We start from the raw sequence: 144,179 nt of genomic DNA on the forward strand, positions 1-144,179 counted from the left end.
GTCAAGCCATATGAACTCATCATGGACTCGACTGAGGATAGATAGGATCCACTTTGCTTCATCAAACAATGGAAAATGGATGAACTACGAAAAACCCTTGTCTTGAAGAACCTTAAATTCTAGTTTGAGGTTTCTCAAACTATTCACCAAATGTTTGTTATATAAGGTCAGCATATCAGTATTTCGAAGCTCCTAAATATCATAATGCATGTATGCCCTAACATCCTCATTGTGAAGGATGTCATAGGGTACCAGAGAAAATGGTCCTTCTAAATCATCTTTGAAAGACTTGAAAGGATGTTTCTTGAAAATAGGCTTGGGTCTATCCTTAATTTCAACAACAAATGGGGTAGCAATTCTAGATACCAATGCCATTTGAATCTAGGATTTAAAACTGATAGCATTACAAAACAGATAAATACCTTAATTCACAACCGGGTGGAATAATTCATCTTCTGATCACTGTAAGATTGGTTTAGATCACCAAATGGCTTCACTTAATTGTACTGGTTTATTGTCTTGGTTGCATTGTAAAAAATGAACTTTTGAACTTCCCTTTTAACATCTGAAAACCTAATTCTGCATTGTAATAAACTCTTCAACTGGTTACCATGATATTTATGAAATCACTTACTGGAGCCTCAAATATTCATCCAATCCTCCAAATAACATCTGTATACATTATTTAAAGTTTCTGCAACCTTCTAGAACTGGTTAGAGATCTCTGGAGAGGGGGGTTGTATGAATCTGCCTGAAAAACTCCCCCTAAGGATAATAAGCCCTAGTTACCGGATAAGGTTCCATCAAACACTGAACGGTAAAGGTAGGACCATTGTTCATATTGTTCATTCAATTATTCATCCTACTTTTTTCATTCTTCTTCTGGTCATCAATCTCCTTAGTCAGCTTCATCACAATAGATTGCATCTCATTCTTCAATACAACATTCCCTCTAGCAAGTTTATTTCATTCATCAACTTTGTCTTGATTCTCCATGCATTATTCTTCCTTTTTCTTTAGTTTTTCCATCATCTCTTTCTCTTATCTCTTGAAGTGTTCACTTGATCTTTCAAATCCTTAATGAAGTCTTCAATTGCATTCAAGTTTTTGTTTAAGGAACTTATTTTATTTCTTGTTGCATCAAGATCCTCAAGTGCCACACAAAGCTATCTCTGCAAACTGGAATCTATTGATTCAATCTCCCAAACCTTCCTCAAGCAGTTAGGCTTCCTCAGAGGAACTAGAATCTGATACCAATTGTTAGAATCGGGGAACATTGATATGGGGGGGGTTGAATCAGTGTTCTTCAAATATTAACCTTATTATGAATTAGATTTTTCTACCACCAGATGCATAAGAAAGAAAAGTGCAAAAATACACAATAAATAATAATTCAACCATAACATCAATATTTTTATGTGAAAACCCAAATTGGAAAAAATAAAATGGGATTTGAACCTACAATATTATAAAAGGGGAATGCACATGCAATCAGGCATACTGCCTAGAGCTTACTGCTCAAGTACAAAGGGATACAACCCATAGGAAGGCTCATTGTCTTACAATTGTTTACAAATAGATTACAACAAATAGTGAACTAGAAAACAACATTTGACTATGCCAAAAAATAGTTCTGGTAAAGTGCAAAATTATCAGCTACAACTGATCTACTTATTTTCTCTATTTTGCTCTACAACTATTCATCAAATCAACCAAGATCAAAATGTGCACATGAAACTACGCTCAATCACTCCAACACCACATTACACCCTTAATGCACCATTGAATTCGGTCATATATATATATATATATATATATATATATATATATATATATCTAGATCAGCAAGATTAATGTCTCATAGGTTGGCTTCCAAAAGTTTCATAACATACAACATGAAATGTGTAGCTTCAATATTTAAAAAAAAAATGTACTGGACCCAAAACACATTATCACACACTTCCTATAGGACTCGCATAACTCCCAAACACAATTCCAACCATCGGCATTAACTTAAACAATCCAAACACACACTACATCATCAAACATGAAGAATACTTTTCTTTGTTGCTCTACTGAATACTGGATCTTCAAACAAGTGACAAAATCAATACCAAAGGGTAGATTTATATGATAATAGGCTTCTAATACATAACCAATCAACCATGATCACAAAAAATAAAATCTACTTCACTAAAAAGGAAAAGAGCTCTCATATTCATATTAGCTAAACAATGGTTCTAGCATTTATTAGCATAAGGGCATCGGAGTAATAAGTGGTCTTCAGTTTCATTTTGCTTCTTACATAAAGCACATCTTCCTACCCCATAGATGGCAATTTTTCTATTTGGTCTTCTATGAGAATTATTCCTTGAATTGTCATCCACTCAAACACCCCTATCTTTGGGAGGTAATGCTTATTGTAGAATAATTTGCATGGTCATCCTTCCTTGGCAATAACAACTTCTTTAATTTTATTGCCTAAGTTAACTTTATAGGATCCTATTTTGGATCCACACCACCTTTTCCTATCCATTTGATTGGTTGGAACAACAATTCTCTCCCTTATTAAAACATTAAGGTTCTCATTTTGTTCTCTTGGTGCTTCTATTCCCATCAATGATCTCTACTATCATTGGCTTATACTATCCTTTAGGATTATTGATCCATAATTGTTCACTTTTGATCCCCAAACTCGAATAGTATCTCTCTTAATTTCCTCCATATTAGGATAGTTTGCAAGAGTGTCATAGCTATTCTCTAAGTCAATCCAAAAGGAATCTTTCTGATCATTTCCAATCTCCCACATTACATGCCTAGTTATTGTGTCTTTGCATTCCAAGACATACTTCCAAACAACCAAGCCTCTTGTGGGATCCACTATTGTCAGGATTTGTGTGGTGTCATCAGTGTCTAAATACTTCTCAAATATCTAACCTAATTCTATTCAATTTTGGTATATAGATTCCAGCCCATCTTGGCCCTCATTTCTAGGTTCATGATAGCTAATTGTCTTATCCCTGTACCCCATGCTATCTTTGGGGTGCATAATTTATCTCAAGCAACAAACAAGACTTTCTTTTTCACACTCATTACATTCCAAAAGAATTTTCTCATGGTCTTATTTAATTCCTCCAGTACTGTCGTTGGAATTTTTATATAAGACATTGAGTAGACTAGTATTGCTCATAGAACTACCTTAATCATTAGAAGTTTCCCAGCTGAAGAAAGCTGCTTACCCTTCCAAGTTCCCATTTTGTCTAAACATCTATTAATTAAAATTTCCCAAAAATCTTTTTTATTGACTCTAGTAAATAATGACTTTCCCAAAAAATTCCAAGAAAACTTGCCACTTTCAAATTTAAAATTTTAGCTAATACCTTTTTGGAGGCTAGGCTGAGTGTTGAGAAAGAAAAATTCTAATTTACTCTAGATGATTTTTTGTCCTAAAGCTTAACAGTATCTATTTACAAGGATTTAATATTCTTTTCTTCACCCCTACTAGATTCTCTAAACAATATTGTATCATCTGCAAATTATTGATGTACCACAAGAACCATACCTGCTGCCACATTTATCCCATGCCATTTTTAAGAACACTTCAACTTGTTAATGAATCTCCCTCAATTTTCCACCGTGCTAATAAAATGAAAGGGAAAATTGGATCACCTCGTCTGATGCCACTTTTTGTGCTAAAGAAGCCACAATTGATCTTCCCAGGGTAAATGCACTCTATTCTTTTCAAATAATTGAAATCAACATTACCTCCATTCTCTTTGCAATGATTGTAAAAATAATCTTATGAGTTGTGTTACATAAGGAAATCAATCTCAATTAATTCATGGATTGGACTTGTCTCTTTCTTGGAATTATTGATAAGTAAATGTGATGCAAAGCTTCTAGTATACTTTTCTTCTTTATTGATTCTTCCACCACCTTGAATATATCGTCAACTACTACTTCCCAAAAATGTTTAAAAAATCTGGCTAGAAATCCATCTGGTCTTAGAGCCTTGTGTGGACTTGTTTGAAAAAGAGCCTCTATGATTTCTTCCTTGGTAATGATTTTTTAAAGCTCTTTGTTTTTGTTCTATGGTATGATAGAAGGAATAGTACCTTGAAAATCCTCTCTATCCTCACTATTAATTTTTTCTTCTCTATTTAAGCTCAATTCAAATATGTAACTTCTTCTTTATTGATATCTTCCAACAATTTATTTTCTGTCCCATCTTATCTTTTGATGTTTGTATATCTACTTCTTTTTTTATTGCCTATTATCGATTTATAAAAATATTTGGTATTTCTATCCCCTTCTTTAAGCCAAATTTCCTAGGATTTTTGTCTCCAATAGCTCTCTTCCCATTCCAATAATTTATTTAGCATTGTTTTTTATGTCTTCTCTCTTTCATATTCCTCTATTCCCATTCCTTTCCCAATTATGATCTCATGAAGGTTTGTAAACTATTTTTCTACTCTCTATTTTTCTTGAAATATATTTTTGGAGTGGTCTTTGTTTCACTCTTTCAACTTACTTTTCATGTACTTTAGTTTTTTAGTAAGTTGATATATGTAGGATTGGTCTCGAGACGTAATCTCCTTCCACCATATCGCAATAAATTTCTTCAACCTTGACACTCTTAACCACATATTTTAAAATTTAAAGGGATTTCTAGGTCTATGATCATCGTGTTTAATAATCAATTGAATGGGGAAGTGATCTGATCAGGTAAATGAATGTATTAAGACTTCATAGTATTGCATTTTATTGTCCCAAAAATCACAAATAAAAAATCTAAGTAATCTTTTTGCAATATTAGTGAATCCCTTCCTACAATTTGTCCATGTGAAAGTTCCATTCCTTGCTTGTAAATCCTTGAGGTAATTGTTGACTATGAATATTTGGAAATCTGATTGCATCATTGTTATTCTCCTTAGACCCACCATTTTTTCCTAGTTATTTAAGATTGCATTAAAGTCTCTTACTATCATTCATTTTTCACCAATGAATCCTTCAATTTTCTCTATTAAATACATTCATAATTCTCTTTTATGTATAGTTGTGTTTTTTCCATATACATTAAAGAGATAAAAAAAAATCACTTCTTTGAATCATTCTACATTTCATTAGAATCCACCATTGGTTGTCCTCTACCATACTTCCTTCTACTTTGAGTGGGTTCTAAATAATTCCTAGCAACCCAAAACACCCATCAAAATCTAAAAAATGTCCTTTCCATTGTTTCCAGTTATTTAGATGCTTATTACTTTTGTCTATTTTTAGTTTTGTTTCTTGTAATAAATATATGTCTACTTTTGCTTGATCATTTTGTCACTTGATCAAGTGTCATTTTCTAGGGGCATTAATGCCCATAACATTCCATGTTATGACTTTCACTGGGTTTGGGGAAGGATGAGCTCCTTCCCTGAGCTTAATTTCATGTTCCCGAAGTCTCCTTTTGCTAGAGATTCTATTATCATTTTTTATTTATTTGAATTTTCTCCTCTTTTCCTTTTTTCCTTGATTGTAGGTGCCTTAATTTTTGATTGAATTTGTTCCAAGATTGTTTCTTCTAGGATCATAGCTTCATAAATTCTAAACCTCCCAAATCTTCCACTACATCTTTCAATGTTGCTTCCTCTTCAATTGGTTCAATCGAATTCTTCCTGGCTACCTTCCTCATCTCTTTCTTTAGAGTATCTTTGTTTAACACAAGGTATGTGCATTTTTTATCTACACATTTAATGCTCCTTTTTCTTCTTTCCAATTCACCTTCTTTCAAAAAAATGCTCTCTTCCAAAGAAGGAGCCCAACATGAGGAGTAATAGACATGGCAACCAAAACCTTAGAAGGGGATTGGTTTTCAAACCATGTTCATTATGAAAGACCCTATTCAGATCCAGGGTACTTCTATTGTTAAAATCATTTGGCATGCTTGGGAAGCTATCAAGCCTTGGCTTCGATGGGTGGGTGATGGTTTTCATGATGAGATCTCCATGAATCAACACAAGCTCTCATGGTCACCTCTTTTTTAGGTGCAAAGGTTACCACTAGCCAAAATCCAGAGTGTTAGTGCTCTACGTTTTCACAAACATGACATTACAACACCTAAGAATTTGTTTTCTTGAGCTTCTATGAGCCTCTGCTTATGGGATGACCTCCAAGTCTAGTTTCATCTGCATCGGCTAGATCGACAAAATTATCAGCTTCTCATCTTGGTCATACCCATATATTTGTTACATAAGCTTGGCATTCAGTTTGTCAGACCTGGTGGAAGGATTGGAAATGGTATCCTTGGACTCCTTTCACTAGCTACAAACCCAAAATGGGTTATCTCTAGCTAGTTCTCCATTTGCCTATGGTCCATATCCTCAATCAATGGTGGCACTTGTAGTCTTCTTAGACTTCCTGGCGATTCCGGTTTCTTGTTGTCTGGTCCGCCACCATTGAACCCAAGATTGCACACTTTTCTTGGTGTGTGCTTTTCCAAGGTTTGCCTTTGGGTTCCAGCCTTAAGCACTTGGGGGTTCCTAATCCATGGTGCCCTTTTTGTGGTCATCCATAAAATTCTATGCATATTTTTTGGTTTTGTAGAAGAACTCAATAGTACTGGAGCTGGATCCATGAATTCTTTCGGCCTTTTTGGCCTGAGCCCTTTTCTTGGCATATGGTGCTTTTGGGCGATTCGCCTAGAATCCTCTTCAAATTTTCCTAGATATGGTATGCTTTTAGAATGGAGATCCTATTCACTCTTTGGAAGGATAAAAATTGCACTCTGACGCATGGTTGTCGTCATGGCTACAATTCCTCTGCCCGCTGCTCTCAGACCCCATGGTCCCAAGCTCCTCGCTGCTCCTCTTGTGGGAGAGATGATGCATCAAGGTGTCGCTCAACTTCTCCTCCATGTCATGGCTCTGCCTCTAGGTGGTCTTCTACTATTCCCATCAGAAAAAATCCTCAATTATCATCATATTTGTTTCAATTTTTACGAGCTCAAATTGGTTATGTTATTTCTACTACTGAAACGTATTCTAAACAATAGAAAATATATAATAATGAGCACTTCATATAAACCACATTTTACTTGATCCAAGGAAATGCTTCCAACGCGCTTTTAATGATTGTATTTTATCTGTAAACCTAATTTTCTTGCACATCAGTATACAAGGATTAGCATTCACTAAAAGTGCTAAAACACCTAAAACATAAGTTTAAAAAATGAAATAGGAAAGAAGATTACACAAGAAAATTTTGCATCTTATGTTTTACTCAATAGATTCTTCCCTTGCCCCTTTCCCACAATAGATTCTGATCTGTGTTGTTGTGGTGATGAGTATGTATACTGTGCAGGTGCGGGGTCTCCCGAGTACTTGTCGCAATGAATATGAAGTCCTGAGTAGGGTAAACCCTTGTATTTCGAATGGAGGTATGATGAAGCACCCTAATTGGCGTTGTTGTAGGGGCATAAGGAAACTGAAGTTAGGAAGCTTTTACGAAATTATGATCGCTTCGGGTTCTCTTGATCTTATTGATCGCTATGTTCATCGCTGCCATATGCATGTCCCTCATCCCTTCACATGTGAATTTTGAAGAATATTTTTAGTACTTATCCTTTGCCAACATACCTTCTATTTAATTATGTATTCTCCTATCTTGGAGATTTCAACCTATGTTAATGATGTATTGTTCCTTTCCTATTCAATAATATTTGCTAATATTTATTGTTCGAGCTTTGTGACATATGGGCAAAATTGAAATCTTGCCCTTTTTATTCTTTTAACTACTTAGTCTATGTAGCCAAGCTCAAAGAAAGATTTGTTATGGACTATAATTTATTAATTTTAATATTTGTAATTCTTTATTTAAACAAAATGATAAATTTTGTAATTAGTGTTTTTAATTTCAAGATAATTTACTATCTAATAGATTAGATTGCAATTATTCAATTTAGAATAAATTTATGTATTAAAACTAACACTTGTAGGAGGAGGTGTAACGATAAAATCAATTGATAATTATATAAACTAATATATAAGAAAGCACAATTTTATAGTATAATTTTATACATATCAAAGATGAATTAATTTTAATTTACATATTTTATGTAGAAGTATATTTTTTGTGTATACAATTTTGAAATACAATCTTGATTTTAGTTTCTCTACAAATTTTACTTTAAGATTGTAAGGGAGGTGCAATGATTATGTCAATTATATAAATAATAACACTTTATGAAAGAATTGTTCATATAATTTGATATTGTTTTCTCAATTGAATTAAATTAGTGTAAAATAAAATTGTTTTTTAAATCTAATTGAAATAATTAAATAAATTTATTTAAATATTCTTAACACTTTTAATATTACACATTTTAGAATCTTCCACAAAATGAAGTAAAAATAGTGTTTTGATAAAAAAACATTTAAATTTAGAAATATCACAATGTTAAGAATAAAAAATTAAAAAACATATATCTACCACTGACCAACCAACAATCAAAATCAACATTGACAATCATTAACCACTACTATCTAGTTGACAACAATAACCATGATTATTTGATTTGAAATGATGGGCAAAATATACTTAAATGGAAATATATGTATGTACTATAACAATTGATGACAGAAGTGAAGCTTATGAGAAAGATATACAAATAAAATCAGACGTGTACAATACTAAGAGCTTTTGGATGAATGGTCTATATCTAATAGCTAAAATTTATTTGAACTATTCATACTTTGTTGATTCTTGTGAAAATCAATATTACTCAAATTTGATGAGTATAGACTACAATAGGGTTGGCAGAAATATGAAAACTAACAAGAATTTTCTAAGGTTAATAAGTTTCCTAAAATTATTATCAATTATATAATACACCCTAGTCAGAAAGCTTTTCCTAATTAATAGAATTAGAGTTCATGCATCATAGAAAATTGTACTATCTTTTATAAAGCTTAAATTTGCATAAAATAAATAACTATGTGAGAAAATAATCTTTTATAAAGCTTAAGTTTGCATAAAATCAATAGCTATGTGAAAAAATAAAATCAGGATTATGGATCCTTGAATAAATTAAGAGTTTGCATTATAGAAAATAGAAACAACTATAAGGGGCTATATATGGGGCTATATATGTCAGGCCCACTGTAGATGTTTATTGAAACTTAACACTTGACGCTACTTCCAATACTCAATTGGATTTTGAGGATGTGGATATTTAATTTTTAATAGATTTTTATTATGATTACATTGCATGTGAAATTGGTTTAATTATTCTTCTAGAATCTTATATACCTAAGATGGAATTGAAAATGCAATGTGGCCTAATTTCTATACAATATTAACTTAATAAATATTTTTGAATGGATATAGTGATTTACCTATGGTGAATGAAGTGAATGAAATTGTATTTTTGTTACATCATGATTATAAGTTAATGTTGATTTGGCTATGATTCTATGTTTCACTAATAATTATGACTAAGTATGATCTGATCTTAGACTTGTAGGAGTCAAGTAGTAGGAAACACACTTTATGATAATGAGGTAAGTTTTCTTACTTTACCTTGTTTTATTATTTTGAAAGAATACTAGGAATCCAATGTCACTTTCATTTGAAGTATAATCTATTCAAGAATATGTAGATAATATGTGATTTCCTTCTTATTTGAACACTTTGTATATCTTTATAGTAATAGATTTATTCTCAATATATTTTGATGTACAATAGTTGCTATCATTATAAATAGACTTGAAATTTTGGTTTGTGTTGAAGTTTTAATACCAACATTAATCATATTGATTTCAAGTATTTATGATACATTTTTAGATAAGAGGATTGATATAAATGAAACTTTAAATTGAATTTTGTCTTGCACCCTTATTTAATATGAACACAACTTGAACAAATTCCTTTTTTGATTATAAATAATCTTGTTGGAGTCCAAGAACACTGAGAGGGGAGGGGGGATGGTGAACTAGTTTTCTATCGACAAGATCAGTTTTAACCTTATTAACAAAGTATTTTAGTAATCGATAACTATAAAAGAGTATAACAACAAATAGAAATGAAACAACCACAAGAGCATGCACCATAACATAAATATTTATACGTGGAAATCCTCCAAGATGAAAAAACATGGTGGGATTGGTGATGCACAATATCTATCCACTGGCCAAATGAATAAATATTACAATAGGGGCTTTCACATGTAGGAAGGCCAACAACGTAGAGCACAGTTCTCATCACAAAAGGAGCAGCCTCACTGACTACAAACACCACATATGGAGTTACAAAAAAAATTCTAAACTCTGAAGGTGCATCTGCTATGATGGATGAGTTTCGATTAAAGCATAGTCTATATTAGTTTTCACTATGTCCTCCCTTACCACTATCTTGGTTCGCTACCCAAACCTCTAAACCAATATCCAAGACTGACTACATAATATTACAATCGCATTCTGTCAATCAAGATTGCTCGTACAATATCACATCACTATATTCCATTACATTACCAAAATAACCTAGCCGGATTGACTTAAATACCTTTCCTAAACACAAACATAAATGCCTTATGTCATCTTACAATCATATTACAATTTATTTATATGTCGGCCTAGACAAAAATAAATGCATTGAACTTTGTGACCGATGTCGCTAATTGTTGCCATGTAGACCTATCAGATCAATCTACCATGTCTGCCTCATATACCGGTTCCTAGTTTGCAAGTTTCCCTTGTCTGTTAGTGTTGGTTCCTTGTGTGTAAAATGAATTGAATGTCGGTTTCCAAAAAATGAATATTGGTGAGTACAGGTTAAGTGACCGACCCAAAATTGTGTATGTTACCATCAATGACAACACAACTAAACTGGATAAGTGTCAATTGCCAACAATCTCCTCCTTTGGCATTGATGGCAACACTCATGTGAAAAATGGATCTCTGAACTATTGTTCTAGTTCCACTCTTGGGAAGAAAGAAATCTAATGGTGCATGCAATCTCTGTCAAAAAAAGGAAGTAGTTGGAATTCTCACAAATGAAAGCTCCAAATAATAATAAACTGTCTCCAATGTTGAGGAAGAAATAATGGAATGACAAGACTAAATAATATCCTCCAATGTTAAATCTACAAAGGGTAGATTTATCCCCTTAAAAATGTCCTCTATACTTGTAGTACAAGAATGAGAAGTCAACTTGGATAAACATAAAATGAAGCCATCCTATGATCATACATCTAAAAAGCCGAATGAATCTTGCTTTTAAAAGTCCTAAAATCCATGTTAACTATCAACTCTGATGAAGTAGGTGATGGAGAAATTATTATTACGTCTACAAATTCATTAAGAGGAACTAAATCATTACTCTAAATATAAGGTAGTGGAGACCAATGAATATAAGCATCATCACTAAGAAGGTGCTAAGAGGTATGCATATTAGACTACTAATCAAATTGACCCTTTGTATAAACATCACTCCTTTGACCACCAATGAACATTGGATCAGTTGTGAGCACAACAATGTTTCATACTTATGTAATCTAATAGAGAAAAAGTAGTTTATGAGAAATTTAATAAATGTAATAAACATTTGCCCCTAATTCATCATCCAAACCAATATCACCTATTGCAACAACATGAACAAACCGATTTCTTGTTCTCCGAAGTCTATGGTTTCAGGTTCTCTACGAGAACCTGAAACCATGTGGCTAGGTCAATGAGAAATGTGAATTGTAGCGAGAACCTGAAACCATGTGGCTAGGTCAATGAGAAATGTGAATTGTAGCTCTTGAAGCAATTATCCATCCAATATTTCTATCCACATGAGTGGGGATCATTTCATCACCCTTTCCTTAATAACTAGAGGAAGTGTTCTCATGTTTGGAAGGAGGAGATGAAATAGAAGAATAATGAATGGAAATATTATTCTCCTTGAGTTTTTGTTTCAATACATGAATTTCCTTCTTATAAATACTTTTCTCACTATGCCTATTTCCTTTGCAAAAAGTATATTTGCCTCTTTCCTTATGACACTTTTCAAAAGAGATGTTGGAAGTCTCAATAGATTAAGTTTTGGAGTTTGTCTTTTTCAAGGACTTGGTCCTTTTCATCCCTTTTTATGTTGGTGGAGTGGCTACTAAGACTTGAGACTTAGGGAAAGAGTTAGTTTTCTAAAGCTTAAATTGTTCCATTGTCAACCTCTCACAAGTTGTATCAAATGAAAGCATGAAAAAACCAACACCCAACCCATGGGTAAGCACACCAAGATTTTATACAAAATGGATAAAAGTGAGCAATTTTTTTTCTAAAATCAACTAAAAATAAATTTGAATTAGTAATTTCATATTGTTGCACTCAAATTTTGAAGATACGAAATTAAAAAGAATATTAGTTGGCTCAAAGGCTTACAATCCCTGAAAACTGAAATGGGCACGCACAAACATATTGATAACGAATTTTGCAAATAAACACTTATGGCGATTCCTAGCTGGCTCTATTGGTAGGCCAAGAAAATACACTTAATAATTAATGTCCAGGGTCATTCAATTTACAATGATAATATAACGATATCAACCACAATCCCCAAAAATTATATGTTTTTCATTTTCGTACATATTCATACCTCATTCATAATCCAGTAGGTAACTATCGTGTCTATTGACCCTCATTTTTTCCTCTTCCTCTCCTTTCTCCTCCTCACCCAGTAATGGAAGAAGTTATTCACTAAAAAAAAATTCTTCCTACATTGTTTACTAACCAGTGGTCCCCCCAAAATGGGATGGTATGGAATTTCATTTTACCATTCCCATATGTTTCTTAATGGAGTAAGAATAGAATCAACATTGATTCCTAAATTTCGTGATGACTAAAATAATTTTTATTATTCTTAAAATTTGATGTTTATTACAATCTTTATTAATGGATATGTTGTTGTATCCAAACTTATAAAACCTTCAATACAAATGGAATGGTGGAGCCTTATTATGTCTATGTTTGAATCACCCTCATCAATAACTAGAAAGGGAATTCACTTGATATTCTTAATAAGGGCTTTATGGCAATAAAATTCCAGCCAAATCATTGAAGAACAATGATAGTCATCATAATAGTCATGATAGTTTGATTTTTCATTGTCATTCCCTATAATGACACAAAGTATAGTTCCTAAAAAGAAAATAAAACTAATTATCTTTATAAATTCAATAGATATTGCAATTTGACTAGATAGAAAATATTTAGATACCCATGTAAAGTAAAAACCCAATAGTAACATTTCAAAGACCTCAATAGTAATGAAATTATTTTAGTATTGGATAGGTTAAAAAAATACAACCTAATAAAATTGTGCTTAAATAAGAAAGCACAAATTAGATGTGACTTCTACAAAATATATTAGAAAGAATAATTTTCTACCACAAAGTTCAAACTAGACACAAATAGTAAATTTTTTAAAGTTGTACATGGACACAAATACATAGACAAGCCGGATATATAGAATTAGAGTTTATTCCTCCATGGCCTGTGATAAATTTAAAAGTATAATCCTTGGTTAGAATAGCCAATATACCCTCCATTGATCACAAGTCAAGAAGATGATACCATATGAGAATGGGATGATGTAGGACTATATTTAGATAGTGAGTTTGACAACTATTAAAAATAAATGTAAATATATTAGTGCACTGGATGCAATTGCAATTGTAGACAATATTGTTCAATTAAGACAAGGATAAATATAATCGATCAAAAAAAGATAAGGATATATATATATATATATTTGAATCTAGTAATTAGTCTATCAAAAATTGGATCTATGCCCTTATGTGAATTCTATCAATGGTGTGTTGATTTTAAAGAATGAAATTATATTAATAAGAACTTACCCTATGTAAACACGTGAATATATTCTAGAATGTATAGAAATCTTTGAAAATCATCTGCAATAGAACAAGAGCTAAAAAGTAGTGAAGTTCTCCTATCCTATAATGTAGGGACTGAGTTTGCAGAAAGTATTAGCATGAACTAAACTTCATGAAATTATATTACAAAATTGTTAATTTTGGCATATACTAAATTGTTTTCTTAGAAAACATAATTTTACCATAGGAGTGAATGCTTGCCATAGTACTACAAATGAATTCAGTATACAAAATGAGAAAAAAAGAAAGAGAAAACATGGTCCACAAAACAATATTGACAAAAGACAATTCCTTTGTCAGAATGCCAAGCCAACTCAATACAATCCATAAAATCTGGCATTTAAGTACTTAAAATAGCATGTTACCCTTTTGCAATAGTTATCCCATAGAAATCGTGCCATGTGTGATGTACAACATATTATTAAAAGCTTTCTTGTTAAGTCCTTTTAGTTAGAGGTTTTAATTTGACAAATTTCCCAATAAAATATATAAAAATTGTTCAACAAGATTCATGTGGTTAATAACATCAATTATTTCTACAAAAATTTCATATCCAAGTGCATATGAATGACATAAATCTTATATTTTACAATTGATCCAAAATAGCTTTGAATTCAAGACAATTAAAAATTTAGTCATGACCTTTCCCACTTTCAAAAAAATGTGCATGAGAAATGCTTTTGAGATAAATACAATAATAACATCCAGCATACACAAATAACATACCATTGCTAATGACCAATATTTCATTTGATACATAAATGGAGATCTTGTCTAAGTAATGATGGTATCCATAACAAAAGAGATTCTATAGCTACGAAGAAGACTCTATTCTATAGGTGTTGCCAGAAATCCACACATTGGTCCTACTTTATTTGAGTTAGTAGCGAAAGTTGGAGACCAATATCTTCATTCAAAATTTATATCCTTTGTTCCATTAGAGGAATTCAATCTTTCTAGATGCCTTTTGGAAACCTGCTTTGATGTCATGGAACCAATCTCTACCTCTTCCTAACAAAACTTTGGGTAACAAAACTTTGGGTAGTTGCTATAATTATTTGATTGAAGAAGCCAATAAGCATAAGTAAAAAAAATGTGATCCAAATGAAGGCAAGTGAGAATTTTCATCTTTTACAAAAGTTTCCTTAGCACATTTGAGAAATGCTATGAAAATAGCAAAAATTTAAAAGAGCACTAGCATACTACAAATGCGAATCTAGGAAAAATAATTTTGTTTCATATATGAGTATACATTACTAATTTCCATCATAACAAGAGTTATTCAATCTTCGTGGTATCCAAAGCTAATCCAAAGGCAACTTCTAGAAAATGGAAAATGTGCCATCCCATGCATGTCCTCTTGGATTTTTTGAAGAGGTAGTACTGCAATTTGGGAATGAGTAGTTATTTCACAAGATTTGTAATTTGCAAACCAAACTGGCTAGGAGAATACATAGTTACAATAATTGTACCATCTTCTAAATTCATGTTTCTTATATTTAGATCTATGTGTATTTGGACATAAATAAACCTTAGCCTGAGAAGATTAAGCCTTCAGTTGGAGAATATGTTTGGTCTACACTGTAAGCATACTCATTGTTATCCATTTATCCCAAATACTAGAAAGGGAACCATCAAGCCCATAGAGGACAAAGGATTTGTCCATATTGGTTTCCAAGTGTATGAAATCAAGTGAATGGAGTTAGTAAATATCTCTATCCAAATAGTCTCAATTGGCCCTTTCCCAAACTTTTAAGAAAAAAGGGAACCTGAGTCCAAATTTTACAATTGAGGCCTAGAAACCCTACTTGAGAACATCTATACTGCAAGGGATCTACAAAGGAAAATATTGTATATTCACTAGGACTGTGACATGTGATAGTTTCAAATCATGTCACATGTGATAGCTTCAAATCATGTGACTGACACTTTCTCAAACTTATAAGAAAAAAAGGAACTTCAAGGAGTCCAAACTCTTTTGATTGAGGCCTAGAAACCCCACTTGAGAACATCTATATTCCATGGGATCTAGAAAGGAAAAGATCATATATTCACTAGGACTGTGACATGTGAGAGCTTCAAATCAGGTTCAAAGAGCTTCCATTGATGCAACAATGTTGATAGAATAGTTGAAGGATAAACCTTTGATGAAAAGACAAGGTGATGGATTAATATCGATCTTTTGAGATTCAACGGATGGAGATAAGGAAAATCTCGAGTTTGAACATAAAATATCAAGAGAAGAAAAGGAAAACGATCAGAAAATGGACCTATGACAAAGAAAAAATAAAAATTTGTTTCCTCAGCTAGAAAGAGGGGATCAAAAGCAAAGAAGGTTTAATTTGAAGGCTACATGTTTGTGTATAGTGGCAAAGCAACCTCTGAAGTCTTTAAAATTAGAGTACCTTTCTAAACACATGTGGTGGGGGTTTGATTTAAGGACTCCACTACAAAACAAGTTAATCTAGTAACTAATAGATGACAACCTTGAAAAATACTTTTAGTACATGGAATATTCAGGCTTCGATACTTAGCATAAGCGAAGACAACTTTGCATAAAATTGAGTGTTGCAAACCAAGTTTAGTCTTTGTTGAACAAAAAAAATTGGAAGGAAATTAAATGTAGGATGCTATAAATAAATTATAAAATTAGTGTAGTGCTAGGTTGAAGATCAGAAAGCCACTTGGGATCTAAAAAAGAATTCGAACTATAAAGAAATTGATTTGACCTATGAACAAACTAAGCTAGGAATTAACAAATACAAGATACTGTAAAAAAGAATAATATTAGAGTACCAGGTTATCAGATTAGGTGGTCATTTGTGCTCTGGAATTCTTTGGAAAATAGACAAATTCATTTGACCTTGCTTTTGCTAAGAATAACAAGATCAAGCTCAAAGTTGTTACCTTCAGTTTACACATTCATTTTATTTTCCCCAATGTATATGCCCAAACCACCTTGTCAAGACTCAAAATTAAAGAGAACTAGAAAAATCATTGAAAACTTTTATGATGAATTCACAGAAAGGACAGTTACTCTATCTCCACCCAACAAAAGGATGATACAATGTATTGCGTCGAAATTCCTAAGTTGGATAAGGGTTGTAAGGTTTTTTGGAAATAAAAATGGCTGCAAGTGTTGTTGCATTCTCTCATTCTTTCGATCTTTCCCTGCTTACTCAAATATTGGATGAAAATTAAGTATCAACCATGACCTCCATTTGTGTGATTGCTTCATATGACAATATTGTGAAGGAGGGGAAAAATATTAGCACTAGTAAAGTACTAGTGATTGGAGCCACTGGTTATATTGGTTGCTTTGTTTCTCTTGTAGTCATGGTTGCAAGCCATCCTACTTGTACTCTTAGAAGACCCATGACTGCGTTTGATGCTGCCAAAGAAAAGCGCCTCCATGAATTGAAAGATTGTTGTGTTTACATTATCTATCTATGTCATAAAATTCTATTCTAGAGAAATGACTTTTGTAGGCTAGGCTAGACTCATATGTAAGAGATAGCAGTCAATTCTGTATAGTTGTTTAGAATGTTATTTTTATAGAGGTTAAAGATTATTTTTATATAAGAATGTGCTATAATTCATCCTTTGAATGTGAATTATATCTTAATAGACACTGAGAAGATTTTAATTGTACATAAGAAAATTCTTAAAGGATGGATGAATGAATCTTTATATGGATATAAATCGACTATGTAAGTGAACATTGAATATTAAAAAACGTATTCTATGAATTAATATAATTCTCCATCTTTGTGCTAAATATCTTCTGCAGAAAAAAAAAGAAAAAAGAGAAATTAACATTAATAAAGAGACTTCTATAAATATTCTAAAGATATCAAAATATAGTATTAGATTATTTATATAGAATCGAGAGTTATCTGATTTTGAAAATAGAATATTTCAAAGCTAAATGCATACAAACACACACATATATAAAACACCGCTTTATATAAGAAATTTGATTGACACATCTAATAATCGGTTTTATGCTAAAATTTAAATGCTTCTTACTATTACAACATATCCCTTGACATGGCCAAAAACTATCAGAGTGCTGGAATTTTCTTTAAAAAATAATTCTCTTGGATGAGTTCGTGAGGGCTTCTTCTAGCTGCATTTCCTTCAATGATCCTATCAATCTTCCCCCCTACAGTTAAATTGTAGTATTTAAACAACAAACATGTATATGTTTGCGATAGTCAGATAAAGGGCGATAGCCTGTTCAAACAATAAGGAAAATAAATCAAAAGAAAACTAAAAAAAAATCTACTTTGGTTTGGTGCCAACCTATACAAGGAAAATCGGCAAGGAGATGAAAATAAAATAATCACAGTTGTGTGAGGATAAACGAATGTGGATAAAATACACCTTCACAGTTGAGTACGAAGCAAGCCTTACTCACTGGAAAATCTACAGCTAAATTGACAAGGATTGGAATGATTATGATGCAGAGCATCCTTCAATGGAATCTCCTCTAATGTGCCTGCAAAAACTAAAAATAAATAGGAAAGTAGCCAAGCCATTTCCTCCTTGAGCACAGTCCGAGAATAAATAAATATAAGCATATTAACCTAAATCAAGTATTGAATGCGGATTAAGAGAATAATATTCATCTGTAAAATATTAGGTATATATTACTTTAAAAGAAAAGGAGCGGTTTATACATTGAACACACAGGAGTGTACTGATCACAAGAGTAATTTAAAAAATAACATAACAAAGAAAGTCGGGTGAGATCTTTAGTGGCAGCCCAAGAAACGTAAATGTTTTATGTGCCCTTCTACATCAAATGCCTATGCAGAATGCAAGCTTATAAGAGCATTAAGACAATTAAAATAGCAATAATAATAATATGAGTTTTTTGTTGGCTACTATTGCAGAATCGCTTAGACATTTGAGTTGTTTGGTGAAATCAAGTAGTATTTTTTGTCTGTGCAGTTTGAACGTTTCAACTTGGAATTTAAAAAAATTGTTGTCAATATTCTCTCAATAATCAGTGATGCCAAAGTTATTGGACTCTTATTATTAAATTTTACAATTCAGTCTAGAGCAAATCGATGAAACTACTAGGCAATATAATATGACAGATTTTGCAGTTGGTCTCTGTTTTGCAAAGCTCACCTGCTAGCATTTGGCAACGTTCTCTGTGTTTTGGAATGAAGATAACCTGTAAATCAGATGCAACAGTGGAAACCATACCAAATTCATCAGTAAGGTAAAATGCTACATCATTGCGAGAGACATGATCAAAATAGACTACTGCTTGTTTTCTAAATTAAAATTCTTTAACTTTGAATACTAAAAATATTTGCCCCATGATGTTTTAAAAATGTCATGTGAAAAGAAATTCACATGAGAGCACCCAATGACACAAATAAAAATGAATTCAAGCCTTCAGAATCATGAATGTTTAAAGTGGGAAATGAAAGGAAAATTTTCCCCAAAAGATACTCAAACTGCATTTGATGAACAACTGAAGACAAATGTAGAACCAAATATTAGTTGCACAAGATCATGCTGAACTAACAAAATAAAGTCGAAATCAATGGTCCAATACATCAATAATTTTCCTATTAACTGGCGACCTCATCAATGACCACATGTAACCTGCATGGAAAACATAAAACCCTAATTGCCAACTGTTTATTTGAACCATACTTATGTGCAAACTCCTACACAGATGGTGATAGATGCGAATGCCTATGTACTGTCCAATCCAAACCCATGAATATTAAATTTTAACATTTACTTGGTCATTGTAATACCCTGCATCAACATTAGTTGAAAATGCCTTCTCTGTTTGGCCTAATAATCTATTCTCCACGTCTCAAAAGTCGGGTGAGATCTTTAGTGGCAGCCCAAGAAACGTAAATGTTTTATGTGCCCTTCTACATTAAATGCCTATGCAGAATGCAAGCTTATAAGAGAATTAAGACAATTAAAATAGCAATAATAATAATATGAGTTTTTTGTTGGCTACTATTGCAGAATCGCTTAGACATTTGAGTTGTTTGGCGAAATCAAGTAGTATTTTTTGTCTGTGCAGTTTGAACGTTTCAACTTGGAATTTAAAAAAATTGTTGTCAATATTCTCTCAATAATCAGTGATGCCAAAGTTATTGGACTCTTATTATTAAATTTTACAATTCAGTCTTGAGCAAATCGATGAAAGTTTAGAATTTGGTTGGTCATTGTAATGCTCTGCATCATCAGTAGTTGAAAATGTCCACTCTGTTTGGCCTAATAATTTGTTCTCCATGTCTTAGAAGTACATTTGAGTATAAAGCTAAAAGAAGATTTCCCCTAGATGTTGTAAGTGATCATGAAAGAAAACTCTAGAATTTGGTTGGTCATTGTAATGCTCGCATCATCAGTAGTTAAAAATTCCCACTCTGTTTGGCCTATGTTTTCTGTCGTGGTATTGAAATCTGACATAAGATACTCATCACAGTACTGTTTTCTAAGGCATTAAGTTTCACGATTTCTAGCATTAATCCGTGCTTATTTAATCATTAGTAGTAGAAATAATTTCATTGATATGATTAGAAAAGCTATACCTCCTAATTCTCTCCAATCTACTCAAAGAGTAGTCTTCAGAAATTTTTAATTTTAGGGGACTTCAAATTCTGAATTTTAGGGCAGAACGGATATTCAAATTCACTTGCTAAACCTAATTATTATTGTGACTATCACTTAAAAGGCTTTGTATAAAGGCATCACGGTCTTCCATGGAACCATGCCCTAATATTTTCTGATGAAACCCGCATTGTTAGTAAATAAAAAATCATTAGTATGGAGACTGTATAGTATTGTACTTTTCCTTCAAGGAGACAAATATGTACAATTACAGATGGGAATAGTTCAATAGCAACTCTACCAGAAAATCAGATGACATTGCTTCTGGCTACATCACTGGCATACAATTTTTTTTTGCAATGTAATTGAAGTTGTTACAGAATCTCCATGTGAAAAATGCACCAGAGAAACTGACTCGAGGAAATCTGAGTTACAAGCATCTCCAGGAAGACTGATCACAATGATCTTTAGAAATTTTGTTTAAGAATGCCCATTACAACCTAGTAAAGGTAATGAAGATGTAAATCATGACCAGGTACCGATGATAGAGCTTTGTGGTGCAATTCCAAAAAATTATGTACCATATGTTTTTTGTACATAAATCTTTGTGGGATGAAGGTATCTTGTTGTCTACTCAGTGAATTTTGACCCCATTTGAAATCTTTTCTCGATTCCACTCAATGGATCTTTTTTTCAACTTGGATTTCAAATGCAGTTAAAAATAGTCTCCGAAAGAATAGTATAAACTAGAAACATCACTTGTACCAACCAGGATTTTGGATATGTACAAATATTGCCACGGATGTAAAATCAAGAACTGCCTCAAATGACTTCCCTTAAATGCAATTCTAGTGTACGATGACTTTTCTTTATAATACAATTATGAATTCAAATCCAGCTTAGCAATTATTTCTGAGTGGATTGCACTCTTATAGTTATTGAATCATAGAAATGCTAATTTGTTGATAAAAATATGATCTCTGAGATGATTATCAGGAAAGCAATGTAGTGTCTTAAATGTGAAGTACTTATCTTCTGTACCACTTATTATTTTGAGTTGGTTTAACATATGGTGCTGTTGAACAAATCAGTGCATGCAGTGTTTTTCAGTGATCAAATTTCTTTGTTAATGTTATGTTCCCACCATAAGACTTTCTCATTTCGTCTGAAGCTAGCATGAACATAGAGCGTGCTAGTTTAATAAACAATGTTAGATTAATTAAATTGGCTTCTGATAAGAGAAAAATGTATGGAACAATGATTTAATTTATTGAAAAAAAATTTAAAAGAAGAGTTTGCAAATCTATGTTATCCAGATTTTATGTAACAATCATTTAAAATAAACTGGGGGTTCTTCAGCCTGGAAATATTGGTGGTGTTAGTTTTAGTTTGATGCTTTCTTAAAATCTAATTTTAATAGCTGGTAGCTATTAATTTTAAACTCAAATTTGTAGGAAATGGTTGTGTCTCTTAATCTTTTCAAGTAAAATTTAATAGACAATTTGATTTGAAAAACAATAGCAGCTCATCTCCCTCTACACAGCAATCATAAAGCTTAACAAGATCTGGATGTTGGGCTACAGAAACTAGTCCTATTTCATTCAGAAACTCTCGATTTTCCTCTTTGAAATAAGCTGATAACTACTTTATTGCAGAGATGTGTACCCATGAATACAAAACCATTTTACAGTTTTTCATTGTTCGAAACATTGACCACCTCTTTTATGCAAACTCAGTCCCTGCATCTCTGGGCACGAACTTCGCTGCTTTGCATCTCCTGTTCGAAAAAGATACGGTTGCGAAAACAGGGAAAAGTATTATTATTATTTGTTGACATGTACACCCAACTATAAGTTCTGGCCCTATAATCTTTCATACAAATTCTGTACTACATGATTGTTATAACAAGCACTCAACAAACACATTAACGCCAAAGCGAACTTTCTTAAATTAGATCAAAACAAGGATCAAAACTCTTGGCTTTATCTTTGGTCGGTGCTCTCTTTTAACCAATGCGTGTCATTTCTAACATAAATTACCATGAAAAGGGACTCGCCAGCTCAAAAATTCATTGTTTATTCTTTTGCGTATCGAGGTTTTTTAAGTATTTGATAGATAAAACAAAATCTTTTTTGTCCACGTGACATTCACCACCGTCTATGTTGATTCCAGTGCCAACTCATGGCCTTCTAAGTCTATAAAAAGAGAGAAGCAAATGGATTGAATCATCCATTGCAATTTTTGTTTTCTTGAAAGTAAAGATGACTAAGGCCATGGCGATTCTCATTTGTGCTGTTGTGGTGATGAGTATGTATACTGTGCAGGTGGGGGGTGTCCCGAGTACTTGTCGCAATGAATATGAAGCCCTGACTAGGGTTAACCCTTGTATTTCAAATGGAGGTATGACGAAGCACCCTAATTGGCGTTGTTGCAGGGGCATCAGGAAAATGAAGTTAGGCTGCTTTTGCGATATTATGATCTCTTCACGTTCTCGTGATCTTATTGATCGCTATGTTCATCGCTGCCATATGCATGTCCCTCATCCCTTCACATGTGAACTTTGAACAATATTTTTAGTACTTATCTTTTGCCAACATACCACCTTCTTAATTATGTATTTTCCTGTCATGGAGATTTCAACCTATTTTAATTATGTATTGTTCCTTTTCTATTAAATTATATTTACTGTGATGTTAAGTTGTCATATGGGCAAAATTGAAATCCTGCCATTTTATTCTTCTTACTACTTAGGCTCTTTAGACAATATTAGACAATGATTTGTTTTGGAAAGTAATTATTTTAATATTTGTGATCTTTTATTTATAGAAAATGATAACTTTTTTGATTAGGTTTCAATAATAGATTAAGAGGATTCGAAGCAGTAGAAATCATTAGATGGTAATTATTCAATTTAAATAAAACTTGTTTAATTAAAATTACAATTTATGCATTTTTTATCTCTTTTATAGCTTCTAAGACTAAAATATTTCTAGTTAAAAATAACTTATTAATTTAAATATTTTATAAGTTTTATTGAAATGATTATTTTTTGTGCCTAAGGTTTTTGGCATCAAGAGAACTTATAATTGACAATCTTGGTAGCAACTATTTAATTTAGATAATTGTATTGTACGAAAATAATAATCTTTGCAGTTTACAACTATTTTTATAGCTACTTGCCCTAAAATTTATAAGCTAATTCTTACAAATTGATTAATTTACATAATATCTATGTATAAAACTATTTTCCATCAAGTTTTAAGGATGAGGGGAAACATTTTATTTTTTAGCCCATTTCGGAGATGACAAGGGATCACAAAGGGGGTGACTATACAAAAAATCTAATTTATTTTCTAAACATAGATAAATTTTACATATTCACATGATATTGATAACAATTATAAGGAGTTCATTATTTTGACATAAACTTTATAGAATCCTTAAAACACAACAATAAAATTTACATGAGAGATAAACAAATCAATATTTAATTACTTCTATAATTCATTGTAACTATGCACATTGTATAAAAATAAAGAATAATACTATATCAAAATGACCAAAAGGCTTCAATTTTACACTACAAATGTAAATATGAAAAAGTGATAAGAACATAGTGGTAGAAAGTATGAAGGTACCTTTATTTGACATTTCCCAACATTGCATCAAAATCAATATTGTCTTGGAATCATTGCCACTATGAGGGGATAGCTCAATAAAGATTCAATCTAAGATAGCTCATTGAATTAATCTAGGATTTGACCTTTCATATCTCGAATTTCACAAAGAGAAAAAAGATTAAGGGAAAGACTGATTAAAAATAAATCTAAGTTTCAATGATTTGCACTTGCATACCTTGATAAACTATTTAAAGAAGAGAAAAAATCTATACTGGACAAAAATTAACTAAAAAATAGATATCTTTGAAGGACATACACTACACAATGAAATAAATAAATAATTGAACCTATAAATTGACTAGAAATCTTAGCTCCACAAGTCTCTATAATTTCGAATCGATAAAACTAACAAGTCTCTAGCCTTTTATAGAGTCTAAAACCTTTGAGACCAATACAATTAAAGTTCCTTTTTGGATTAAAAATACATGATAGTTTCATAAATATTAAATAATGTTCGCTTGGAAAAAAGGAATATTTTAGATCCTTTCAATCAGAAGGTTGGCTAAGTCAACAAAACTTGTCATCTTTCGAATGCTCTTTTTTCTAGTAAAAATTGCAATGCCTACGAAAAGGTATTTTGGTAATGACCTAATATTAAATAACCAGTGGCAACAAAAACCCTGACTATACTCACTCAAAATATTTCAGATTGTTTTTCAATCCTCATCTCTTCATCAACCCTGCATGTAAATTCATTGACCATAGCAAATACTGCACTCATTTCGTCCCTTGTAACTTTTGAGAGAGTAATAAATTGACATTTTTATCGTTATCTTGGCAATTTAGGCTATCTTTTATGATGTCTCTACCTTTTGTCTCATTTGCATAATCAACAATTATATATTTTATTTTCCTTGCATTTTCTATTAGCTCCTTGTTCACTTGAACAAGGGAATCAAACATTTTATTGATTGAATAATCTCTAAACTTTTAAATTTCGTGTTCATCTTTTTCTCATTCTCACTTTTCTATTAAATTAAATATAAGCTTATTAAATTAAATATAAGCTTATCAGTGATTGTAACATGGTAAACTTTCATTTTCTAAGTTGTTAAGGAAATATCATCCATTCCTTTTATGCATTCATCCAATCTTGCATTTTCCCATCCTAATTGCCTATCCAACCTATTGCCTTGTTTATCTCTTTCTCAATTTTCCTCAAGCAAGTTTTATGGGCTTTCTTAAATCATTTTCTTTTTTGTTGAGAAGCAACTGAATATCTTTCTATCACTTTCTGGATAACTTTTTTCCCTTTTTACAATGTATCTTAAATATAATCTTCTAATATATACAATTCTCATCCTTGATGACTTTTATTTCCTCAACATCTTCTTTTGACATTATTATAGGATGCATTGTAAATTCCATCATTTTTGGTGTATGTTGCACCATTTCTTTGTTGAACCCTCTAAGTATTCTATGTGTGCTTTTTGTTATTTGATCTTCAATTTATCCTTCATTGGCCTAGCAACACTAACCTTAATATTTTCCATCAAAGCATCAATTTCTTGGACTCTTGATGTTTATTTGGGGTGTACGATGGTAATTTGGTAATCATCAGTTGTAATGCTACAATTATCCTTATTAACTATGGTGGTAGAAAGATGCAATTATTTTTCTTTGATCATGTTCTCTTTTCTAACATACTTTATCTTTAATAGTCTACATTTTTCCTTATGGAATTCAATATTTTACATCAATATCTTAAAGTCAATAAGAACTATTTATACGTCTAGTGGTGGTTCCAATAATGTTGTTAACCATTCAAGTATTTCATTGCAAGGAGTTGGATGTTGTTGTAAACCTTCTTAGACATCTTATAATGAAACCATACTTTAATATTGTTCCAACTTGTCTACTCTAACATTCTCCTATTCCATTTCACTTGTGAGTTTGATGAAGATTTATTTATAAGAAGAGGTCTATGTGGAGCAGCCACCTGGGTATGAAATTCTGGGTCATGAAAATAATGTTTACAAGATCAAGAAGGAACTCTATGGACTTAAACAAGCCCCAAGATCATCATATATCATAATTGATTCTTATCTTTTACAAATGCTTTCAATAGGTGCAACAATGAGCCTACATTATATACCAACATGAATGAGTAAGGTAAGATCATAATTGTTTGTTTATATATTGATGACTTGATATTCACTTGTGATTTGTCAATTGACAAGTTCAAACCAACCATTAAAAAAGAATTTAAGATGATTGATTTGGAATTAACGATATACTTTGTTGGCATTCAATTAATCAAAAATGATAAATTTATATTCATCTCACAATCAAAGTATGCAAATGATAGTTTGAAGAGGCTCAATATGATAAATTCCAAAGCATCTTGAACACCTATTCTGATGGGTTTGAAATTGAGTAAAGATGACAAAGGACCAGATGTAAATCCAACTTTTTAAATTAAATCAATAGAAAGTGAAAAATATGTTTTGAATTTTGAAATGATGTAAACTAATGAAATTTATACTTTTTGGTCTATTTTATGTTTGTAATTTTAATTATGTTTTTAATTTTAAGAAAAAAAAAAAGTTATTTGAATGTAGGTTTTTATAAAGTAAACATTATAATTTAGTTGTTGATAAAATGCTTAAATTGAAGTTAAACAAGCCATCACACTTTAATTAGTAAATTTTACCTTTTTTTCTTCAATTTTTTATATATATCGATAACTTGGAACTTTAGTGCATGGATATATTTTTTATTATAATTTATATTTTTTAATAAATTTGAAGCATTGTGTGCCCTCAAATATAACTATTTCCAATTCCCACCACTTTTTTTATTAACTATTTATCCAAATTAGAAAATAGTTATATCATCTTGACATAGATTATTTTCTATACAATGTCATATTTTTTCCAAAAATTTTAAATAAATTTTAGTATTTCTCCTTAACAAGATAATCAACCCTCTATTTTAGTGGGAATGACCTACTTTCATTAAAAATAAAATATAAAATATTAAAACTAATTAAAATATTAGAAGATATCTATTTTGGAAAATTCACTTATAGATCTATAAAAGGGTATTTTTACATTTCAAAAAAATATTATTTATAAGAGTTGTTGAAACATCAAATTTTTTTTTTTTGGAAATTAGACCCAAAGTGGTATAAAATATACATTTAGTAGATATTTCCAATTTTAAATGTTGTGCCCCTTATATAACTTAGCTATAATGAATCTATGTAGACCATATGTTTGATTAAAATTCATTTTTAGTTAGAACTACTTAAATTAACTTGTGTTGATAAGTTGGTTTGAAACGTGACATAGTTTTAGCGTTTACCCATAAAAAAATTGTTGGTAGTCTTATGCATTTAATAGCCACAAGGTTGGATAGAATGTTTGAAGTTATTCTTATTTAAAGGTTCATGGAGTCTCCAAAAGTTTCTCATTAGCAAGCTAGAAAAAGAATTTTGAAATATGTTAGTGGGACAAGGAACTATGAAATTCTCTAATCAAGGATAAATTATTTCAAGCTAATAGGATACAATGACACTTATTGTGGAATAATTATAGATGATAGGAAGAGAACTTTATATGATGTTTTTCATTTTGGATAAGGCATAATATCTTGGGCATAAAAGAAACAACCAATAGTTAATCTACCATCACCTAAAGCAAAGTATGTAGTGGCTATAGGGGCAGCTTGTCAAGTAGTATGGATGAGAAGAATGTTGACATAATTGAGGCATGAACAAGAATAACCAACAAAGATATATGTGACAAGAACTCAGCCATAGCATTGTCAAAGAATCTAGTTTTTCACAAAAGAAGCAATCATATAGCCACAAAGTATCATTTCGTCAGAGAGTTGATCAATAATGGAGAAATACTTTTGGAACATTGCAAGTTAGAAGATCAACATGTAGACATCTTCACCAAACCATAGGGGAAAGAAAGTTTTGTGCATCAACAAAGCAACTTGGGTATTATAGATGGCAGTTGTGATTGAGGGAGAGTGTTGAATTAAATCCCAACTACCATATTTATTCTTTTGTAGCTTTTCTTCCTCTTCTACTATATGTTGTCTTGTCATATATATTTCAGTTGCTTCCTATAGTAGGTACACCAAGGTTTGTGTCATCATCGGTGTCTTTTAGCTATGGCACTAGAAACATGAGAATCACAAATGAAAATTGCAACAAGGACACAAGATATTTAGAAGTTGTGTATTAAAAATAAGTGTGTCTATATATATTTTATATAGATGAAAATGTATGCAAGTTGTATATACTTAAAATTCATTTTTATTCTAAACTTTTATTTTACATAAATAAAAATGTATACAAGATCTAAATTATATATAGAAATATTTATTTATAAAATAGTTTCAATTGTATATAAATTTATTACTTTTTAAATTGATTTAATAAAACAAAAATAATAGTTAAAATCAATTATTTTTACTAAAATAATTTGGAGACCCTACCTCATTTTGAGCACAAATTTGCATCTTAATAATTAAAAAATCAATAGTTAACTCTTATGATTTGTAGTCCATAGGAAAAGTTAAACATTATAAATGTAACCCTAATCATAACCCTAACCCAAAACACTAACCTTACAATAACCTTTAACTCTAACCCTAAAATCCATCCCTAACCATAACCCAGAATATACTCCTAACCTTGACCATGATGTAGACCCTAACCCTAACATCATAAAACTAATCCTAACTCTAACAATAATGATAAGAATGATGTAATCCTAATTCCTAATCATTACTATGATTGTAACCCTAACCATGATGTAAATCCCAACATTAACTATAACCCTTACCCTAAACTTAACCTTAACCATGATGTAGTCCTAACCGTAATCCTAACCCTTATTCTCATCATAGGTAACCCCAACCATGATGTAAACCATAACTCTAACCGTAACCCTAAATGTAAATCATAAGTGTTATTTTATCAACAATACTAACTCTAACTATAGTTTTAAACCCAACACTAAGCCTAAGTCAATCCAAATATTGACCCCAAACGTAACTATGTTTCTAACCCACAACCTAATCCTAAGTATGTCCCTAACCATAATACGTAGCCTTTTTCCTAATCCCTAACCCAAATGATAATACTAACCCTAACACTAACTCTCAACCCAAACAATAATCCTAACAATGATGTAAACCATAAAATTGGCCATGATGTAAAGATCCTAACCCTATCGATATCCCTAACCATAACAATAAATAGTAAACTTAATCATAAACCTTACCCTAAATCCTAACCCTAACAATAAACATATTTGTAATCCAAATCCTTACCCTCAATGTGATGTAGACCCTACCATAATCTTAAATTGAACCCTCACGTGATATAAACCCTAGTTGTAACCATAATCCTAATCCTCCCTAACAATAATTCTAACTATAACACTAACAATAGCCCCAACCCTAAGTCTAACCTTAACCATAATATAGACACTAACCATAATCATAACCCTAACCTTAATGCTAACCCTAACCAAGATGTAAACCCTATCCCTATCTATAATTGTAACCCTAAACCTAACACCAACTATGACATATCATAATATTAACCCTAACCCTATTTATAAACCTAATCCAAAACCCTAACCTTACAATAATCCTTAGCACTAATAGTAAAACCCATCCCCAACCATAACCTAAAATATATTCCTAATCTTGACCATGTTGTAGACCCTAGCTATAACACCATAAACCTACCCCTAACACTAATGATAAGCATGATGTATACCTAACCCTAACCATAATCCTAATCCCTAACCATTACTATAATCATAACCCTAACCATGATGTAAATCCCAACATTAACCATAATCTTAACCATAAACCTAACATTAAGCATGATGTATTTTTAACCATAATACTAACCCTTATTTACACCCTAACCCCAACAACGATGAAAACCATAACTCTATCGATAATTAGCGCAAGAGCACATCGTGTGACACGGAGGCACATGAAGCCATTTTGGTATATAAAATGGAGTCAATGGTCTAAAGGACCTAAAAATCATATAATAAAGCCTATTAAGGTATTTGAATGTAATAGGAAGAATGAAATGAGTTTTGAGTGCAAATGAATCTAATAAGGGTCAATAAGTCTAAATATGTCAAAATGGCACAAGAAATGACTAATGAGTTTAATTAGGTTTTTTTGAGTCATTTTGATGTAATAAGGCTCAAATAAAGCCTTTGGTGCTGATAAATTAGGACTAAGGGGATTATGTCTAGTGTTGTCAAATTTAAATTTAAAAACCCAACGGTTAGTTAGCTAAACAAGGGATTTAGATGTTTGTTAAGGTGAAAAGTGGTTATGGTTGGTTTGGGAAGGTTTATGTTGGTCTATAACTCTTTCTACATGACCCAGAGAAGTAAGGTTGAAGTTTGGGAAGCAATCATTATTGCATTATACGGATTGCACTCTTTTTGAATACAAAAATCTGGAAACTACTTGCTAATTTTATATTGGTTTCTTTAATTTTTGATTGGAAATGGATTGTAGATGATGGATTTTTGTTTTTATGAGCATTTTAATCCATTTTGAAGGTTTTTACATCTGTTTTGAATCATTTATTTTGACTGTATCAGAGAACATTGTTGTAGGTGCACATTTTTTGTTATTTTGGTGTCAAAATGATAAGTTAGGGCTCATTCCTCTTTCTATCATTGTTGTTCCTTAAGGAATGAGACTCTATAAATGTATTTTTAACCTAACCAATGAAAATAATGTAGGGAAAAGAGATTGAATTGGTGATCATCAAGAAAAGTGACTATTTGTTTGTGAAAAAATAATGAAAATGGAGGCATGGGTGTAGCAACAAAAGAAGTAGCTTAACAAGATGGTTATTTTATGCTGGAAGATGTTTTTGGGGGTTGAATACAAGGTGAAATGACCCTTGGTTGAGTCTAGAAGTGGATGGAGGAGTGGTTTTAAGAAAGCTCTAGGTTAAGAAGCCTAAAAAGGGGGGTTTGATATCTAACCTACCAAATGAGTGTGTCTTTCCTTGAAACCTAGAAAATATATTGGTTGGGAACATTTTTAAAGACTTTTTTTTGGTTTGGTGTTGTGGTCGTACTATTTTTTGGTACTTGCTTTGGAAAAGAGGGCTAATTGGGGCTAGTTGGTGTGTAGCAGGGTGCTGGTCTAGATATTTTGTCCTAAAGAACCATAGTTTATTTTCACATATGTTATATAACTTTTAAAAGGGTATCTAGAAGTATAATGTTTTTTGTAAGTGTTTTGGGAAAAATTTGAATTATCTGAAAGATTGAACTAGCAGGGTTACTAAGATAAGGCCTAGGTTGGACCTGGGTAAGAGGGTTTTGTGTAAACAAAGAAACTGGGTATGTGTTGGTTACTAAGCCAAGTTGGTTGGGGCATGTGAAGACCCTAGGTCATGTTAGTTTGATTGATTGAGTTGGTAATCCAGATTTGAGTTCTTTGGTGAAGGAGAAGACTAGAAAACCTTCAAGGATTCTAAGGTCAAGTGTGAAAACAATAGGTATTTCCTATTGGGGTGTTTGTAGACTAGTATCCTATGCATCATAGTTGTATCAGAGCCACTACTAGATTCTTGAGGGAAGTAAGGAAGAGGGAGAAATAGTGTACTAGTTGGGGTATATACAAGATGCCTCCTAAATAACAAAGTGTTAAAAGAGACCTTGGATATGCAAAGGAAAGAAAGGAAAGAACAAGAAGAAAAAAGTGATAGAGAGATGAGACAAATGAGAAGGGAGAATGTAAAATTTCAAACAAGGTTGAAGAGGTATTGGGGTGGATTGATACCCTAGAAAACTACTTTGAGTATGCAGACATGAATGAGGACAAGAAGGTGAAGTTTACCAGCACAAAGCTGAGAGGTACTGCTCTAACATGGTGGAGTAGTGTGCAAAAAGAGAGAACAAAATGAGGGATGACTAAGATCACCACATGGAGTAGGATTAAGGCCATGATGAAGGATCAATTCATTCCATCTGATTATGCTATTTAGACAAAGAGGTTGAGACAAAATCTGAAACAAAAAGACATGGATCTATTGACCTACACTGAGAAATTCCACAAGTCGAGTATAAGAGGTGGATTGGAAGATGAGGATGAGAAGGTTGCAAGATATCTCAATGGGCTTAGATACAACTTCCAAGATGAGATTGGTTTGACTATACCAAAGACACTTGGAGAGTGTTTTCAGTTGGCTATAAGGGTTGAAGAAAAGGTAAAGAGGAAGCAAGAGAGATAAGGAGGAAGTGACAGAAGTAATGCAAATAGAGGAAAGGGCAACAGGCCTAACAATGAAGGACAAGGACAAGGCACCAATGATAAGGGTAAGGAGTCATTTTCTAATCAGAGAGGTAGATATAGAGGTGGAGGTAGATTTAGATCAGGTAGAGGATCAAGAGTCTTTATGGGAAGGTGATTCACATGAAATGAAGTTGGGCACACTTCCTTCAAGTATCCAATGAATGAACAACGTGGCAAGAAGACTGAGAAAATAATTCAGTTGGCCCAAGGGGAAGAACAACCAGCAGAAGAGAAAATTGGTATTGTTGCTTTAGAACTTGAGGGTGACTTTCTGATGTTTGGAAGAGGACAAAGGTTGTAGCAGGTAAAACCCTGGGTATCCATTTTTATAACTGAATGCTTGAGTCATGGTAAAGTATGTAGGATGATAATTGATTCAGGTTCTTTTGATAACTTGGTTTCTCAAGAGATGGTTGACAAGTTAAATTTAGTAAGAATACCACATAATAGACCCTACAAAGCCACTTGGGTAACAGATGAACAAAATCTAGTAGTCCAAGAGCTATCATATGTAGATTTTACCACTGGCGATTATCATGATAGGGTATTGTGTGACATTGTTCCTATGACATGTTGTCATGTACTCTTAGGAAGGCCTTGGCAATATCAGAGAAGGACATTGCATGATTGGTTCTTGAACACATATGATGTTCATAAGGATGGTAAGAGATTTACATTAACTCCTCTAAAGAATAATCATATCTTTAAATCCAGTGTAATATGCATTGGTAGGAAGGAGTATGTGAGTTTGCAGGTTTCTAAGGTGATGGAAACACAAGGTAGTGATCAGGGGCTTGGAAAGAAATGAGAAGGGCAACAACATTCTATTGCTGACAACAAAAGGAAGGTGTAGACTAGTGTGATAATATGGACTATTGAGTTCCCTCTAACTATGCAAATTAAGGACAGTGCTAGTCCTTCAAGGATGAATGGAGTTTGGGATCATTTGGACCTCACAAAGGTACGGAACATGGTGTAACAGTAGTCCATACATGACTATCTAAATCAGAGATCCAATAAATTTCTTTTATCTACTCATTTGTAGGAGTTGTTGCAGGTTTTGAAAGGTGTAGGTGGGCTTCGAGAAGGATGCATTGAGTACAAACAAGATCCCTATTCTCTTGGGACAAGATATTTTTCATAGGGGGTGAGTATGGTGCAGGAGCACATCCTGTGACATGGATGCACATGAAGCCATTTTGGTATAGAACATGGATTCAATGGTCTAAAGGACCTAAAAATGTTCTAATAAATACTATTAAGGCATTTGAATGTAAGAGGAAGAGTGAAATGAGTTTTGAGTGCAAATGGATCTAATAGGGGTCAATAAGAATAAATATGTAAAAATGGAACAAACGATTCTTAATGAGTTTAATTAGGTTGTGTTGAGTCATTTTGATGTAATAAGGCTCAAATAAAGCCTTTGGTGTTGATAAATTAGGATTAAGGGGATTATGTCTAGTGTTGTCAAATTCAAATTAAAAAACCCAACGACTAGTTAGACAAACAAGAGGTTTAGATGTTTGTTAAGGGGAAAGGTGGTTTTGGTCAGTTTTGTAAGGTTTATGTTGGTCTATAACTAATGCTACATGACCTAGAGAATTAAGGTTGAAGTTTGGGAAGCAATCCTTATTGCATTGTATAGATTGCACTCTTTTTTAATACAAAAATCTGGAAACTACTTGCTAGTTTTGTATTGTTTTCTTTAATTTTTGATTGGAAATTGATTGTAGGTGATTCCTTTGGGTATTAATGAGAATTTTAATCCATTTTGAATGTTTTTACATCTATTTTGAATCATTTATTTTGACTATTCCAAATAACACTATTGTAGATGCACATTTTGTGTTATTTTGGTCTCAAAATGATAAGTTAGGGCTCATTCCTCTTTATGTCATTATTGTTCCTTGAGGAATGAAACCCTATAAATTTATTTTTAGCAAAACCAATGGAAAGAATGCAGGGAAAAGGGATTGAACAGGTGATCATCAATAAAAGTGATTATTTGTGTGAGAAAAAAAGTGTGAAAATGGAGGCATGGATATAGTAGCAGAAGAAGTAGCTTAACAAGGTGGTGTTTCTATGTTGTAAGATGTTTCTGGGGGTTGAACAAAAGGTAAAATGACCCTTGTTCAATTCTGGAAGTGAATGGAAGAGTTGTTTTGAGAAAGCCCTAGGTTAGGAGGTCTAAAAAGTGGGGTTTGATATCTAACTTGTCAAATGAGTGTGTCTTGCCTTGAAACATGGAAAATATATTGTTTTGGAATATTTTTCTAGACATTTTTTTTGTTTGGTGTTGTGTTTGTACCATTTGTTGGTACTTACTCTGGAAAAGAGGGCTAATTGGGCCTAGTTGGTGTGTAGCAGGGTGTTGGTCTAGATATTTTGTCCAAAAGAACCATAGTTTATTCTCACATATTTTATGTAACAACCAAAAGGGTATCTGGAAGTCTAATTTACTTTGTTAGTGTTTTGGGAAAAAATTGAATTAAGTTTGAATAACCCATCTGGCAGGTCTACTAGGATAAGGCCCAGGTTGCACCTGGGTAAGAGGGTTCTTTGTAAACCGGGCAAATGGGTATGTGTTGGTTTCTGAGCCAATTTTTTTGGGTCATGTGAAGACCTTAAGTGATTTTATTTTGATTGATTGAGTTGGTAATCCAAAATTGAGTTGTTTGGTGAAGGAGAAGACTAGAAAACCTTTTAGGGTGTTTGTAGACTAGTATCCCATGCATCAATAATCCAAACCATAGCCCTAAACCTAAATCTTAAGTGTTATTTTATCTCCAATACTATTTCTAACTATGATTTTAGACCCAATAGTAAGCTTAAGCACGACCTAATAACGACTCTAAACCTAAATATTTTTCTAACCCACAACCTAATCCTATGTTTGTCCCTAACCATAATCCTTCGCCCTATTCCTAAACCCTAACCCTAATGATAATGTTAACCCTAACACTAAATCTTAACCCATACCATAACCCTAACCATGATGTAAAACATAACACTAACCATGATGTGAATCCTAACACTAACCATATCCATACCCATAATACTAAACCCTGGCCTTAATCATAACACTTACCCTAAATCCTAACCCTAATAATAAACATATTTTTAACCCAAATCCTTACCCTAACTATGATGTGGATCTTAACCATTATCTCAAATTCAACCCTAAACACTAACATTAAATCTTAACACAAACCATAACTCAAAACTTAACCCTAATGTAAACCCTAACATTGACAATAATCTAACTCTAACCCTAAATCCTTAACCTTGATCATGATGTAAATCCTAACAATAACCCTAAGACTAGAACTTAACCTTAATACTAACCCTAACCCTAACCATAACCATAATTCTAACCCTAAACTTAACCATAACCCAAATCCTAAACTTAAATCTACCATTATTCTGATCCTAACCACAATTGTAACCCTTACCCTAATCCAAATCCTAGCCAACCCATTGCCCTAAAACCAAGCAATGCCCTTTAGCCCGAACCCTAAAACCTAACCCTAACATTTACCCTAACCCTAACCATAATTCTATCCCTAAACTTAACCATAACCCTGACCCTAAACGTAACTCTAACCATAATCCTAAACCTAAGCCTAACCCTACATTAAATAATCATAAATCAATTCATAAACCTAACCCTACACCCAGTTATAATTCTAACCCTAACACTAAACCTAATTGTAATTATGGTTATCCTAACCCTAAATTGATATAAATCGTAAACATAATTGTAACACTAACAATAAACCCTAACCCTATCCATAAACTTAACAATAATATTAATAACTAACCATATCCCTGACCATAACCATAATCCTAATTATAATCCTTAACCCTAATCATAACCATCATCCTAAACCTAAACCAAACCTAACCTTGATACTAACCCTAACCATGATATAAACCCTAACCATTATCATAACCCTAACCCTAAACCCTAACCCTAACAATCATGTGAACCTTAATCTTGACCTTAATACTAACCTTAACCTTAATACTAAACCCTAACCATAAACTTAACCCTAACACTAAACTCTAACCCTAACTATAATCCTAATAGTAATCCTAAATCCTAACCTTGACCATAAATCTAAACCTAATCCAAACCCTAACCTTGATGCTAACCCTAGTTGTAGCACTAACAATGATGTGAACCTTAACCCTAACCCTATTTCTAACCATAATACTGAGCATTGAATAAAGTTTTATATTATAATGAAATAAAGTCTAATATATCTTACATTTTAGTATATACTTTAATCTTGCAAGACGTTAATATTATTAAAATGGTCTAAATAGATATATAAAATTTCATATATCTCCGCATAATAGTATAATCCAATTCAAGAAAAAAATACTATATAATTATATATTGCATTTAGCTTATGTTTTCCATGTCGCGCCATGCGACTGCGACTAACATATATATCTTAAATTTTAATTTAATCTATATAGAATACACGAAGAGATATCCTTGCGTATCCTTCTCAAGAAGCCTATTTTTAATCAATTTTATACCATAAAGTCAAATAGGTGTCACAAATAATATCCTTCAACGTATTTTATATAAATTAAATTAAAATTTAAGATATATATACTAGTTAAAAAATTGATAGTGAACTCCTATGATTTGTAGTTCACAAGAAAAGTTAAAAATTTTATAGTCTAAATATTAGACAAGGAAAATTCCCTGACTCTTCTTTCAAATTTTTTTTATTACCTATGGAGCAAACAGTATAGAAAACTTGCACCCCTTGAAAACAACCATTTTTTTAATGACCTCTGGAGCAAGGCTAGCCTTAAACAACACATACTAAGGAACAAATTAAGCTTGGAAAATTTTCGTCAACTCTGTCTATTTAGAACTTTTAGCCTAGGACTTAACTGTTAGTGTGTGATGTTTAAGCTGTCCCATGGAGAAACGGTATGGAAAAGCTTGCACCCCTTGGAAGCCACTAGTAACATGAACAAACATGGTAAGAGTTTTGCCTATTTATGCACTCCTTGATAAAAAGAGAAGGCAAATATTGTGGATCAACGACTAGAGATGAATTAGGTGGAAGGGATGCTCAAAAACCCTCTAGCCACCCTTAGCATGCTTGGAAATTGTTTAGTTTTCCCTTCTTGATGACCATGATGCTTGCTACCCCTGCATGAACTTGCAAACCATTCTTCTATATTGTTCCTTATTCTTCATCACATGAACCTAAGCCCAACATCAAATTAAATCAGATAACAACACCATTTAACCATTATAAATAACCCTGATTTTCTAGACTAGTAATCTTATTTGTTGAGAAAATAATGAATTTTATCTTCTTTACAATTTCAAGGAATACACGTGAAACCATTAGCATGAATATAAGGTTTTTTTCTTGCCACAACTAAGCTCCCAAAATCCTCTTTTTTCACAATTAACATTACCTTACTTTCTTAAAAATTTAGAACAATAAGAAGGTTGGCATCGAGTTTCTGTAATAGTTACCACACCCACAAGATGTTAGAGTAAAGTAATTAATTAACTTTGCTCTCCTCTTAAGATTTCTCTTTATGCATACATTAGTCATTTAATAATTAATATTTAATTATTAAATGCTCACACCTTAGGGTTAGGTTTTCCTTTTGGTGTTGATCTCCTTTATAAGGATTGATCTCTTGTATTATTCATATTCTTGATTTATTTTTCTCTGATAATACATCTTTTCTCTTTGTCAGAGCCAAAACCCTTGTATTCGTTCTCTCTCTTTCTCTGTGACAGGTTTCTTGCATGCAGGTTTCTTTTGGGTTCTGTGGATTTGTATTTCTCAAATCCTACATGGTATCAGAGCCAGATCTGCTGCAGCTTGTTCAGAATTTTGAAAGATTTTGAGATCCAGGTTTTGGTTGCATCAGATCTGTGTTTGTCTTCTGTTTTTTATTTTGGAATAGGGGGTATTTTTTTTTTTTGGTGCACTTTGAGCCCAAACGGACCTCACCGTTGAACTCGTAGCACCCAAAAACCCCTATTTCCATATAAAATTCGTCCGATTTGGACACAGTTGCACTAGGAGGCAAATTTTTTTTGGCCCCAAGGCCGTACGGCCCTAGGGCACGACAACCGAGGCAAAAATTTCAAAAAAATTAAACAAAAATCATAGTTTTTGTTTAAATCGGGCGCAGCCTCTTTTGGAGGCACGCGCAGCCCGGCGGCCACCGCCGTCGGCGGTAACCCCTGCCGCGCCCCCGCTGCACCGCCTGCCGCCCACCGCGCCGCCCACCGAGAACCCCCGCCCGAGCGCCGCCCGCCCGCAGCCAGCCCGCCGCCCGCCGCTAGCTGCACCGCCCCAGCGCCGCCCCCGCGCCGCCGCCTCCTGCGCCCGCCTCTGGTCGCCCAGCGGACCAGGGGCTTATTTTTTTTAAGCCCTTGAGGGCTTAAAGGGCCTCTTTGGGCTCTTTTGGAGCAGTTTTACTAAATCGGGTATAACTCGGGCATTTTAGCTCGGATTTTCGAATGAAAATAGGCGTTGGAAAGCTGGTTCCGAGCCCGATCTAAAAGATGCAGATCTTTTTTTCTGATTTTTCCGTTTTGTAGTGTTTTTTGCAAGTCAAAGTCAGAACAAGTTTTTTGCACTCCAGGAGCCATATCTTTTGCATACGGACTCCGTTTTTCGAAAGCGAATAGGCGTCGGAAAGGTGGTTCTGTGCTCTTTTCAGATTTATAGTCTATTTCATCAGAAAAATCTTCAGGTGCTCCAAATTTTGTCTCAACCCGTTATTGTTTTCTATCATTTTCTGGCTTTCAGTTTGTACTGGGGATTAGTTTTTTGCATTGTGGGGGGGTGTTTTCTCTTGCTTTCTGTTATTTACATCAGAAAACTAGAATTTACAAACACCAATACAAAAAAAAATCAAACCCCCTTCTGCATCTTCTGTCTAGTTCTGAAAGACCACTTAATAATAATTATAATTTCAGAGCAGTTGAGGCACAGTTCACAGGATGGCAGACAGACCTATTGAATCTCTCACACCGCATAATTACCACACTTGGAAGGGTCGCATGATGACTCTTCTCCAGTCAAAAGGGTTATGGTCCTGTTTGGATGAGGTTCAGCCTCAGTTGACACGTCCTTTTGAGATTATGCAGCACAGGAACAATATGGATCAGGCTATGGGATTGATGGCTTTACACATTTCCGACAGTCTCCAGTTTCATCTTGAGGGTTGTATCACTCCTCGAGCCATTTGGACCAAGTTTGAGGGACTTTTTGGTACTGTCAACGAGTTCAGAGCTTTGCAGCTTGAGGCAGAGTTAACTTCCTTGGTACCTGATTCATTTCCTTCTATTGAGGACTTTCTGATGAAGTTCAAACAACAAAGATCTATCTTGCAAGGTTGTGGTAAGACTAAGACTGATACAGAGTGCATTTTCCTGATTCTCTCTAAGCTTCGGGGTCCATTTCAGATCTTCTCTTCGACCTTCTATTCCACCATGGATGCCTTGGGTACTCGACATGTCATGCCTTCTTTTGAGGTCTTTTGTGATCGTCTGACTCGTGAGCAAGCTAAGCTTAAGCAGTTGGATTCACTTTCAGGTTCACAGAACCAAGCATTGGTAGCCCAGTCCTCCAAAGGAAAACAGAAGCAGAAACCGAAGCCTAAGAAAGATTCAGAGGCTAGTGAGAATCCCTCCAAACCACCACCTAAGTCTGATTCAAAACCACAATTCAATTCTAAACAGGGCAAATCTTCAAAGTCTGGTGAGTCTTCCTCCAAGACTAAGAAGAAATCAGGTGATCCTTGCAGTTTTTGTGGCAAGGAAGGACATCCCGTTTCCAGGTGTTGGAAACGTTTAGAGGCTTTGGAGGAAGCCATGCAGCAGCATAATATCAGTACACCACAGCCTCCTTCACAGCCCACAGGGAAAGGTCATGCTCTTTCTACACGAGCATTGTCCTCAGCATCCACTTGGATTCTAGATTCTGGTGCCTCTCACCATATGACACACACACAAGATTTGGTCACCGCTCTTGCTCCTACAGGCACTCGACATATTGCAGTTGGTGACTCAGCACAACTTTCCGTTCAGGGTTCTGGTACTGTTTCATTGGATGGTGGTTGTCTTCAGGATGTGCTTTTGGTTCCTGACATTTCGACAAACCTTCTATCTGTTTATCAGATTTGCCACTCTGGCTCTGGTAAGATAGTTGAGTTCTCTCCACATGATGTGGTTATTCGAGATCTTCATGATCCTGACTTGGTTGTGGCTACTGGGAGTGTGGATTCTGCATCTCACTTATATAGTTTTGATGGCTTTGAGAGTTTAGACACTGTTGGTTCCTCTCTTATAGCACATGCAGATTCAGTGAGCAGGCTTTGGCATGAGCGTTTTGGTCATGTCAATTACAGATATCTACAGCAGATGAGTACACAGGCACTTGTGATTGGGCTTCCACAGATCTCTTGTACAGATGGTGTATGTCATGGTTGTGTCCTTGGCAAACATCATCGAGATCCTTTTCCTAAGGGTCGAGCCTCTCGTGCTAGGGCAGCCCTAGAGTTGGTACACAGTGATCTTATGTCCTTTCCGACTCCTTCTTTTTCAGGGGCCCGTTATGTACTCACTTTTATTGATGTCTTCTCCAGACGTACATGGGTGTACTTTCTTAAGTACAAGTCTGATGTCTTTGACTCTTTCAGGAAGTTTAAGACATTTGTGGAGAAGCAATCTGGACTTTCTATCAGGAGGATACGCACAGATAATGGGGGGGAGTATGTAAATCATGCTTTCAGAGATTTTTGCACTGAGCATGGTTTACAGCATCAGTTTACAGTTCCTTATACCCCTCAACAGAATGGTGTTGCTGAGAGAAAGAACAGAACCTTACGGGAGATGGCAAATTGTATGATACAGTCTCGAGCTATGAGTTCTTCATTTTGGGCTGAGGCAGTCAATTGTGCCAATTATATTTAGAACCGGATGCCCCATAAGGCATTACGACATATAACTCCTGAGGAGGCTTGGACCCATGTCAAGCCTGATGTTTCTACATTCCGAGTTTTTGGTAGTGAGGCTTGGGCACTTATTCCTGATGCTCAGTGGATAGCCATGGAGAGGAAGAGCCGACCACTCATATTTGTTGGCTACTGTGAGGATGTTAAGGCATACAGGTTGTTTGATCCTGATTCTAGAGAGGTCTTGTTTCGGCGGGATGTCCAGTTTGATGAGTGCTATCCTCAGATGGATTCTCCATCACCAGCTTCTCCCTCATTGCCTACTCCTTCCTCTTCATCTCTTGAGGATTACTTATCTCTTGAGGATGATGTAGATCATGATCCACCATCTCCACCACCACCAGTTGCTCCGTCTTTACCGAAGTGGGCCCGTGATACTGTTGATGCAGCTGGTTCTTTGGCAGGTGATCCTTCAGATACTCGTCGCACTCGTGCTCAGACATCTGGTTCTAGTCTTTTGAGTCATACCCTTTCAGATGATCCTCAAAAGTTTTCAGAGGCGACAGGACACCCAGAGTGGGATAGGGCCATGGATGAGGAGTATTCTTCTTTGATGAAGAATCATACTTGGGATCTTTGTCCTCTTCCTAAGGGAAGAAAGTTGGTTCGGTGCAAGTGGGTGTATCGTACCAAGTATGCTGCAGATGGTTCTATTGATAAGTATAAGGCCCGTCTTGTTGCGAAGGGGTTTTCTCAGGTAGAGGGTATTGACTACTCTGAGACCTTTGCTCCTGTCGCCAAGATGAATTCTATACGCCTGGTACTTTCACTTGCAGCTTCACAGGGATGGACAGTGTTTCAGATGGATGTGAAGAGTGCCTTCTTGCATGGAGACCTACATGAGGAGATCTATATGGAGCAACCTCAGGGTTTTGTGCAGGACACTTCTTTGGTTTGCAGACTTCGACGTTCATTGTATGGTCTCAAACAAGCCCCCAGGGCTTGGTATGAGAAGATGGACTCCTTCTTGCTTTCCTCGCACTTCACACGCTGTCATTCTGATCACACAGTCTATATTCAGCGTCAGGAGGGTGATCTTTTGATTCTAGTGCTATATGTAGATGATCTCATCATTACAGGTAGCTCATCCTCCATGATTCAGAGTGTTCAGAGAGCTTTGATGGAGCAGTTTGAGATGACCGATCTTGGTCTCTTTCACTTCTTTCTGGGTCTACAGGTTATTCAGTCTTCGGATGGGATTTCCATTTTTCAGGAGAAGTATGCTCTTGATATGCTTCAGCGATTTGGCATGCTTGATTGCAAGTCTGCCCCCACTCCATTTCAGTTAGGTGTTGTTTTGTCTTCCACTTGCTCTACTCCTTCAGTAGACCCCACTTTATACAGGCAGTTGGTTGGCAGTCTGTTGTACCTGACACATTCTCGTCCTGATCTTTCCTTTGCGGTTGGCCTTGTCTCTCGGTTCTCCCATGATCCTCATGAGAGCCATTGGCAAGCAGCCAAACGTATTTTGAGATATATTCGGGGCACCACACATTATGGCATTCACTACTCTTCAGGATCCCCTCACATCATTGGCTTCACTGACTCCGATTGGGCTGGTGATGTCAATGATCGGAAGTCTACTTCTGGCTTCGTTTTTTGCCTTGGTTCTGGTCCTATCACATGGTCTTGCAAGAAGCAATCTGCTATTGCATTATCATCTACAGAGGCTGAGTACCGTGCAGCAGTGTTAGCTAGTCAGGAGGTTTTATGGCTTCGGCAATCGATGACAGAGTTTGGGTTTCCTCCAGATTGTCCCACTATTCTTTGGTGTGACAACCAGAGTGCCATTCACATTTCTCGCAACCCAGTGGAGCATCAGCGGACAAAGCATATTGAAATCCACATGCACTTCATCAGACAGTTGATTCAGGATGGTTCTCTCATCTTGGAGTATATTCCTACAGAGGAGCAGGTTGCTGACATCTTCACTAAACCTTTGGCATCTCCGCGCTATCTTCAGTTGCGCTCAATGCTTGGGGTGAAGGAAGTTGTCCTTGGGGGGTCTCAGTGAGGCCTTCCTTCCTTCATGTTTTCTTTTCAGCATGATTCTTTATCTCTTTTTGGAGAGGAGTTTTTTCCCACTGGGTTTTCTCCTTTACTCCACTTTATAGAGATTTTCTTGTATTTGGGTACCTCATCAGGCCTTGTTGCCGGGACCCTCTTTTGCATTGTAGTTCCTTTGCTTTCTTCTGCATTGTTTGTAGCTGCATTGTAGCTCATCTTAAGGGGGGGTGTTAGAGTAAAGTAATTAATTAACTTTGCTCTCCTCTTAAGATTTCTCTTTATGCATACATTAGTCATTTAATAATTAATATTTAATTATTAAATGCTCACACCTTAGGGTTAGGTTTTCCTTTTGGTGTTGATCTCCTTTATAAGGATTGATCTCTTGTATTATTCATATTCTTGATTTATTTTTCTCTGATAATACATCTTTTCTCTTTGTCAGAGCCAAAACCCTTGTATTCGTTCTCTCTCTTTCTCTGTGACAGGTTTCTTGCATGCAGGTTTCTTTTGGGTTCTGTGGATTTGTATTTCTCAAATCCTACACAAGAAGGGTCTTGTCCTAGCTGTACATGATAGTGCGTCACCCTCCTTCACGAAAAAAAAACCTTTATTCTGATGCATTAATTATTATTATTTTTCTGTATTTCACATGATGTTTAATAATGTTTCTGTTGTTCAAACAATTACTCAAGAATGTCGATGAAGTTGGATCCGAGATTCTGATGAAGATCTTTCAACTCCTTTGGATCTTAGTGTTGGATCAATTGCATAACACTTTTCATTAGTTTTTTATCATATTACATGATTCATGGATAAAAGAATTAGTTAGACAGCAGAAATGAAGAATTATTTCATCCTCATGATAGATCATATAGTATAATGAGAAACGTTAACAGTGAAAAGCATTATACACAACTCAAAGCCAAAAGTGATAAGAACTCATTACACCTGTATTATTTAATAAAGAAATTATATTTTTTTAGTCTAATCCAAGTAGAAAGAGATTATTTATGAATACAAACCAAACCGGAAGGCCTCAATCCCCAATTCATTAAATTTTATTGACAACTCTAGATTTAATTGTAAGAACAAATCTACAATTTCTTCTAAAACATAATGGATGTAAAATTGGAGAAGGAAAAGATAACAAGAAATCCAAGTATGATAGATATTTGTTTATGCATTTTACTTTATAGATAATATAATTATCTCAATTATACATTTTGTTAGATAAAAAAATCTATGTATCAGTATCTATAAAAAAAAATTATAAATTGCAGAGATTTTAATTCTAATTAAAAAATAATCTTCTAACTAGTTTCTCAATAATAAACTTTCTTGATATCAAAACCCTACATAAAAAAACTGTCATTTTAAGAGCATGCAATTTATTTTTCATTAGAAGCCATTGTTTAACATCGGTTACACAACCTAATAAGGAGAAAGAATATTGGGGCAAGATTTCAGTTTTGCCCATAATGTCTCAAAGATAAATAATAGATATTATTGAATAGCAAAAGAACAAGATATCACTAAAATAGATTGAAATCTCTAATATTGAAGAATTAATAAATGACTAGAAGGTACATTGGCAAAGGTTAATTATTTAAAAAATGTTCTTTGGAAAATTTCTCAAAGAAATGCCTATGGAGAATATTTAACATTTGAAGGAAGGAGGAACATGGATATGAGACTGATGAACGTAGTCATCAATAAGGTGATGAGCTCCTGCAGAGATCATAATATTGCAAGAGTAGCCTAAGCTCAATTTCTTGATACCCCTACAACAACGACCATTAGGCTTCTTCCCCATAGTTCCTTTCGCAACACAAGGGTCCACCCTACTTAGCGCTTCATATTCATTGTGACAAACTACACCTCCAACCTGCACAGTAAACATACTCATCAACACAACAACATAAATCACAATTGCCATGGCCTTGGTCATCTTTCCTTTCAAAATACCAAAAATTGTTGTGGATGATTTAATCCATCTACCTCTTTCTTTTTATAGATTTAGAAGGCCATGAGTTGGCATCGGTATCAACATGGATGATGGTAAATGTCATGTGGATAAGAGATTTTATTTTATCTCTGAAAAAGTTAAAAATATCACTCCAAAAAAAAAATCAAGAAATTTGTGAGCTGGCGAGTCTTTTTACATGGTAATTTATGTTGGAAATCACATGCATTTGTTAAAAATGGCACTAACAATATTAAAAGGAAAGAGTGAGATTGATCTTTTCTAGATAACTGGATGTGTTTGTTGAGTTCTTTTGTAACAATCCTATAGTACATAATTTATTTGAGAGATAATAAGGTCAGAGCTTATAGTTTGTGGTACATACATCTTTATATATCATTTCATTTGAATAGTAGTAATATTTAGATTTTGAAGTTTGGATAAATAAAATAAAATTTATGTTTTGGTTTTTCAAGATAGTTTATAAGATAGTAGATCTTATCAATTCTAGTTTTTTCATCAACTGAATGATTGTTAAGAAGTCTAATGATGAATTCGGATATTTTATCAACCATATCTTCATTGAACAAATATCTATTAATATATGATACATTACAAAGTCTCAATATACTAATACATTGAGTCCCAAAATTGTAGTTAAGATCCTTGAGTGTCTTGGAAAGTTATGAAGGTTTTGTGAGGAGAAATCAACACACTACAAGATGGAGGATGATTTGTTGGACTTACATGGCATGCTATCCATCTTCGAAGGATCACACAAAGAACAATTATTTTTGGGCATTTATTCTCATTGTTTAGAGAGACATGCAATTTGATTTAGGGAAAGGATATAATAATTGTCGTATTTTCTTATTAGCTTGTAGGTTTTCGTAGGCATTCATGACTTGCTTGAGTAACATGCCTTAGTTCATTACAATATTTCCTAAAATTCTTTAAGGAGATACCTTGCATTGGTATTCCAAGATAACTAAAGAATGCATCCATCCATTTTGACAATTAACGAATGAGTTTCATAAAGAGTTTTTGGTGAAAATAAATAAATAAATGCTAGAAATTAAGAGTTTTTGTACTTTATGCTTCATTCAACACTATCTAATGGACATGGAAGAAATTTATGAGTTATTCTTCCATTCACTAAACATAATTTTCTATAGAAAAATTCACAAATTTCCTTGTGCAACTCATTAGGAGGCTATGGACAACACTTTAATGTATTGACCAAACAACTATGGATAGTACTAGGAAAACATATGATATTTATGGCAAATTAATACAAATTGAAAATCAAAACCACCTTCGACAAAATAGACATGATATTTTTTATTTTAAAATAAGTGGGTTTTCTAAAGGTCCCAAAACCTATTACAAAGAATGAGGCTTACCAAAGTGGTAATTAGATAGAGATAGAAGGAACAACAAAAAAAACCCCAACAACATTAACCAAGGAAAAATAGTCCGTAGAGTAGGACAAAACAACAAAATAGACATAACTAAAAATTAGGTTGTGACCTATTGTGGCCTATTTCACACATCATCCCATTACAAATAGAGACCCCCTAGTTGTTTTCTTTTTAGGGTTTTTTGTCTTAGCTCTGCAATTTCATAACTCTTTTCTTTGAGAGTTTAAGATTAGGATTTTTGAGAATTCATTTGGAGACAAGTAGAGAATTTATGTTCGAAATGCTATCAAGACGTTGACAAAGTGCTCAGAAGGTGTGAAGGATGAGGATTGCAATTTCTCTTTTTTTTTTCTTTTTTTTTTCTTTTTTTTTTCTTTTTTTTTTCTTAGTTTTTGCTTTTCTCTTTTTTTGCTTTTTACTTTTTTCTACTTTTTTGAAAGTAGATTTAGGGTTTGGAAGGTAGTCATCAAGTTTGCACAAGATTTAGTCATGGCAAAAGAGTAACATATTCTACCCAAGGAAGAATGGCGAATGTCTTATTGATCTTGAAGACCACCATGTTTTATGTCTTATCAGGCATTCAAGTCCACCCTATGCATGGCACATCATGCTTGAAGTCCGCTTAGCATATGGATGGATTGCACAACACTTAGCTCTTGGCCTAGCATGTCTCCACAACCTCCAACTCTACCATGCCTAAGACAAGACAAACTTCAACCTGCAACATCGTAGAAAGCAATGTCAGAACCAACTTGAAGTTCGCTAGGAATGTTAAAGGTGTGGCACATGATGCATGAAGTTCGACATGGTCAAGTTGTCCAATGGATATTGAAGTCTTCCCTATGAAAGGATTGGCCAAACAAAGTTAAATTTTCCTCATGGCAAGACAAAGGCCAAGTCTGCCTTGGCATAAAGCTCTCCAGCTCCACCCTACTCAAGTGCATGGCACAAATAAGTGAAGGTATGAAGAAATGTTTATTAGATTGTTTAAAGATTTAATCTTATAATTGGCTAGGGTTGGTTGGCTTAGTAGTTTGACACTATTTCTTTATCATTGCTAGTCATGTTAATTGCATTTAATTCTTGAGGGGCTATCTATGTCCATCAATTATGAAAAAGAAAAAAATCCTGAATTGTGCTCAAAATTTTCATTGATTTACAAATGCATGAAGATAAGTCGACTCACTATAAAAAAAAATTTGATCTTATATTCTCAAGTCTCCAACTTTAGTCACTATAATTTCTTAGAACAAATCTCCCACATTGACAAACAGAGACACTATAATTTCTTAGAACAAATCTCGCACTTTGACAAATGCTAGGGGGGCTCCAGCATCTTTCTTCCTATGATTCCTATACAAGTTTAAAATGCATGGAAACTTAAATATCCTTGATGTCTAAATTATTATTGTTTTAAAGGATTGTTTATAAGAAAAAGTTACAGTTCACTACTCAACAGACGCATAGTGTTAGAATCATGTGTCATAATAATACCTAGTTCGTCACCCTTGTATAATTCCACCAATCTTTGGACCTCTTTCATAACTTCCTTAGATGTGCAGCTAGTTATTTTACTTGTAAAGAACATGTTAGTAGAACCGTTGCTGAAGATACATGTTTGCACGTTATCTTCTTTTTGCTATTGCCCATGGCCTGTACTGTTTTGAATGCATATGTACTATTTTGAATGCATATGTATCTGGTTGTTTATGAAATTATGGTTTTGGATAGTACTATTTATGGCTTTTATGTTTGTACATGTGATCCTTTTGTTCTCAAAATACTTTATACAAAGGAAAAATCTATATTATCTATGTTTACAATTATATTTCCTTGTGATTTATAGGTTTTTTTATTGAAAGAGATTAATTACTAAGGTTCTACACTAAGAAGGTTGCATTGATCTTGTCATTGACTTTCTACCTTTCATAGAAGAAGATGAAGTCTAGGACAATCTAGAAACCTATTAAGGAATGGGGGAGCAATATTGTGCTTGAAAAAGTTGAAGTCAGTCACAAGGAAGAAGGAAAAAGATTTAAGTTAAGAATGCTAATTAGCCCAATATATAGCGAAGAAAACACCAAGAGATGCATACCTACTGTGATAGCAGAGTGAGATTGTGTAACCATATTGTAGGTAAAATAACAAAAGCTGAAAAGAGAACAAAGAGAACAAATGACTCATGTACAGTGAAGCTTTTTCCTACTATACTCTTTCCCATTTTGGGGGAAAGTTGGGCCAAAGTAAATATAAATTAAAGCTCACAAACAAGCTTCTATGCTACAATAAAAACCTCTCTGCTGTAAGTCTACAAATTTAAATGCTATCATAATAACCAAAAAAAACTCCATATTACCAAATATTAGCCACAAACATAAAAAATATTAAGCCTTTGATAAGTATTCGAACCTGCTGCTTGAACAAATCTAGGAAAAGTTATTTAATAAACTAGTATCTAGAATAACATTTTGAGTGAAAGATGCAATGTAGTCAAGTTATTCTTGAAATAAGAGTCTTGCATACAGCCCCCTCTATCGTCATCTACATTTTTCTATGCACAATTTGTGTTCAAAGCGGCAACATTTTCGGTTACTACTAAATCGAAAGAAGATTTTGTTTTCATTTTACACACAATTTGTGCTCAGACTTGCTTGCTGATTTTTACAAATTTCTTCCAATAATATGTGGCTGGATTGAGTAGTGAAAAAGATTCTTTCAAAATTTCAAACTGTGTATTTTATAATGTTATACAAGATCATCTCTTTTTCGCATGTCTGACTCGAGCTGCAACGCAGCTCTTGTTCAGTTAAGAAAAGGATAACAACATACTCATATATATAGAAAATTGAATCTAGTAATTAGTCTATCAAAAATTGGAGCTATGCCCGTATGTGAATTCCATCCATGTTGTCTTGAATTCAAAGAATGAGATTCAATTAATAAGAACTTACCCAATGCAAACAGGTACATATATTCTAGAATGCATATAAATCTTAGAAAATGTGGAATACAAGATACTCCCCACAATCACTTACTCTAAGAAAATCACTGCATTGTCTTACATTATTAATAACAGAAGTCTATAGACTATAGCAGAAGTCTTCAAAGTGAGAACCACCATGGAAACCAGCTGATTACGAAATGCAGAGAACCTCCATCGCTACAATTTTAGCATTTAATGGATCACTGCTCTGATATTATATTAGTAAAGATTTATTCGAATAAGATACGGTTGCGATAATAGGGACAAGTATTACTATTGATCAAAGCAAATGATTTATAGACAAGTATTATTTGTTGACATGTACACCAAACTATAAGTTCTGACCATATAATCTTTCATACAAATTTTGTACTACATGATTGTTATAACAAGCACTCAACAAACACACTAACGCCAAAGCGAACTTTCTTAAATTAGATCAAAACAAGGATCAAAACTCCTGGCTTTATGTTTGGTCGGTGCTCTCTTTTAACCAATGCGTATCATTTCTAACATAAATTACCATGAAAAGGGACTCACCAGCTCAAAAATTCATTGTTTATTCTTTTGGGTAGCGAGGTTTTTTTAATATTTGATAGATAAAATAAAATCTTTTTTGTCCATGTGACATTCACCACCGTCTATGTTGATTCCAGTGCCAACTCATGGCCTTCCAAGTCTATAAAAAGAGAGAAGCAAATGGATTGAATCATCCATTGCAATTTTTGTTTTCTTGAAAGTAAAGATGACTAAGGCCATGGCGATTCTCATGTGTGCTCTTGTGGTGATGAGTATGTATACTGTGCAGGTGGGAGGTGTCCCGAGTACTTGTAGCAATGAATTTGAAGCCCTGAGTAGGGTGAGCCCTTGTATTTCGAATGGAGGTATGACGAAGCACCCTAATTGGCGTTGTTGCAGGGCCAGAAGGAAAATGAAGTTAGGCTGCTTTTGCGATATTATGATCTCTTCACGTTCTCGTGATCTTATTGATCGCTATGTTCATTACTGCCATATGCATGTCCCTCATCGCTTCACATGTGAACTTTGAACAATATTTTTAGTACTTATCCTTTGCCAACATACCTTCTATTTAATTATGTATTCTCCTGTATTGGAGATTTCGACCTATTTTAATTATGTATTGTTCCTCTTCTATTAAATAATATTTGCTGTGATGCTAAGTTGTCATATGGACTAAATTGAAATCCTGCCATTTTATTCCTCTTACTACTTAGGCTGTCTAGACAATGTTAGACAATGATTTGTTTTGGAAAGTAAATAATTAATTTTAATATTTGTGATGTTTTATTTATAGAAAATGATAAAAAATTTAATTAGGATTTTCTATTCAAAGATAATTTATTTTCTGAAATGACAAGGGTTATTTTTTATGTAAATCAGGATTCAATCTAAGATAGATCATTAAATTAATCTAGGATTTAACATATCATTTCTCCAATTTTACAAAGGGAAAAAAAACATTAAGGTAAAGGCCGACTGAAGAAAATCAAGAAGAAAAAGGCCAAGAAGGGTGAATGGGAGATGACTGAGGAGGGGGAAGAAGATCAACAGGAGATTCAGATGTAGAATTTAGGCAAACTTGAGGAGGATTGGAACCTACTCAAGAAGGAGTAATGGTCTATTTGCTTCCTCTATTTTTCCTTTTTGTTATGGCTTACAACTGGTGGCTTTTTGAGGCTTGCATGCCTACTTTGAAAAAATTAATGTTTATTAAGAATGCTAAGACTGGTTTATTAAAGGATGATAAGGATAGTGCTAGTAAGAAAATTAGTAGTTTGGTTTATGACAACTGCAACTATGATACTTCTATAATTAGTAATAGGAATGAAACTAGTATTCATAGAAAATGGTTTCAAGGGCATGAATTTTTTTGATAATTTTTTATTAGAACCGGTTTACTACTCCTAGTTTTCCTATAATTGGTGTATGGTTATGGATATAATATTGTTTCTCTCTTTTCGGTCAGGGATGTCTCCCTGCTAATCTAATAAAAAACAAAAAATCTAAGTTTCAATGATTTACACTTGCATACCTTGATAACACATTGAAAGAAGAGAACAAATATATACTTGAAAAAAATTAACTAACAAATAGATATCTTTAAAGGACATACACTACACAATAAAATTCCAAAACTATGGAAACATACTAATGCAATGATTTGATATTCCAAATGCACTAATAAATTTATAATATGCTTTATAGAGAATTACATGGACAACATAACATTCATAACAAAATGGTATGCAAAATATACACAAATAATATTAATGATGACAAAAAGAAATCAAGAAGTGAACTTATAAATTGACTAGCAATCTTAGTTCCACGAGTCTATTTGATTTCCAATCAATAAAACTAATAAGTCTCTAGCCTTTAGTCTAAAACCTTTGAGACCATTACAATTAAAGTTCTGTTTTGGATTCAAAATACATGACAGTTTCATAAATATAAAATAATGTTAGCTTGAAAAAAAGGAATATTTTAGATCCTTTAAATCAGAATGTTGACTTTGTCAACAAAAGCTAATCATCTTTGGAATGCTCTTGTATCTACTAAAACTTTTAATGACTACAAAAAGGTATTTCGGTGATAGAATAATATTAAATAGCTTGTGTAAACAAAAACCTTGACTATATCACTCAAACAATTCCCAATTACTTTCCAATCCCCATCTCTTCATCAACCCTGCATCTAAATTCATTGAACATTGCAAATACTACACTCATCTCTTCCCTTGTTACTTTTCAAAGAGTAGCAAATTTTTACTTTTTGCATTATACTTGCAATTTAGGTTGTCTTTTCTCATGTCTCTACCTTTTGTCTCCTTTTCATAATAAAAAATTATATTTTTTATTCTCCTTCCATCCTTTATTATCTCCTTGTTCACTTGAATAGGGATCAAATATTTTCTTCATTAAATAATCTCTAAAGTTTTAAATTTATTGTTCACATTTTCCTAATTTGCACTTTTTTATTAAATTAACTATAAGCTTACCAATGATTGTAACATGACAACCTTTCAGTTTGTAAGTGGTTAAGGAAATATCATCCATTCCTTTATGAATTCATCCAATCTTTCCTTTTCCCATCCTAATTTCCTATCCAATCTATTAACTTCTATATCTCTTTCTCAATTTTTCTCAAGCAAAGTTCATAGGATTTATGGAATGCTTTTTTAATTTATTTGAGAAGCAAATAAATATTTTTCTATTACTTGTTGGATAACCTTTTTTCCCTTTTTAAATGTATCTTCAATATAATATTCTAATATACAAGTTTCATCCTTGATGATGTTTATTTCCTAAACATCTTCTTTTGGCGTTATTATAGGTTGAATTATAAATTCCATCAAATGTTGTTGTTTATGTTGCACCATTTCTTTATTCAACTCTCTTAACTATTCTACATCTACTTTGAGTTATTTGATCTTCACATTATCCTTCATCATTCTAGAAAAATCAACCTCAATATATTCCATCAAATAATCGATTTCTTGGACTCTTGATGTTTATTTGAGGTGTACTATAGTAATTTTGTAATCATTAGTTGTAATGCTATACTTATCCTTATCACCTATGGTGGTAGAAATATACAATTATTTTTCTCTGATTGTGTTCTCTTTTCTCACAAATTTTATCTTTAGTCTACCTCTTTACTTAGGAAATTCAATATTTTACATCATGATCTTAAAGTCAATAAGAACTAGGAAAGAAAGAAAGTAAAGTGCAAAAATACACAATAAATAACAATTCAACCATAACATCAATATTTTTACGTGAAAACCCAAATTGGGAAAAATACAATGGGATTTGAACCTACAATATTATAAAAGGGGAATGCACATGCAATCAAGCATACTGCCTAGAGCTCACTGCTCAAGTACAAAGGGATACAACCCATAGGAAGGCTCATTGTCTTACAATTGCTTACAAATACATTACAACAAGTAGTGAACTGGAAAACAACATTTGACTATGCCAAAAATCAGTTTCAGTAAAGTACAAAATTATCAGCCACAACTTATCTACTTATTTTCTCTATTCTGGTCTACAACTATTCATTAGATCAACCAAGATCAAAATGTGCATGCGAAACTGCACTCAATCACTCCAAAATGGTCTACCACATCACATTACACCCTTAATGCATCATTGAATTCGGTCATATATATATAAATATAAATATCTAGATCAACAAGATTAATATCTCATAGGTTGGCTTCCAAAAGTTGCGTAACATACAACATGAAATGTGTAGCTTCAATATTTTAAAAAAAAAATGTACTAGACCCAAAACACATTATCACACACTTCCTATAGGACTTGCATAACTCCCAAACAGAATTCCAACCATCGGCATTAACTTAAACAATTTAAACACACACTACATCATCAAACATGAAGAATACTTTTCTTTACTGCTCTACTGAATACTAGATCTTCCAACAAGTGACAAAATCAATACCAAAGGGTAGATTTATATGATAATAGGCTTCTAATACTTAACCAATCAACCATGATCACAAAAAATAAAATCTGCTTCACTAAAAAGGAAAAGAGCTCTCATATTCATATTAGCTAAACAATGGTTCTAGCATTTATTAGCATAAGGGTATCTGAGTAATAAGTGGTCTTTAGTTTCATTTTGCTTCTTACATAAAGCACATCTTCCTACCCCATAGATGGCAATTTTTCCATTTGGTCTTCTGTGAGAATTATTCCTTGAATTGTCATCCACTCAAACACCCCTATCTTTGGGAGGTAATTCTTATTCTAGAATAATTTGTACATTCATCCTTCCTTGGCAATAACAACTTCTTTAATTTTATTGCCTAAGTTAACTTTATAGGATCCTATTTTGGATCCACACCACCTTTTCCTATCCATTTGATTGGTTGGCACAACAATTCTCTCCCTTATTAAAACATTAAGGTTCTCATTTTGTTCTCTTGGTATTTCTATTCCCATCAATGATCTCTACTATCATTGGGTTATACTATTCTTTAGGATTATTGATCCATAATTGTTCACTTTTCATCCCCAAACTCGAATAGTCTCTCTATTAATTTCCTCCATATTAGGATAGTTTGCAAGAGTGTCATAGCTATTCTCTAAGTCAAACCAAACGGAATCTTTCTGATCATTTCCAATCTCCCACATTACATGCCTAGTTATTGTGTCATTGCATTCCAAGATGATGTTCCAAACAACCAAGCCTCTTGGGGGATCCACTATTGTCAGGATCTGTGTGGGGTCATCAGTGTCTAAATACTTCTCATGGTCTTATTTAATTCCTCCACTACTGCCATTGGAATTTTTAAATAAGACATTGAGTAGACTAGTATTGCCCATAGAAATACCTTAATCATTAGAAGTTTCCCAGCTGAAGAAAGTCACTTACCCTTCCAAGATCCCATTTTTTCTGAACATCTATTAATTAAAATTTCCCAAAAATCTTTTTTATTGACTCTACTAAACAATGACTTTCCCAAAAAATTCCAAGAAAACTTGCCACTTTCAAATTTAAAATTTTAGCTAATACCTTTTGGAGGCTAGGCTGAGTGTTGAGAAAGAAAAATTCTAATTTACTCTAGATGATTTTTTGTCCTGAAGCTTTACGGTATCTATTTGCAAGGATTTCATATTATTTTCTTCACCCCTACTAGATTCTCTAAACAATATTGTATCATCAGCAAATTATTGATGTACCACAGGATCCATACCTGCTGCCACATTTATCCCATGCCATTTTTAAGAACACTTCAACTTGTTAATGAATCTCCCTAAATTTTCCACCGTGCTAATAAAATGAAAGGGAAAATTGGATCACCTCGTCTGATGCCACTCTTTGTGCTAAAGAAGCCACAATTGATCTTCCCAGGGTAAATGCACTCTATTCTTTTGAAATAATTGAACTCAACATTAGCTTCATTCTCTTTGCAATGATTTTAAAAATTATCTTATGAGTTGTGTTACAAGAGGAAATCAATCTCAATTAATTCATGGATTGGACTTGTCTCTTTCTTGGAATTATTTCTAAGTAAATATGATTCAAAGGTTCTAGTATACTTTTCTTCTTTATTGATTCTCCCACCACCTTGAATGTATCATCACCTACTACTTCCCAAAAATGTTTAAAAAATCTGGCTGGAAATCCATCTGGTCTTAGAGCCTTGTGTGGACTTATTTGAAAAAGAGCCTCTATGATTTATTCCTTGGTAATGATTTTCTAAAGCTCTTTGTTTTTGTTCTATGGTAGGATAGAAGGACTAGTACCTTCAAAATCCTCTCTATCCTCACTATTAATTTTTTCTTCTCTATTTAAGCTCAATTCAAATATGTAACTTCTTCTTTATTGATATCTTCCAACAATTTATTTTCTGTCCCATCTTATCTTTTGATTTTTGTATATCTACTTCTTTTTTTATTGCCTATTATCAATTTATAAAAATATTTGGTATTTCTATCCCCTTCTTTAAGCCAAATTTCCCAAGATTTTTGTCTCCAATAGCACTCTTCCCATTCCAATAATTTATTTAGCATTGTTTTTAATGTCTTCTCTCTTTCATATTCCTCTATTCCCATTCCTTTCTCAATTATGATTTCCTAAAGGTTTTTAAACTCTTTTTCTACTCTCTGTTTTTCTTGAAATATATTTTTGGAGTGGTCTTTGTTCCACTCTTTCAACTTAGTTTTGATGTACTGTAGTTTTTTAGTAAGTTGATATATGTAGGATTGGTCTCGAGACGTAATCTCCTTCGACCATATCTCAACAAATTTCTTCAACCTTGACACTCTTAACCACATATTTTAAAATTTAAAGGGATTTCTTGGTCTATGATCATCGTGTTTAATAATCAATTGAATGGGGAAGTGATCTGATCAGGTGAATGAACGTATTAAGACTTCACAGTATTGCATTTGATTGTCCAAATAATCACAAATAAAAAATCTAAGTAATCTTTTTTCAATATTAGTGAATCCCTTCCTACAATTTGTCCATGTAAAAGTTCCATTCCTTGCTTGTAAATCCTTGAGGTGATTGTTGACTATGAATGTTTGGAAATCCGATTGGATCATTGTTATTCTCCTTAGACCCACCATTTTTTCCTAGTTATTTAAGATTGCATTAAAGTCTCTTACTATCATTCATTTCTCACCAATTAATCCTTCAATTTTCTCTATTAAATACAGTCATAATTCTCTTTTATGTATAGTTGTGGTTTTTCCATGTACATTAAAGAGATAAAAAAAAATCATTTCTTTGAAGCATTCTACATTTCATTACAATCCATCATTGGTTGTCCTCTACCATACTTCCTTCTACTTTGAGTGGGTTCTAAATAATTCCTAGCAACCCAAAACACCCGTCAAAATCTTAAAAAAATGTCCTTTCCATTGTTTCCAGTTATTTAGATGCTTATTACTTTGCTCTGTTTTTAGTTTTGTTTCTTGTAATAAATATATGTCCACTTTTGCTTGATCATTTTGTCACTTGATCAAGTGCCATTTTCTAGGGGCATTAATGCCCCTAACATTCCATGTTATGACTTTCACTGGGTTTGGGGAAGGATGAGCTCCTTCCCTAAGCTTAATTTCATTTTCTCAAAGTCTCTTTATGCTAGAGATTCTATTATCATTTTTTATTCATTTGAATTTTTTCCTCTTTTCCTTTTTTCCTTGATTCTAGATGCCTTTATTTTAGATTGAATTTGTTCCAAGATTGTTTCTTCTAGGATCATAGCTTCATAAATTCTAAACCTCCCAAATCTTCCACTACATCTTTCAATGTTGCTTCCTCTTCAATTGGTTCAATCGAATTCTTCCTAGCTACCTTCCTCCTCTCTTTCTTTAGAGTATCTTTGTTTAACACAAGGTAGTGCATTTTTTATCTACACATTTAATGCTCTTTTTTCTTCTTTCCAATTCACCTTCTTTCAAAAAAAGCTCTCTTCCAAAGAAGGAGCCCAACATGAGGAGTAAAAGACATTGCAACCAAAACCTTAGAAGGGGATTGGTTTTCAAACCATATTCATTATGAAAGACCTTGTTAAGATCCAGGGTACTTCTGTTGTTAAAATCATTTGGCATGCTTGGGAAGCTATCAAACCTTGGCTTCGATGGGTGGGTGATGTTTTTCATGATGAGATCTCCATGAATCAACACAACCTCTCATGGTCACCTCTTTTTCAGGTGCAAAGGTTACCACTGGCCAAAATCCAGAGTGTTAGTGCTCTACGTTTTCACAAACATGACATTACAACACCTAAGAATTTGTTTTCGTGAGCTTCTATGAGCCTCTGGTTTTGGGATGACCTTCAAGTCTAGTTTCGTCTGTCTTGACCAGATCGACAAAATTATCAACTTCTCATCTTGGCCCTACCTATACATTTGTTACATAAGCTTGGCATTCAGTCTGTCAGACCTTGGTGGAAGGATTGGAAATGGTATCCTTGGACTCCTTTCACCAGCTACGAACCCAAAATGAGTTATCTATGGCTGGTTGTCCATTTTCCTATGGTCCATATCCTCAATCAATGGTGGCACATGCAGTCTTCTCAGACTTCCTGGCGATTCAGGTTTCTTGTTGTCTGCTCCGCCACCACTGAAGCCAAGATTTCACACTTTTCTCGGTGTGTGCTTTTCCAAGGGTTGCCTTTGGGTTCCAGCCTTAAGCACTTGGAGGTTCCTGATCCCTGGTGCCCTTTTTGTGGTCATCCATAAAATTCTATGCATATTTTTTGGTTTTGTAGAAGAACTCAATAGTACTAGAGCTGGATCCATGATTTCTTTCGGCCTTTTTGGCTTGAGCCCTTTTCTTGGCATATGGTGCTTCTGGGTGATTTGCCTAGAATCCTCTTCAAATTTTCCTAGATATGGTATGCTTTTAGAATGGAGATCCTATTCACTCTATGGAAGGATAAAAATCACACTCTGATGCATGGTTTTTGTCATGGCTGCAATTCCTCTGCCCGCCGCTCTCAGACCCCGTGGTCCCAAGCTCCTCACTGCTCCTCTGGTGGGAGAGACGATGTATCAAGGTGTCGCTCAACTTCTCCTTTGCATCATGGCTCTGCCTCTACATGGTCTTCTATTGTTCCCATAAGAAAAAATCCTCAATTATCATCATATTTGTTTCAATTTTTATGAGATCAAATTGGTTATGTTATTTCTACTACTGAAATGTATTCTAAGCAATAGAAAATATATAATAATATATAATAATCAGGACTTCATATAAACCACATTTTACTTGATCCAAGAAAATGCTTCCAATGCGCTTTTCATGATTGTATCATATCTGTAAACCTAATTTTCTTGCACATCAGTTTACAAGGATTAGCATTCACTAAAAGTGCTAAAACACCTAAAACATAAGTTTGAAAAATGAAATAGGAAAGAAGATTACACAAGAAAATTTTGCATCATATGTTTTACTCAATAGATTCTTCCCTTGCCCCTTTCACACAATAGATTTTGATTTGTGTTGTTGTGGTGATGAGTATGTATACTTTACAGGTGTGGGGTGTCTCGAGTACTTGTCGCAATGAATATGAAGTCCTAAGTAGGGTGAGCCCTTGTATTTCGAATGGAGGTATGATGAAGCACCCTAATTGGCGTTGTTGCAGGGGCATAAGGAAAATGAAGTTAGGATGCTTTTGCAAAATTATGATCACTTCGGGTTCTCTTGATCTTATTGATCACTATGTTCATCGCTACCATATGCATGTCCCTCATCCCTTCACATGTGAATTTTGAAGAATATTTTTAGTACTTATCCTTTGCCAACGTACCTTCTATTTAATTACGTATTCTCCTATCTTGGAGATTTCAACCTATGTTAATGATGTATTGTTCCTTTCCTATTAAAGAATATTTGCTAATATTTATTGTTCGAGCTTTGTGACATATGGGCAAAATTGAAATCTTGCCCTTTTTATTCTTTTAACTACTTAGGCAATGTAGCCAAGCTCAAAGAAAGATTTGTTATGGACTATAATTTATTAATTTTAATATTTCTAATGCTTTATTTAAACAAAATGATAAATTTTGTAATTAGTGTTTTTAATTTCAAGATAATTTACTATCTAATAGATTAGATTTCAATTATTAGATAAGAGGATTGATATAAATGAAACTTTAAATTGAATTTCGTCTTGCATCCTTATTTAATATGAACACAACTTGAACAAATTCCTTTTTGATTATAAATAATCTTGTTGGAGTCCAAAAACACTGAGAGGGGGGGGTGTGGTGAACCAGTTTTCTATTGACAAGATCAGTTTTAACCTTATTAACAAAGTATTTAAGTAACCGATAACTATAAAAGAGTATAACAACAAATAGAAATGAAGCAACCACAAGAGCATACACCATAACATAAATATTTATACGTGGAAATCCTGAAAGATGAAAAAACATGGTGAGATTGGTGACGCACAATATCTATCCATTGGCCAAATGAATAAATATTACAATAGGGGCTTTCACATGCAGGAAGGCCAACAATGTAGAGTGCAGTTCTCATCACAAAAGGAGCAGCCTCACTGACTACAAACACCAAATATGGAGTTACAAAAAAAATTCTAAACTCTGAAGGTGCATCTGCTATGCTAGATGAGTTTCGATTAAAGCACAGTCTATATTAGTTTTCACTATGTCCTCCCTTACCACTATCTTGCATCACTTCCCAAACCTCTAAACCAATATCCAAGACTGACTACATAACATTACAATCGCATTCTGTCAATCAAGACCACTCGCACAATATCACATCACTATATTCCATTACATTACCAAAATAACCTAGTTGGACTGACTTAAATACCTTTCCCGAACACAAACATAAATTCCCTATGTCATCTTACAATGATATTACATTTTATTTATATGTCAGCCTAGACAAAAATGAATGCATTGAACTTTGTGACCGATGTCGCTAATTGTTTCTGTGTAGACCTATCAGATCAATCTGCCATGTTCGCCTCATATATCGGTTCCTAGTTTGCCAGTTTCCCTTGTCTGTTAGTTTCTATTCCTTGTGTGTAAAATGACTTGAATGTCAGTTTCCAAACAATGAATACTGGTGAGTACAAGTTAAGTGACCAACCCAAAATTGTGTATGTTACCATCAATGACAACACAACTAAACCGAATAAGTGTCAATTGCCAACAATCTCCTCCTTTGGCATTGATGGCAGCACTCATGTGAAAAATGGATCATTGAAGTGTTGTTCTAGTTCCACTCTTGGGAAGAAAGAAAACTAATGGTGCATGCCATCTCTGTCAAAAAAGGAAGTAGTTGGAATTCTCACAAATGAAAGCTCCAAATAATAATAAGTTGTCTCCAATGTTAAGGAAGAAATAATGGAATGACAAGACTAAATAATATCCTCTAATGTTAAATCTACAAAGGGTAGATTTATCCCCTTAAAAATGTCCCCTATACTTGTAGTACAAGAATGAGAAGTCAACTTGGATAAACATAAAATGAAGCCATCCTATGATCATACATCTGAAAAGACGAATGAATCTTGCTTTTAAAAGTCCTAAAATCCATGTTAACTATCAACTCTGATGAAGTAGGTGATGGAGAAATTATTATTACGTCCACAAATTCATTGAGAGGAACTAAATCATTACTCTAAATATAAGGTAGTGGAGACCAAGGAATATAAGGATCATCACTAAGAAGGTGCTAAGAGGTATACATATTAGACTACTAATCAAATTGACCCTTTGTGTAAACATCACTCCTTTGACCACCAATGAACACTGGATCAGTTGTGAGCACAACATTGTTTCATACTTATGTAATCTAATAGAGAAAAAGTAGTTTATGAGAAATTTAATAAATGTAATAAACATTTGCCCCTAATTCATCACCCAAATCAATATCACCTATTGCAACAACATGAACAAAGCAATTTCTTATTCTCCGAAGTCTGTCGCAATATGGTTCTCTAAGAGAACTTGGATCCATGTGGCTAGGTGAATGAGAAATGTGAATTGCAGCTCTTGGAAGAAATAATCCATCCAATATTTCTATCCATGTGAGTGGGGATCATTTCATCACCCTTTCCTTAATAACTAGAGGAAGTGTTGTCATGTTTGGAAGGAGGAGATGAAGTACAAGAATAATGAAGGGAAATATTATTCTCCTTGAGTTTTTGTTTCAACACATGAATTTCCTTCTGATAAATACTTTCTCACTATGCCTATTTCCTTTGCAAAAAGTATATTTGGCTCTTTCGTTATCACACTTTTCAAAAGAGATGTTGGAAGTCTCAATAGATTAAGTTTTGGAGTTTGTCTTTTTCAATCACTTGGTCCTTTTCATTCGTTTTCCTGTTGGTGGAGTGGCTACTAAGACTTGAGACTTAGGGAAAGAGTTAATTTTCTGAAGCTTAAATTGTTCCATTGTCAACGTCTCACAAGTTGTATCAAATGAAAGCATGAAAAAACCAACACCCAACCCATGGGCAAGCACACCAATATTTTATACAAAATGGATAAAAGTGAGCAATTTTTTTTCTGAAATCAACTAAACATAAACTTGAATTAGAAATTTCATATTGTTGCACTCAAATTTTGAAGATACGAAATTAAAAAGAATATTAGTTGGCTCAAAGGCTTATGATCCCCGAAAACTGAAATGAGCACGCACAAACATATTGATAACGAATTTTGCAAAAAAACACTTATGGCGATTCCTAGCTGGCTCTATTGGTAGACCAAGAAAATACACTTAATAATTAATGTCTAGGGTCATTCAATTAACAATGATAATATAATGATATCAACCACAATCCACAAAAAGTATATGTTTTTCATTTTCGTACATATTCATACCTCATTCATAATCCAGTAGGTAACTATCATGTCTATTGACTCTCATTTTTTCCTCTTCTTCTCCTTTCTCCTCCTCGCCCAGTAATGGAAGAAGTTATTCACTGAAAAAAATTTCTTTGTACATTGTTTACTAACCGGTGGTTCCCCCAAAATGGGATGGTATGGAATTTCATTTTACCATTCCCATATGTTTCTTAATGGAGTAAGAATAGAATCAACATTGATGCCTAAATTTCATGATGACTAAAATAATTTTTATTATTCTTAAAATTTGATGTTTATTACAATCTTTATTAATGGATATGTTGTTGTATCTAAATTTATAAAACCTTCAATACAAATGGAATGGTGGAGCCTTATTATGTCTATGTTTAAATCACCTTCATCAATAACTAGAAAGGGAATTCACTTGATATTCTTAATAAGGGCTTTATGGCAATAAAATTCCAGCCAAATCATTGAAGAACAATGATAGTCATCATAATAGTCATGATAGTTTGATTTTTCATTGTCATTCCCTATAATGACACAAAGTATAGTTCCTAAAAAGAAAATAAAACTAATTATCTTTATAAATTCAATAGATATTGCAATTTGACTAGATAGGAATTATTCAGATACCCATGTAAAGTTAAAAAACAATAGTAACATTTCAAAGACCTCAACAGAAATGAAAGTATTTTAGTATTGGATAGGTTAAAAAAATACAACCTAATAAAATTGTGCATAAATAAGAAAGCACAAATTAGATGTGACTTCTACAAAACATATTAGAAAGAATAATTTCTACCACAAAGTTCAAACTAGACACAAATAGTAAAATTTCTAAAGTTGTACATGGACACAAATACATAGACAAGCCAGATATACATAATTAGAGTTTATTCCTCCATGGCCTATGATAAATTTAAAAGTATAATCCTTGGTTAGAATAACCAATATACCCTCCATTGATCACAAGTCAAGAAGATGATACCATATGAAAATGGGATGATGTAGGACTATATTTAGATAGTGAGTTAGACAATTATTAAAAATAAATGCAAATATATTAGTGTGTTGGATGCAATTGCAATTGTAGACAATATTGTTCAATTAAGACAAGGATAAATATAATCGATCAAAAAAAGATAAGGATATATATATAATTGAATCTAGTAATTAGTCTATCAGAAATTGGATCTATGCCCTTATGTGAATTCTATAAATGGTGTCTTGATTTCAAGAATGAAATTATATTAATAAGAACTTACCCTATGTAAACATGTGAATATATTCTGGAATGTATTTAAATCTTTGAAAATCATGTGCAATAGAACAAGAGCTGCAAAGCAACGAAGTTCTCCTATCCAATAATGCAGGGACTGAGTTTGCAGAAAGTATTAGTATGAACTAAACTTCATGAAATTAAATTACAAAATTGTTAATTTTGGCATATACTAAATTGTTTTCTTAGAAAACATAATTTTACCATAGGAGTGAATGCTTGCCATAGTACTACAAATGAATTCAGTATGCAAAATGAGAGCTAAAGAAAGAGAAAACATGGTCCACAAAACAATATTGACAAAAGACAATTCCTTTATCAGAATGCCAAGCTAACTCGATACAATCCATAAAATCTGGCATTTAAGTACTTAAAATAGCATGTTCACTTTTAAAACAGTTATCCCATAGAAATCGTGCCACGTGTGATGTACAAAATATTATTAAAAGCTTCCTTGTTAAGTCCTTTTAGTTAGAGGTTTTAATTTGATAAATTTCCCAATAAAATATATAAAACTTTTTCAACAAGATTCATGTGGTTATTAACATCAATAATTTCTACAAAAAGCTCATATCCAAGTGCATATGAATGACATAAATCTTATATTTTACAATTGATCCAAAATAGCTTTGAATTCAAGACAATTAAAAATTTAGTCATGACCTTTCCCACTTTCAAAAAAATGTGCATGAGAAATGCTTTTGAGATAAATACAATAAGAACATCGAGCATACACAAATAGCATGCCATTTCTAATGACCAATATTTCTTTTTATACATAAATGGAGATCATGTCTAAGTAATGATGGTATCCATAACAAAAGAGATTCTATAGCTACAAAGAAGACTCTATTCTATAGGCGTTTCCAGAAATCCACACATTGGTCCTACTTTATTTGAGCTAGTAGCGAAAGCTGGAGACCAATATCCTCATTCAAAATTTATATCCTTTGTTCCATTAGAGGAATTCAATCTTTCTAGATGCCTTTTGGAAACCTGCTTTGATGTCAAGGAACCAATCTCTGCCTCTTCCTAACAAAACTTTGGGTAACAAAACTTTGGGTAGTTGCTATAATTAATTGATTGAAGAAGCCAATAAGCATAAGTAATAAAAATGTGATCCAAATGAAGGCAAGTGAGAAATTTCATCTTTTACAAAAGTTTCCTTAGAACATGTGAGAAAGGCTATGAAAATAGGAAAAATTTAAAAGAGCACTAGCATACTACAAATGTGAATCTAGGAAAATTAATTTTGTTTCATATATGAGTATACCTTACTAATTTCCATCACAACAAGAGTTATTCAATCTTCATGGTATCCAAAGCTAATCCAAAGGCAACTTCTAGAAAATGGAAAATGTGCTATCCCATGCATGTCCTCTTGGATTTTTTGAAGAGGTAGTACTGCAATTTGGGAATGAGTAGTTATTTCACAAGGTTTGTAATTTGCAAACCGAACTGGCTAGGAGAATACATAGTTACAATAATTGCACCATCTTCTAAATTCATGTTTCTTATATTTAGATCTACACGAATTTGGACATAAATAAACCTTAGCCTGAGAAGGTTAAGTCTTCAGTTGGAGAATATGTTTGGTCTACACTGTAAGCATACTTAATGTTATCCATTTATCCCAAATACTAGAAAGGGAACCATCAAGCCCATAGAGGACAAAAGCTTTGTGCATATTGGTTTCCAAGTGTATGAAATCAAGTGAATGGAGTTAGTAAATATCTCTATCCAAACAGTCTCAATTGCCCCTTTCCCAAACTTTTAAGAAAAAAGGGTACCTGAGTCCAAATTTTATGATTGAGGCCTAGAAACCCTACTTGAGAACATCTATATTGCAAGGGATCTACAAAGGAAAATATTGTATATTCACTAGGACTATGACATGTGATAGTTTCAAATCATGTCACATGTGATAGCTTCAAATCATGTGACTGACACTTTCTCAAACTTATAAGAAAAAAAGGAACTTCAAGGAGTCCAAACTCTTTTGATTGAGGCCTAGAAACCCCACTTGAGAACATCTATATTCCATGGGATCTAGAAAGGAAAAGATTGTATATTCACTAGGACTGTGACATGTGAGAGCTTCAAATCAGGTTCAAAGAGATTCCATTGATGCAACAATGTTGATAGAATAGTTGAAGGAGAATCCTTTGATGAAAAGACAAGGTGATGGATCAATATTGATCTTTCGAGATTTAGCGCATGGAGATAAGGCAAATCTCGAGGTTGAACATAAAATATCAAGAGAAGAAAAGGAAAACGATCAGAAAATGGACCTATGACAAAGAAAAAATAAAAAGTTGTTTGCTCAGCTAGAGAGAGGGGATTAGAAGCAAAGGAGGTTTAATTTGAAGGCTACATGTTTGTGTACAATGGCAAAGCAACCTCTGAAGTCTTCAAAATTAGAGTACCTTGCCAAACACATGTGGTGGGGGTTCAATTTAAGGACTCCACTGCAAAACAAGTTAATCTAGTAACTGATAGATGACAACCTTGAAAAATACTTTTAGTACATGGAATATTCAAGCTTCGATACTTAGCATAAGCGAAGACAGCTTTGCATAAAATCGAGTGTTGCAAACCAAGTTTAGTCTTTGTTGAACAAAAAAGATTGGAAGGAAATTAAATGCAGGATGCTATAAATAAATTATAAAATCAGCGTAGTGCTAGGTTGAAGATCAGAAAGCCATTTGGGATCTACAAAAGATTTGGAACTATAAAGAAATTGATTTGACCTATGAACAAACTAAGCTAGGAATTAACAAATACAAGATACTCTAAAAAAGAATAATATTAGAGTACTAGGTTGTCAGATTAGGTGGTCATTTGAGCTCTGGAATTCTTTGGAAAATAGACAAATTCATTTGACCTTGCTTCTGCTAAGAATAACAAGATCAAGCTCAAAGTTGTTACCTTCAGTTTACATGTTCATTTTATTTTCCCCAATGTATATGCCCAAACCACCTTGTCAAGACTCAAAATTAGAGAGAACTACAAAAATCATTGAAAACTTTTACGATGAATTCAGAGAAAGGACAGTTACTCTATCTCCACCCAACAAAAGGATGCTACAATGTATTGCGTCGAAATTCCTAAGTTGGATAAGGGTTGTAAAGTTTTTTGGAAATAAAAATGGCTGCAAGTGTTGTTGCGTTCCCTCATGCTTTTGATCTCTGCCTGCTTACTCAAATATTGGATGAAAATTAAGTATCAACCATGACCTCCATTTATGTGATTGCTTCATATGACAATATTGTGAAGGAGGGGAAATGTATTAGCACTAGTAAAGTACTAGTGATTGGAGCCACTGGTTATATTGGTTGCTTTGTTTCTCTTGTAGCCGTGGTTGCAAGCCATCCTACTTATACTCTTAGAAGACCCATGACTGCGTTTGATGCTGCCAAAGAAAAGTGCCTCCATGAATTGAAAGATTGTTGTGTATACATTATCTATCTATTTCATAAAATTCTATTCTAGAGAAATGATTTTTGTAGGCTAGGCTAGACTCATATGTAAGAGATAGTATTCAATTCTGTATAGTTGTTTAGAATGTTATTTTTATAGAGGCTAAAGATTATTTTTATATAAGAATGTGCTATAATTCATCCTTTGAATGTGAATTATATCTTAATAGACACTGAGAAGATTTTAATTGTACATAAGAAACTTCTTAAAGGATGGATGAATGAATCTTTATACGGATATAAATTGACTATGTAAGTGAACTTTGAATATTAAAAAACGTATTCTATGAATTAATATAGTTCTCCATCTTTGTGCTAAATATCTTTTACAGAAAAAGAAAGAAAGAAGAGAAATTAACATTAATAAAGAGACTTATATAAATATTGTAAAGATATCAAAATATAGTATTAGATTATTTATATAGAATCGAGAGTTATCTGATTTTGAAAATAGAATATTTCAAAGCTAAATGCATACAAACACACACATATATAAAACACCGCTTTATATAAAAAATTTGATTGACACATCTAATAATCGGTTTTATGATAAAATTTAAATGCTTCTTACTATTGCAACATATCCCTTGACATGGCCAAAAACTGTCATAGAGTGCTGGAATTTTCTTTGAAAAAGAATTCTCTTGGATGAGTTCATGAGGGCTTCTTCTAGCTGCATTTCCTTCAATGATCCTATCCTTGAGCACAGTCCGAGAATAAATAAATATAAGCATATTAACCTAAATCAAGTATTGAATGCGGATTAAGAGAATAATATTCATCTGTAAAATATTAGGTATATATTACTTTAAAAGAAAAGGAGCGGTTTATACATTGAACACAGAGGAGTGTACTCATCACAAGAGTAATTTAAAAAATAATATAACAAAGAAAGTCGGGTGAGATCTTTAGTGGCAGCCCAAGAAACGTAAATGTTTTATGTGCCCTTCTACGTCAAATGCCTATGTAGAATGCAAGCTTATAAGAGCATTAAGACAATTAAAATAGCAATAATAATAATATGAGTTTTTTGTTGGCTACTATTGCAGAATCGCTTAGACATTTGAGCTGTTTGGTGAAATCAAGTAGTATTTTTTGTCTGTTTTGCAAAGCTGACCTGCTAGCATTTGGCAATGTTCTCTGTGTTTTGGAATGAAGATAACCTGTAAATCGCATACATTGAAGAGAGTACACAACCTGTAAATCAGATGCACTAAAGAGAATAAGCAACAGTGGAAACCATACCAAATTAATCAATAAGCTAAAATGCTACAACATTGCGAGAGACATGATCAAAATAGACTACTGCTTGTTTTCTGAATTAAAATGCTTTAACTTTGAATACTAAAAATATTTGCCCCATGATGTTTTAAAAATGTCATGTGAAAAGAAATTCACATGAGAGCACCCAATGACACAAATAAAAATGAATTCAAGCCTTCAGAATCGTGAATGTTTAAAGTGGGAAATGAAAGGAAAATTTTCCCCAAAAGATACTCAAACTGCACTTGATGAACAGCTGAAGACAAATGTAGAACCAAATATCAGTTGCACAAGATCATGCTGAACTAACAAAATAAAGTCGAAATCAATGGTCCAATACATCAATAATTTTCCTATTAACTGGCGACCTCATCAATGACCACATGTAACCTGCATGGAAAACATAAAACCTTAATTGCCAACTGTTCATTTGAACCATACTTATCTGCGAACTCCTACACAAATGGTGATAGCTGCGAATGCCTATGTACTGTCCAATCCAAACTCATGAATATTAAATTTTAACACTTACTTGGTCATTGTAATGCCCTGCATCAACATTAGTTGAAAATGCCTTCTCTGTTTGGCCTAATAATCTGTTCTCCACGTCTCAAAAGTACATTTGAATATAAGGTGAGAACAAGATTTTCCCTATGTGTTTTGTGAGAACCATGATCATGAAAGAAAAGTTTAGAATTTGGTTGGTCATTGTAATGCTCTGCATCATCAGTAGTTGAAAATGTCCACTCTGTTTGGCCTAATAATTTGTTCTCCATGTCTTAGAAGTACATTTGAGTATAAAGCTAGAAGAAGATTTCCCCTAGATGTTGTGAGTGATTATGAAAGAAAACTCTAGAATTCGGTTGGTCATTGTAATGCTCGCATCATCAGTAGTTAAAAATTCCCACTCTGTTTGGCCTATGTTTTCTGTCGTGGCATTGAAATCTGACAAAAGATACTCGTCACAGTACTGTTTTCTCAGGCATTAAGTTTCACGATTTCTAGCATTAATCCGTTCTTATTTAATCATTAGTAGTAGAAATAATTTCATTTATATGATTAGAAATGATATACCTCCTAATTCTCTCCAATCTACTCAAACAGTAGTCTTCAGAAATTTTTAATTTTAGGGGACTTCAAATTCTGAATTTTAGGGCAGAACGGATATTCAAATTCACTTGCTAGACCTAATTATTATTGTGACTATCACTTAAAAAATCATTAGTACCGATGATAGAGCTTTGTGGTGCAATTCCAAAAAATTATGTACCATATGTTTTTTGTACATAAATCTTTGTGGGATGAAGGTATCTTGTCTCAGTTGACAATTCACCATTCAAATTGCAAAACATTCGATTGTTTTACTTTTCTCTTTTATAAATTTTTGCTTGTCTACTGAGTGAATTTTGACCCCATTTGAAATCTTTTCTCGATTCCACTCAATGGATCTTTTTTTCAACTTGGATTTCAAATGCAGTTAAAAACAGTCTCCGAATGAATAGTATAAACTAGAAACATCACTTGTACCGACCAGGATTTTGGATATGTACAAATATTGCCACGGATGTAAAATCAAGAACTGTCTCAAATGACTTCCCTTAAATGCAATTCTAGTGTACGATGACTTTTCTTTATAATACAATTGTGAATTCAAATCCAGCTTAGCAATTATTTCTGAGTGGATTGCACTCTTATAGTTATTGAATCATAGAAATGCTAATTTGTTGATAAAAATATGATCTTTGAGATGATTATCAGGAAAGCAATGTAGTGTCTTAAATGTGAAGTACTTATCTTCTGTACCACTTATTATTTTGAGTTGGTTTAACATATGGTGCTGTTGAACAAATCAGTGCATGCAGTGTTTTTCAGTGATCAAATTTCTTTGTTAATGTTATGTTCCCACCATAAGACTTTCTCATTTCGTCTGAAGCTAGCATGAACATAGAGCGTGCTAGTTTAATAAACAATGTTAGATTAATTAAATTGGCTTCTGATAAGAGAAAAATGTATGGAACAATGATTTAATTTATTGAAAAAAAATTTAAAAGAAGAGTTTGCAAATCTATGTTATCCAGATTTTATGTAACAATCATTTAAAATAAACTGTGGATTCTTCAGCCTGGAAATATTGGTGTTGTTAGTTTTAGTTTGATGCTTTCTTTAAATCTAATTTAAATAGCTGGTAGCTATTAATTTTAAACTCAAATTTCTAGGAATTGGTTGTGTCTCTTAATCTTTTCAAGTAAAATTTAATAGACAATTTGATTTAAAAAACAATAGCAGCTCATCTCCCTCTACACAGCAATCATAAAGCTTAACAAGATCTGGATGTTGGGCTACAGAAACTAGTCCTATTTCATTCAGAAACTCTCGATTTTCCTCTTTGAAATAAGCTGATAACTACTTTATTGCAGAGATGTGTACCCATGAATACAAAACCATTTTACAGTTTTTCATTGTTCGAAACATTGACCGCCTCTTTTATGCAAACTCAGTCCCTGCATCTCTGGGCAGGAACTTCGCTGCTTTGCATCTCTTGTTCGAAAAAGATACGGTTGCAAAAACAGGGACAAGTATTATTATTATTTGTTGACATGTACACCAAACTCTAAGTTCTGGCCCTATAATCTTTCATACAAATTCTGTACTACATGATTGTTATAACAAGCACTCAACAAACACATTAACGCCAAAGCGAACTTTCTTAAATTAGATCAAATCAAGGATCAAAACTCTTGGCTTTATCTTTGGTCGGTGCTCTCTTTTAACCAATGCGTGTCATTTCTAACATAAATTACCATGAAAAGGGACTCGCCAGCTCACAAATTCATTGTTTATTCTTTTGCGTATCGAGGTATTTTTAGTGTTTGATAGATAAAATAAAATCTTTTTTGTCCACGTGACATTCACCACCGTCTATGTTGATTCCAGTGCCAACTCATGGCCTTCCAAGTCTATAAAAAGAGGGAAGCAAATGGATTGAATCATCCATTGCGATTCTGATTTGTGCTGTTGTGGTGATGAGTATGTATACTGTGCAGGTGGGGGGTGTCCCGAGTACTTGTCGCAATGAATATGAAGCCCTGAGTAGGGTGAACCCTTGTATTTCAAATGGAGGTATGACGAAGCACCCTAATTGGCTTTGTTGCGGGGGCATCAGGAAAATGGAGGTATGACGAAGCACCCTAATTGGCTTTATTGATTAAATAATCTCTAAACTTTTAAATTTCGTCTTCATCTTTTTCTCATTCTCACTTTTCTATTAAATTAAATATAAGCTTATCAGTGATTGTAACATGGCAAACTTTCATTTTCTAAGTTGTTAAGGAAATATCATCCATTCCTTTTATGCATTCATCCAATCTTGCATTTTCCCATCCTAATTGCCTATCCAACCTATTGCCTTGTTTATCTCTTTCTCAATTTTCCTCAAGAAAATTTTATGGGCTTTCTTAAATCATTTTCTTTTTTGTTGAGAAGCAACTGAATATCTTTCTATCACTTTCTGGATAACTTTTTCCCCTTTTTTCAATGTATCTTAAATATAATCTTCTAATATATACAATTCTCATCCTTGATGACTTTTATTTTCTCAACATCTTCTTTTGACATTATTATAGGATGCATTGTAAATTCCATCATTTTTGGTGTATGTTGCACCATTTCTTTGTTGAACCCTCTAAGTATTCTATGTGTGCTTTTTGTTATTTGATCTTCAATTTATCCTTCATTGGCCTAGCAACACTAACCTTAATATTTTCCATCAAAGCATCAATTTCTTGGACTCTTGATGTTTATTTGGGGTGTACGATGGTAATTTGGTAATCATCAGTTGTAATGCTACAATTATCCTTATTAACTATGGTGGTAGAAAGATGCAATTATTTTTCTCTAATCATGTTCTCTTTTCTGACATACTTTATCTTTAATAGTCTACATTTTTCCTTATGGAATTCAATATTTTACATCAATATCTAAAGTCAATAAGAACTATTTATACGTCTAGTGGTGGTTCCAATAATGTTGTTAACCATTCAAGTATTTCATTGCAAGGAGTTGGATGTTGTTGTAAACCTTCTTAGACATCTTATAATGAAACCATACTTTAATATTGTTCCAAATTGTCTACTCTAACATTCTCCTATTCCATTTCACTTGTGAGTTTGATGAAGATTTATTTATAAGAAGAGCTCTATGTGGAGCAGCCACCTGGGTATGAAATTTTGGGTCATGAAAATAATGTTTACAAGATCAAGAAGGAACTCTATGGACTTAAACAAGCCCCAAGATCATCGTATATCATCATTGATTCTTATCTTTTACAAATGATTTCAATAGGTGCAACAATGAGCCTACATTATATACCAACATGAATGAGTAAGGCAAGATCATAATTGTTTGTTTATATATTGATGACTTGATATTCACATGTGATTTGTCAATTGACAAGTTCAAACCAACTGTGAAAAAAGAATTTAAGATGATTGATTTGGAATTAACGATATACTTTGTTGGCATTCAATTAATCAAAAATGATAAATTTATATTCATCTCACAATCAAAGTATGCAAATGATAGTTTGAAGAGGCTCAATATGATAAATTCCAAAGCATCTTGAACACCTATTTTGATGGGTTTGAAATTGAGTAAAGATGACAAAGGACTAGATGTAAATCCAACTTTTTAAATTAAATCAATAGAAAGTAAAAATTATGTTTTGAATTTTGAAATGATGTAAACTAATGAAATTTATACTTTTTTGTCTATTTTATGTTTGTAATTTTAATTATATTTTTAATTTTAAGAAAAAATTAAAAAATTATTTGAAGTAGGTTTTTATAAAGTAAACACTATAATTTAGTTGTTGATAAAATTCTTAAATTGAAGTTAAACAAGCCACCACACTTTATTTAGTAAATTTTACCTTTTTTTTCAATTTTTTTTATATATATCGATAACTTGGAACTTTAGTGCATGGATATATTGTTTATTATAATTTATATTTTTTAATAAATTTAAAGCATTGTGTGTCCTCAAATATAACTATTTAGAATTCCCACCACTTTTTTTATTAACTATTTATCCAAATTAGAAAATAGTTATATCATCTTGACATAGATTATTTTCTGTACAATGTCATATTTTTTACAAAAATTTTAAATAAATTTTAGTATTTCTCCTTAACAAGATAATCAACCCTCTATTTTAGTGCCAATGACCTACTTTTATTAAAAATAAAATATTAAATATTAAAACTAATTAAAATATTAGAAGATATCTATTTTGGAAAATTCACTTATAGATCTATAAAAGGGTATTTTTACATTTCAAAAAAATATTATTTATAAGAGTTGTTGAAACATCATTTTTTTTTTTTTGGTAATTAGACCCAAAGTGGTATAAAATATACATTTAGTAGATATTTCCAATTTGAAATGTTGTGCCCCTTATATAACTTAGCTATAATGACTCTATATAGACCATATGTTTGATTAAAATTCATTTTTAGTTAGAACTACTTAAATTAACTTGTGTTGATAAGTTGGTTTGCAACATGACAAAGTTTTAGCGTTTACCCATAAAAAACTCATTGGTAGTCTTATGCATTTAATAGCCACAAGGTTGGATAGAATGTTTGAAGTTATTCTTATTTAAAGGTTCATGGAGTCTCCAAAAGTTTCTCATTAGCAAGCTAGAAAAAGAATTTTGAAATATGTCAGTGGGACAAGGAACTATGAAATTCTCTAATCAAGGATAAATTATTTCAAGCTAATAGGATACAATGACACTTATTGTGCAAGGATTATAGATGATAGGAAGAGAACTTTATACAATGTTTTTCATTTTGGATAAGGCATAATATCTTGGGCATAAAAGAAACAACCAATAGTTAATCTGCCATCACCTAAAGCAAAGTATGTAGTGGCTATAGGGGCAGCTTGTCAAGAAGTATGGATGAGAAGAATGTTCACATAATTGAGGCATGAACAAGAATAACCAACAAAGATATATGTGACAACAACTCAACCATAGCATTGTCAAAAGAATCTAGTTTTTCACAAAAGAAGCAATCATATAGCCACAAAGTATCATTTCATTAGAGAGTTGATCAATAATGGAGAAATATTTTTGGAACATTGCAAGTTAGAAGATCAACATGTAGACATCTTCACCAAACCATAGGGAAAAGAAATTTTTGTGCATCAACAAAGCAACTTGGGTATTATAGATGGCAGTTGTGATTGAGGGAGAGTGTTGAATTAAATCCCAGCTACCATATTTATTCTTTTGTAGCTTTTCTTCCTCTTCTACTATATGTTGTCTTGTCATATATATTTCAGTTGCTTCCTATAGTAGGTACACCAAGGTTTGTGTCATCATCGGTGTCTTTCAGCTATGGCACTAGAAACATGAGAATCACAAATGAAAATTGCAACAAGGACACAAGATATTTAGAAGTTGTGTATTAAAAATAAGTGTGTCTATATATATTTTATATAGATGAAAATGTATGCAAGTTATATATACTTAAAATTCATTTTTATTCTAAAATTTTATTTTACATAAATAAAAATGTATACAAGATCTAAATTATATATAGAAATATTTATTTATAAAATAGTTTCAATTGTATATAAATTTTTTACTTTTTAAATACCCTAATCATAACCCTAACCCAAAACACTAACCTTACAATAACCTTTAACACTAACCCTAAAACCCATCCCTAACCATAACCCAAAATATACTCCTAACCTTGAACATGATGTAGACCCTAACCCTAACATCATAAAACTAATCCTAACTCTAACAATAATGATAAGCATGATGTAATCGTAATTCCTAATCATTACTATAATTGTAACCCTAACCATGATGTAATTCCCAACATTAACCATAACCCTTACCCTAAACTTAACCTTCACCATGATGTAGTCCTAACCGTAATCCTAACCCTTATTCTCATCATAGGTAACCCCAACCATGATGTAAACCATAACTCTAACCGTAACCCTAAATGTAAATCATAAGTGTTATTTTATCTACAATACTAACTCTAACTATAATTTTAAACCCAACACTAAGCCTAAGTCAATCCAAATAATGACCCCAAACCTAACTATGTTTCTAACCCACAACCTAATCCTAAGTATGTCCCTAACTATAATACATAGCCTTTTTCCTAATCCCTAACCCAAATCATAATACTAACCCTAACACTAAATCTCAACCCAAACCATAATCCTAACCATGATGTAAACCATAAAATTGGCCATGATATAAAGATCCTAACCCTATCGATATCCATAACCATAACAATAAATAGTAACCTTAATCATAAACCTTACCCTAAATCCTAACCCTAACAATAAACATATTTCTAATCCAAATCCTTACCCTCAATCTGATGTAGACCCTACCATTATCTTAAGCTGAACCCTCACATGATATAAACCCTAGTTGTAACCATAATCCTAATCCTCCCTAGCAATAATTATAACTATAACACTAACAATAGCCCCAACCCTAAGTCTAACCTTAACCATAATATAGACACTAACCATAATCATAACCCTAACCTTAATGCTAATCCTAACCAAGATGTAAAGCCTATCCCTATCTATAATTGTAACCCTAAACCTAACACCAACTATGACATATCATAATATTAACCCTAACCCTATTTATAAACCTAACCCAAAACCCTAACCTTACAATAATCCTTAGCACTAATAGTAAAACCCATCCCCAATCATAACCTAAAATATATTCCTAACCTTGACCATGTTGTAGACCCTAGCTATAACACCATAAACCTACCCCTAACACTAATGATAAGCATGATGTATACCTAACCCTAACCATAATCCTAATCCCTAACCATTACTATAATAATAACCCTAACCATGATGTAAATCCCAACATTAACCATAATCTTAACCATAAACCGAACATTAAGCATGATGTATTTTTAACCATAATACTAACCCTTATTTACACCCTAACCCCAACAATGATGAAAACCATAACTTTATCGATAATTAGCACAAGAGCACATCATGTGACATGGAGGCACATGAAGCCATTTTGGTATAGAACATGGATTCAATGGTCTAAAGGACATAAAAATCATATAATATTGCCTACTAAGGCATTTGAAAGTAATAGGAAGAATGAAATGAGTTTTGAGTGCAAATGAATCTAATAAGTGTCAATAAGTCTAAATATGTAAAAATGGCACAAAGGATGACTAATGAGTTTAATTAGGTTTTTTTGAGTCATTTTGATGTAATAAGGTTCAAATAAAGCCTTTGGTGTTGATAAATTAGGATTAAGGTGATTATGTCTAGTGTTGTCAAATTTAAATTTAAAAACCCAACGGTTAGTTAGCTAAACAAGCGATTTAGATTTTTGTTAAGGGGAAAGGTGGTTATGGTTGGTTTGGGAAGGTTTATGTTGGTCTATAACTCATGCTACATGACTCGGAGAAGTAAGGTTGAAGTTTGGGAAGAAATCATTATTGCATTATACGGACTGCACTCGTTTTGAATACAAAAATCTGGAAACTACTTGCTAATTTTATATTGGTTTCTTTAAGTTTTGATTGGAAATGGATTGTAGATGATTCCTTTGGTTTTTTATGAGCATTTTAATCCATTTTGAAGGTTTTTACATCTGTTTTGAATCATTTATTTTGACTGTTTCAAAGAACATTGTTGTAGGTGCACATTTTTTGTTATTTTGGTGTCAAAATGATAAGTTAGGGCTCATTCCTCTTTATATCATTGTTGTTCCTTAAGGAATGAGACCCTATAAATGTATTTTTAACCTAACCAATGAAAATAATGTAGGGAAAAGAGATTGAAAAGGTGATTATCAAGAAAAGTTACTGTTTGTTTGAGAAAAAATAATGAAAATGGAGGCATGGGTGTAGCAATAGAAGAAGCATCTTAACAAGGTGGTTTTCTTATGCTGGAAGATGTTTTTTGGGGTTGAGTACAAGGTGAAATGACCCTTGGTTGAGTCTTGAAGTTAATGGAGGAGTGGTTTTGAGAAAGCTCTAGGTTAGGAAGCCTAAAAAGGGGGGTTTGATATCTAACCTACCAAATGATTGTGTCTTTCCTTGAAACCTGGAAAATATATTGTTTGGGAACATTTTGCAAGATTTTTTTTGGTTTTGTGTTGTTGTCGTACTATTTTTTGGTACTTGCTTTTTTTTTGGTACTTGCTTTGGAAAAGAGGGCTAATTGGGGCTAGTTGGTGTGTAGCAGGGTGCTGGTCTGGATATTTTGTCCTAAAGAACCAAAGTTTATTTTCACATATGTTATGTAACTTTAAAAAGGGTATCTATAAGTCTAATGTTTTTTGTAACTATTTTGGGAAAAAATTGAATTATCTGAAAGATTCAACTGGCAGGGTTACTAGGATAAGGCCTAGGTTGGACCTGGGTAAGAGGGTTTTGTGTAAATAAAGAAAATGGGTATGTGTTGGTTGCTGAGCCAAGTCTGATGGGGCATGTGAAGACCCTAGATGATGTCAGTTTGATTGATTGAGTTGGTAATCCAAATTTGAGTTCTTTGGTGAAGGAGAAGACTAGAAACCCTTCAAGGATTCTAAGGTCAAGTGTGAAAACAATAGATATTTCCTGTTGGGGTGTTTGTAGACCAGTATCCTATGCATCATAGTTGTATCAGAGCCACTAGTAGATTCTTGAGGGAAGTAAGGAAGAAGGAGAAGTAGTGTACTAGTTGGGGTATATACAAGATGCCTCTTAAATAACAAAGAGCCAGGGAGAACCAAGAGTTGAAAGAGACCTTCGATATGGAAAGGAGAGAAGGGAAAGAACAAGAAGCAAAAAGTGATAGAGAGATGAGACAAATGAGAAGGGAGAATGCAACATTTCAAGAAAGGTTGAAGAGGTATTGGGGTGGATTGATACCCTAGAAAACTACTTTGAGTATGCAGACATGAATGAGGACAAGAAGGTGAACTTTACCAGCACAAAGTTGAGAGGTACAGCTCTAACATGGTGGAGTAGTGTGCAGAAGGAGAGAAAAAAATGAGGGATGACTAAGATCACCACATGGAGTAGGATGAAGGCCATGATGAAGGATCAATTCATTCCATCTGATTATGCTATTTAGACAAAGAGGTTGAGACAAAATCTGAAACAAAAAGACATGGATCTGATGACCTACACTGAGCAATTCCACAAGTCGAGTATAAGAACTGGATTGGAAGATGAGGCTAAGAAGGTTGCAAGATATCTCAATGGGCTTAGATACAACTTCCAAGATGAGATTGGTTTGACTATACCAAAGAAACTTGGAGAGTGTTTTCAGTTGGATATAAGGGTTGAAGAAAAGGTAAAGAGGAAGCAAGAGAAATAAGGAGGAGGAAGTGATAGAAGTAATGCAAATAGAGGAAAGGGCAGCAAGCCTAACAATGAAGGACAAGGATAAGGCACCAATGATAAGGGTAAGGAGTCATTTTTTGATCAGAGACGTGGATACAGAGGTGCAGGTAGATTTAGATCAGGTAGAGGATCAGGAGTCTTTATGGGAAGGTGCTTCACATGAAATGAAGTTGGGCACACTTCCTTCAAGTATCCAATGAATGAACAAGGTGGCAAGAAGACTAAGAAAAGAATTTAGTTGGCCCAATGGGAAGAACAACCAGCAGAAGAGAAAATTGGTATTGTTGCTTAATAACCTGAGGGTGACTTTCTGATGTTTTGAAGAGGACAAAGGTTGTAGCAGGTACAACCCTGGGTATCCGTTTTTAGAACTGAATGCTTGAGTCATGGTAAAATATGTAGGATGATAATTGATTCAGGTTATTTTGATAACTTGGTTTCTCAAGAGATGGTTGAGAAGTTAAATTTAGTAAGAATACCACATAATAGACCCTACAAAGCCACTTGGGTAACAGATGAACAAAATCTAGTAGTCCAAGAGCTAGCATATGTAGATTTCACCACTAGTGATTATCATGATAGGGTATTGTGTGACACTGTTGCTATGACATGTTGTCATGTACCCTTAGGAAGACCTTGGCAATATCAGAGAAGGACATTGCATGATTGGTTCTTGAACACATATGTTGTTCACAAGGATGGTAAGAGATTTACATTAACTCCTCTAAAAAATAATCATATCTTTAAATCCAGTGTAATATGCATTGGTAGGAAGGAGTATGTGAGTTTGGAAGTTTCTAAGGCGATGGAAACAAAAGGTAGTGATCAGGGGCTTGGAAAGAAATGAGAAGGGCAACAACATTCTATTGCTGACAACAAAAGGAAGGTGCAAACTAGTGTGATAATAGGGACTGTTGAGTTCCCTCTAAGTATGCAAATTAAAGACAATGCTAGTCCTTCAAGGATGAATGGAGTTTGGGGTCATTTGGACCTCACAAAGGTAGGGAACATGGTGCAACAGTAGTCCATACATGACTATCTAAATTAGAGATCCAATAATTTTTTTTATCTACTCATTTGTAGGAGTTTGTTGCAGGTTTTGAAAGGTGTAGGTGGGCTTTGAGAAGGATGCATGGAGTACAAACAAGACCCGTATTCTCTTGGGACAAGATATTTTTCATAGGGGGTGAGTATGGTGCAGGATCACATCCTATGACATGGATGTACATGAAGCCATTTTGGTATAGAACATGGATTCAATGGTCTAAAGGACCTAAAAATGTTCTAATAAATACTATTAAGGCATTTGAATGGAAGAGGAAGAATGAAATGAGTTTTGAGTGCAAATGGATCTAATAGGGGTCAATAAGTCTAAATACGTAAAAATGGAACAAAGGATTCGTAATGAGCTTAATTAGGTTGTGTTGAGTCATTTTGATGTAATAAGGCTCAAATAAAGCCTTTGGTGTTGATAAATTAGGATTAAGGGGATTATGTCTAGTGTTGTCAAATTCAAATTAAAAAACCCAATGACTAGTTAGCCAAACAAGAGGTTTAGATGTTTGTTAAGGGGAAAGGTGGTTATGGTCAGTTTTGTAAGGTTTACGTTGGTCTATAACTCATGCTACATGACTTGGAGAATTAAGGTTGAAGTTTGGGAAGCAATCATTATTGCATTGTACATACTGCACTCTTTTTTGATACAAAAATCTGGAAACTACTTGCTAGTTTTGTATTGTTTTCTTTAATTTTTGATTGGAAATTGATTGTAGGTGATTCCTTTGGATATTAATGAGAATTTTAATCCATTTTGAATGTTTTTACATCTGTTTTGAATCATTTATTTTGACTGTTCCAAAGAACATTGTTGTAGATGCACATTTTGTGTTATTTTGGTCTCAAAATGATAAGTTAGGGCTCATTCCTCTTTATGTCATTATTGTTCCTTGAGGAATGAAACCCTATAAATTTATTTTTAGCAAAAAAAATGGAAAGAATGCAGGGAAAAGGGATTGAACAGGTGATCATCAATAAAAGTGATTGTTTGTCTGAGAAAAAAAGTATGAAAATGGAGGTATGGGTATAGTAGCAGAAGAAGTAGCTTAACAAGGTGGTGTTTCTATGTTGGAAGATGTTTCTGGGGGTTGAAAAAAAGGTAAAATGACCCTTTTTCAATTCTAGAAGTGAATGGAAGTGTTGCTTTGAGAAAGACCTAGGTTAGGAGATCTAAAAAGTGGGGTTTGATATCTAACCTATCAAATGAGTGTGTCTTGCCTTGAAACATGGAAAATATATTGTTTTGGAATATTTTCCAAGACATTTTTTTTGTTTGGTGTTGTGTTTGTACCATTTGTTGGTACTTACTTTGGAAAAGAGGGCTAATTGGGCCTAGTTGGTGTGTAGCAGGGTGTTGGTCAAGATATTTTGTCCAAAAGAACCATAGTTTATTTTCACATATTGTATGTAACAACCAGAAGGGTATCTATAAGTCTAATTTATTTTGTTAGTGTTTTGGGAAAAAATTGAACTAAGTCTGAAAAACCCATCTGGCAGGGCTACTAGGATAAGGCCTAGGTTGCACGAGAGTAAGAGGGTTCTGTGTAAACCAGGCAAATGGGTATGTGTTGGTTTCTGAGCCAATTTTTTTGGGTCATGTGAAGACCATAGGTGATTTTATTTTGATTGATTGAGTTGGTAATCCAAATTTGAGTTGTTTGGTGAAGGAGAAGACTAGAAAACCTTGAGGGATTCTAAGGTCAAGTTCTGAAAACAATAAGTATAGCCTATTGGGGTGTTTGTAGACTAGTATCCCATGCATCAATAATCCAAACCATAACCCTAAACCTAAATCTTAAGTTTTATTTTATCTCCAATACTATCTCTAAATATGATTTTAAACCCAATAGTAAGCTTAAGCACGACCTAATAACGACCCTAAACCTAAATATTTTTCTAACCCATAAACTAATCCTATGTTTGTCCCTAACCATAATCCTTTTCCCTATTCCTAAACCCTAACCCTAATGATAATGTTAACCCTAACACTAAATCTTAACCCATACCATAACCCTAACCATGATGTAAAACATAACACTAACCATGATGTGAATCCTAACACTAACCATATCCATAACCATAATACTAAACCTTGGCCTTAATCATAACACTTACCCTAAATCCTAACCCTACAATAAACATATTTTTAACCCAAATCTTTACCATAACTATGATGTGGATCTTAACCATTATCTCAAATTCAACCCTAAACACTAACATTAAATCTTAACACAAACCATAACTCAAAACTTAACCCTAATGTAAACCCTAACATTGACTATAATCTAACTCTAACCCTAAATCCTTAACCTTGATCATGATGTAAACCCTAACAATAACCATAAGACTAGAACTTAACCTTAATACTAACCCTAACCCTAACCATAACCATAATTCTAACCCTAAACTTAACCATAACCCAAATCCTAAACTTAACTCTACCATTATTCTGATCCTAACCACAATTGTAACCCTTACCCTAATCCAAATCCTAGCCAACCCATTGCCCTAAAACCAAGCAATTCTCTTTAGCCCGAACCCTAAAACCTAACCCTAACATTTACCCTAACCCTAACCATAATTCTATCCCTAACCATAATTCTATCCCTAAACTTAACCATAACCCTGACCCTAAACATAACTCTAACGATAATCCTAAACCTAAGCCTAACCCTACATTAAATAATCATAAATCAATTAATAAACCTAACCCTACACCCAGTTATAATTCTAACCCTAACGCTAAACCTAATTGTAATTATGGTTATCCTAACCCTAAATTGATATAAATCGTAAACATAATTGTAACACTAACAATAATCCCTAACCCTATCCATAAACTGAACCCTAATATTAATAACTAACCATATCCCTGACCATAACCATAATCCTAATTATAATCCTTAACCCTAATCATAACCATAATCCTAAACCTAAACCAAACCTAACCTTGATACTAGCCCAAACCATGATATAAACCCTAACCATTATCATAACCCTAACCCTAAACCCTAACCCTAACAATGATGCAAACCTTAACCTTGACCTTACTACTAACCTTAACCTTAATACTAAACCCTAACCATAAACTTAACCCGAACACTAAACCCTAACCCTAACTATAATCCTAATAGTAATCCTAAATCCTAACCTTGACCATAAATCTAAACCTAAACCAAACCCTAACCTTGATGCTAACCCTAGTTGTAGCACTAACAATGATGTGAACCTTAACCCTAACCCTATTTCTAACCATAATACTAAGCATTCAATAAAGTTTTATATTATAATGAAATAAAGTCTAATATATCTTACATTTTAGTATATACTTTATTCTTGCTAGACGTTAATATTATTAAAATGGTCTAAATAGATATATAAAATTTCATATATCTCCGCATAATAGTATAATCCAATTCAAGAAAAAAATACTATATAATTATATATTGCATTTAGCTTATGTTTTCCATGTCGCGCCATATGACTGCGACTAGCATATATATCTTAAATTTTAATTTAATCTATATAGAATACACCAAGAGATATCCTTGCGTATCCTTCTCAAGGCGCCTATTTTTAATCAATTTTATACCATAAATTCAAATAGGTGCCACAAATAATATCCTTCAACGTATTTTATATAAATTAAATTAAAATTTAAGATATATATGCTAGTTAAAAAATTGATAGTGAACTCCTATGATTTGTAGTTCATAAGAAAAGTTAAAAATTTTATAGTCTAAATATTAGACAAAGAAAATTCCCTGACTCTTCTTTCAATTTTTTTTATTACCTATGGAGCAAACAGTATAGAAAAGCTTGCACCCCTTGAAAAAAACCATTTTTTTTATGACCTTTGGAGCAAGGCTAGCCTTAAACAACACATACTGAGGAACAAATTAAGCCTAGAAAATTTTCGTCAACTCTATCTATTTAGAACTTTTAGCCTAGGACTTAACTGTTAGTGTGTGATGTTTAAGCTGTCCCATGGAGAAACGGTATGGAAAAGCTTGCACCCCTTGGAAGCCACTGGTAACATGAAAAAACATGGTAAGAGTTTTGCCTATTTATGCACTCCTTGATAAAAAGAGAAGGCAAATATTGTGGATCAACGACTAGAGATGAATTAGGTGGAAGGGATGCTCAAAAACCCTCTAGCCACCCTTAGCACTTTTGGAAATTGTTTAGTTTTCCCTTCTTGATGACCATGATGCTTGCTGCCCCTGCATGAACTTGCAAACCATTCTTCTATATTGTTCCTTATTCTTCATCACATGAACCTAAGCCCAACATCACATTAACTCAGATAACAACACCATTTAACCATTATAAATAACCGTGATTTTCTAGACTAGTAATCTTATTTGTTGAGAAAATAATGAATTTTATCTTCTTTCCAATTTCAAGGAATATGCATGAAACCATTAGCATGAATATAAGGTTTTTTTCTTGCTACAACTAAGCTCCTAAAATCCTCTTTTTTCACAATTAACATTATCTTACTTTCTTAAAAATTTAGAACAATAACAAGGTTGGCATTGAGTTTCTGTAATAGTTATCGCACCCACAAGAAGGGTCTTGTCCTAGCTATACATGATAGTGCATCACCCTCCTTCACGAAAAAAAACCTTTATTCTGATGCATTAATTATTATTATTTTTCTGTATTTCACGTGATGTTTAATAATGTTTTTGTTGTTGAAACAATTACTCAAGAATGTCGATGAAGTTGGATCCAAGATTCTGATGAAGATCTTTCAACTCCTTTGGATCTTAGTGTTGGATCAATTGCATAACACTTTTCATTAGTTTTTTATCATATTACATGATTCATGGATAAAAGAATTAGTTAGATAGCAGAAATGAAGAACTATTTCATCCTCATGATAGATCATATAGTATAATGAGAAACGTTAACAGTGAAAAGCATTATACACAACTCAAAGCCAAAAGTGATAAGAACTCATTACACTTGTATAATTTAATGAAGAAATTATATTTTTTTAGTCTTATCCAAGTAGAAAGAGATTATTTATGAATACAAACCAAACCGGAAGGCCTCAATCCCCAATTCATTAAATTTTATTGACAACTCTAGATTTTAGTGTAAGAACAAATCTACAATTTCTTCCAAAACATAATGGATCTAAAATTGGAGAAGGAAAAGATAACAAGAAATCCAAGTATGATAGATATTTGTTTATGCATTTTACTTTATAGATAATATAATTATCTCAATTGTAAATTTTGTTAGATGAAAAAATCTATGAATCAATATCTATCAAAAATTTTTTATAAATTGTAGAGATTTTAATTCTAATTAAAAAATAATCTGCTAACTAGTTTCTCAATAATAAACTTTCTTGATATCAAAACCCTACATAAAAAAACTGTCATTTTAAGAGCATGCAATTTATTTTTCATTAGAAGCCATTGTTTAACATCGGTTACACAACCTAATAAGGAGAAAGAATATCGGGGCAAGATTTCAGTTTTGCCCATATTGTCTCAAAGATCAACAATAGATATTATTGAATAGCAAAAGAACAATATATCACTAAAATAGATTGAAATCTCTAATATTGAAGAATTAATAAATGACTAGAAGGTACATTGGCAAAGGTTAATTATTTAAAAACTATTCTTCAAAAAATTTCTCAAAGAATTGCCTAAGGAGAATATATAACATTTGAAGGAAGGAGGAACATGCATATGAGACTGATGAATGTAGTCATCAATAAGGTGATGAGCTCCTGTAGAGATCATAATATTGCAAGAGTAGCCTAAGCTCAATTTCCTGATACCCCTGCAACAATGACCATTAGGCTTCTTCCCCATAGTTCCATTTGCAACACAAGGGTCCACCCTACTTAGCGCTTCATATTCATTGTGACAAACTACACCTCCAACCTGCACAGTAAACATACTCATCAACACAACAACATAAATCACAATTGCCATGGCCTTGGTCATCTTTCCTTTCAAAATACCAAAAATTGTTGTGGATGATTTAATCCATCTACCTCTTTCTTTTTATAGATTTAGAAGGCCATGATTTGGCATCAGTATCAACATGGATGATGGTAAATGTCATGTGGATAGGAGATTTTATTTTATCTCTGAAAAAGTTAAAAATCTCACTCCAAAAAAAAAATCAAGAAATTTGTGAGCTGGCGAGTCCCTTTACATGGTAATTTATGTTGGAAATCACATGCATTTGTTAAAAATGGCACTAACAATGGTAAAAGGAAAGAGTGAGATTGATCCTTTCTAGATAACTGGATGTGTTTGTTGAGTTCTTTTGTAACAATCCTATAGTACATAATTGATTTGAGAGATAATAAGGTCAGAGCTTATAGTTTGTTGTACATACATCTATATATATCATTTCATTTGAATAGCAGTAATATTTAGATTTTCAAGTTTGGATAAATAAAATAAAATTTATGTTTTGGTTTTTCAAGATAGTTTATAAGATAGTAGATCTTATCAATTCTAGTTTTTTCATCAACTGAATGATTGTTAAGAAGTCTAATGATGAATTTGGATATTTTATCAACCATATCTTCATTGAACAAATATCTATTAATATATGATACATTACAGAGTCTCAATATACTAATACATTGAGTCCCAAAATTGTAGTTAAGATCCTTGAGTGTCTTGGAAAGTTATGAGGGTTTTGTGAGGAGAAATCAACACACTACAAGATGGAGGATGATTTGTTGGACTTACATGGCATGCTATACTTCTTCGAAGGATCACACAAAGAAGAATTATTTTTGGGTATTTATTCTCACTGTTTAGAGAGACATGCAATTTGATTTAGGGAAAGGATATAATAATTGTCGTATTTTCTTATTAGCTTGTTAGGTTTTCATAGGCATTCACGACTTCCTTGAGTGACATGCCTTAGTTCATTACAATATTTCCTAATATTCTTTAAGGAGATACCTTGCATTGGTATTCCAAGATAACTAAAGAGTGCATCCATCCATTTTGACAATTAACGAAAGAGTTTCATAAAGAGTTTTTGGTGAAAATAAATAAATAAATGCTAGAAATTAAGAGTTTTTGTACTTTATGCTTCATTCAACAATATCTAATGGACATGGAAGAAATTTATGAGTTATTCTTCCATTCACTAAACATAATTTTCTATAGAAAAATTCACAAATTTCCTTGTGCAACTCATTAGGAGGCTATGGACAACACTTTAATGTATTGACCAAACAACTATGGATAGTACTAGGAAAACATATTACAAAGAACGAGGCTTACCAAAGTGGTATTTAGATAGAGATAGAAGGAACAAAAAAAAAGACCCCAACAACATTAACCAAGGAAAAATAGTCCATAGAGTAGGACAAAACAACAAAATAGACATAACTAAAAATTAGGTTGGGACCTGTTGTGGCCTATTTCACACATCATCCCATTACAAATAGAGACCCCCTAGTTGTTTTCTTTTTAGGGTTTTTGGTCTTAGCTCTGCGATTTCATAACTCTTTTCTTTGAGAGTTTAAGATTAGGATTTTTGAGAAATCATTTGGAGACAAGAAGAGAATTTATGTTCGGAATGCTATCAAGACGTTGACAAAGTGCTCAGAAGGTCTAAAGGATGAGGATTGCAATTTCTCTTTTTTTTTTTTTTTTTTTTTAGTTGTTGCTTTTCTCTTTTTTTGCTTTTTACTTTTTTCAAAATTTTTGAAAGTAGATTTAGGGTTTGGAAGGTAGTCATCAAATTTGCACAAGATTTAGTCATGGCAAAAGAGTAACATATTCCACCCAAGGAAGAATGGCCAATGTCTTACTGATCATGAAGACCACCATGTTTTATGTCTTATCAGGCATTCAAGTCCACCCTATGCATGGCACATCATGCTTGAAGTCCGCTTAGCATATGGATGGATTGCACAACACTTAGCTCTTGGCCTAGCATGTCTCCACAACCTCCAACTCTACCATGCCTAAGACAAGACAAACTCCAACCTGCAGCATGGTAGAAAGCAATGTCAGAACCAACTTGAAGTTCGCTAGGCATGTTAAAGGGGTGGCACATGATGCATGAAGTTCGACATGGTCAAGTTGTCCAATAGATTTTGAAGTCTTCCCTATGAAAGGAATGGTGAAACAAAGTTAAATTTTGCTCATGGCAAGAGAAAGGCCAAGTCTGCCTTGGCATAAAGCTCTCCAACTCCACCCTACTCAAGTGCATGGCACAAATAAGTGAAGATATGAAGAAATGTTTATTAGATTGTTTAAAGATTTAATCTTATAATTGGCTAGGGTTGGCTGGCTTAGTAGTTTGACACTATTTCTTTATCATTACTAGTCATGTTAACTGCATTTAATTCTTGAGGGGCTATCTATGTCCATCAATTATGAAAAACAAAAAAATATTGAATTGTGTTGGAAATTTTCATTGATTTACAAATGCATGAAGATGAGTCCATTTTCAAGTCTCCAACTTTAGTCACTATAATTTCTTAGAACAAATCTCCCACATTGACAAACAGAGACACTATAATTTCTTAGAACAAATCTCCCACTTTGACAAATGCTAGGGGGGCTCCAGCATCTGCAATAATCTGCTCAATTCTTCCTATGATTCCTATACAAGTTAAAAATGCATGGAAACTTAAATATCCTTGATGTCTAAATTATTATTGTTTTAAAGGATCATTTATAACAAAAAGTTATAGTTCACTACTCAACAGACACAGAGTGTTAGAATCATGTGTCATAATAATATCCAGTTCGTCAAGCTTGTATAATTCCACCAATCTTTGGACCTCTTTCATAACTTCCTCAGATGTGCAGCTAGTTATTTTACTTGTAAAGAACATGTTAGTAGAACCGTTGCCGAAGATACATGTTTGCATGTTATCTTCTTTTTGCTATTGCCCATGGCCTGTACTATTTTGAATGCATATGTATCTGGTTGTTTATGAAATTATGGTTTTGGACAGTACTATTTATGGCTTTTATGTTTGTACATGTGATCCTTTTGTTCTCAAAATACGTTATACAAAGGAAAAATCTGTATTATCTGTTTACAATTATATTTCCTTGTGCTATTATAGGTTTTTTTATTGAAAGAGATTAATTACTGAGGTTCTAAACTGAGAAGGTTGCATTGATCTTGTCATTGACTTTCTACCTTTCATAGAAGAAGATGAAGTCTAGGACAATCTAGAAACCTATCAAGGAGAAGGGGGAGCAATATTGTGCTTGAAAAAGTTGAAGTCAGTCACAAGGAAGAAGGAAAAAGATTTAAGTTAAGAATGCTAATTAGCCCAATATATAGCGAAGAAAACACCAAGAGATGCATACCTACTGTGATAGCAGAGTGAGATTGTGTAGCCATATTGTAGGTAAAATAACAGAAGCTGAAAAGAGAACAAAGAGAACAAATGACTGATGTGCAGTGAAGCTTTTTCCTACTATACTCTTTCCCATTTTGGGGGAAAGTTGGGCCAAAGTAAATATAAATTAAAGCTCACAAACAAGCTTCTATTCTACAATAAAACCTCTCTGCTGTAAGTCTACAAATTTAAATGCTATCATAATAACCAAAAAAAACTCCATATTACCAAATATTAGCCACAAACATAAAAAATATTAAGCCTTTGATAAGTATTCGAACCTGCTGCTTGAACAAATCTAGGCAAAGTTATTTAATAAACTAGTATCTAGAATAACATTTTGAGTGAAAGATGCAATGTAGTCAAGTTATTCTTGAAATAAGAGTCTTGCATACAGCCCCCTCTATGGTCATCTACGTTTTTCTGTGCACAATCTGTGTTCAGAGGGGAAACATTTTCGGTTACTACTAAATCGAAAGAAGATTTTGTTTTCATTTTACACATAATTTGTGTTCAGACTTGCTTGCTGATTTTTACAAATTTCTTCCAATAATATGTGGCTGGATTGAGTAGTGAAAAAGATTCTTTCAAAATTTCAAACTGTGTATTTTATAATGTTATACAAGATCATCTCTTTTTCCCATGTCTGACTCGAGCTGCAACGCAACTCTTGTTCAGTTAAGAAAAGGATAACAACATACTCATATATATAGAAAATTGAATCTAGTAATTAGTCTATCAAAAATTGGAGCTATGCCCGTATGTGAATTCCATCCATGTTGTCTTGATTTCAAAGAATGAGATTCAATTAATAAGAACTTACCCTATGCAAACAGGTACATATATTCTAGAATGCATATAAATCTTAGAAAATGTGGAATACAAGATACTCCCCACAGTCACTTACTCTAAGAAAATCACTGCATTGTCTTACATTATTAATAACCGAAGTCTATAGACTATAGCAGAAGTCTTCAAAGTGAGAACCACCATGGAAACTAGCTGATTATGAAATGCAGAGAACCTCCATCGCTACAATTTTAGCATTTAATGGATCACTGCTCTGATATTATATTAGTAAAGATTTATTCGAACAAGATAGGGTTGCGAAAACAGGGACAAGTATTACTATTGATCAAAGCAAATGATTTATAGACAAGTATTATTTGTTGACATGTACACCAAACTATAAGTTCTGACCCTATAATCTTTCATACAAATTCTGTACTACATGATTGTTATAATAAGCACTCAACAAACACACTAACGCCAAAGCGAACTTTCTTAAATTAGATCAAAACAAGGATCAAAACTCCTGGCTTGATCTTTGGTCGGTGCTCTCTTTTAACCAATGCGTATCATTTCTAACATAAATTACCATGAAAAGGGACTCGCCAGCTCACAAATTCATTGTTTAGTCTTTTGGGTAGCGAGGTTTTTTTAATATTTGATAGATAAAATAAAATCTTTTTTGTCCACGTGACATTCACCACCGTCTATGTTGATTCCAGTGCCAACTCATGGCCTTCCAAGTCTATAAAAAGAAAGAAGCAAATGGATTGAATCATCCATTGCAATTTTTGTTTTCTTGAAAGTAAAGATGACTAAGGCCATGGCGATTCTCATTTGTGCTGTTGTGGTGATGAGTATGTATACTGTGCAGGTGGGAGGTGTCCCGAGTACTTGTAGCAATGAATTTGAAGCCCTGAGTAGGGTGAACCCTTGTATTTCGAATGGAGGTATGACGAAGCACCCTAATTGGCGTTGTTGCAGGGGCATAAGGAAAATGAAGTTAGGCTGCTTTTGCGATATTATGATCTCTTCACGTTCTCGTGATCTTATTGATCGCTATGTTCATCACTGCCATATCCATGTCCCTCATCGCTTCACATGTGAACTTTGAACAATATTTTTAGTACTTATCCTTTGCCAACGTACCTTCTATTTAATTATGTATTCTCCTGTATTGGAGATTTCGACCTATTTTAATTATGTATTGTTCCTCTTCTATTAAATAATATTTACTGTGATGTTAAGTTATCATATGGACTAAATTGAAATCCTGCAGTATCATGGATGGGGTAATGAAGAATATTGTCTTGGGCACGGTTTATGGTCAAGGCCGACTGAAGAAAATCAATAAGAAAAAGGTCAAGAAGGGTGAATGGTAGATGACTGAGGAGGAGGAAGAAGATCAACAGGAGATTCGGATGTAGAATTTAGGAAAACTTGAGGAGGATTGGAACCTACTCAAGAAGGAGTAATGGTCTATTTGCTTCCTCTATTTTTCCTTTCTGTTATGGCTTACAACTGGTGGCTTTTTGAGGCCGGCATGCCTACTTTGAAAAACTTAATGTTTATTAAGAATGCTAAGATTGGTTTATTAAAGGATGATAAGGATAGTGCTAGTAAGAGAATTAGTAGTTTGGTTTATGACAACTGCAATTATGATACTTCTATAATTAGTAATAGAAATGAAACTAGTATTCATAGAAAATGGTTTCAAGGGCATGAATTTTTTTGATAATTTTTTATTAGAACTGGTTTACTACTCCTAGTTGTCCTACAATTGGTTTATGGTTATAGATATAATATTGTTTCTCTCTTTTCGGTCAGGGATTTCTCCCTGCTAATCTAATAAAAAACAAAAAATCTAAGTTTCAATGATTTACACTTGCATACCTTGATAACACATTGAAAGAAGAGAACAAATATATAATTGACAAAAATTAACTAACAAATAGATATCTTTAAAGGACATACAATACACAATAAAATTGCAAAACTATGGCGACAGACTAATGCAATGATTTGATATTCCAAATGCACTAATAAATTTATAATATGCTTTATAGAGAATTACATTGACAACATAACATTCATAACAAAATGGTATGCAAAATATACACAAATAATATTAATGATGACAAAAAGAAATCAAGAAGTGAACTTATAAATTGACTAGCAATCTTAGTTCCACAAGTCTATCTAATTTCCAATCAATAAAACTAATAAGTCTCTAGCCTTTAGTCTAAAACCTTTGAGACCATTACAATTAAAGTTCTGTTTTGGATTCAAAATACATGATAGTTTCATAAATATAAAATAATGCTAGCTTGAAAAAAAGGAATATTTTAGATCCTTTAAATCAGAATGTTGACTTTGTCAACAAAAGCTTATCATCTTTGGAATGCTCTTGTATCTACTAAAAATTTTAATGACTACAAAAAGGTATTTCGGTGATAGAATAATATTAAATAACTTGTGTAAACAAAAACCTTGACTATATCACTCAAACAATTCCCAATTATTTTCCGATCCCCATCTCTTCATCAACCCTGCATCTAAATTCATTGAACATTGCAAATACTGCACTCATTTCTTCCCTTGTAACTTTTGAGAGAGTAGCAAATTTTTACTTTTTGCATTATACTTGCAATTTAGGTTGTCCTTTCTTAGGTCTCTACCTTTTGTCTCTTTTTCATAATAAAAAATAATATTTTTTTATTCTCCTTGCATCCTTTATTATCTCCTTGTTCACTTGAATAGGGATCAAATATTTTCTTCATTAAATAATCTCTAAACTTTTAAATTTATTGTTCACATTTTCCTAATTTGCACTTTTTTATTAAATTAACTATAAGCTTACCAATGATTGTAACATGACAACCTTTCAGTTTGTAAGTGGTTAAGGAAACATCATCCATTCCTTTATGAATTCATCCAATCTTACCTTTTCCCATCCTAATTTCCTATCCAACCTATTAACTTCTATATCTCTTTCTCAACTTTTCTGAAGCAAAGTTCATAGGATTTATGGAATGGCTTTTTTATTTATTTGAGAAGAAACTAAATATTTTTCTATTACTTGTTGGATAACCTTTTTTCCTTTTTTAAATGTATCTTCAATATAATATTCTAATATAAAAGTTTCATCCTTGATGATGTTTATTTCCTAAACATTTTCTTTTGGCGTTATTATAGGTTGAATTATAAATTCCATCAATTGTTGTTGTTTATGTTGCAGCATTTCTTTATTCAACTCTCTTAACTATTCTACATCTGCTTTGAGTTATTTGATCTTCACATTATCCTTCATCGTTCTAGAAAAATCAACCTCAATATTTTCCATCAAATAATCAATTTCTTGGACTCTTGATGTTTATTTGAGGTGTACTATAGTAATTTTGTAATCATTAGTTGTAATGCTATACTTATCCTTATCACCTATGGTGGTAGAAATATACAATTATTTTTCTCTGATTGTGTTCTCTTTTCTCACATACTTTATCTTTAGTCTATCTCTTTACTTAGGAAATTCAATATTTTACATCATGATCTTAAAGTCAATAAGAACTGGGAAAGAAAGAAAGTAAGGTGCAAAAATACAAAATAAATAACAATTCAACCATAACATCAATATTTTTACGTGAAAACCCAAATTGGAAAAAATACAATGGGATTTGAACCTGCAATATTATAAAAGGGGAATGCACATGCAATGAGGCATACTGCCTAGAGCTCACTACTCAAGTACAAAGGGATACAACCCATAGGAAGGCTCATTGTCTTGCAATTGTTTACAAATACATTACAACAAGTAGTGAACTAGATAACAACATTTGACTATGCCAAAAATCAGTTCTAGTAAACTGCAAAATTATCAGCTACAACTTATCTACTTATTTTCTCTATTCTACTCTACAACTATTCATCAGATCAACCAAGATCAAAATGTGCATGCAAAACTGCACTCAATCACTCCAAAATGGTCTACCACATCACATTACACCCTTAATGCATAATTGAATTCGGTCATATATATATAAATATAAATATCTAGATTAGCAAGATTAATATCTCATAGGTTGGCTTCCAAAAGTTGCATAACATACAACACAAAATGTGTAGCTTCAATATTTAAAAAAAAAATGTACCAAACCCAAAACACATTATCACACACTTCCTATAGGACTTGCATAACTCCCAAACACAATTCCAACCATTGGCATTAACTTAAACAATCTAAACACACACTACATCATCAAACATGAAGAATACTTTTCTTTACTGCTCTACCGAATACTAGATCTTCCAACAAGTGACAAAATCAATACCAAAGGGTAGATTTATATGATAATAGGCTTCTAATACTTAACCAATCAGCCATGATCACAAAAAATAAAATTTGCTTCACTAAAAAGGAAAAGAGCTCTCATATTCATATTAGCTAAACAATGGTTCTAGCATTTATTAGCATAAGGGCATCTGAGTAATAAGTGGTCTTCAGTTTCATTTTGCTTCTTACATAAAGCACATCTTCCTACCCCATAGATGGTAATTTTTCCATTTGGTCTTCTGTGAGAATTATTCCTTGAATTGTCATCCACTCAAACACCCCTATCTTTGGGAGGTAATGCTTATTCTAGAATAATTTGTACGTTCATCCTTCCTTGGCAATAACAACTTCTTTAATTTTATATCCTAAGTTAACTTTATAGGATCCTATTTTGGATCCACACCACCTTTTCCTATCCATTTGATTGGTTGGCACAACAATTCTCTCCCTTATTAAAACATTAAGGTTCTCATTTTGTTCTCTTGGTGCTTCTATTCCCATCAATGATCTCTACTATCATTGGGTTATACTATCCTTTAGGATTATTGATCCATAATTGTTCACTTTTTATCCCCAAACTCGAATAGTCTCTCTCTTAATTTCCTCCATATTAGGATAGTTTGCAAGAGTGTCATAGCTATTCTCTAAGTCAATCCAAAAGGAATCTTTCTAATCATTTCCAATCTCCCACATTACATGCCTAGTTATTGTGTCATTGAATTCCAAGATGAAGTTCCAAACAACCAAGCCTCTTGGGGGATCCACTATTGTTAGGATCTGTGTGGCATCATCAGTGTCTAAATACTTCTCATGGTCTTATTTAATTCCTCCACTACTGCCATTGGAATTTTTAAATAAGACATTGAGTAGACTAGTATTGCCCATAGAAATACCTTAATCATTAGAAGTTTCCCAAATGAAGAAAGCTGCTTACCCTTCCAAGTTCCCATTTTGTCTGAATATCTATTAATTAAAATTTCCCAAAAATCTTTTTTATTGACTCTACTAAACAATGACTTTCCCAAAAAAATTCCAAGAAAACTTGCCACTTTCAAATTAAAAATTTTAGCTAATACCTTTTGGAGGCTAGGCTGAGTGTTGAGAAAGAAAAATTCTAATTTACTCTAGATGATTTTTTGTCCTGAAGCTTCATAGTATCTATTTACAAGGATTTCATATTATTTTCTTCACCCCTACTAGATTCTCTAAACAATATTGTATCATCAGCAAATTATTGATGTACCATAGGATCCATACCTACTGCCACATTTATCCCATGCCATTTTTAAGAACACTTCAACTTGTTAATGAATCTCCCTAAATTTTCCACCGTGCTAATAAAATGAAAGGGAAAATTGGATCACCTCGTCTGATGCCACTCTTTGTGCTAAAGAAGCCACAATTGATCTTCCCAGGGTAAATGCACTCTATTATTTTGAAATAATTGAACTCAACATTAGCTTCATTCTCTTTGCAATGATTTTAAAAATTATCTTATGAGTTGTGTTACAAGAGGAAATCAATCTCAATTAATTCATGGATTGGACTTGTCTCTTTCTTGGAATTATTGCTAAGTAAGTATACTTTTCTTCTTTATTGATTGTCCCACCACCTTGAATGTATCGTCACCTACTACTTCCCAAAAATGTTTAAAAAATCTAGCTGGAAATCCATCTGGTCTTAGAGCCTTGTGTGGACTTATTTGAAAAAGAGCCTCTATTATTTCTTCCTTGGTAATGATTTTCTAAAGCTCTTTGTTTTTGTTCTATGGTATGATAGAAGGACTAGTACCTTGAAAATCCTCTCTATCCTCACTATTAATTTTTTCTTCTCTATTTAAGCTCAATTCAAATATGTAACTTCTTCTTTATTAATATCTTCCAACAATTTATTTTCCGTCCCATCTTATCTTTTGATGTTTGTATATCTACTTCTTTTTTTATCGCCTATTATCAATTTATAAAAATATTTGGTATTTCTATCCCCTTCTTTAAGCCAAATTTCCTAGGATTTTTATCTCCAATAGCACTCTTCCCATTCCAATAATTTATTTAGCATTGTTTTTAATGTCTTCTCTCTTTCATATTCCTCTATTCCCATTCCTTTCTCAATTACGACCTCCTGAAGGTTTGTAAACTCTTTTTCTACTCTCTGGTTTTCTTGAAATATATTTTTGGAGTGGTCTTTGTTCCACTGTTTCAACTTAGTTTTGATGTACTTTATATTTTTAGTAAGTTGATATATGTAGGATTGGTCTCGAGACGTAATCTCCTTCCACCATATCTCAACAAATTTCTTCAACCTTGACACTCTTAACCACATATTTTAAAATTTAAAGGGATTTCTTGGTCTATGATCATCATGTTTAATAATCAATTGAATGGGGAAGTGATCTGATTAGGTGAATGAACGTATTAAGACTTCACAGTATTGCCTTTGATTGTCCAAATAATCACAAATAAAAAATCTAAGTAATCTTTTTTCAATATTAGTGAATCCCTTCCTACAATTTGTCCATGTAAAAGTTCCATTCCTTGCTTGTAAATCCTTGAGGTGATTGTTGACTATGAATGTTTGGAAATCTGATTGGATCATTGTTATTCTCCTTAGACCCACCATTTTTTCCTAGTTATTTAAGATTGCATTAAAGTCTCTTACTATCATTCATTTCTCACCAATTAATCCTTCAATTTTCTCTATTAAATACAGTCATAATTCTCTTTTATGTATAGTTGTGGTTTTTCCATGTACATTAAAGAGATAAAAAAAAATCATTTCTTTGAAGCATTCTACATTTCATTACAATCCATCATTGGTTGTCCTCTACCATACTTCCTTCTACTTTGAGTGGGTTCTAAATAATTCCTAGCAACCCAAAACACCCGTCAAAATCTAAAAAATGTCCTTTCCATTGTTTCCAGTTATTTAGATGCTTATTACTTTGCTCTATTTTTAGTTTTGTTTCTTGTAATAAATATATGTCCACTTTTGCTTGATCATTTTTTCACTTGATCAAGTGCCATTTTCTAGGGGCATTAATGCCCCTAACATTCCATGTTATGACTTTCACTGGGTTTGGGGAAGGATGAGCTCCTTCCCTAAGCTTAATTTCATTTTCTCAAAGTCTCTTTCTGCTAGAGATTCTATTATCATTTTTTATTCATTTGAATTTTCTCCTCTTTTCCTTTTTTCCTTGATTCTAGGTGCCTTAATTTTAGATTGAATTTGTTCCAAGATTGTTTCTTCTAGGATCATAGCTTCATAAATTCTAAACCTCCCAAATCTTCCACTACATCTTTCAATGTTGCTTCCTCTTCAATTGGTTCAATCGAATTCTTCCTGGCTACCTTCCTCCTCTCTTTCTTTAGAGTATCTTTGTTTAACACAAGGTATGTGCATTTTTTATCTACACATTTAATCCTCCTTTTTCTTCTTTCCAATTCACTTTCTTTCAAAAAAGTTCTCTCTTCCAAAGAAGGAGCCCAACATGAGGAGTAAAAGACATTGGAACCAAAACCTTAGAAGGGGATTGGTTTTCAAACCATATTCATTATGAAAGACCTTGTTCAGATCCAGGGTACTTCTGTTGTTAAAATCATTTGGCATGCTTGGGAAGCTATCAAACCTTGGCTTTGATGGGTGGGTGATGGTTTTCATGACGAGATCTCCATGAATCAACACAACCTCTCGTGGTCACCTCTTTTTCAGGTGCAAAGGTTACCACTAGCCAAAATCCAGAGTGTTAGTGCTCTACGTTTTCACAAACATGACATTACAACACCTAAGAATTTGTTTTCTTGAGCTTCTATGAGCCTCTAGTTATGGGATGACCTTCAAGTCTAGTTTCGTCTGTCTCGACCAGATCGACAAACTTATCAGCTTCTCATCTTGGCCTTACCTATACATTTGTTACATAAGCTTGGCATTCAGTCTATCAGACCTTGGTGGAAGGATTGGAAATGGTATCCTTGGACTCCTTTCACTAGCTACGAACCCAAAATGAGTTATCTCTGGCTGGTTGTCCATTTGCCTATGGTCCATATCCTCAATCAATGGTGGCACTTGCAGTCTTCTCAGACTTCCTGGCGATTTAGGTTTCTTGTTGTCTGGTCCGCCACCACTGAACCCAAGATTGTACACTTTTCTCGGTGTGTGCTTTTCCAAGGGTTGCCTTTCGGTTCCAGCCTTAAGCACTTGGGGATTCTTGATCCCTGGTGCCCTTTCTGTGGTCATCCATAAAATTCTATGCATATTTTTTGGTTTTGTAGAAGAACTCAATAGTACTAGAGCTAGATCCATGATTTCTTTCGGCCTTTTTGGCCTGAGCCCTTTTCTTGGCATATGGTGCTTCTGGGCGATTTGCCTAGAATCCTCTTCAAATTTTCCTAGATATGGTATGCTTTCAGAATGGAGATCTTATTCACTCTTTGGAAGGATAAAAATCACACTCCGATGCGTGGTTGTCGTCATGGCTGCAATTCCTCTGCCTGCCGCTCTCAGACCCCGTGGTCCCAAGCTCCTCACTGCTCCTCTGGTGGGAGAGATGATGTATCAAGGTGTCGCTCAACTTCTCCTTTGCGTCGTGGCTCTGCCTCTACGTGGTCTTCTACTGTTCCCATCAGAAAAAATCCTCAATTATCATCATATTTGTTTCAATTTTTATGAGCTCAAATTTGTTATGTTATTTCTACTACTGAAATGTATTCTAAGTAATAGAAAATATATAATAATGAGGACTTCATATAAAACACATTTTACTTGATCCAAGAAAATGCTTCCAACGCGCTTTTAATGATTATATCATATCTATAAACCTAATTTTCTTGCACATCAGTTTACAAGGATTAGCATTCACTAAAAGTGCTAAAACACCTAAAACATAAGTTTGAAAAATGAAATAGGAAAGAAGATTACACAAGAAAATTTTGCATCATATGTTTTACTCAATAGATTCTTCCCTTGCCCCTTTCCCACAATAGATTCTGATAGATGTTCGAGCTTTGTGACATATGGGCAAAATTGAAATCTTGCCCTTTTTATTCTTTTAACTACTTAGGCTGTGTAGCCAAGCTCAAAGAAAGATTTGTTATGGACTATAATTTATTAATTTTAATATTTGTAATGCTTTATTTAAACAAAATGATAAATTTTGTAATTAGTGTTTTTAATTTCAAGATAATTTATTATCTAATAGATTAGATTGCAATTATTAGATAAGAGGATTGATATAAATGAAACTTTAAATTGAATTTCGTCTTGCATCCTTATTTAATATGAACACAACTTGAACAAATTCCTTTTTGATTATAAATAATCTTGTTGGAGTCCAAGAACACTGAGAGGGGAGGGGGGGTGTGGTGAACCAGTTTTCTATCGACAAGATCAGTTTTAACCTTATTAACAAAGTATTTAAGTAACCGATAACTATAAAAGAGTATAACAACAAATAGAAATGAAGCAACCACAAGAGCATACACCATAACATAAATATTTATACGTGGAAATCTTGAAAGATGAAAAAACATGGTGGGATTGGTGACGCACAATATCTATCCATAGGCCAAATGAATAAATATTACAATAGGGGCTTTCACATGCAGTAAGGCCAACAATGTAGAGTGCAGTTCTCATCACAAAAGGAGCAGCCTCACTGACTACAAACACCAAATATGGAGTTACAAAAAAAATTCTAAACTCTGAAGGTGCATCTGCTATGCTAGATGAGTTTCGATTAAAGCACAGTCTATATCAATTTCACTATGTCCTCCCTTACCACTATCTTGCTTCACTTCCCAAACCTCTAAACCAATATCCAAGACTGACTACATAATATTACAATCGCATTCTATCAATCAAGATCGCTCGCACAATATCACATCACTATATTCCATTACATTACCAAAATAAACTAGTTGGACTGACTTAAATACCTTTCCCAAACACAAACATAAATTCCCTATGTCATCTTACAATGATATTACATTTTATTTATATGTCGGCCTAGACAAAAATGAATGCATTGAACTTTGTGACCAATTTCGCTAATTGTTTCCGTGTAGACCTATCAGATCAATCTGCCATGTTCACCTCATATACCGGTTCCTAGTTTGCCAGTTTCCCTTGTCTGTTAGTTTATGTTCCTTGTGTGTAAAATGACTTGAATGTCAGTTTCCAAACAATGAATACCGATGAGCACAGGTTAAGTGACCAACCCAAAATTGTGTATGTTACCATCAATGACAACACAACTAAACCAAATAAGTGTCAATTGCCAACAATCTCCTCCTTTGGCATTGATGGCAGCACTCATGTGAAAAATGGATCATTGAAGTGTTGTTCTAGTTCCACTCTTGGGGAGAAAGAAAACTAATGGTGCATGCCATCTCTATCAAAAAAAGGAAGTAGTTGGAATTCTCACAAATGAAAGCTCCAAATAATAATAAATTGTCTCCAATGTTAAGGAAGAAATAATGGAATGACAAGACTAAATAATATCCTCTAATGTTAAATCTACAAAGGGTAGATTTATCCCCTTAAAAATGTCCCCTATACTTGTAGTACAAGAATGAGAAGTCAACTTGGATAAACATAAAATGAAGCCATCCTATGATCATACATCTGAAAAGACGAATGAATCTTGCTTTTAAAAGTCCTAAAATCCATGTTAACTATCAACTCTGATGAAGTAGGTGATGGAGAAATTATTATTACATCCTCAAATTCATTGAGAGGAACTAAATCATTACTCTAAATATAAGGTAGTGGAGACCAAGGAATATAAGGATCATCACTAAGAAGGTGCTAAGAGGTATACATATTAGACTACTAATCAAATTGACCCTTTGTATAAACATCACTCCTTTGACCAACAATGAACACTGGATTAGTTGTGAGCACAACATTGTTTCATACTTATGTAATCTAATAGAGAAAAAGTAGTTTATTGGAAATTTAATAAATGTAATAAACATTCGCCCCTAATTCATCACCCAAATCAATATCACCTATTGCAACAACATGAACAAACCAATTTCTTGTTCTCCGAAGTCTGTCGCAATATGGTTCTCTAAGAGAACTTGGAACCATGTGGCTAGGTGAATGAGAAATGTGAATTGTAGCTCTTGGAAGAAATAATCCATCCAATATTTCTATCCATGTGAGTGGGGATCATTTCATCACCCTTTCCTTAATAACTAGAGGAAGTGTTGTCATGTTTGGAAGGAGGAGATGAAGTACAAGAATAATGAAGGGAAATATTATTCTCCTTGAGTTTTTGTTTCAACACATGAATTTCCTTCTGATAAATACTTTTCTCACTATGCCTATTTCCTTTGCAAAAAGTATATTTGGCTCTTTCGTTATCACACTTTTCAAAAGAGATGTTGGAAGTCTCAATAGATTAAGTTTTGGAGTTTGTCTTTTTCAATCACTTGGTCCTTTTCATTCCTTTTCCTGTTGGTGGAGTGGCTACTAAGACTTGAGACTTAGGGAAAGAGTTAATTTTCTGAAGCTTAAATTGTTCCATTGTCAATGTCTCACAAGTTGTATCAAATGAAAGCATGAAAAAACCAACACCCAACCCATGGACAAGCACACCAATATTTTATACAAAATGGATAAAAGTGAGCAATTTTTTTTTCTGAAATCAACTAAACATAAACTTGAATTAGTAATTTCATATTGTTGCACTCAAATTTTCAAGATACGAAATTAAAAAGAATATTAGTTGGCTCAAAGGCTTACGATCCCCAAAAACTGAAATGAGCACGCACAAACATATTGATAACGAATTTTGCAAAAAAACACTTATGGCGATTCCTAGCTGGCTCTATTGGTAGGCCAAGAAAATACACTTAATAATTAATGTCCAGGGTCATTCAATTAACAATGATAATATAATGATATCAACCACAATCCCCAAAAAGTATATGTTTTTCATTTTCGTACATATTCATACCTCATTCATAATCCAGTAGGTAACTATGGAATTTCATTTTACCATTCCCATATGTTTCTTAATGGAGTAAGAATAGAATCAACATTGATGCCTAATTTTCATGATGACTAAAATAATTTTTATTATTCTTAAAATTTGATGTTTATTACAATCTTTATTAATGGATATGTTCTTGTATCTAAACTTATAAAACCTTCAATACAAATGGAATGGTGGAGCCTTATTATGTCTATGTTTAAATCACCTTCATCAATAACTAGAAAGGGAATTCACTTGATATTCTTAATAAGGGCTTTATGGCAATAAAATTCCAGCCAAATCATTGAACAACAATGATAGTCATCATAATAGTCATGATAGTTTGATTTTTCATTGTCATTCCCTATAATGACACAAAGTATAGTTCCTAACAAGAAAATAAAACTAATTATCTTTATAAACTCAATAGATATTGCAATTTGAGTAGATAGAAATTATTCAGATACCCATGTAAAGTTAAAAAACAATAGTAACATTTCAAAGACCTCAACAGAAATGAAAGTATTTTAGTATTGGATAGGTTAAAAAAATACAACCTAATAAAATTGTGCATAAATAAGAAAGCACAAATTAGATGTGACTTCTACAAAATATATTAGAAAGAATAATTTTCTACCACAAAGTTCAAACTAGACACAAATAGTAAAATTTCTAAAGTTGTACATGGACACAAATACATAGACAAGCCAGATATACATAATTAGAGTTTATTCCTCCATGGCCTATGATAAATTTAAAAGTATAATCCTTGGTTAGAATAACCAATATACCCTCCATTGATCACAAGTCAAGAAGATGATACCATATGAAAATGGGATGATGTAGGACTATATTTAGATAGTGAGTTAGACAACTATTAAAAATAAATGTAAATATATTAGTGCACTGGATGCAATTGCAATTGTAGACAATATTGTTCAATTAAGACAAGGATAAATATAATCAATCAAAAAAAGATAAGGATATATATATTATTGAATCTAGTAATTAGTCTATCAGAAATTGGATCTATGCCCTTATGTGAATTCTATAAATGGTGTCTTGATTTCAAGAATGAAATTATATTAATAAGAACTTACCCTATGTAAACATGTGAATATATTCTAGAATCTATATAAATCTTTGAAAATCATGTGCAATAGAACAAGAGCTACAAAGCAACGAAGTTCTCCTATCCAATAATGCAGGGACTGAGTTTGCAGAAAGTATTAGCATGAACTAAACATCATGAAATTAAATTACAAAATTGTTAATTTTGGCATATACTAAATTGTTTTCTTAGAAAACATAATTTTACCATAGGAGTGAATTCTTGCCATAGTACTACAAATGAATTCAGTATTCAAAATGAGAGCTAAAGAAAGAGAAAACATGGTCCACAAAACAATATTGACAAAAGACAATTCCTTTGTCAGAATGCCAAGCTAACTCGATACAATCCATAAAATCTGGCATTTAAGTACTTAAAATAACATGTTCCCTTTTGCAACAGTTACCCCACAGAAATCGTGCCATGTGTGATGTACAAAATATTATTAAAAGCTTCCTTGTTAAGTCCTTTTAGTTAGAGGTTTTAATTTGATAAATTTCCCAATAAAATATATAAAACTTGTTCAACAAGATTCATGTGGTTATTAACATCAATGATTTCTACAAAAAGCTCATATCCAAGTGCATATGAATGACATAAATCTTATATTTTACAATTGATCCAAAATAGCTTTGAATTCAAGACAATTAAAAATTTAGTCATGACCTTTCCCACTTTCAAAAAAATGTGCATGAGAAATGCTTTTGAGATAAATACAATAAGAACATCGAGCATACACAAATAACATACCATTTCTAATGACCAATAGTTCTTTTGATACATAAATGGAGATCCTGTCTAAGTAATGATGGTATCCATAACGAAAGAGATTCTGTAGCTACAAAGAAGACTCTATTCTATAGGCATTGCCAGAAATCCACACATTGGTCCTACTTTATTTGAGCTAGTAGCGAAAGTTGGAGACCAATATCTTCATTCAAAATTTATATCCTTTGTTCTATTAGAGGAATTCAATCTTTCTAGATGCCTTTTGGAAACCTGCTCTGATGTCAAGGAACCAATCTCTGCCTCTTCCTAATAAAACTTTGGGTAACAAAACTTTGGGTAGTTGCTATAATTATTTGATTGAAGAAGCCAATAAGCATAAGTAATAAAAATGTGATCCAAATGAAGGTAAGTGAGAAATTTCATCTTTTACAAAAGTTTCCTTAGAACATGTGAGAAAGGCTATGAAAATAGGAAAAATTTAAAAGAGCACTAGCATACTACAAATGTGAATCTAGGAAAATTAATTTTGTTTCATATATGAGTATACCTTACTAATTTCTATCACAACAAGAGTTATTCAATCTTCATGGTATCCAAAGCTAATCCAAAGGCAACTTCTACAAAATGGAAAATGTGCTATCCCATGCATGTCCTCTTGGATTTTTTGAAGAGGTAGTACAGCAATTTGGGAATGAGTAGTTATTTCACAAGGTTTGTAATTTACAAACCGAACTGGCTAGGAGAATACATAGTTAAAATAATTGCACCATCTTCTAAATTCATGTTTCTTATATTTAGATCTACGTGAATTTGGACATAAATAAACCTTAGCCTGAGAAGGTTAAGTCTTCAGTTGGAGAATATGTTTGGTCTACACTGTAAGCATACTTAATGTTATCCATTTATCCCAAATACTAGAAAGGGAACCATCAAGCCCATAGAGGACAAAAGCTTTGTGCATATTGGTTTCCAAGTTTATGAAATCAAGTGAATGGAGCTAGTAAATATCTCTATCGAAACAGTCTCAATTGGCCCTTTCCCAAACTTTTAAGAAAAAAGGGTACCTGAGTCCAAATTTTATGATTGAGGCCTAGAAACCCTACTTGAGAACATCTATATTGCAAGGGATCTACAAAGGAAAATATTGTATATTCACTAGGACTGTGACATGTGATAGTTTCAAATCATGTCACATGTGATAGCTTCAAATCATGTGACTGACACTTTCTCAAACTTATAAGAAAAAAAGGAACTTCAAGGAGTCCAAACTCTTTTGATTGAGGCCTAGAAACCCCACTTGAGAACATCTATATTCCACAGGATCTAGAAAGGAAAAGATTGTATATTCACTAGGACTGTGACATGTGAGAGCTTCAAATCAGGTTCAAAGAGATTCCATTGATGCAACAATGTTGATAGAATAGTTAAAGGATAATCCTTTGATGAAAAGACAAGGTGATGGATCAATATTGATCTTTCGAGATTTAGCGCATGGAGATAAGGAAAATCTCGAGTTTGAACGTAAAATATCAAGAGAAGAAAAGGAAAATGATCAGAAAATGGACCTATGACAAAGAAAAAATAAAAAGTTGTTTGCTCAGCTAGAAAGAGGGGATCAGAAGCAAAGGAGGTTTAATTTCAAGGCTACATGTTTGTGTACAGTGGCAAAGCAACCTCTGAAGTCTTTAAAATTAGAGTACCTTGCCAAACACATGTGGTGGGGGTTTGATTTATGGACTCCACTGCAAAACAAGTTAATCCAGTAACTGATAGATGACAACCTTGAAAAATACTTTTAGTACATGGAATATTCAAGCTTCGATACTTAGCATAAGCGAACACAGCTTTGCATAAAATCGAGTGTTGCAAACCCAGTTTAGTCTTTGTTGAACAAAAAAGATTGGAAGGAAATTAAATGCAGGATGCTATAAATAAATTATAAAATCAGCATAGTGCTAGGTTGAAGATCAGAAAGCCATTTGGGATCTACAAAAGATTTGGAACTATAAAGAAATTGATTTCACCTATGAACAAACTAAGCTAGGAATTAACAAATACAAGATATTGTAAAAAAGAATAATATTAGAGTACCAGGTTGTCAGATTAGGTGGTCATTTGAGCTCACGAATTCTTTGGAAAATAGCAAATTCATTTGACCTTGCTTCTGCTAAGAATAACAATATCAAGCTCAAAGTTGTTACCTTCAGTTTACACGTTGATTTTATTTTCCCCAATGTATATGCTTTGACCTTGCTTCTGCTAAGAATAACAATATCAAGCTCAAAGTTGTTACCTTCAGTTTACACGTTGATTTTATTTTCCCCAATGTATATGCCCAAACCACCTAGTCAAGACTCAAAATTAGAGAGAACTAGAAAAATCATTGAAAACTTTTACGATGAATTCACAGAAAGGACAGTTACTCTATCTCCACCCAACAAAAGGATGCTACAATGTATTGCGTCAAAATTCCTAAGTTGGATAAGGGTTGTAAAGTTTTTTGGAAATAAAAATGGCTGCAAGTGTTGTTGCGTTCCCTCATTCTTTTGATCTCTGCCTGCTTACTCAAATATTGGATGAAAATTAAGTATCAACCATGACCTCCATTTATGTGATTGCTTCATATGACAATATTGTGAAGGAGGGGAAATGTATTAGCACTAGTAAGGTACTAGTGAATGGAGCCACTGGTTATATTGGTTGCTTTGTTTCTCTTGTAGCCGTGGTTGCAAGCCATCCTACTTATACTCTTAGAAGACCCATGACTGCGTTTGATGCTGCCAAAGAAAAGTGCCTCCATGAATTGAAATATTGTTGTGTATACATTATCTATCTATGTCATAAAATTCTATTCTAGAGAAATGATTTTTGTAGGCTAGGCTAGACTCATATGTAAGAGATAGTAGTCAATTCTGTATAGTTGTTTAGAATGTTATTTTTATAGAGGCTAAAGATTATTTTTATATAAGAATGTGCTATAATTCATCCTTTGAATGTGAATTATATCTTAATAGACACTGAGAAGATTTTAATTGTACATAAGAAACTTCTTAAAGGAGCGGTTTATACATTGAACACAGAGGAGTGTACTGATCACAAGAGTAATTTAAAAAATAACATAACAAAGAAAGTCGGGTGAGATCTTTAGTGGCAGCCCAAGAAACGTAAATGTTTTATGTGCCCTTCTACATCAAATGCCTATGTAGAATGCAAGCTTATAAGAGCATTAAGACAATTAAAATAGCAATAATAATAATATGAGTTTTTTGTTGGCTACTATTGCAGAATCGCTTAGACATTTGAGCTGTTTGGTGAAATCAAGTAGTATTTTTTGTCTGTGCAGTTTGAACGTTTCAACTTGGAATTTAAAAAATTCGTTGTCAATATTCTCTCAATAATCAGTGATGCCAAAATTATTGGACTCTTATTATTAAATTTTACAATTCAGTCTAGAGCAAATCGATGAAACTACTAGGCAATATAATATGACAGATTTTGCAGTCGGTCTCTGTTTTGCAAAGCTGACCTGCTAGCATTTGGCAATGTTCTCTGTGTTTTGGAATGAAGATAACCTGTAAATCGCATACATTGAAGAGAGTACACAACCTGTAAATCAGATGCACTAAAGAGAATAAGCAACAGTGGAAACCATACCAAATTAATCAATTAGCTAAAATGCTACAACATTGCGAGAGACATGATCAAAATAGACTACTGCTTGTTTTCTGAATTAAAATGCTTTAACTTAGAATACTAAAAATATTTGCCCCATGATGTTTTAAAAATGTCATGTGAAAAGAAATTCACATGAGAGCACCCAATGACACAAATAAAAATGAATTCAAGCCTTCAGAATCGTGAATGTTTAAAGTGGGAAATCAAAGGAAAATTTTCCCCAAAAGATACTCAAACAGCACTTAATGAACAGCTGAAGACAAATGTAGAACCAAATATCAGTTGCACAAGATCATGCTGAACTAACAAAATAAAGTCGAAATCAATGGTCCAATACATCAATAATTTTCCTATTAACTGGCGACCTCATCAATGACCACATGTAACCTGCATGGAAAACATAAAACCCTAATTGCCAACTGTTCATTTGAACCATACTTATCTGCAAACTCCTACACATATGGTGATAGCTGCGAATGCCTATATACTGTCCAATCCAAACTCATGAATATTAAATTTTAACACTTGCTTGGTCATTGTAATGCCCTGCATCAACATTAGTTGAAAATGCCTTCTCTGTTTGGCCTAATAATCTGTTCTCCACGTCTCAAAAGCACATTTGAGTATAAGGTGAGAACAAGATTTTCCCTATCTGTTTTGAGAACCATGATCATGAAAGAAAAGTTTAGAATTTGGTTGGTCATTGTAATGCTCTGCATCATCAGTAGTTGAAAATGTCCACTCTGTTTGGCCTAATAATTTGTTCTCCATGTCTTAGAAGTACATTTGAGTATAAAGCTAGAAGAAGATTTCCCCTAGATGTTGTGACTGATTATGAAAGAAAACTCTAGAATTCGGTTGGTCATTGTAATGCTCGCATCATCAGTAGTTAAAAATTCCCACTCTGTTTGGCCTATGTTTTCTGTCATGGCATTGAAATCTGACAAAAGATACTCATCACAGTACTGTTTTCTCAGGCATGAAGTTTCACGATTTCTAGCATTAATCCGTGCTTATTTAATCATTAGTAGTAGAAATAATTTCATTGATATGATTAGAAATGCTATACCTCCTAATTCTCTCCAATCTACTCAAAGAGTAGTCTTCAGAAATTTTTAATTTTATGGGACTTCAAATTCTGAATTTTAGGGAAGAACGGATATTCAAATTCGCTTGCTAGACCTAATTATTATTGTGACTATCACTTAAAAGGCTTTGTATAAAGGCATCACGGTCTTCCATGGAACCATGCCCTAATATTTTCTGATGAAACCCGCATTGTTAGTAAATAAAAAATCATTAGTATGGAGACTGTATACTATTGTACTTTTCCTTCAAGGAGAAAAATATGTACAATTACAGATGGGAATAGTTCAATAGCAACTCTACCAGAAAATCAGATGACATTGCTTCTGGCTACATCACTGGCTTACAATTTTTTTTTGCAATGTAATTGAAGTTGTTAAAGAATCTCCATGTGAAAAATGCACCAGAGAAACTGACTCGGGGAAATCTGAGTTACAAGCATCTCCAGGAAGACTGATCACAATGATCTTTTGAAATTTTGTTTAAGAATGCCCATTACAACCAATGAAGATGTAAATCATGACCAGGTACCGATGATAGAGCTTTGTGGTGCAATTCCAAAAAATTATGTACCATATGTTTTTTTTACATAAATCTTTGTGGGATGAAGGTATCTTGTCTCAGTTGACAATTCACCATTCAAATTGCAAAACATTCGATTGTTTTACTTTTCTCTTTTATAAATTTTTGCTTGTCTACTGAGTGAATTTTGACCCCATTTGAAATCTTTTCTCGATTCCACTTAATGGATCTTTTTTTCAATTTGGATTTCAAATGCAGTTAAAAACAGTCTCCGAATGATTTTGGATATGTACAAATATTGCCACGGATGTAAATTCAAGAACTGCCTCAAATGACTTCCCTTAAATGCAATTCTAGTGTACGATGACTTTTCTTTATAATACAATTGTGAATTCAAATCCAGCTTAGCAATTATTTCTGAGTGGATTGCACTCTTATAGTTATTGAATCATAGAAATGCTAATTTGTTGATAAAAATATGATCTTTGAGATGATTATCAGGAAAGCAATGTAGTGTCTTAAATGTGAAGTACTTATCCTCTGTACCACTTATTATTTTGAGTTGGTTTAACATATGGTGCTGTTGAACAAATCAGTGCATGCAGTGTTTTTCAGTGATCAAATTTCTTTGTTAATGTTATGTTCCCACCATAAGACTTTCTCATTTCGTCTGAAGCTAGCATGAACATAGAGCGTGCTAGTTTAATAAACAAGGTTAGATTAATTAAATTGGCTTCTGATAAGAGAATAATGTATGGAACAATGATATTGGTGGTGTTAGTTTTAGTTTGATGCTTTCTTGATATCTAATTTTAATAGTTGGTAGCTATTAATTTTAAACTCAAATTTGTAGGAATTGGTTGTGTCTCTTAAGTATGTAATCTTTTCAAGTAAAATTTAATAGACAATTTGATTTAAAAAACAATAGCAGCTCATCTCCCTCTACACAGCAATCATAAAGCTTAACAAGATCTGGATGTTGGGCTACAGAAACTAGTCCTATTTCATTCAGAAACTCTCGATTTTCCTCTTTGAAATAAGCTGATAACTACTTTATTGCAGAGATGTGTACCCATGAATACAAAAACATTTTACAGTTTTTCATTGTTCGAAACATTGACCGCCTCTTTTATGCAAACTCAGTCCCTGCATCTCTGGGCAGGAACTTCGCTGCTTTGCATCTCTTGTTCGAAAAAGATACGGTTGCTAAAACAGGGACAAGTATTATTATTATTTGTTGACATGTACACCAAACTCTAAGTTCTGGCCCTATAATCTTTCATACAAATTCTGTACTACATGATTGTTATAACAAGCACTCAACAAACACATTAACGCCAAAGCGAACTTTCTTAAATTAGATCAAAACAAGGATCAAAACTCTTGGCTTTATCTTTGGTCGGTGCTCTCTTTTAACCAATGCGTGTCATTTCTAACATAAATTACCATGAAAAGGGACTCGCCAGCTCACAAATTCATTGTTTATTCTTTTGCGTATCGAGGTTTTTTTAGTGTTTGATAGATAAAATAAAATCTTTTTTGTCCACGTGACATTCACCACCGTCTATGTTGATTCCAGTGCCCACTCATGGCCTTCCAAGTCTATAAAAAGAGGGAAGCCAATGGATTGAATCATCCATTGCAATTTTTGTTTTCTTGAAAGTAAAGATGACTAAGGCCATGGCGATTCTGATTTGTGCTGTTGTGGTGATGAGTATGTATACTGTGCAGGTGGGGGGTGTCCCGAGTACTTGTCGCAATGAATATGAAGCCCTGAGTAGGGTGAACCCTTGTATTTCAAATGGAGGTATGACGAAGCACCCTAATTGGCGTTGTTGCAGGGGCATCAGGAAAATGAAGTTAGGCTGCTTTTGCGATATTATGATCTCTTCACGTTCTCGTGATCTTATTGATCGCTATGTTCATCGCTGCCATATGCATGTCCCTCATCCCTTCACATGTGAACTTTGAACAATATTTTTAGTACTTATCTTTTGCCAACATACCACCTTCTTAATTATGTATTCTCCTGTCTTGGAGATTTCAACCTATTTTAATTATGTATTGTTCCTTTTCTATTAAATTATATTTACTGTGATGGTAAGTTGTCATATGGGCAAAATTGAAATCCTGCCATTTTATTCTTCTTACTACTGAGGCTGTCTAGACAATGTTAGACAATGATTTGTTTTGGAAAGTAATTAATTAATTTTAATATTTGTGATCTTTTATTTATAGAAAATGATAACTTTTTTTATTAGGATTCAATAACAGATTAAGAGGATTCGGAGTAGTAGAAATCATTAGATGGTAATTATTCAATTTAAATAAAACTTGGTTAATTAAAATTACAATTTATGTATTTTTTATCTCTTTTATAGCTTCTAAGACTAAAATATTTCTAGTTAAAAATAACTTATTAATTTTAATATTTTATAAGTTTTATTGAAATGATTATTTTTTGTGCCTAAGGTTTTTGGCATCAAGAGAACTTATAATTGACAATCTTGGTAGCAACTATTTAATTTAGATAATTGTATTGTACGAAAATAATAATCTTTGCAGTTTACAACTATTTTTATAGCTACTTGCCCTAAAATTTATAAGCTAATTCTGACAAATTGATTAATTTACATAATATCTATGTATAAAACTATTTTCCACCAAGTTTTAAGGATGAAGGGAAACATTTTATTTTTTAGCCCATTTTGGAGATGACAAGGGATCACAAAGGGGGTGACTATACAAAAAATCTAATTTATTTTCTAAACATAGATAAATTTTACATATTCACATGATATTGATAACAATTATAAGGAGTTCATCATTTTGACATAAACTTTATAGAATCCTTAAAACACAACAATAAAATTTACATGAGAGATAAACAAATCAATATTTAATTACTTCTATAATTCATTGTAACTATGCACATTGTATAAAAATAAAGAATAATACTGCATCAAAATGACCAAAGGCTTCAAGTTTACACTACAAATGTAAATATGAAAAAGTCATAAGAACATAGTGGTAGAAAGTATGAAGCTACCTTTATTTGACATTTCCCAACATTGCATCAAAATCAATATTGTCTTGGAATCGTTGCCACTATGAGGGGATAGCTCAATAAAGATTCAATCTAAGATAGCTCATTGAATTAATCTAGGATTTAACCTTTCATATCTCAAATTTCACAAAGAGAAAAAAGATTAAGGGAAAGACTGATTAAAAATAAATCTAAGTTTCAATGATTTGCACTTGCATACCTTGATAACCTATTTAAAGAAGAGAAAAAATCTATACTTGACAAAAATTAACTAAAAAATAGATATCTTTGAAGGACATACACTACACAATGAAATTACAAAAATATGGCAACACAGCCATGCAATAGTTTGATGTTCCAAATGTACTAGAAAATTTACAATATCTTTAATAGAGAATTACATCAACCTGATAACCTTTGTAACAAAATGGTATGCAAAATATAGACAAATGGTATTACTGATGGCAAAGAGAAATAAAGAATTTAACCTATAAATTGACTAGAAATCTTAGCTCCACAAGGCTCTCTGATTTCGAATCGATAAAACTAACAAGTCTCTAGCCTTTTATAGAGTCTAAAACCTTTGAGACCAATACAATTAAAGTTCCTTTTTGGATTAAAAATACATGATAGTTTCATAAATATTAAATAATGTTAGCTTGGAAAAAGGGAATATTTTAGATCCTTTCAATTAGAAGGTTGGCTAAGTCAACAAAACTTGTCATCTTTCGAATGCTCTTTTTTCTAGTAAAAATTGCAATGCCTATGAAAATGTATTTTGGTAATGGCCTAATATTAAATAACCAGTGGCAACAAAAACCCTGACTATACTCACTCAAAATATTTCAGATCGTTTTTCAATCCTCATCTCTTCATCAACCCTACATGTAAATTCATTGACCATAGCAAATACTACACTCATTTCGTCCCTTGTAACTTTTGAGAGAGTACTAAATTGACATTTTTATCGTTATCTTGGCAATTTACGCTATGTTTTATCATGTCTCTACCTTTTGTCTCATTTGCATAATCAACAATTATATTTTTTATTTTCCTTGCATTTTCTATTAGCTCCTTGTTCACTTGAACTAGGGAATCAAACATTTTATTGATTAAATAATCTCTAAAATTTTAAATTTCGTGTTCATCTTTTTCTCATTCTCACTTTTCTATTAAATTAACTATAAGCTTATCAATGATTGTAACATGGCAAACTTTCATTTTCTAAGTTGTTAAGGAAATATCATCCATTCCTTTTATGCATTCATCCAATCTTGCATTTTCCTATCCTAATTGCCTATCCAACCTATTGCCTTATTTATCTCTTTCTCAGTTTTCCTCAAGCAAGTTTTATGGGCTTTCTTAAATCATTTTCTTTTTTGTTAAGAAGCAACTGAATATCTTTCTATCACTTTTTGGATAACTTTTTCCCCTTTTTCAATGTATCTTAAATATAATCTTCTAATATATACAATTCTCATCCTTGATGACTTTTATTGCCTCAACATCTTCTTTTGACATTATTATAGAATGCATTGTAAATTCCATCATTTTTGGTGTATGTTGCACCATTTCTTTGTTGAACCCTCTAAGTATTCTATGTGTGCTTTTTGTTATTTGATCTTCAATTTATCCTTCATTGGCCTAGCAACACTAACCTTAATATTTTCCATCAAAGCATCAATTTCTTGGGCTCTTGATGTTTATTTGGGGTGTACTATGATAATTTGGTAGTCATCAGTTGTAATGCTACAATTATCCTTATTAACTATGGTGGTAGAAAGATGCAATTATTTTTCTCTGATCATGTTCTCTTTTCTCACATACTTTATCTTTAATAGTCTACATTTTTCCTTAGGGAATTCAATATTTTACATCAATATCTTAAAGTCAATAAGAACTATTTATACGTCTAGTTGTGGTTCCAATAATGTTGTTAACCATTCATGTATTTCATTGCAAGGAGTTGGATGTTGTTGTAAACCTTCTTAGACATCTTATAATGAAACCATACTTTAATATTGTTCCAACTTGTCTACTCTACCATTCTCCTATTCCATTTCACTTGTGAGTTTGATGAAGATTTATTTATAAGAAGAGGTCTATATGGAGCAGCCACCTGGGTATGAAATTTTGGGTCATGAAAATAATGTTTACAAGATCAAGAAGGAACTCTATGGACTTAAACAAGCCCCAAGATCATCGTATATCAACATTGATTCTTATCTTTTACAAATGATTTCAATAGGTGCAGGAATGAGCCTACATTATATACCAACATGAATGAGTAAGGTAAGATCATAATTGTTTGTTTATATATTGATGACTTGATATTCACATGTGATTTGTCAATTGACAAGTTCAAACCAACTGTGAAAAAAGAATTTAAGATGATTGATTTGGAATTAACGATATACTTTGTTGGCATTCAATTAATCAAAAATGATAAATTTATATTCATCTCACAATCAAAGTATGTAAATGATAGTTTGAAGAGGCTCAATATGATAAATTCCAAAGCATCTTGAACACCTATTTTGATGGGTTTGAAATTGAGTAAAGATGACAAAGGACTAGATGTAAATCCAACTTTTTAAATTAAATCAATAGAAAGTAAAAAATATGTTTTGAATTTTGAAATGATGTAAACTAATGAAATTTATACTTTTTTGTCTATTTTATGTTTGTAATTTTAATTATATTTTTAATTTTAAGAAAAAATTAAAAAATTGTTTGAATGTAGGTTTTTATAAAGTAAACACTATAATTTAGTTGTTGATAAAATGCTTAAACTGAAGTTAACCAAGCCACCACACTTTATTTAGTAAATTTTACCTTTTTTTTTCAATTTTTTTTATATATATGGATATATTGTTTATTATAATTTATATTTTTTAATAAATTTAAAGCGTTGTGTGTCCTCAAATATAACTATTTAGAATTCCCACCACTTTTTTTATTAACTATTTATCCAAATTAGAAAATAGTTATATCATCTTGACATAGATTATTTTCTGTACAACGTCATATTTTTTCCAAAAATTTTAAATAAATTTTAGTATTTCTCCTTAACAAGATAATCAACCCTCTATTTTAGTGCCAGTGACCTACTTTTATTAAAAATAAAATATAAAATATTAAAACTAATTAAAATATTAGAAGATATCTATTTTGGAAAATTCACTTATAGATCTATAAAAGGGTATTTTTACATTTTAAAAAAATATTATTTATAAGAGTTGTTGAAACATCAATTTTTGTTTTTTGGTAATTAGACCCAAAGTGGTATAAAATATATATTTAGTAGATATTTCCAATTTGAAATGTTGTGCCCCTTATATAACTTAGCTATAATGAATCTATATAGACCATATGTTTGATTAAAATTCATTTTTAGTTAGAACTACTTAAATTAACTTGTGTTGATAAGTTGGTTTGCAACGTGACAAAGTTTTAGCGTTTACCCATAAAAAAGTCATTGGTAGTCTTATACATTTAATAGCCACAAGGTCGGATAGAATGTTTGAAGTTATTCTTATTTAAAGGTTCATGGAGTCTCCAAAAGTTTCTCATTAGCAAGCTAGAAAAAGAATTTTGAAATATGTCAGTGGGACAAGGAACTATGAAATTCTCTAATCAAGGATAAATTATTTCAAGCTAATAGGATACAATGACACTTATTGTGCAAGGATTATAGATGATAGGAAGAGAACTTTATACAATGTTTTTCATTTTGCATAAGGCATAATATCTTGGGCATAAAAGAAACAACCAATAGTTAATCTGCCATCACCTAAAGCAAAGTATGTAGTGGCTATAGGGGCAGCTTGTCAAGCAGTATGGATGAGAAGAATGTTCACATAATTGAGGCATGAACAAGAATAACCAACAAAGATATATGTGACAACAACTTAGCCATAGCATTGTCAAAGAATCTAGTTTTTCACAAAAGAAGCAATCATATAGCCACAAAGTATCATTTCATTAGAGAGTTGATCAATAATGGAGAAATATTTTTGGAACATTGCAATTTAGAAGATCAACATGTAGAAATATTCACCAAACAATAGGGAAAAGAAATTTTTGTGCATCAACAAAGCAACTTGGGTATTATAGATTGCAGTTGTGATTGAGGGAGAGTGTTGAATTAAATCCCAACTACAATATTTATTCTTTTGTAGCTTTTCTTTCTCTTCCACTATATGTTGTCTTGTCATATATATTTTAGTTGCTTCCTATAGTAGGTACACCAAGGTTTGTGTCATCATCGGTGTCTTTCAGCTATGGCACTAGAAACATGAGAATCACAAATGAAAATTGCAACAAGGACACAAGATATTTAGAAGTTGTGTATTAAAAATAAGTGTGTCTATATATATTTAATATAGATGAAAATGTATGCAAGTTATATATACTTAAAATTCATTTTTATTCTAAAATTTTATTTTACATAAATAAAAATGTATACAAGATCTAAATTATATATAGAAATATTTATTTATAAAATAGTTTCAATTGTATATAAATTTATTACTTTTTAAATTGATTTAATAAAACAAAAATAATAGCTAAAATCAATTTTTTTTACTAAAATAATTTGGAGACCCTACCTCATTTTGAGCACAAATTTTCATCTTAATAATTAAAAAATCAATTGTTAACTCTTATGATTTGTAGTCCATAGGAAAAGTTAAACATTATAAACCTAACCCTAATCATAACCCTAACCCAAAACACTAACCTTATAATAACCTTTAACACTAACCCTAAAACCCATCCCTAACCATAACCCAAAATATACTCCTAACCTTGACCATGATGTAGACCCTAACCCTAACATCATAAAACTAATCCTAACTCTAACAATAATGATAAGCATGATGTAATCGTAATTCCTAATCATTACTATAATTGTAACCCTAACCATGATGTAATTCCCAACATTAACCATAACCCTTACCCTAAACTTAACCTTAACCATGATGTAGTCCTAACCGTAATCCTAACCCTTATTCTCATCATAGGTAACCCCAACCATGGTCTAAACCATAACTCTAACCGTAACCCTAAATGTAAATCATAAGTGTTATTTTATCTACAATACTAACTCTAACTATAATTTTAAACCCAACACTAAGCCTAAGTCAATCCAAATAATGACCCCAAACCTAACTATGTTTCTAACCCACAACCTAATCCTAACTATGTCCCTAACCATAATACGTAGCCTTTTTCCTAATCCCTAACCCAAATCATAATACTAACCCTAACACTAAATCTCAACCCAAACCATAATCCTAACCATGATGTAAACCATAAAATTGGCCATGATATAAAGATCCTAACCCTATCGATATCCATAACCATAACAATAAATAGTAACCTTAATCATAAACCTTACCCTAAATCCTAACCCTAACAATAAACATATTTGTAATCCAAATCCTTACCCTCAATGTGATGTAGACCCTACTATAATCTTAAGTTGAACCCTCACATGATATAAACCCTAGTTGTAACCATAATCCTAATCCTCCCTAACAATAATTCTAACTATAACACTAACAATAGCCCCAACCCTAAGTCTAACCTTAACCATAATATAGACACTAACCATAATCAGAACCCTAACCTTAATGCTAACCCTAACCAAGATGTAAACCCTATCCCTATCTATAATTGTAACCCTAAACCTAACACCAACTATGACATATCATAATATTAACCCTAACCCTATTTATAAACCTGACCCAAAACCCTAACCTTACAATAATCCTTAGCACTAATAGTAAAACCCATCCCCAACCATAACCTAAAATATATTCCTAACCTTGACCATGTTGTAGACCCTAGCTATAACACCATAAACCTACCCCTAACACTAATGATAAGCATGATGTATATCTAACCCTAACCATAATCCTAATCCCTAACCATAATCCTAATCCCTAACCATTACTATAATCATAACCCTAACCATGATGTAAATCCCAACATTAACCATAATCTTAACCATAAACCTAACATTAAGCAGGATGTATTTTTAACCATAATACTAACCCTTATTTACACCCTAACCCCAACAACGATGAAAACCATAACTCTATCGATAATTAGCAAAAGAGCACATCGTGTGACATGGAGGCACATGAAGCCATTTTGGTATAGAACATGGATTCAATGGTCTAAAGGACATAAAAATCATATAATATTGGCTATTAAGGCATTTGAAATTAATAGGAAGAATGAAATGAGTTTTGAGTGCAAATGAATCTAATAAGGGTCAATAAGTCTAAATATGTAAAAATGGCACAAAGGATGACTAATGAGTTTAATTAGGTTTTCTTGAGTCATTTTGATGTAATAAGGCTCAAATAAAGCCTTTGGTGCTGATAAATTATGATTAAGGGGATTATGTCTAGTGTTGTCAAATTTAAATTTAAAAACCCAACGGTTAGTTAGCTAAACAAGCAATTTAGATGTTTGTTAAGGGGAAAGGTGGTTATTATTGGTTTGGGAATGTTTATTTTGGTCTATAACTCATGCTACATGACTTAGAGAAGTAAGGTTGAAGTTTGGGAAGCAATCATTATTGCATTATACGAACTGCACTCGTTTTGAATACAAAAATCTGGAAACTACTTGCTAATTTTATATTGGTTTCTTTAATTTTTGATTGGAAATGGATTGTAGATGATTCCTTTGGTTTTTTATGAGCATTTTAATCCATTTTTAAGGTTTTTACATCTATTTTGAATCATTTATTTTTACTGTTTCAAAGAACATTGTTGTAGGTACACATTTTTTGTTATTTTGGTGTCAAAATGATAAGTTAAGGCTCATTCCTCTTTATATCATTGTTTTTCATTAAGGAATGAGACCCTATAAATGTATTTTAAACCTAACCAATGAAAATAATGTAGGGAAAAGAGATTGAATAGGTGATCATCAAGAAAAGTGACTTTTTGTTTGAGAAAAAATAATGAAAATGGAGGCATGGGTGTAGCAATACAAGAAGCATCTTAACAAGGTGGTTTTCTTATGCTGGAAGATGTTTTTGGGGGTTGAGTACAAGGTGAAATGACCCTTGGTTGAGTCTGGAAGTGAATGGAGGAGTGGTTTTGAGAAAGCTCTAGGTTAGGAAGCCTAAAAAGGGGGGTTTTATATGTAACCTGCCAAATGATTGTGTCTTTCCTTGAAACCTGGAAAATATATTGTTTGGGAACATTTTTCAAGACTTTTTTTTGGTTTGGTGTTGTGGTCGTACTAATTTTTGGTACTTGCTTTGGAAAAGAGGGTTAATTGGGGCTAGTTGGTGTCTAGCAGGGTGCTGGTCTGGATATTTTGTCCTAAAGAACCATAGTTTATTTGCACATATGTTATGTAACTTTAAAAAGGGTATCTAGAAGTCTAATGTTTTCTGTAACTTTTTTGTGAAAAAATTGAATTATCTAAAAGATTCAACTGGCAGGGTTACTAGGATAAGGCCTAGGTTGGACCTGGGTAAGAGGGTTTTGTGTAAACAAAGAAAATGTGTATGTGTTGGTTGCTGAGCCAAGTCAGTTGGGTCATGTGAAGACCCTAGATGATGTTAGTTTGATTGATTGAGTTGGTAATCCAAATTTGAGTTCTTTGGTGAAGGAGAAGACTAGAAACCCTTCAAGGATTCTAAGGTCAAGTGTGAAAACAATAGGTATTTCCTATTGGGGTGTTTGTAGACCAGTATCCTATGCATCATAGTTGTATCAGAGCCACTAGTAGATTCTTGAGGGAAGTAAGGAAGAAGGAGAAGTAGTGTACTAGTTGGGGTATATACAAGATGCCTCTTAAATAACAAAGAGCCAGGGAGAACCAAGAGTTGAAAGAGACCTTGGATATGGAAAGGAGAGAAAGGAAAGAACAAGAAGCAAAAAGTGATAGAGAAATTAGACAAATGAGAAGGGAGAATGCAAAATTTCAAGAAAGGTTCAAGAGGTATTGGGGTGGATTGATACCCTAGAAAACTACTTTGAGTATGCAGACATGAATGAGGACAAGAAGGTGAACTTTACCAGCACAAAGTTGAGAGGTACTGCTCTAACATGGTGGAGTACTGTGCAGAAAGAGAGAAAAAAATGAGGGATGACTAAGATCACCACATGGAGTAGGATGAAGGCCATGATGAAGGATCAATTCATTCCATCTGATTATGCTATTCAGACAAAGAGGTTGAGACAAAATCTGAAACAAAAAGACATGGATCTGATGACCTACACTGAGCAATTCCACAAGTCGGGTATAAGAGGTGGATTGGAAGATGAGGATGAGAAGGTTGCAAGATATCTCAATGGGCTTAGATACAACTTCCAAGTTGAGATTGGTTTGACTATACCAAAGAAACTTGGAGAGTGTTTTCAGTTGGCTATAAGGGTTGAAGAAAAGGTAAAGAGGAAGCAAGAGAGATAAGGAGGAAGTGACAAAAGTAATGCAAATAGAGGAAAGGGTAGCAAGCCTAACAATGAAGGACAAGGATAAGGCACCAATGATAAGGGTAAGGAGTCATTTTTTGATCAGAGAGATGGATACAGAGGTGGAGGTAGATTTAGATCAGGTAGAGGATCAGGAGTCTTTATGGGAAGGTGCTTCACATGAAATGAAGTTGGGCACACTTCCTTCAAGTATCCAATGAATGAACAAGGTGGCAAGAAGACTGAGAAAAGAATTCAGTTGGCCCAAGGGGAAGAACAACTAGCATAAGAGAAAATTGGTATTGTTGCTTAATAACTTGAGGGTGACTTTCTGATGTTTTGAAGAGGACAAAGGTTGTAGTAGGTACAACCCTGGGTATCCATTTTTAGAACTGAATGCTTGAGTCATGGTAAAGTATGTAGGATGATAATTGATTCAGGTTCTTTTGATAACTTGGTTTCTCAAGAGATGGTTGAGAAGTTAAATTTAGTAAGAATACCACATAATAGACCCTACAAAGCCACTTCGGTAACAGATGAACAAAATCTAGTAGTCCAAGAGCTAGCATATGTAGATTTTACCACTAGCAATTATCATGATAGGGTATTGTGTGAAATTGTTGCTATGACATGTTGTCATGTACTATTAGGAAGGCCTTGGCAATATCAAAGAAGGACATTGCATGATTGGTTCTTGAACACATATGTTGTTCACAACGATGGTAAGAGATTTACATTAACTCCTCTAAAAAATAATCATATCTTTAAATCCAGTGTAATATGCATTGGTAGGAAGGAGTATGTGAGTTTGCAGGTTTCTAAGGCGATGGAAACAAAAGGTAGTGATCAGGAGCTTGGAAAGAAATGAGAAGGGAAACAACATTCTATTGCTGACAACAAAAGGAAGGTGCAGACTAGTGTGATAATAGGGACTGTTGAGTTCCCTCTAAGTATGCAAATTAAAGACAGTGCTAGTCCTTCAAGGATGAATGGAGTTTGGGGTTATTTGGACCTCACAAAGGTACGGAACATGGTGCAACAGTAGTACATACATGACTATCTAAATTAGAGATCCAATAATTTTTTTTATATACTCATTTGTAGGAGTTTGTTGCAGGTTTTGAAAGGTGTAGGTGGGCTTTGAGAAGGATGCATGGAGTACAAACAAGACCCCTATTCTCTTGGGACAAGATATTTTTCATAGGGGGTGAGTATGGTGTAGGAGCACATCCTATGACATGGATGCACATGAAACCATTTTGGTATAGAACATGGATTCAATGGTCTAAAGGACCTAAAAATGTTATAATAAATACTATTAAGGCATTTGAATGGAAGAGGAAGAATGAAATGAGTTTTGAGTGCAAATGGATCTAATAGGGGTCAATAAGTCTAAATACGTAAAAATGGAACAAAAGATTCGTAATGAGTTTAATTAGGTTGTGTTGAGTCATTTTGATGTAATAAGGCTCAAATAAATCCTTTGGTGTTGATAAATTAGGATTAAGGGGATTATGTCTAGTGTTGTCAAATTCAAATTTAAAAACCCAATGACTAGTTAGCCAAACAAGAGGTTTAGATGTTTGTTAAGGGGAAAGGTGGTTATGGTCAGTTTTGTAAGGTTTATGTTGGTCTATAACTCATGCTACATGACTTGGAGAATTAAGGTTGAAGTTTGGGAAGCAATCATTATTGCATTGTACATACTGCACTCTTTTTTGATACAAAAATCTTGAAACTACTTGTTAGTTTTGTATTGTTTTCTTTAATTTTTTATTGGAAATTGATTGTACGTGATTCCTTTGGGTATTAATGAGAATTTTAATCCATTTTGAATGTTTTTACATCTGTTTTGAATCATTTATTTTGACTGTTCCAAAGAACACTGTTGTAGATGCACATTTTGTGTTATTTTGGTCTCAAAATGATAAGTTAGGGCTCATTCCTCTTTATGTCATTATTGGTACTTGAGAAATGAAACCCTATAAATGTATTTTTAGCAAAACCAATGGAAAGAATGTGGGGAAAAGGGATTGAACAGGTGATCATCAATAAAAGTGATTGTTTGTGTGAGAAAAAAAGTATGAAAATGGAGGCATGGGTATAGTAGCAGAAGAAGTAGCTTAACAAGGTGGTGTTTCTATGTTGGAAGATGTTTCTGGGGGTTGAAAAAAATGTAAAATGACCCTTGTTCAATTCAGGAAGTGAATGGAAGAGTTGTTTTGAGAAAGCCCTAGGTTAGGAGGTCTAAAAAGTGGGGTTTGATATCTAACCTGTCAAATGAGTGTGTCTTGCCTTGAAACATGGAAAATATATTGTTTTGGAATATTTTCCAAGACATTTTTTTTGTTTGGTGTTGTGTTTGTACCATTTGTTGGTACTTACTTTGGAAAAGAGGGCTAATTGGGCCTAGTTGATGTGTAGCAGGGTGTTGGTCAGGATATTTTGTCAAAAAGAACCATAGTTTAGTTTCACATATTGTATGTAACAACCAGAAGGGTATCTAGAAGTTTAATTTATTTTGTTAGTGTTTTGGGAAAAAATTGAATTAAGTCTGAAAAACCCATCTGGCAGGGCTATTAGGATAAGGCCTAGGTTGCACCAGAGTAAGAGGGTTCTGTGTAAACCAGGCAAATGGGTATTTTTTGGTTTCTGAGCCATTTTTTTTGGGTCATGTGAAGACCCTAGGTGATTTTATTTTGATCGATTGAGTTGGTAATCCAAATTTGAGTTGTTTGGTGAAGGAGAAGACTAGAAAACCTTGACGGATTCTAAGGTCAACTTGTGAAAACAATAAGTATAGCCTATTGGGGTGTTTGTAGACCAGTATCCCATGCATCAATAATCCAAACCATAACCCTAAACCTAAATCTTAAGTGTTATTTTATGTCCAATACTATCTCTAACTATGATTTTAAACCCAATAGTAAGCTTAAGCACGACCTAATAACGACCCTAAACCTAAATATTTTTCTAACCCACAAACTAATCCTATGTTTGTCCCTAACCATAATCCTTTTCCCTATTCCTAAACCCTAACCCTAATGATAATGTTAACCCTAACACTAAATATTAACCCATACCATAACCCTAACCATGATGTAAAACATAACACTAACAATGATGTGAATCCTAACACTAACCATATCCATAACCATAATACTAAACCGTGGCCTTAATCATAACACTTACCCTAAATCCTAACCCTACAATAAACATATTTTTAACCCAAATCCTTACCCTAACTATGATGTGGATCTTAACCATTATCTCAAATTCAACCCTAAACACTAACATTAAATCTTAACACAAACCATAACTCAACACTTAACCCTAATGTAAACCCTAACATTGACTATAATCTAACTCTAACCCTAAATCCTTAACCTTGATCATGATGTAAATCCTAACAATAACCATAAGACTAGAACTTAACCTTAATACTAACCCTAACCCTAACCATAACCATAATTCTAACCCTAAACTTAACCATAACCCAAATCCTAAACTTAACTCTACCATTATTCTGATCCTAACCACAATTGTAACCCTTACCCTAATCCAAATCCTAGCCAACCCATTGCCCTAAAACCAAGCAATGCTCTTTAGCCCGAACCCTAAAACCTAACCCTAACATTTACCCTAACCCTAACCATAATTCTATCCCTAACCATAATTATATCCCTAAACTTAACCATAACCCTGACCCTAAACGTAACTCTAATGATAATCCTAAACCTAAGCCTAACCCTACATTAAATAATCATAAATCAATTCATAAACCTAACCCTACACCCAGTGATAATTCTAACCCTAATGCTAAACCTAATTGTAATTATGGTTATCCTAACCCTAAATTGATATAAATTGTAAACATAATTGTAACACTAACAATAAACCCTAACCCTATCCATAAACTGAACCCTAATATTAATAACTAACCATATCCCTGACCATAACCATAATCCTAATTATAATCCTTAACCCTAATCATAACCATAATCCTAAACCTAAACCAAACCTAACCTTGATACTAACCCAAACCATGATATAAATCCTAACCATTATCATAACCCTAACCCTAAACCCTAACCCTAACCCTAACCCTAACAATGATGCAAACCTTAACCTTAATACTAAACCCTAACCATAAACTTAACCCTAACACTAAACCCTAACCCTAACTATAATCCTAATAGTAATCCTAAATCCTAACCTTGACCATAAATCTAAACCTAAACCAAACCCTAACCTTGATGCTAACCCTAGTTGTAGCACTAACAATGATGTGAACCTTAACCCTAACCCTATTTCTAACCATAATACTGAGCATTCAATAAAGTTTTATATTATAATGAAATAAAGTCTAATATATCTTACATTTTAGTATATACTTTAATCTTGCAAGACGTTAATATTATTAAAATGGTCTAAATAGATATATAAAATTTCATATATCTCCGCATAATAGTATAATCCAATTCAAGAAAAAAGTACAATATAATTATATATTGCATTTAGCTTATGTTTTCCATGTCGCGCCATACGACTGTGACTAACATGTATATCTTAAATTTTAATTTAATCTATATAGAATACACCAAGAGATATCCTTGCGTATCCTTCTCAAGTCGCCTATTTTTAATCAATTTTATACCATAAAGTCAAATAGGTGCCACAAATAATATCCTTCAACGTATTTTATATAAATTAAATTAAAATTTAAGATATATATGCTAGTTAAAAAATTGATAGTGAACTCCTATGATTTGTAGTTCATAAGAAAAGTTAAAAATTTTATAGTCTAAATATTAGACAAGGAAAATTCCCTGACTCTTCTTTCAAATTTTTTTATTACCTATGGAGCAAACAGTATAGAAAAGCTTGCACCACTTGAAAAAAACCATTTTTTTTATGACCTTTGGAGCAAGGCTAGCCTTAAACAACACATACTAAGGAACAAATTAAGCCTAGAAAATTTTCGTCAACTCTATCTATTTATAACTTTTAGCCTAGGACTTAACTATTAGTGTGTGATGTTTAAGCTGTCCCATGGAGCAATGGTATGGAAAAGCTTGCACCCCTTGGAAGCCACTAGTAACATGAACAAACATGGTAAGAGTTTTGCCTATTTATGCACTCCTTGATAAAAAGAGAAGGCAAATATTGTGGATCAATGACTAGAGACGAATTAGGTGGAAGGGATGCTCAAAAACCCTCTAGCCACCCTTATCGCTTTTGGAAATTGTTTAGTTTTCCCTTCTTGATGACCATGATGCTTGCTGCCCCTGCATGAACTTGCAAACCATTCTTCTATATTGTTCCTTATTCTTCATCACATGAACCTAAGCCCAACATCACATTAACTCAGATAACAACACCATTTAAGCATTATAAATAACCATGATTTTCTAGACTAGTAATCTTATTTGTTGAGAAAATAATGAATTTTATCTTCTTTCCAATTTCAAGTAATACACGTGAAACCATTAGCATGAATATAAGATTTTTTTCTTGCCACAACTAAGCTCCCAAAATCCTCTTTTTTCACAATTAACATTACCTTACTTTCTTAAAATTTTTGAACAATAACAAGGTTGACATTGAGTTTCTATAACAGTTATCGCACCCACAAGAAGGGTCTTTTCCTAGCTGTACATGATAGTGCGTCACCCTCCTTCACGAAAAAAAAACCTTTATTCTGATGCATTAATTATTATTATTTTTCTGTATTTCACGTGATGTTTAATAATGTTTCTGTTGTTGAAACAATTACTCAAGAATGCCGATGAAGTTGGATCCGAGATTCTGATGAAGATCTTTCAACTCCTTTGGATCTTAGTGTTCGATCAATTGCATAACACTTTTCATTAGTTTTTTATCATATTACATGTTTCATGGATAAAAGAATTAGTTAGACAGCAGAAATGAAGAAGTATTTCATCCTCATGATAGATCATATAGTATAATGAGAAACGTTAATAGCGAAAAGCATTATACACAACTCAAAGCCAAAAGTGATAAGAACTCATTACACCTGTATTATTTAATGAAGAAATTATATTTTTTGAGTCTAATCCAAGTAGAAAGAGATTATTTATGAATACAAACCAAACCGGAAGGCCTCAATCCCCAATTCATTAAATTTTATTGACAACTCTAGATTTTATTGTAAGAACAAATCTACAATTTCTTCCAAAACATAATGGATGTAAAATTGGAGAAGGAAAAGATAACAAGAAATCCAAGTATGATAGATATTTGTTTATGCATTTTACTTTATAGATAATATAATTATCTCAATTATATATTTTGTTAGATGAAAAAATCTATGTATCAGTATATATCAAAAAAAATTTATAAATTGCAGAGATTTTAATTCTAATTAAAAAATAATCTGCTAACTAGTTTCTCAATAATAAACTTTCTTGATATAAAAACCCTACATAAAAAAACTGTCATTTTAAGAGCATGCAATTTATTTTTCATTAGAAGCCACTGTTTAGCATCGGTTACACAACCTAATAAGGAGAAAGAATATCGGGGCAAGATTTCAATTTTGCCCATATTGTCTCAAAGATCAACAATAGATATTATTGAATAGCAAAAGAACAATATATCACTAAAATAGATTGAAATCTCTAATATTGAAGAATTAATAAATGACTAGAAGGTACATTGGCAAAGGTTAATTATTTAAAAACTGTTCTTTGGAAAATTTCTCAAAGAATTGCCTATGGAGAATATTTAACATTTGAAGGAAGGAGGAGCATGCATATGAGACTAATGAATGTAGTCATCAATAAGGTGATGAGCTCCTGCAGAGATCATAATATTGCAAGAGCAGCCTAAGCTCAATTTCCTGATACCCCTACAACAATGACCATTAGGCTTCTTCCCCATAGTTCCATTCGCAACACAAGGGTCCACCCTACTTAGCGCTTCATATTCATTGTGACAAACTACACCTCCAACCTACACAGTAAATATACTCATCAACACAACAATATAAATCACAATTGCCATGGCCTTGGTCATCTTTCCTTTCAAAATACCAAAAATTGTTGTGGATGATTTAATCCATCTACCTCTTTCTTTTTATAGATTTAGAAGGCCATGAGTTGGCATCAGTATCAACATGGATGATGGTAAATGTCATGTGGATAGGAGATTTTATTTTTTCTCTGAAAAAGTTAAAAATCTCACTCTGAAAAAAAATCAAGAAATTTGTGAGCTGGAACACACTACAAGATGGAGGATGATTTGTTGGACTTACATGGCATGCTATCCTTCTTCAAAGGATCACACAAAGAAGAATTATTTTTGGATATTTATTCTCATTGTTTAGAGAGACATGCAATTTGATTTAGGGAAAGGATATAATAATTGTCATATTTTCTTATTAGCTTGTTAGGTTTTTGTAGGCATTCATGACTTCCTTGAGTAACATGCCTTAGTTCATTACAATATTTCCTAATATTCTTTAAGGAGATACCTTGCATTGGTATTCCAAGATAACTAAAGAGTGCATCCATCCATTTTGACAATTAACGAATGAGTTTCATAAAGAGTTTTTGGTGAAAATAAATAAATAAATGCTAGAAATTAAGAGTTTTTGTATTTTATGCTTCATTCAACACTATCTAATGGACATGGAAGAAATTTATGAGTTATTCTTCCATTCACTAAACATAATTTTCTATAGAAAAATTCACAAATTTCCTTGTGAAACTCATTAGGAGGCTATGGACAACACTTTAATGTATTGACCAAACAACTATGGATAGTACTAGGAAAACATATTACAAAGAACGAGGCTTACCAAAGTGGTAATTAGATAGAGATAGAAGGAACAACAAAAAAAACCCCAACAACATTAACCAAGGAAAAATAGTCCATATAGTAGGACAAAACAACAAAATAGACATAACTAAAAATTAGGTTGGGACCTGTTGTGGCCTATTTCACACATCATCCCATTACAAATAGAGACCCCCTAGTTATTTTCTTTTTAGGGTTTTTGGTCTTAGCTCTATGATTTCATAACTCTTTTCTTTGAGAGTTTAAGATTAGGATTTTTGAGAATTAATTTGGAGACAAGAAGAGAATTTATGTTCCGATTGCTATCAAGACGTTGACAAAGTGCTCAGAAGGTCTAAAGCACGAGGATTGCAATTTCTCTTTTTTTTTTCTTTTTTTTTTTTACTTTTTGCTTTTCTCTTTTTTGCTTTTCTCTTTTTTTGCATTTTACTTTTTTCAAATTTTTTGAAAGTAGATTTAGGGTTTGGAAGGTAGTCATCAAGTTTGCACAAGATTTAGTCATGGCAAAAGAGTAACATATTCCACCCAAGGAAGAATGGCCAATGTCTTACTGATCATGAAGACCACCATGTTTTATGTCTCATCAGGCATTCAAGTCCACCCTATGCATGGCACATCATGCTTGAAGTCCGCTTAGCATATGGATGGATTGCACAACACTTAGCTCTTGGCCTAGCATGTCTCCACAACCTCCAACTCTACCATGCCTAAGACAAGACAAACTCCAACCTGCAACATGGTAGAAAGCAATGTCAGAACCAACTTGAAGTTCGCTAGGCATGTTAAAGGTGTGGCACATGATGCATGAAGTTCGACATGGTCAAGTTGTCCAATGGATTTTGAAGTCTTCCCTATGAAAGGAATGGCCAAACAAAGTTAAATTTCGCTCATGGCAAGACAAAGGCCAAGTCTGCCTTGGCATAAAGCTCTCCATCTCCACCCTACTCAAGTGCATGGCACAAATAAGTGAAGATATGAAGAAATGTTTATTAGATTGTTTAAAGATTTAATCTTATAATTGGCTAGGGTTGGTTGGCTTAGTAGTTTGACACTATTTCTTTATCATTGCTAGTCATGTTAACTGCATTTAATTCTTGAGGGGCTATCTATGTCCATCAATTATGAAAAACAAAAAAATCTTGAATTGTGCTGGAAATTTTCATTGATTTACAAATGCATGAAGATAAGTCCACTTACTATAAAAAAAATTTTGATCTTATTTTTTCAAGTCTCCAACTTTAGTCACTATAATTTCTTAAAACAAATCTCCCACATTGACAAATAGAGACACTATAATTTCTTAGAACAAATCTCCCACTTTGACAAATGCTAGGGGGGCTCCAGCATCTGCAATAATCTGCTCAATTCTTCCTATTATTCCTATACAAGTTAAAAATGCATGGAAACTTAAATATCCTTGATGTCTAAATTATTATTGTTTGAAAGGATCATTTATAACAAAAAGTTACAGTTCACTACTCAACAGACGCACAGTGTTAGAATCATGTGTCATAATAACACCTAGTTCGTCACCCTTGTATAATTCCACCAATCTTTGGACCTCTTTCATAACTTCCTCAGATGTGCAGCTAGTTATTTTACTTGTAAAGAACATGTTAGTAGAACCATTGCTGAAGATACATGTTTGCATGTTATCTTCTTTTTGCTATTGCCCATGGCCTGTACTGTTTTGAATGCATATGTATCTGGTTGTTTATGAAATTATGTTTTTGGACAGTACTATTTATGGCTTTTATGTTTGTACATGTGATCCTTTTGTCCTCAAAATACGTTATACAAAGGAAAAATCTGTATTATCTATGTTTACAATTATATTTCCTTGTGCTATTATAGGTTTTTTTATTGAAAGAGATTAATTACTGAGGTTCTAAACTGAGAAGGTTGCATTGATCTTGTCATTGACTTTCTACCTTTCATAGAAGAAGATGAAGTCTAGGACAATCTAGAAACCTATTAAGGAGATGGGGGAGCAATATTGTGCTTGAAAAAGTTGAAGTCAGTCACAAGGAAGAAGGAAAAAGATTTAAGTTAAAGAATGCTAATTAGCCCAATATATAGCGAAGAAAACACCAAGAGATGCATACCTACTATGATAGCAGAGTGAGATTGTGTAACCATATTGTAGGTAAAATAACAGAAGCTGAAAAGAGAACAAAGAGAACAAATGACTGATGTGCATTGAAAATTTTTCCTACTATACTCTTTCCCATTTTGGGGAAAAGTTGGGCCAAAGTAAATATAAATTAAAGCTCACAAACAAGCTTCTATGCTACAATAAAACCTCTCTGCTGTAAGTCTACAAATTTAAATGCTATCATAATAACCAAAAAAACCTCCATATTACCAAATATTAGCCACAAACATAAAAAATATTAAGCCTTTGATAAGTATTCGAACCTGCTGCTTGAACAAATCTAGGCAAAGTTATTTAATAAACTAGTATCTAGAATAACATTTTGAGTGAAAGATGCAATGTAGTCAAGTTATTCTTGAAATAAGAGTCTTGCATACAGCCCCCTCTATGGTCATCTACGTTTTTCTGTGCACAATCTGTGTTCAGAGGGGCAACATTTTCGGTTACTACTAAATCGAAAGAAGATTTTGTTTTCATTTTACACACAATTTGTGTTCAGACTTGCTTGCTGATTTTTACAAATTTCTTCCAATAATATGTGGCTGGATTGAGTAGTGAAACAGATTCTTTCAAAATTTCAAACTGTGTATTTTATAATGTTATACAAGATCATCTCTTTTTCGCATGTCTGACTCGAGCTGCAACGCAGCTCTTGTTCAGTTAAGAAAAGGATAACAACATACTCATATATATAGAAAATTGAATCTAGTAATTAGTCTATCAAAAATTGGAGCTATGCCCGTATGTGAATTCCATCCATGTTGTCTTGATTTCAAAGAATGAGATTCAATTAATAAGAACTTACCCTATGCAAACAGGTACATATATTCTAGAATGCATATAAATCTTAGAAAATGTGGAATACAAGATACTCCCCACAGTCACTTACTCTAAGAAAATCACTGCATTTTATTACATTATTAATAACAGAAGTCTATAGACTATAGCATTAGTCTTCAAAGTGAGAACCACTATGGAAACCAGCTGATTACGAAATGCAGAGAACCTCCATCACTACAATTTTAGCATTTAATGGATCACTGCTCTGATATTATATTAGTAAAGATTTATTCGAACAAGATATGGTTGCGAAAACAGGGACAAGTATTACTATCGATCAAAGAAAATGATTTATAGACAAGTATTATTTGTTGACATGTACACCAAACTATAAGTTCTGACCCTATAATCTTTCATACAAATTCTGTACTACATGATTGTTATAACAAGCACTCAACAAACACACTAACGCCAAAGCGAACTTTCTTAAATTAGATCAAAACAAGGATCAAAACTCCTGGCTTTATCTTTGGTCGGTGCTCTCTTTTAACCAATGCGTATCATTTCTAACATAAATTACCATGAAAAGGGACTCGCCAGCTCACAAATTCATTGTTTATTCTTTTGGGTAGCGAGGTTTTTTTAATATTTGATAGATAAAATAAAATCTTTTTGGTCCACGTGACATTCACCACCGTCTATGTTGATTCCAGTGCCAACTCATGGCCTTCCAAGTCTATAAAAAGAGAGAAGCAAATGGATTGAATCATCCATTGCAATTTTTGTTTTCTTGAAAGTAAAGATGACTAAGGCCATGGCGATTCTGATTTGTGCTGTTGTAGTGATGAGTATGTATACTGTGCAGGTGGGAGGTGTCCCGAGTACTTGTAGCAATGAATTTGAAGCCCTGAGTAGGGTGAACCCTTGTATTTCGAATGGAGGCATGACGAAGCACCCTGATTGGCGTTGTTGCAGGGGCATAAGAAAAATGAAGTTAGGCTGCTTTTGCGATATTATGATCTCTTCACGTTCTCGTGATCTTATTGATCGCTATGTTCATCACTGCCATATGCATGTCCCTCATCGCTTCACATGTGAACTTTGAACAATATTTTTAGTACTTATCCTTTGCCAACGTACCTTCTATTTAATTATGTATTCTCCTGTATTGGAGATTTCGACCTATTTTAATTATGTATTGTTCCTCTTCTATTAAATAATATTTACTGCGATGTTAAGTTGTCATATGGACTAGATTGAAATCCTACCATTTTATACTTCTTACTACTTAGGCTGTCTAGACAATGTTAGACAATGATTTGTTTTGGAAAGTAATTAATTAATTTTAATATTTGTGATGTTTTATTTATAGAAAATGATAAAAAATTTAATTAGGATTTTCTATTCAAAGATAATTTATTTTCTGAAATTACAAGGGTTATTTTTTATGTAAATCAGGATTCAATCTAAGATAGATCATTAAATTAATCTAGGATTTAACATATCATTTCTCAAATTTCACAAAGGGAAAAAAAACATTAAGGGAAAGAATGATTGACAATAAATATAAGAGTGCTGGAGAAAAACTATGAGGAACAGGATAGGAAGGTGAAATAATTGTGCAATTGTTTCAATATCCTTTGCACTATCATGGATGGGGTAATGAACAATATTGTCTTGGGCACGGTTTATGGTCAAGGCCGACTGAAGAAAATCAAGAAGAAAAAGGCCAAGAAGGGTGAATGGGAGATGACTGATGAGGAGGAAGAAGATCAACAGGAGATTCGGATGTAGAATTTAGGCGAACTTGAGGAGGATTGGAACCTACTCAAGAAGGAGTAATGGTCTATTTGCTTCCTCTATTTTTCCTTTTTGTTATGGCTTACAACTGGTGGCTTCTTGAGGCCTGCATGCCTACTTTGAAAAACTTAATGTTTATTAAGAATGCTAAGACTGGTATATTAAAGGATGATAAGGATAGTGCTAGTAAGAGAATTAGTAGTTTGGTTTATGACAACTGCAACTATGATACTTCTATAATTAGTAATAGGAATGAAACTAGTATTCATAGAAAATGGTTTCAAGGGCATGAATTTTTTTGATAATTTTTTATTAGAACCGGTTTACTACTCCTAGTTGTCCTACAATTGGTTTATGGTTATAGATATAATATTGTTTCTCTCTTTTCGGTTAGGGATGTCTCCTTGCTAATCTAATAAAAAACAAAAAATCTAAGTTTCAATGATTTACACTTGCATACCTTGATAACACATTGAAAGAAGAGAACAAATATATACTTGACAAAAATTAACTAACAAATAGATATCTTTAAAGGACATACAATACACAATAAAATTCCAAAACTATGGCAACATACTAATGCAATGATTTGATATTCCAAATGCACTAATAAATTTATAATATGCTTTATAGAGAATTACATTGACAACATAACATTCATAACAAAATGGTATGCAAAATATACACAAATAATATTAATGATGACAAAAAGAAATCAAGAAGTGAACTTATAAATTGACTAGAAATCTTAGTTCCACAAGTCTATCTGATTTCCAATCAATAAAACTAATAAGTCTCTAGCCTTTAGTCTAAAACCTTTGAGACCATTACAATTAAAGTTCTATTTTGGATTGAAAATACATGATAGTTTCATAAATATAAAATAATGTTAGCTTGAAAAAAAGGAATATTTTAGATCCTTTAAATCAGAATGTTGACTTTGTCAACAAAAGCTAATCATCTTTGGAATGCTCTTGTATCTACTAAAACTTTTAATGACTACAAAAAGGTATTTCGGTGATAGAATAATATTAAATAACTTGTGTAAACAAAAACCTTGACTATATCACTCAAACAATTCCCAATTATTTTCCAATCCCCATCTCTTCATCAACCCTGCATCTAAATTCATTGAACATTGCAAATACTGCACTCATTTCTTCCCTTGTAACTTTTGAGAGAGTAGAAAATTTTTACTTTTTGCATTATACTTGCAATTTAGGTTGTCTTTTCTCATGTCTCTACCTTTTGTCTCTTTTTCATAATAAAAAATTATATTTTTTATTCTCCTTGCATCCTTTATTATCTCCTTGTTCACTTGAATAGGGATCAAATATTTTCTTCATTAAATAATCTCTAAACTTTTAAATTTATTGTTCACATTTTCCTAATTTGCACTTTTTTATTAAATTAACTATAAGCTTACCAATGATTGTAACATGACAACCTTTCAGTTTGTAAGTGGTTAAGGAAATATCATCCATTCCTTTATGAATTCATCCAATCTTGCCTTTTCCCATCCTAATTTCCTATCCAACCTATTAACTTCTATATCTCTTTCTCAATTTTTCTCAAGCAAAGTTCATAGGATTTATAGAATGCTTTTTTTATTTATTTGAGAAGCAACTAAATATTTTTCTATTACTTGTTGGATAATGTTGGATAACCTTTTTTCCTTTTTTAAATGTATCTTCAATATAATATTCTAATATACAAGTTTCATCCTTGATGATGTTTATTTCCTAAACATCTTCTTTTGGCGTTATTATAGGTTGAATTATAAATTCCATCAAATGTTGTTGTTTATGTTGCACCATTTCTTTATTCAACTCTCTTAACTATTCTACATCTTCTTTGAGTTATTTGATCTTCACATTATCCTTCATCGTTCTAGAAAAATCAACCTCAATATTTTCCATCAAATAATCAATTTCTTGGACTCTTGATGTTTATTTGAGGTGTACTATAGTAATTTTGTAATCATTAGTTGTAATGCTATACTTATCCTTATCACCTATGGTGGTAGAAATATACAATTATTTTTCTCTGATTGTGTTCTCTTTTCTCACATACTTTATCTTTAGTCTACCTCTTTACTTAGGAAATTCAATATTTTACATCATGATCTTAAAGTCAATAAGAACTAGGAAAGAAAGAAAGTAAAGTGCAAAAATACACAATAAATAACAATTCAACCATAACATCAATATTTTTACGTGAAAACCCAAATTGGAAAAAATACAATGGGATTTGAACCTACAATATTATAAAAGGGGAATGCACATGCAATGAGGCATACTGCCTAGAGCTCACTACTCAAGTACAAAGGGATACAACCCATAGGAAGGCTCATTGTCTTGAAATTGTTTACAAATACATTACAACAAGTAGTGAACTGGATAACAACATTTGACTATGCCAAAAATCAGTTCCAGTAAAGTGCAAAATTATCAGCTACAACTTATCTACTTATTTTCTCTATTCTGCTCTACAACTATTCATCAGATCAACCAAGATCAAAATGTGCATGCAAAACTGCACTCAATCACTCCAAAATGGTCTACCACATCACATTACACCCTTAATGCATCATTGAATTCAGTCATATATATATAAATATAAATATCTAGATTAGCAAGATTAATATCTCATAGGTTGGCTTCCAAAAGTTGCATAACATACAACACGAAATGTGTAGCTTCAATATTTAAAAAAAAAATGTACCAGACCCAAAACACATTATCACACACTTCCTATAGGACTTGCATAACTCCCAAACACAATTCCAACCATTGGCATTAACTTAAACAATCCAAACACACACTACATCATCAAACATGAAGAATACTTTTCTTTACTGCTCTACCGAATACTAGATCTTCCAACAAGTGACAAAATCAATACCAAAGGGTAGATTTATATGATAATAGGCTTCTAGATTTTATTTCCTAAGTTAACTTTATAGGATCCTATTTTGGATCCACACCACCTTTTCCTATCCATTTGATTAGTTGGCACAACAATTCTCTCCCTTATTAAAACATTAAGGTTCTCATTTTGTTCTCTTGGTGCTTCTATTCCCATCAATGATCTCTACTATCATTGGGTTATACTATCCTTTAGGATTATTGATCCATAATTGTTCACTTTTCATCCCCAAACTCGAATAGTCTCTCTCTTAATTTCCTCCATATTAGGATAGTTTGCAAGAGTGTCATAGCTATTCTCTAAGTCAATCCAAAAGGAATCTTTCTAATCATTTCCAATCTCCCACATTACATGCCTAGTTATTGTGTCATTACATTCCAAGATGAAGTTCCAAACAACCAAGCCTCTTGGGGGATCCACTATTGTTAGGATCTGTGTGGCATCATCAGTGTCTAAATACTTCTCATGGTCTTATTTAATTCCTCCACTATTGCCATTGGAATTTTTAAATAAGACATTGAGTAGACTAGTATTGCCCATAGAAATACCTTAATCATTAGAAGTTTCCCAACTGAAGAAATCCGCTTACCCTTCCAAGTTCCCATTTTGTCTGAACATCTATTAATTAAAATTTCCCAAAAATCTTTTTTATTGACTCTACTAAACAATGACTTTCCCAAAAAATTCCAAGAAAACTTTCCACTTTCAAATTTAAAATTTTAGCTAATACCTTTTGGAGGCTAGGCTGAGAGTTGAGAAAGAAAAATTCTAATTTACTCTAGATGATTTTTTGTCCTAAAGCTTTACGGTATCTATCTACAAGGATTTCATATTATTTTCTGCACCCCTACTATATTCTCTAAACAATATTGTATCATCAACAAATTATTGATGTACCACAGGATCCATACCTGCTGCCACATTTATCCCATGCCATTTTTAAGAACACTTCAACTTGTTAATGAATCTCCCTAAATTTTCCACCATGCTAATAAAATGAAAGGGGAAATTGGATCACCTCGTTTGATGCCACTCTTTGTGCTAAAGAAGCCACAATTGATCTTCCCAGGGTAAATGCACTCTATTCTTTTGAAATAATTGAACTCAACATTAGCTTCATTCTCTTTGCAATGATTTTAAAAATTATCTTATGAGTTGTGTTACAAGAGGAAATCAATCTCAATTAATTCATGGATTGGACTTGTCTCTTTCTTGGAATTATTGCTAAGTAAATATGATTCAAAGCTTCTAGTATACTTTTCTTCTTTATTGATTCTCCCACCACCTTGAATGTATCGTCACCTACTACTTCCCAAAAATGTTTAAAAAATCTGGCTGGAAATCCATCTGGTCTTAGAGCCTTGTGTGGACTTATTTGAAAAAGAGCCTCTATGATTTCTTCCTTGGTAATGATTTTCTAAAGCTCTTTGTTTTTGTTCTATGGTATGATAGAAGGAATAGTACCTTGAAAATCCTCTCTATCCTCACTATTAATTTTTTCTTCTCTATTTAAGCTGAATTCAAATATGTAACTTCTTCTTTATTGATATCTTCCAACAATTTATTTTCCGTCCCATCTTATCTTTTGATGTTTGTATATCTACTTTTTTTATTGCCTATTATCAATTTATAAAAATATTTGGTATTTCTATCCCCTTCTTTAAGCCAAATTTCCCAGGATTTTTGTCTCCAATAGCACTCTTCTCATTCCAATAATTTATTTAGCATTGTTTTTAATGTCTTCTCTCTTTCATATTCCTCTATTTCCATTCCTTTCTCAATTATGATTTCCTGAAGGTTTGTAAACTCTTTTTCTACTCTCTGTTTTTCTTGAAATATATTTTTGGAGTGGTCTTTGTTCCACTCTTTCAACTTAGTTTTGATGTACTTTAGTTTTTTAGTAAGTTGATATATGTAGGATTGGTCTCGAGACGTAATCTCCTTCCACCATATCTCAACAAATTTCTTCAACCTTGACACTCTTAACCACATATTTTAAAATTTAAAGGGATTTCTTGGTCTATGATCATCGTGTTTAATAATTAATTGAATGGGGAAGTGATCTGATTAGGTGAATGAACGTATTAAGACTTCACAGTATTGCATTTGATTGTCCAAATAATCACAAATAAAAAAACTAAGTAATCTTTTTTCAATATTAGTGAATCCCTTCCTACAATTTGTCTATGTAAAAGTTCCATTCCTTGCTTGTAAATCCTTGAGGTGATTGTTGACTATGAATGTTTGGAAATCTGATTGGATCATTGTTATTCTCCTTAGACCCACCATTTTTGCCTAGTTATTTAAGATTGCATTAAAGTCTCTTACTATCATTCATTTCTCACCAATGAATCCTTCAATTTTGTCTATTAAATATAGTCATAATTCTCTTTTATGTATAGTTGTGGTTTTTCCATGTACATTAAAGAGATAAAAAAAAATCATTTCTTTGAAGCATTCTACATTTCATTACAATCCATCATTGGTTGTCCTCTACCATACTTCCTTCTACTTTTAGTGGGTTCTAAATAATTCCTAGCAACCCAAAACACCCGTCAAAATCTAAAAAATGTCCTTTCCATTGTTTCCAGTTATTTAGATGCTTATTACTTTTCTCTGTTTTTAGTTTTGTTTCTTGTAATAAATATATGTCCACTTTTGCTTGATCATTTTGTCACTTGATCAAGTGCCATTTTCTAAGGGCATTAATGCCCCTAACATTCCATGTTATGACTTTCACTACGTTTGGGGAAGGATGAGCTCCTTCCCTAAGCTTAATTTCATTTTCTCAAAGTCTCTTTATGCTAGAGATTCTATTATCATTTTTTATTCATTTGAATTTTTTCCTCTTTTCCTTTTTTCCTTGATTCTAGGTGCCTTAATTTTAGATTGAATTTGTTCCAAGATTGTTTCTTCTAGGATCATAGCTTCATAAATTCTAAACCTCCCAAATCTTCCACTACATCTTTCAATGTTGCTTCCTCTTCAATTGGTTCAATCGAATTCTTCCTGGCTACCTTCCTCCTCTCTTTCTTTAGAGTATCTTTGTTTAACACAAGGTATGTGCATTTTTTATCTACACATTTAATGCTCTTTTTTCTTCTTTCCAATTCACCTTCTTTCAAAAAAATGCTCTCTTCCAAAGAAGGAGCCCAACATGAGGAGTAAAAGACATTGCAACCAAAACCTTAGAAGGGGATTGGTTTTCAAACCATATTCATTATGAAAGACCTTGTTCAGATCCAGGGTACTTCTGTTGTTAAAATCATTTGGCATGCTTGGGAAGCTATCAAACCTTGGCTTCGATGGGTGGGTGATGGTTTTCATGACAAGATCTCCATGAATCAACACAACCTGTCATGGTCACCTCTTTTTCAGGTGCAAAGGTTACCACTAGCCAAAATCCAGAGTGTTAGTGCTCTACGTTTTCACAAACATGACATTAAAACACTTAAGAATTTATTTTCTTGAGCTTCTATGAGCCTCTGGTTTTGGGATGACCTTCAAGTCTAGTTTCGTCTGTCTCGACCAGATCGACAAACTTATCAGCTTCTCATCTTGGCCTTACCTATACATTTGTTACATAAGCTTGGCATTCAGTTTGTCAGACCTTGGTGGAAGGATTGGAAATGGTATCCTTGGACTCCTTTCACCAGCTACGAACCCAAAATGAGTTATCTATGGCTGGTTGTCCATTTGCCTATGGTCCATATCCTTAATCAATGGTGGCACATGCAGTCTTCTCAGACTTCCTGGCGATTCAGGTTTCTTGTTGTCTGGTCCGCCACCACTGAACCCAAGATTGCACACTTTTCTCGGTGTGTGCTTTTCCAAGGGTTGCCTTTGGGTTCCATCCTTAAGCACTTGGGGGTTCCTGATCCTTGGTGCCCTTTTTGTGGCCATCCATAAAATTCTATGCATATTTTTTGGTTTTGTAGAAGAACTCAATAGTACTGGAGCTGGATCCATGATTTCTTTCAGCCTTTTTGGCCTGAGCCCTTTTCTTGGCATATGGTGCTTCTGGGCGATTTGCCTAGAATCCTCTTCAAATTTTCCTAGATATGGTATGCTTTCAGAATGGAGATCCTATTCACTCTATGGAAGGATAAAAATCACACTCTGATGCATGGTTGTCGTCATGGCTGCAATTCCTCTGCCCACTGCTCTCAGACCCCGTGGTCCCAAGCTCCTCACTGCTCCTCTGGTGGGAGAGATGATGTATCAAGGTGTCGCTCAACTTCTCCTCTGCATCGTGGCTCTGCCTCTACATGGTCTTCTATTGTTCCCATCAGAAAAAATCCTCAATTATCATCATATTTGTTTCAATTTTTATGAGCTCAAATTGGTTATGTTATTTCTACTACTAAAATGTATTCTAAGCAATAGAAAATATATAATGATGAGGACTTCATATAAACCACATTTTACTTGATCCAAGAAAATGCTTCCAACGCGCTTTTAATGATTGTATCATATATGTAAACCTAATTTTATTGCACATCAGTTTACAAGGATTAGCATTCACTAAAAGTGCTAAAACACCTAAAACATAAGTTTGAAAAATGAAATAGGAAAGAAGATTACACAAGAAAATTTTGCATCATATGTTTTACTCAATAGATTCTTCCCTTGCCCCTTTCCCACAAAAGATTTTGATTTGTGTTGTTGTGGTGATGAGTATGTATACTATACAGGTGTGGGGTGTCCTGAGTACTTGTCGCAATGAATATGAAGTCCTGAGTAGGGTGAACCCTTGTATTTCGAATGGAGGTATGATGAAGCACCCTAATTGGCGTTGTTACAGGGGCATAAGGAAAATGAAGTTAGGATGCTTTTGCAAAATTATGATCACTTCGGGTTCTCTTGATCTTATTGATCACTATGTTCATCACTGCCATATGCATGACCCTCATCCCTTCACATGTGAATTTTGAAGAATATTTTTAGTACTTATCCTTTGCCAACGTACCTTCTATTTAATTATATATTCTCCTATCTTGGAGATTTCAACCTATGTTAATGATGTATTGTTCCTTTCCTATTAAATAATATTTGCTAATATTTATTGTTCGAGCTTTTTGACATATGGACAAAATTGAAATCTTGCCCTTTTTATTCTTTTCCCTTGTCTGTTAGTTTCTGTTCCTTGTGTGTAAAATGACTTGAATGTCAGTTTCCAAACAATGAATACCAGTGAGTACAGGTTAAGTGACCAACCCAAAATTGTGTATGTTACCGTCAATGACAACACAACTAAACCAAATAAGTGTCAATTGCCAACAATCTCCTCCTTTGGCATTGATGGCAGCACTCATGTGAAAAATGGATCATTGAAGTGTTGTTCTAGTTCCACTCTTGGGGAGAAAGAAAACTAATGGTGCATGCCATCTCTGTCAAAAAAAGGAAGTAGTTGGAATTCTCACAAATGAAAGCTCCAAATAATAATAAATTGTCTCCAATGTTAAGGAAGAAATAATGGAATGACAAGACTAAATAATATCCTCTAATGTTAAATCTATAATGGGTAGATTTATCCCCTTAAAAATGTCCCCTATACTTGTAGTACAAGAATGAGAAGTCAACTTGGATAAACATAAAATGAAGCCATCCTATGATCATACATCTGAAAAGATGAATGAATCTTGCTTTTAAAAGTCCTAGAATCCATGTTAACTATCAACTCTGATGAAGTAGGTGATGGAGAAATTATTATTACGTCCACAAATTCATTGAGAGGAACTAAATCATTACTCTAAATATAAGGTAGTGGAGACCAAGGAATATAAGGATCATCACTAAGAAGGTGCTAAGAGGTATACATATTAGACTACTAATCAAATTGACCCTTTGTATAAACATCACTCCTTTGACCACTAATGAACATAGGATCAGTTGTGAGGACAACATTGTTTCATACTTATGTAATCTAATAGAGAAAAAGTAGTTTATGAGAAATTTAATAAATGTAATAAACATTTGCCCCTAATTCATCACCCAAATCAATATCACCTATTGCAACAACATGAACAAACCAATTTCTTGTTCTCCGAAGTCTGTCGCAATATGGTTCTCTAAGAGAACTTGGAACCATGTGGCTAGGTGAATGAGAAATGTGAATTGCAGCTCTTGGAAGAAATAATCCATCCAACATTTCTATCCACATGAGTGGGGATCATTTCATCACCCTTTCCTTAATAACTAGAGGAAGTGTTGTCATGTTTGGAAGGAGGAGATGAAGTACAAGAATAATGAATGGAAATATTATTCTCCTTGAGTTTTTGTTTCAACACATGAATTTCCTTCTTATAAATACTTTTCTCACTATGCCTATTTCCTTTGCAAAAAGTATATTTGGCTCTTTCGTTATCACACTTTTCAAAAGAGATGTTGGAAGTCTCAATAGATTATGTTTTGGAGTTTGTCTTTTTCAAGGACTTGGTCCTTTTCATTCCTTTTCCTGTTGGTGGAGTGGCTACTAAGACTTGAGACTTAGGGAAAGAGTTAATTTTCTGAAGCTTAAATTGTTCCATTGTCAACGTCTCACAAGTTGTATCAAATGAAAGCATGAAAAAACCAACACCCAACCCATGGGCAAGCATACCAATATTTTATACAAAATGGATAAAAGTGAGCAATTTTTTTTCTGAAATCAACTAAACATAAACTTGAATTAGTAATTTCATTGCACTCAAATTTTGAAGATACGAAAATAAAAAGAATATTAGTTGGCTCAAAGGCTTACGATCCCCGAAAACTGAAGTGAGCACGCACAAACATATTGATAACGAATTTTGCAAAAAACACTTATGGCGATTCCTAGCTGGCTCTATTGGTAGGCCAAGAAAATACACTTAATAATTAATGTCCAGGGTCATTCAATTAACAATGATAATATAATGATATAAACCACAATCCCCAAAAAGTATATGTTTTTCATTTTCATACATATTCATACCTCATTCATAATCCAGTAGGTAACTATCATGTCTATTGACCCTCATTTTTTCCTCTTCTTCTCCTTTCTCCTCCTCGCCCAGTAATGGAAGAAGTTATTCACAGAAAAAAATTTCTTCGTACATTGTTTACTAATCGGTGGTTCCCCCAAAATGGGATGGTATGGAATTTCATTTTACCATTCCCATATGTTTCTTAATGGAGTAAGAATAGAATCAACATTGATGCCTAAATTTCATGATGACTAAAATAATTTTTATTATTCTTAAAATTTGATGTTTATTACAATCTTTATTAATGGATGTGGTGTTGTATCTAAACTTATAAAACCTTCAATACAAATGGAATGGTGGAGCCTTATTATGTCTATGTTTAAATCACCTTCATCAATAACTAGAAAGGGA

The sequence above is a fragment of the Cryptomeria japonica genome, chromosome 4 (genome assembly GCF_030272615.1).
Source record: "Cryptomeria japonica chromosome 4, Sugi_1.0, whole genome shotgun sequence".
NCBI classification, from domain to species: Eukaryota; Viridiplantae; Streptophyta; class Pinopsida; order Cupressales; family Cupressaceae; genus Cryptomeria; species Cryptomeria japonica.